Here is a 107,847-nt window from a genome sequence, read left to right as displayed (position 1 = left end):
TGGACCAGCACGAAGCTGTTGGCCTCGTTAATCTGGAAATGCCGGGGAAGTGGGTATAGACTGTGATTTTGAAAATCAGCTGCAGTGCAGGCAAACAGTTTAATCTAGCAATGTGGCTGCTAATGTAAGTGTTAATATAAACTCTCAGCAGCTGAGAAAGCGCCCACGTGGCGCTGCTCCGCCACGGACAGACCATTAGCTTGTTAAGCTCTTTGCTGGCAAAAAAGGTGCCGTGAGGTGAGGACTTGAGTGCCCGCGTGAGAGGCGGCAGCCGATGCTGGGGCTTGCAAGCAGAGTTGGTGGCGCTGCCGTCACTTGTTCTTGGGAGAATACTGCTTCGTTGGAGGGAAATTTGCTCCCTCTCTTAGACACAGGCCGTACGGCCTCTATGTACCGTATATATTCATAACCTCAGGCTGAACACTGGGCATCTGGAGAAGTCAAACCTTTGGCACCGAGCCTCCTGGGTTCACCGCACTCACGGACTGAAGCTGTACATCAAGGAGCGACGCAAGGAAAACAAGTGCATCAAGCTCCCTGGATTTATTCAAAATGAAAAGCCCAGCCCAAAGTCTTTGAGCCTCTCCTCGCTCAGCTCTAACCCCTCTTTACAGTGCGTCACTTCCAGGCCAGGGGTACTGCTGGAGCTGGGTTCTCAGCAGAGCTCCGCTGACTGAAGGCCCATCCGGCTGCTGCTTGCCAATACATCTTCTCACGTGCTACGTGGTGCTTTATGGACACCTGGCACCTGGTGTTTCCGAGGGAGCTGAGCACTTGCAGCCCCTGCTGACTCCAGCAGGAGCCCGGGCTGCGGCTCACGCCGCTCCTCTGAGTTTCCACTCCTTGCTCCTTCAGAAGCCGGAGGAACGGGGGTGCACAATCAGACCTTTCCACTAATGCTCACAACCCCCTGTTGGCAAATTATGAGCCCTACTGTACAACTGGAGAAACCAAGGCACCGGGCAGTGCAATCACACCAAGGCCACGCAAACCTACGTCGCACCTGAGACTAGTCCTGCCTCTGCTTTCATGCCTTTGCTACAAAATCATCGGTTCCCTTCTCTGAACAACCCTGGCTCTCGGGCCTCTTTGTCCCTCCTCATGTCTGCACACATTTTGGAAGCCCGTGTGCCCAGCCCCAGCACCCTCCCCACCAAATGCAAAAACAAGCACACACCAGTGTGACCTCGTCTAATGGTGACCCAGCCAGCTGCAGGCTCAGGAAGTGGAAGCACGAAGGCAAACCCCCCTGAGATGAAAACACTAAAATAGATAAAATCCAGCGGCTGCACTGACGTGCGGAGATCAGAGGGCCAGGAGGATGAAAAGGCAGGAAATGGGTTTCCAATTGCTGGGCAGCAGGTACCAAAGGCAGTGGAGTGCTTTGGAAAGGAAACAATTTACAGGCTGGCCCTGCTGGTTCACAGCAGATTAAGTCCCCGCATTTGTCATCAGCCGCACCATTTTTACTGGTAGTAACTTGCAACCCCAGAGGGCTGAATTGTGCAAAAGCTTAGTAATGGCCTATGGAGCTGCTCATATCTAACTGCAGTACGGTGACACCAGTGGAAATCGGGTCCCTTCGACTGGCGATGCCCAAACATAAAGCAAGTAAATCCCTGCCCTGAAGAGCTTCCAGCTTGCAGAGAAGACAAAGGGCGTGTAGGAAGAAGAAAGCATAATTATCCCCATTTCAAAGACAGGAAACTGAGGCACAGGAGGATGAAACAATTTGACCAGGGTCACCTAGGGAACGGACAGCAGAGGGAGGATTTGAAGCCTCATCCACTGAGTTCCTAGTCCAGCGCTGGGGCTCTAACACCAGCCGTCACCTCAAAGCTGCTTGGCTGGATGCAGCCCGGGTGGTTTGTGCCTGGGAATTCGGGTCTGGTAATAGCTGTGCATGGAATGAGGCACAGCGCGGGGGCTCAGCCTCCTTTGTGGGCCAGGTTTTAACACTAGAGATAAATACCACGGCAGCTTCCACTGACTGGCCACCTCTGCAGAGAAGCTATGGACTGAATGGGCTCTGGACGCTGAGGGGGATCGCTCCAGGGAAGGAGCAGTCCACACTGGCAGGGCGCACGCTCAGAGGCTTGCCCAGATGCTGCCCTCCCCTGCGGCCACAGGGCCTTTCTTGGACCCAGGGAACAAATGGCAACCCCCTCGCTTTCTTCGCGCAGAGGGGCCATCCGCGCGCTGCCCACCTGCCGCTCCAGGTCAGCCGCGTGAGTTTCCAGCGATGCTTCCCGCGCTGAAGCGTGCAGGCAGGACGCGCGCTGCGGGGCCCCGCTTCCTGCGTTCCATGAGGCCGGTGGTTCCTGCGTCGCAGCTGCTGGCCCGGCGATAGCGCGGCCACCTGTCGTGCCGGAGTCGAGGACATGCCTGACATTTTTTGCCTCGTTCCGGATACAGCCTGGGAGCTCGTTTATATTCATAACACGGGCTGGAAAAAAGCGTTATCAGGTGGGCATGTGCTGGTGGGGCGGAGGGCCAGCCTGGAAGCAACATCCGTCCCAATCACTCCTCCTCGCTACCCGCTGGACGGGGCTGCTACCCCCACGCAAATTCTCCCAGGACCAGGGTTGGATTAACCCTTTGCGGTGCCCTGGGTCAGGACTAATGTTGGGGACCAGAGGAGAATCCTGAGCTGCGGTAACGTCCTCCTCCAGACCCTCCTGCAGGATCTCATCCTCCTTTTCCTGAAGCAGCTGCTGCGGGTCACTGTCCCCCAGCAGACCTTGATAGGGCAATGTCTAGGGTCCTATTCTGTTCTCCTCCAATCCCCTCCCCCTAACAGCAAGACGTCCAAATGACCCGTCTCACCCTTTGCATCGTGACCCAAGGGTCTAGCGAGCATCTAGCAAGCCCCAGCACCGCTGTGCTCACAGCTTGGTCGTTGTCTACCGCAGTTCTGGAGCAGCGCAAGTCTGCATGACACACTGCACGTGGCTGCTTTGTTTTCAGCCATGCGCATAACCTCCTGGACACAGCTGTGTGTAAGCGCAGGCTGGGGCGCAGTGTCCAGTGGGCAGCAGTAACACCCATGACTGAGTCTGATACAAAGCACAGGGAAAACTGGGTCTGAAAATCTGCCTGAGCAATGGTCGATGGCTTGGAGGTTGGCCCTTACGTGCCATTGCCCCAGGCCCTGAGCCAGCCCAGCCCAGGCCAAAGGTAAATCCATCACTGCAGCACGGCCCTTACTCTCCCCACTTCCCCTTGCTTCAGCCACCCCTCAATGCGGTAATTTCCCTTCCTGCTGAGAACGGGACGTAGCTTCCTCTGGAGCCCGTCACCACCGCTCTTAAATCAGTCAAAGGGGTCCCTACTGAATGGTGCCGGGCACTCCCTTCCCCACCACGCTGAGCTCTTTATCTCTGCAGCCCCTGCTGTCCTGGAGAGCCATGAGACCGGATACTGAACCCAAGCCTCCTGCACAGCAGCAGCTCCTGGCACGTGTGGGCTGCGCCATGCTGTGCGGTGTGAAAGGTTTCCCTGGGGCAGCATTTCTGATGCATTTGCTAGCAGGATTTGTGCTCCACGTGGGGCCGTGCTAGGAACGCCCCAGTCGTTCTCTGCATCTAGCTGCCTGTGGCTTTCCACAGGGCACGAGCATGTGGCTTCTAGGGGTACCATGGATAAGAGTATGAACTGGGGAACAAGGGATCAACGAGTGGCTAAAGCCTTGCATGTTGCTTGCTCGAACCGCTGAACAGCAGGACTGCAATGGCAAAGCGGAGGCATATGGGGACTGAGAAGCTTTGACAAAAACAGGCGCGTGGTCCAGCTCCGTAACACCAGGTGCTACAGCTCAGCACAGAGGGGCCTCAGCAATGCTGCATGTGGGACCTATTACCACTCGCAAGGTCACTACACACCAAGTGGGGTGTGAGCCCAGCGGCAGATGGGAGGCCCGTCTTTGGGCCGGCAAGAAGCACCACAGGCCAGAAATGAGGGGTATCCACCAAGCTGCGCGCAAGGAGGCCTTGCCCTGGAGCTGCCTTGCCAGGGCTGGGGCTGAGTGGAGGCACCCACAGCACCCACCTGAGAAACTGGTGTTGCACGTGTTGCCATTACCAAACACAGTGGCCCTGGGAAGAGAGGAGCCAAGAGCGCGAGCGTCCAAGGCAAGGCTGGAGGAAACGGCTTTGTAAACACCCTGTTCCTGCTGGTTCCTCTAGCTGCTCGCTTGACAGGCATGAACTCTCCCAAGTCACCCGGCGCTCAAAATAAACTAAGCCCTTTAAAATAGCGAGTGAGCTTTCTTTAGCAGATGCAGAGGTGAAATCTGACCTTTCCTTAGCTGTGCTGCACTCAGCCTCTAGATTGCAGGGCAACCTGGCCGAACAGGGAAGCTCTCTCTCCAGCCGGGGTCTGGTGCAACTAAACAGAGCACCGGTTTTGGCAACTGCTCTGAGGGCTGACATCTTCGTGGACCTAGGGGAGAAAAAGCAAGGCTGTTGTAATTGGGGAAGAGGAAACCTTTACAGTTAGGTCTCGCTGAATCACAGCCGTTTGCAGTGTGCTGATTCTGGATACGAGCTGCAAAGTTCAGCCCTGGATCAGACCTCTCCCAAGGTCTGTGCGTGCTTGGCTCAGGAGTTCTGGCTTGGGTCCATCGTGCTGTTGGATCTCAGAGCCCGTCCTCTTCTAGACCAGCAAGTGGTGATGCCTTGTGCGTTGGGGACTCCACCAACACGAGCAGCCTAGGTTTCCATGTCACCATTACAACATTACACTTTTGTAATGGGAGGTTGTATTTGATCTGACCAGGAGAGGCCAATGCATAGTTCTTATGCTGGATTTTAATTAAAACACCAGTTTGGAGGGTGACATTTTAGGAAGGCATGGAACAAACCCGTGGGAGATGCAGCCTGGGGTAGAGATTTGTTCTACAGGGAAAGATGTACAGTTTTCTCACGGATATGTCACCCTATAAAAAGTTAGGCAGGCTAGCAAGACATGGCAGTCTTTGTAGCACTGTAAGGAGGCCTGAGAACAGGAAGGGGCAGCCCTGACCCCTGGGAAAGTCTGAGGTGGCAGGGATACAGAGTGGGGAGGCTGTGCAATGGGTTTCTATCGCAGACTTTCACTAATAAGTGCTTTTGATGAAAGAGTGGCAAAAGCAGCCAGTTGGGTGGTTTGGGGTTACAGCCCAGCTCTGCTGAGCAGTTATCCAGGACAGCAACATGGCTTGATCACAGCCTTGGCCCAGGGCTGGAGGCTGTGGCAAGACAAAGCTTGGTGACACGTAATCATGTGGCACCTGCCAAAAGCAGCCCTGCCTGCCAGCGTGTTTTGCCCTTTGCTCAGCAGCACAGCACACTCACCAGCCTTCGCTTCAGGATGTAACCCCCCGCAGAACAGCCGCGGGGTGCAAGTCTTGCCCTGCGACAGGAGACCGGGAAACATAAAGGACGTTTTCCCGGCCAGCTTTCAGCAGGGCTCTTTTGCCTCCGCTACAGGTGGCGGGTGGTAAATCCCCTCCTGGCGACCAAAGGGCACCGTGTGCTGTACAATAGCGTGACCCGAGCCAGGATGATGCAAGGCTGCAGCACTCAGTGTTCGAGTCAAAGCGGAGCAAGGAGCTGAGGAGTTCAGAGCACAGAGACTGGAGGGCAGGGTGGGGGAAACGGATACCTGCCGGAGGAACCTCTCCACCTCTGCGCACACCTTTCCCTCATACAGCAAATTTGGCTATTGCCATTGCAATGAGAGAAAATGTGTAAGAGCCCAGTAATGCTGCCATCCCCACAGAAAAACCAGCAACAAGGCAACTGAACCACTCCAGGATTCATGCTGTTATGATGCATGGGCTGAGATTAAACAGAGTGGAAGATGCAAACCATCTGCTGCCCAGTTGGGTGTCATTCTTGCCCCAGACACTACCAATCTAAGGCAGTCGAAAATGAACAAAGCTGATTCTCCACTACAGCTTTCAGCATCCCTTAGGCCCGCTGTGCTCCCTGCATCCATCAGCTTGATGGCCTCTTCCCTCCTTACACTAGTGCTTTTATTTCTGATGTACAGCAGCGTGGGAGGGAATGAAGACCAGCACTTTCCAGGCATCAGAGCATGGGTGGCAGACTTTTCCCCAGGAAAGGGGGGCAGGTAGAGCTGCTGGGAACTGCCCAAGGCCCAGACCCTCCATTGATCTGGCACTGAAGCCTGCCCACCCCTGCAGCCGAGTTCCACCTCCGTCCTTCGGGGACGAATACGTGCTCTGCAGCGTCCAGTCTGCTCAGAAGCCCGGCTCAGCTGCTTTGACTGCCCCAAGCCTGATTAACGTTCCGCATAAAACAGAACTATTTGCCTTTGTTTCATGTCTGCTGAAAACTGACCAAATCCTGGGGAAAAAAGCGCCTGGCAGATAAAGGGCCCGCAGGCTGCAGTTAGGCCAGGAGAAACAACAAGCTGCTTAGGCTTAGTGAAACCTCCACGCGCTCTCCATTCCTTTCTAATTAAAGCAAAGGGGACGTGCTCAACGTCGTCCCTTCCAGGGAACCTTTTGCCCCTGGCTTGGCGTGAAATGGCCCAGTACACACACAGGTGTTCCCAACATGCTCTGGTCAACATTTGGATTAGACTTTCATCAAGCTTGGTGAGCAACCTGGCAGGCCTCTGCTGCACCTCTCAAGTGGAGGGCAAGTGTGGGTGGGAACCAGTGATGTGCTAATTATGCAGAGTACTGGTTAGTGCCCAGGTCTCCCATCTTGTCCGGTTACCAACCATTCAACAGTCTTAAAACACAACCCAACATATTTCAAGGGTCTTGGGGATTTCAGAAAAAATGTTGCATCATTTTGAATGATTACGATGGAAGGTGAAGAGGCGGATCCCACTGCTAAGCTGGCATCTCCAAGTTTCTTCTCCAAGTCAGATGAGTGCAAGCACTCACAGGCAGACCTGACCCTCAGCTTCTTGCTAGCTGACTCAGCAGGGGTGGGGCTGTTGAGTCCCCCAGGAACCTCCGACTTACTCAAGAATAAAATCCTGCTGGCTATTTAGACAGATGCGCAAATGTTGATGAAAGGAGTAATACAGAGACATAGCAGTTAACAAAAGCTCTGTGTAGGGAGGAGGTCGTCAGAGACTAGGGCCAGTTGGAAAAAATGTGAGAGTTTGTTTTGATGGAAATGTTTTCAGCTAGCTGCGGTAGCAACCCAGGTGTGCTAGTGATTAAAAACAGGGAGGAGATGAACCTTGTCACACCAATTAGGCAGGTTGGACTATTAAAGAAGGATCAGAAAAGAATCAGTATTGCTTTTTGTTTTTTTATTTGTTTGATTTGATTTCAGTCTCACATTGAAACGATTTTAGTAAAACCATTGTGCAAATAAGGAGAGATTGGTAAGAAGGAAACAACAGCAAAAATTACGTTGTCATTGCTCAGTGCTTTCCAAATGACAAGTCATTGTACCGTACTTAATTCCATTATGTTTTGCAACAAAAGTTTAGAGAAGAGCAATCACACATCCCAGTGTACAACTCAAACCCTTAGAGAGAGATGCGCACAGCCATGGCCTAACAGAACAGAAAAAGGTTTTCTTTTGTTTCTAATACTGCATAGCCTGTGCTTTAGTGCAAAAAGTGGCTTTCACCCTACTTCCGCTTACTACAGTACCTGGGTCAAATTTCCCTCTTCGCAATGGTTTAGCTGATTAATCATGGCAATTTTAGATCATGAGAACATCTTTGTAGTAGTCCAAGGGGAGGGTGCTTCACCCTTGTCTCTGCTAGCACTATTTGGGAAATCTCTCTCTCATGCAGGGGACCTCAGGGTTATGGAAAGGGCAGGAGTGCTTATGTAGACTCAGCTTTCCTGGGCTTGGGAGCTGTCCAGAGAGGCTCCCAAACCCATTAATCTCCACTACAGTGGAAGGGAATGGAGAGCACTCTGCATCTTAAAGAGTCAAGCTCTCAGACAGCAAAAGGTAAGGTGAAAAGAGAATGGTACCTCATACAAACAGATTCAGTGGAAAAGGAAAATGCCTCCACAGACCATTTTGACCGAATTTCCTTTTAAAGCATCTAAGTAACTCAGAGTGCAAAAGAAATATTTAACACTAGATCCACTGGCAATTAAAAACTACATAATTTGATCTTCTGCATCATGTTTTAAATTCTAAATTTGCAAGCTGCAATTTTTCCAGGTGCCTAGTGATTCTGAGACACTGCACAAAGAATTTTTCAACATGTAGTGAGGATCCACCTCGGGAAGGCAGGTACTCCTGGCCAGGTCTCATGCACACAGAAGCATTCGCTGTAGCGTGACCAAGACTTTCACGAACAAACAGATAGAAAAGGGCTCTGGGTATCCAAAGTGATGTATCCATCACTTGAGCTTTGCTCCTCTGGGTTTGTCGTAGTGTTGCTAGCACTTTGTGTATTATATGACACTGATAAGGATTAAAATGCACCACAACTCAAGAAAAATGTTAACAATTAATGTCCTCACAGTGGCAGGAAAGGTCTGCTTGGTAACAGCAAAGCAAGCTTGCTGCGGCACCAGGAGCATCACAAAACATGCTCCGTTGCCATGCTGCTTCCCCAGAGTACACGCTAGTGGAAATTTAATACTGTTTTATGCTGGACAACATGAAGATTATTAATCTGCTACAGCTCCATTGTGCAAAGTGCTGAATGCCCGCAGCTTCCACTGCCCCTAGGGTCAACTTCTTGCAGAACAAGAGCCTGACACTCTTAAAAACATTTCTGTAGCTATGCATTTGCAATGACGCTCATTCCCGTCACCACTCCCATCCACCTTGAGGCTCACTTTGAGTATGGTTTAAGCACTAAGAATCAGACTTAACTCAGCCTTAAATGGTGCACAGGCCTAGTACAAAGAGGTGTATTTCAGAGTGTGCAAGAGTGGGAGTTGTATAACCCAAGCCCCTGCCATCCCACCACTGATATCCCTCCTCCCCTGCTGCTTTTGTCTCACAGCTCGTGGGTGCTTAGATGTGGTTTTGGAAGCTTATCAATATCACAGTTCTGAATCAGCTGAAAGAGGAAGTCCACTTGTTTCTCATAGTCTTTGACCGAGATCCTTTCATTCCACCCATGAATCCTGTTTAAAAAGACAAGAGTATTTTTCATTCCACTATGCAGGAGCAAATTGGATGCCGACTCCCTGTTCACTTCATAAAGGTTCAGAAATGTCAGGATATGAAGAAATAAAAGGAGGGACATGGGAGTTCCCAAATGCAACCCAGCTCCCTGCCCTGACAGATCACAGGCCCTTTGAGTCCTAGCACAGAACAGCTCTGGGGCACTCTACTCCCACAAAAGTCAAAACTGAGAGCCAGCAAACAAACAAACTTCCTGCCTGGCAACATCTGGCTTTAGCACACCTTTCTTCCAGCTTTACAGAGTTAATGACCTGAGAGTGCAGCATGCGTCAGAGATGGAAATACGCATCTTTCACACGGCCTGACATATCCCAGAATTGTGCGTGCAATTCAAGCAACGTGAGGCCACCACACAAGTTCTGCTGGAGCGCCGTGACGTGTATTTGAGCCAGGTATGGTCTGCATTTTAATTAAAAGAAGGACAGGAGCTAGCTCTCCCCCACTGCAGTTATTGCCCTGTACTTGTATACCATACAGGCCTGCAGGCAATGGCTGGCCTCCACAAATCTCAAGTCCCAGGCCAAGGTATACATGGCTGATTTCCTACTCTTGCACAACACGCATTGAGGTTCTTTGACTACAGGACCCACCCCAGAAAGCCTCTCTGCTTGAAGCAGCATACGATACCTGGAAACATCGTCTGCTTTCAAGATCACAGGGTTGAAGCGATAAATGGCATCCGTGAGGTTAGTGAAATGCCTGCTGTCCGTGTTTCCAATACAAATGCCTGGAAAACAAATCCATGGGTTTACTATGCACAAACACAACCCATCAGCCACCCAAGCCTCTGCTATCAAGGAAGAGATTCAGCTGATTGTGACATTACATTTTTCTCAGAGCCCAGAGCACGCTGCCCAAAAACTCCTCTTAAAATTAAGCCTGAAAAGCACGCGTTGAGATGAAGAGCACCCCGCTTTCTCTCAGTGGTGAGAAGAGCAGAGTACTGCAACTTATTGGTTTCAACAGGAACTGTGGTACTTGGTATCTGTCAGGAACACAAGCGATTTCAAACCTGAAATCCTCACCCCACCAATCGTGCCTGCGAGACTGGGGCTTCAGATCATAAAGTACAATACAACAAAGGTTTGCCAGTCATGGAAGCACTAAATGAAGAGCCTGCCCCCACTCCTCACATCCCTGAAGAGATGTGTGTATGTAGAGAGTCAATTCAAGGTTCATTGTTTCCCACAGCTTCCTGTTTGCTTTTTTACTTCCACCCTTAAAAAAAAAGTTTTAAGTAGAAAGATGGAACCTAACAGAAGAGGAAAAAACAGCTGTTTCCAGTCATTAACAGCTGGGGTGGAGAAGTATACAGAAAGTGGAAACAAAGCAACTGGGAGGAGGTAGGGGGCTGGAAATGGGAGAGGAAACAATAATCATTGCCTGTTTGGTGTTACCTGGAGCTATGCTGCTGACATGTGGGAAAACATCCATTATGGTTCTTCGGAAAATCTGGACTCCCAAGGCCTGGTCATCCCAAGGGCTGATGGGGAGCGGGTCAAAAGCCTCAGTTACGGTTATCTCCACTCGGTCATCGTCAATGGTGTCTTTGACTATCTCTAGCACCTGAGAACAGACCGTGAGGAGCATGTAAGTGAAGGGAATGAGCGAATCTCCCTGGTGGACGTCAGCGTGGGCACCGGCTACCCGGCCAGCCTTGCAAATGATTTCCAGCTATGGTTCCAAAGAGCGGAGTCAGGACAGGGAGCCTGCAGCACCTCAGGGTGGAGGTTGGTTTTCCCGTTTCCAATAGCCCGTTGACTTTAAAGGTTGAAGCGTTTCCAAGACCATCAGTTGCAGGTCACTGCCTTAAGGCCTCACTTGACCCCTCCAAAACATTCCTTGGGTATGGGCCCAAGGAACACTCTACTAGCTGGCTGAGAGAATTCAAGGGAGTGAGATACAGAAACTACTCACAGCGAGATAAGGATGCATCCAGAGCAAGAGGAGCTCATGTGACTTACAGATAAGCTATACGTCTCCTACTGGCTGGGTATGCCAGTCCTGCTCAAGCATGAAAGAATGCTACCTTCTAGTGACCACTACTCAAAGTAAGTAATAATACTACTGCTACATAACCATGCATTGCTCTTCTGAAGCAAGACAGTGACTCCTAGAGTCAGCTCCACATAACCTCATGGTGGCCTTCCAAACATGGTCCCTTCTCCTGTCCTGCTCTATATTTGGGAAGTAGCTGGAATCCAGAGAAAGTCTCCAAAAAGAATTGTCCAACAACAACAAAAATCCCAGCCAAGCAACCCATTCTTCCACATGGAAACCAAACCCCCGAGGACAACCTGCAAACATGAAAGCAGAGAGCTGGCCTAACTGGGATGAAATTCCCCTTGGAGGTAAAGCCAAGTTAAGAAAAAGCCACAGTGAAAAATACACCTAGTACACATGGCAAGAAAAGCATTAGATAAACCACACTGAACAAAAGAACACCTTCTAGAGCTCTTCCTTCCCCTCCAGTTCCATCCTGGGGAGAGACAGTGATAGCCTTCTCACGAAGCACACCAACAGCATTCAGAACTAAGTTACTCTCAGACAGCAAAGTGCCCCATCACTCAGGAATTTCCAGAGGGCAGCCAACACTTTCTTTGTGAACAGGGAGCCAGCAAAGATCACCCCGGCTCACATAATGCCTGCAAAACTTTTAATTATCTGAAGCATCTGAGTTGTATTTTAAAGGAATCGTATGCAGAATGCATTACAAAAATTAAATCTAGAGGCAACATATGGACGTGGCAAGACTAAAATAAGGAGGAAAGCTTCTAACAGCCAGATCAGCCAACAGCCATCCATTTAAAAAAGTACAGGAAAGTAAATTGAGACAGTAACCAACATCAAGGTAAACCAGATAAAATGTGAAAAAAACAACAGAGCATGTAGGCAGTACCTCAGCAACCTTTTGCGTTGGGTGGATCCGAAAATTCACAGCTGCACTGGCCAAGTGTGGGATGACATTGAACTAGGGGGGAAAAAATAGATTCAAAACAGAGAGAGGAAGGTACAAATAGTTACAAATACACCAGTTGTGAAACTGAAAGTGCAATATTACTTTACCCTGATCAAAGAGCTTGAACTACCATTTCAGAGCTTGCAGAATAAGGTTCCCTCCTGTTGTCACTGACAACAATGCACCACCCTTTTACCATGCTCCAAGCGTAAAGCAAGGATGGCCAACCACAGGCAGCCGCCGAGTGTGGCAGGCAGCAGATCAGGGAGGGGGCAGGCAGCACTGCAGCAGCTTGGGCAGGGAGCAGAAAGATCAGGCAGGGGAAGGGGGCTGAAGTGACACTTGGGGAGGGGAGAGGGCGTAATCTGTGACATGCCTGACAAAGTTTGCCCCCGCACTTATGTATGTCAATCATTTACAACACAAGTAACCAAGAAGAACAATGAAAGCCAGAACTATCAAGAGGGAAGTTACTTCTCATTACTTTCTGTTCCCAAAAAATTATCTTTGTGAGAAAGGGCTTGGTACACGTTTTTCTTACATAATTAACTTCATTTTAGCCAGTGAGTCACCGGCCAAAAAAAAGAAAAGAAAAATCTACTGCTGTCAGAGTTCACTTCTTCAAACACCCACCAAGTATGACATATGTAAGCAACCTAGTAGTTTAAACAGAAATCAAAAATATGCGTTTTTCACAAGACAGATATTTCAGACTTGTTTCCCTAAGCAAAGATAATCTTTGCAAACAGGAGAAAATGTGAAAGAAAACATTTTCACCACTGGGCGTCACTGTTTCACCACCATAATCTATAGTCAGGGGATCCTTCCCAAAAAAATATTTACTCAGAGATGTGCAAAACAGCTGGATTAATTCCTCCCGTCTTGTGTTCCAAAGATACGGTTCTCAATCTTCTTTGGGTCATGGCATCCGATTACCAGGATTAAGACTGCAGCATGCCATTCTGGGATGCTTGCTCTAACCACATGCAGTAAACCACATGCTTGGGATTACGAGAGCAGGGTCCTGCTTTTACCAGGAAACTGCAATGCTGCACACAGTGGTCACACCCAAGTCTCAATCATGCTTTGTATAACAGTGTTGAAAATGTGCGTACCTTATCTATATTACCATTTAAACCACTTTCAAAGGCCGACTTACATGACAGCTACTGTCAGAATTGGAGCAAGTTTCTATTGTAGCTAAGGCCAGCTGCACTACAAATCAGAGTGAAACTGGTAGCGTCAGAACACAAGGGCCACTGAACTTATCGCTCAATGTAAAAGGGGGAGTAGTGTGCTGTTTGTAACACACATGTGGTAACCATCATTTTACACAACTTGGGTCATCTTCTCATATCAAAACAGAAGATGAATAAATGCAACATGAAGCTACCTTAATTCCTGCATTGAAAATAGTAAGCGCTGTTGTAGTTCGAACCATGCTATTACCAGCGGGCTTCCGCTCAATGATTCTGCACAAGAATAAAAGGAGAAAAGTATTTATAAAGGGACAAGAAAGACAATAGAGTTGAGAGAGACAGCAATGCACGTGTCAGCCCAATCTAACAGAGGAACAACTTCCCTATTACTTAATTTGGCTACAAGGCATTTACCTTGCCTCAACTGTGAGAGGCAATTTCCTGGGAAGGGCAGCACCTTGGCAAGGGAACTAATGGCGTGATGTCTCTACAGGGATGTAGGTCCCCACTTTTCAGGGGAAGAAAGACTGAAATGTTGAGGAGAGGATGGGCTCCCTTACCTGCTAACAATAGGTGAAAACAGCCACAGATTTTTCATGATGATATTGAGAGGAAATGCAAACTGGAGGAAAAGACGAGAAGGAAAATCAAGAAGCTATACCAAAACAAACTTCAGCTTTTGATATGAAAGTGATGAACTACTGCAATTTAGCAAAGGCTTCTGATTTTTGTCTTAACCAGGGTCAGGAAGTCCCTCTGCAAAGGTTGTATGTCTGAGACGACTCTTCATTTACTAATGAATGTAGGGCGACTGCTCACCCCTTACCTCGGAAGCCAGATGCTCAAACATCATCAATTCAGGCCCATAGCCGAACAGCCTGGGCATCGGATTCTTTTCCAGTCTACAACATACAAATGGGCATTTAAAATTTCAGATGTTGTCATTTGACACTATACCAGAAAACTGGCTGCATTTTGAAAGCAGCCAATACTCAAAAAGGTAGCAGCCTCTCTTTTGGGTAGCAAATCAGGAGCGCAGCTTTGCTGTGTACTTTCCAGGATTCTTATCCCATCCAAATATTTTGCGGTTAGGGAGACAGTGTTGTGTAACTGTGTTTTGGGGGGAGGGGGAGGGGAAAGATGCATAAGGTTGGCTCTTTGTGGGAAGGAAGGGATAAATAGGAATGTGGGAAAATCTAGGAAAGTGGTAGGCCTATCAGTTTGTTTTAGGCTTCTCTAAAACAGCACTCCTTCCCACCCAGCAATCAGTCAGTTCTGGGTCAGCTGGGCCATAAGAGACAAGAAAAGCTCCATCGCAGATGCACTCCAGCATGACTTCCTCCCCTGACCATGAACCCTCTGCCAGAGGTTGCTTATTTTTATTCACATCGGACCTGTAATCTTCAACATTTACCATTCATGGGAAGGTGCAAAATGGCATAGAAAACTACAGAAAGCTGCCAGAAAGTTTGGCATATCAGTAGTTTAAGCAGCTTTTGCACAATCATCTGAAATCAAGTATGTTACCAATAAACTCTCACCTGGACATGGCTGCTGCAAGAATCCCAATACTTGTCTCCTTAGGAGGAGCAGATGAATGACCTGGATCTGATCTCACAGTGAGGTTCAGCGTGAGTAAACCCTTCTCTGTTATAGCTATCCTGATCATGAATATATACAAACATAAATTAATGCTATTTCAGATCGTCCTTAAACAAACAGAATTCTTCAGTGTTTGTAGCTAAGAGGAACAGCCAAGGTGTATTTTTAGAATGATATGAAAACACTGTTGCAGTTGCAGCAAAGGCAAAAAACATTTAAGGCCATATTTGTTCCAAGCATTGTAATCCAGGCTCTTTCTTCATGGAGGTTTCCCCAACACAGAGACAACGCATTTCCTCTGGCATAAGCGGAGCGTCCTACCCATTTCTGTTTCCATTTTGTGCCCTGGTACAGACCTGCTGATACTCCAAGTATCTTGGAAACAAACTTTCTGTTAATGCAACAGGGCACTTCCTTGCTGAAATGAATTATTACAGATATCTCTGTGGTGGTTAACTGAAGGGAGTGTTTTCTTAAAAAAAAATAGGACGGTAATTCTTATACCATGTCAAGAATGAGTTGATATCTTATTAAATGTGACTGCATTAATGTTTAAATAGATAGGCACTAAGTATTCCTAATACCTATCTATTTAAACATTCCTAGTGAGCTTAGCCCACGTGCTTCCCAATTTAAAAAATACTCCTACACCTGACTATGGTGTTCTTTTTTGAGCTATAATCCTGCATGGAAATCAGAATGCTTCTTACAAACGCCAGGATACAGCTCTGGAGAACAAGGAAAGAGATTAGTGAAACCAGAAGTTTCACAAACGGATCTGATCCTTCTAGCAACTGTCTAATACTCCCCTGTTTACTCCACTTGTTTTGCTGCCATACTCTCTCTCGCAGTTCCAACTCCTCTATCAGTCCAGACATCTCTGCCCTGCTTTCATAATAATGACAAATAATTCAGCCTGGCTCATCAGGTGATATTCTACAGGGTTTCAGCAGGAAATCCATGGATCTTCGGACAACTGCCTACCACAGTGGTAAAGAGAGAGGACTCGTAACCCCCAAATTGACAAATTTCTCATTCTCGCTCTCTTTGTGGGCAAGTATTACCATACTAGTAACTTAGAAAAAGAACATGAATTGAGATCACAGTACAGATGCCAAAGAAATTTGTGGTACAATAACATGCAAGGCTAAGAAAGGAGTTGCCATTGACACTGACCAAAACCAAGCATCACTGGTGAGAAGAAAGTCTAAGCTAGTTTGGCAGGTGAGTTTGGCTCCATGCATTAGCTAGGAGTGGCCAATGATTGCAACATTGAGGACTACAGTGGAAGTCTGATGCACCACATGTAACTCTGTTAAAATAGAGTAATTCTTAAAGATACTACAGTCAGGCTAATATTTACAAATACTTGTATTTTCAATAAGAGATGGACAGAAATTGCAATCAAATCACCAATAATACGATCCTGCAGTTCAAGTGCTACATCATTGCTCAGGAGCAAGAGGGACACTGCAAATCACATTTTAGACATCTAGGTTTTGTGTTGCATTTTGGATACCCCTGCACCAGTGTAGACAAGCTGACACACTCATACTTACCCCCAGAGCCATGGATCACATTCACGGTGCTGAATTCTCTCCTTTCCTTACTTACAGAGCTACTGGAGACTTTATTCCCTCGATGACTCCGTCCAAGATACCGCTTCCCTCATCTAGCAGGAAAGACAATTTCACTCCTCTGGCTTGCAGCAGCATTGCTATCTGTTTTCCTCCATCAAGACCAGATACCTGCAAGAATCCAGAGTAGAGGAATGGCCATAATGAACCACAGTAACTGTCCACTGAGTACAGAAGCCTGCCTCCAGGGGTGACCAGAGGTAGAGGATGAAAATGCAAGAAACCCCAGACTGAACACTTATGGAATAATCTGTCCAAGGAAAGAAGTTTCTCTCTCACCCTAGTTAACCAGTGGTTCCTAATGCTCTGTCAGCAGAGGGTTTACAGGTTGTTTTATTTTCATTACTGAGCCAATAAAATCTTTTTATGACTTCAATGATCTCACATAGTAGGGAGATCCTCAGGTCAGTGAGACATTGTTTAAAAGGGTATTTAATGTTATCTGTTAACACTTCTGGTCTTCCAGTTTCTCTTAGTCAGAGTATTATGAGAAAAGAGGAAGAGTTTCCCGACTGACTTCCTCTGCATCATTCAGTCTGCCTCTGCTTTATAATCCTACAACAGTCAAATGCTAGTCCGGATTTCCACGTTTTATTGATGCTCCCAATTTGGACTTTGGCTGTATTTTGACTACAAGACAAATAAAAATCATCCTGAAGAACAGTATCAATACATATTGTTCCTTTTTGCTGACTACACCCCGATGTCCATACCACTGAGAGCTGAACTATGTAGGCTACTCAATTTAGTGTCTGACAATGCTAATGTGAGAAAAACTGCAGGGCCTTCCAAAGTAAACCATGCTTGAAAAAAATGCTGTAGTCAAGTACTAGGACAATGCAGATAACTGGCTCTCCTGATGAAACATCTATACTGAAGCAAAAGTGTGAAAGAGATGGATAGAGGGGAATACCTCTTCATCGTGTCCAATTCCAATATAGAAAGATCTGCGGGGTCTATAGTTTCTTCTCAACAGGAATTCCAGGGCTTGCAAAATGCCCTGCGTAAGAGAAGCAGAACATTAACTACTGTGTCCTGCTACTCCCCAAGATTATTAAGGGCTATTCTATTTGCTAAGGAACAAAAAGATGCAAGAGCAATGTGGTGCATTCATAGCACTGAAGCAGGTTTCATTCTTTTCACTTCTGTGTTGTGAATCCCATAGCTACTAGCTGATGATCCCCACAGTCTTTGGAAGACACTGCAACAAATGTCTTCACACCAGGCTCAGTGTGCTATGAAATGTTATCGTATGTATGCACAAAACAGAATGGGCTTGATCCTGCTACTCCAAAGTAAAAATAAAAGGCTTCTGTTTAACAAAGGGTTATTTTGTAACCTAGGAACATTTATGTTTTTTCAGTCCCACCTGTTTTTTCAGCCAAATATGGTTTCATAGTTTCTAAGGTTGGACGGGACCTGAGCAGATCATCTAGTCCGACCCCCTGCCGTGGCAGGAAAGAGTACTGGGGTCAAACGACCCCAGCAAGATGTGCATCCAACCTCCTCTTAAGCACCCCCAGGGTAGGAGCCAGCACCACTTCTCTTGGAAGCTGGTTCCAGACCCTAGCCACCCTGACCGTGAAGTTGCGCCTGCTGATGTCTAACCTAAACCTACCCTCTGCCAGCTTGTGACCGTTATTCCTGGTCACTCCTGGGCGTGCTCGGGGGAACAGGGACTCCCCCAGTGCCTGCTGGTCCCCCCTGACTAGTTTGTAACAGGCCACTAGATCCCCGCTCAGCCTCCTCTTGTGGAGGCTGAACAGGTTCAGGTCCCGTCGCCTCTCCTCGTAGGGCCTGCCCTGCTGCCCCCGATCATGCGAGTGGCCTCCTCTGGACCCTCTCCATGCCGTCCACTTCCCTCCTGAAGTGCGGCGCCCAGAGCCGGACGCAGTCCTCCAGCTGCGGCCTGACCAGTGCCGCATCGAGGGGGAGGATCACCTCCCTGGACCTGCTCGAGATGCATCTGTGGATGCACGACAAGGTGCGGTTGGCCTTCCTGACTGCCTCCCCACGCTGCCGGCCCATGTTCATCTTGGAGTCGATGATGACCCCAAGATCCTTTTCTGCCTCCATGCTGACAAGAGGGGAGTTCCCTAACCTGTAGGTATGGTGCCGGTTGTTCCTCCTGAGGTGCATCACCTTGCACTTGTCTGTGTTGAAACCCATCCTATTCTCATCTGCCCACCCTTGTAACCTGTTTAGGTCTGATTGTAGCCTGTTGCATCCTTTCAGTGTGCCCACATCCTCCCCACATCTTAGTGTCATTAGCAAATTTGAACAGGTGCTTTTTACCCCCTCGTCCAAATCACTGATGATGTTGAACAGCGCGGGCCCGAGGACCGAGCTCTGGGGGACTCCACTGCCCACGTCCTTCCAGGTTGAGAAGGACCCGTCCACTACCACCCTCTGGGTGCGGCCCTCCAGCCAGCTGGCGACCCATTTGACTGTGTGGGTGTCTACACCACAGTCCCCCAGTTTCTTAAGGAGAACGGGGTCAGAGACAGTGTCAAAAGCCTTCCGGAAGTCCAGGAAGACTATATCCACTGCTACCCTGCATCTAAGGATCTGGTGATCTGATCGTAGAAGGCCGCCAGGTTGGTCGGACAGGACCTGCCACTGATGAACCCGTGTTGGTTGCCCCTAAGCATGCAGTCCCCCGCTGGCCCCTCCTGGACGTGTGCCAGCATAATTTTCTCAAACAGCTTGCCTAGGATCGAGGTAAGACTAACCGACCTATAGTTTCCCGGGTCCTCCTTCCTGCCTTCTTTGAAGATGGGAACCACGTTGGCCCTCTTCCAGTCCTCCAGTACCTCACCAGAGAACCACGAGTGCTCATAAAGCCATGCCAGGGGACTTGCAATGACCCCGGCCAGTTCCTTTAGAACTCTAGGGCGGAGATCGTCCGGGCCGGCTGACTTGAATACGCCCAACCCCTCCAGAAGCTCCCTAACTAAATCCTCGCTAACCCGTGGCCCAGGTGTGCCTCCCCTGGGGCCCGAGGGGGGCCCAGCAGGGAGGTGGCTCTTCTGGTCCCTGCTTAGGAAGACGGAGGCAAAGAAATCGTTAAACATGTTAGCTTTGCCATCTGGTGTGACGACCAAATTTCCCAACATGTCCTGCAAGGGCCCCACATCACCTGGGACCTTATTTTTACCCGCTATATATTTTCAAAAGGACTTCTTATCGTCCTTAATCCGGGAAGCTAGCCCCAGTTCCATCTCTGCCTTGGCCTTCCTAACTAGCCCCCTACACCCCTGAGCAACTACAGAATAGCCCTCCCTGGTGATGACCCCTTCTTTCCATTGGGTGTAAGCCTCCTTTTTAGCAAGGAGACATTCCCGGATGCTTTTGGTGAGCCACGGAGGCTTGTGTGCTCTCCTGCTCCCTTTGATCCTCGTTGGGATTACCTTCCTTTGGGCTTGGAGGATCGTCTCCTTAAGGAGCAACCACTCTCCTTGGACACCTGGCTTCCCTCCCCTCTGGGACCTCAGCGCTCCTCCAACTTGCCTGGCTCTGGGGGTTGTTATTTTTTTGCAGCTGGAGTCAATAGATGGGTGAACAGGTCTGTGGATAAAGCCTTGGATCATTTTCAGTAGATCTGTATCTATGAGAAGTACAACTGCTTGCTCTCTCCGTTTAATATGCTGCAACAGTAGTAATGACATCAACACTGTATTGACCTCTGGGGTGAGGCAGAAGGATTTCAAACAGGGCGGATAGTTGAGGATTATGAAAGTCTCCGCTGCAAGGATCAGACCTCCTGCTATGACTTCTGAAAATAACAAGCCAATAACAACTCAGGGCAGCTAGGATCTGGAACCAACTTCCAAGAGAAGTGGTGCAGGCTCCTACCCTGGGGGTTTTTAAGAGGAAGTTAGATGAACACCTTGCTTGGGTCGTCTGGCCCCAGTACTCCTTCCTGCCATGGCAGGGGGTCGGACTAGATGATCTGCTCAGGTCCCTTCCGACCCTAGAAACTATGAAACTATCCTCCTTAGCTTGTTGAAGTTTGCCCTCCTAAAATCTAGGGCCGCTGCCTTGCTGCCGGCCTTTGCCCCCTTGCGCTGGATGGTGAATCCCAGCAGGCGATGATCGCTGTCGCCCAGGTGACTGAGCACCCGCAGCCCCCTCCCAGGTCATCACCCGTGGCCAGCACCAGGTCCAACAAGGCGTCTCCCCGGTGGGGCTGTGCACCTCCTGGGTTCGATGGAGGTCCTGCACTCTGGCCAAGAACCTGCGTGAGCGGTCAGACCCGGCTGACTGCTCCTCCCAGCAGATGTCGGGGAAGTTCAGGTCCCCCATGCCTACCACATCCTTAGCCTTCGCTGCCTCTGTGAGCTGAGCCAAGAGTTCCTGGTCAAGCTCTTCTCCCTGGTTGGGAGGTCTGTAGTAGACTCCCACCGTTAAGTCTCTTTCCCCTCGGCTGCCTTGTACTCTAACCCAAAGCACTTCAGAGTGCCCCTCCCCTGACCCCTTGCTAATTGACGAGGATGTGTATTCCTCCTTAATATAGGGTGCCTCGCCCCCACCTCTCCTTCCTATCCTGTCCCTCCTGTACAGCCTATAGCCCTTGACATGCACCGCCCAATCATGCGTTGAGCCCCACCACGTTTCCGTGATCCCCACTATGTCCGGGCTGGTGTCAGCCAGCAGGAGGGTGAGTTCCTCCTGCTTGTTACCCATGGTTAATCTCTCTTCTTGGAGAAACATGGGTTGCTGCTGTCTTGTCAGCATTCATTTCAGCTCAGAAACGGCAATAGTTAATTATTGTTTAGTTGTTTGGTGGACTATTGCCCCTCCCTGTAGCCAAAAGGCACCAAGACAAAGTTCTCAGTCACAAACTTTGGACTTATTAACTATTCATCACATTGCAAACAAAAATGAAAAAAAAAATCCTTGATATCTGCAGCATGTAGGAGTCGTTCATATTTTTTTGGTCTTAATTTTAGTTCTAATAGACTGGTAAACATAGGGCTAATTCATGAAACTAGAAATCTTTCCAAGAGCTAAAGAAATCACTTTCCCTCCACTTTCCCCCCTAAAAAATGAAACAAAACATAGGACATTTACCAATGATTGATACTTTTCATGTTTTGTTTCTCCAAAATTTACTGAACGCAGACATTCTGTTCAAAAGCCGCAGGCCTATATGACAAGTTGGGGGCATATCTTTATAATATGAAGGACATTTCACCCATTTTCTAAGGACCAAATTCTGCCTTTGTTGCACATATAAGACTCATTTTAAAAAAAAAAGAGAGAGAGGACTGCCCAAAGATATATCTGACAAGACATTTAAATATGGTATTTATCAAGGAGTAAAAAAAGCAACATATTTTTCCCTAGTTCAAAAAAGCTCTTAAATATCTTTTCTCCCTTCCTCTCTCCCCTTTCCCCTCCTATAAAAAAATCACTTCACATCATTCCTGTGAAGAGTGCTTGGAGGAAAGGGGTTGGTAAGTTCCTATTGATTCAGCATATTCTATTTAATGGGGAGTAAGGAGGAGAAAAACATGGAAGAGATTCATTTCTCCTCCATCTTGTTCAGCCTTTTCATTTTTCTAAAACAAGGTGACTGAGAAGACGTACTATGGCAGAGTTTTTGTTATCCAGCGTCCCTCGTCCATAGATGTAACCTTCATCTTCCTCTGCAGAGAAAGGAGGGAACTTCCACCCCTCTTCTGAAGCTGGGACGACATCCATGTGCGCAAGCAACATGTAGGGCATGAGTTGGGGGTCAGAACCCTGAACAGTGAAGAGATAGCTGTACTCCCCAACAACCTCATGTTGAATGAACTCAGTAGAAAATACAGCAGGAAACACTGTTTAAAAACAAATTTCAGAGAGGGAGAGAAAGAGGCACACATAAAAATAAGTAGGGGTTCTTTCCATTTGTGCTCGTACATTTTTGGCTGCATAGCATAAGCCTGCTTCTAGTGAAGTCAGTAAAATATTACTGTCGCCTTTAATCCTATGGACAATATTTGGTAGGCTGCAGGCACCACCTAGGCAAGCTTCCCTGTCACAGCCATCCTAATGCGTCTTAATCTGCAATGACAGCCCTTGCAGAAATGGGAGTCATTATTCATCAGCACTGAGGATTTGCTGTTGGTGACCATGACAATCTGCAGACGGGGCTTGAACAGGGCCACCACCTAACTCTCAGATCAGGGTCAGGCTGCATCAGGGCAGACCTCTATGCACTATTTACACCAGCATTTCTCAACTTGTGGGTTGCAAGCATATATGAAAGGGTCACAAACACACTTTAAAAATGAATCAACAAGCTTTAAAAATGGATGCTCATTTGAGAGAGAAAAGCGTGGGAAGCTGTGGCTGCTTGTAGCTAATTGGGACCCCCTCTGCCCCACACACTGGAGGGCTGGGGGCAGCAGGTCAGGAGTGAGGGGCACTGGGTCAGGACGGGCCACTGATGTTTACAAATGGGTCCTGGTACAAAAAAGGTTGAGAACCACTTATCTACGCCATGGTTACTGCCAGTGGAGGTACTCTATAAGTCTTGCTTTGCCAGTACAGAAGCCAGTCTTCTCCGGAGAAAAATCAAGATGACACATACTGTTCCGTTACACCGAGGAACCAAACCCTCTGGTCAGCTCTTTACCAATGGCTCCCATTCCCCAACTTTGTTATTAAAAAGACATGCATTTAAAGTCCTGTACCTTTCTGAATATATTTCCCAAATTCAATCAAAGCTGTTGTATTTAACTGCTTTCGAAAGAAGGCCACTGTAGGAATTTTGATAGCACCTGAAATGAAATGATTTTTTGACAATGAAATCAATCAGAGGTAATTTTACCTTTTATTTTAAATGCCTTTAAAGTATATAGAGAGAGCTATGTGAGCAACCTAAGGAAAGAAATAGTTTTCACCCATTACTTCTCCTGTCCAGTCTTCTATGCAATATGAAAGCATGGGGATACAATTCCCCATGCTCCTCAGCACTTTCACATGGGATGGTTTAAAAACCACATGGATGTAAGCCTTATAGCAAATGCTACTGATTGGGACTAATAACTTTAACAGGATCTCTTGCTAATTATGCCTCTCTAATACTAATCGGTATTGAAAGCTAGCAAGTCAAATCCAATTTGGTAATACTACTGTAATTGAAACAGTTTATGTTGGAATATGCAGCAGTCAACTACATTTTATCCATCTAGGAACATCTAGAAAAGATAAAAGAAGTCTACAAAACAGAATACCAAAGGATGAGTGATTAGGTCAGGCAGATGCACTAAAAAAAACAACAACAAACAAACAAAAACAAAACAAAAACAAACAAACAAACAAAACCCAACAGGGACTGAAGCGTAGCTGAAATGTCAACTAATACTCTGGAACAGAAGCGTCTATTTTAGGATTTAAAAAAAAAATAAAACCCAATGACAAGAACAAGTATAACTGATGTTTACACAAAAGGGTAAGGAGCTAACAGCACAGCATTACACAGCTCTGCCAATAAGCTGTGACTGCAGCTAGCTGGCATGACTGCCCAGTAGGATGAAGGTGCCAACCATCTACATCTACAGGGTTTGAGAAGGGAGCTCTGAAGAGGTCAAGGACCAGTGCTCAAGCCTGGGAGCTCTCAAATATTTGTTGTACACAGTAAGGCTCATATTTCAATACAAAGATAATGGCACAGACTTCCTTGATGCTCAAACCTCCAGAGGTGCTTGGGTACCCTGCTCCCCTGTTGTCTCCCACTAAACCTACTCAGCTATTGATGAAATTTGCTTTACAAGGTAGCTGTCCAACAACAACCCAGAGCTGGGCAAAGCACTGCTGTAATTGTGTCCCAACAGCATCTAGCTTCTGCAAGGGCCTCAGTCAAACAAGGTTGCGCATAATCACCGGTGTGTTGCTATTTACTGAGGAACATAAAAATAAAATTAGACCTACTGTATATTTTCATTTTCCCTTAGCAGACCCATGGGATCAACAATGACAGTGTACAATTGGAACAATTCCCAGAGAGAAAACATTGCCACCTGCTAGCAAGTCATCCCCGAGTTAGTGAAGCCTGGGGTTTACAGAACAGCCTCTGCCCACTTACAGTGCGCAACTATCGCTTCACTCCAGCCTGCGACTGCCAATCCTCATCTCATCTAGCACTAGGAGACATGAACAGACCGGGGACAGGAAAACAACCCCGCAGCCCCCGGGGCAAACAGGGCAGGGAACGGCAGGCAGAGCGGTAGCCTGGGACGGGGAGCCCAGGACCAGGAATGCAAGGCAGAACAACTTGGGTGGTGAACACAGACTGGGGAGTAGAAAGCGGGGCAGCAGGGCAGGCAGGGAGCAGGAAGCAGAGCAGTAGCTTGGGTGAGGAGCCCAGGGCAGGGAGCGGGAAGCAGAGCAGCAGCATGGGCAGGGAACGGCAGGCAGAGCAGGGCAGTGGGCAGGGAGTAGAATGGCAGAGACTCAGGCAGCCCAGGGCAGGGCGTGGAAAGCAGAGTTGCCGATTGGGCGGGGAGCCTAGGGCAGGGAGCGGAAAGCGGAGCAGCAGCGCGAGCGGCCGGGCGCCCCGCCCTTCACCTCGCAACACCCGGACCAGCTCCTGCGCGTCGAAGGCGGGTCCCGCCGCGCTGCGCGGCGCCCAGAAGGTGGGGGCGGGCGGCGGGTGCACGAGGCCGGCCCGCAGCAGCAGCACGGCCAGCAGCACGAGCAGCCCCGCGCCCGCCGCCGCTGCCACCGCCGCCGGCGCCCGCCAGCCCATCGCACCCGGCTCCGGCGGCGCTCGCCTCGCTCCGCCCCCGCGCCCGCCAATCAGCCCCGCGCCCCGCGGAGGGCTAGCCAATCGGAGCCCCGCCCCGCCCCGCCCTCGCCGCAAGGCCTGCTGGGAGCTGTAGTCGCCTGAGGGCGTCCGGGTTGTTTCCCCTCAGCGGGCGGCGCGGGCGAGGGTTTCCCGCCACGTGCTGGCAACGGCCCGCACTGCTGGAGAGAGGGAGACGTGTGTTATCTCCCTCTGTAGAGATAACATAGTTAGGTATCTATAGATATAGGTATAGATATTTCTCTCTCTATATATATGGGTCTGTATACATACATAGGTATAGATACCTATGCACACACCCACCTCTGCCTCGCCTGCCCCGTCCCACCGGACTTCAGGCGGACAGGCCTCAGTCCCCACAGGAGAGAGGAGGACAGCCAGCCCTTCTTTGTGGGCTCTATAGGATCGAAAAAAGGAGGGGAACGAACCCCCATCTTCCACGAAGGATGGAGAGCTGGTTGTGCAGCGGGGGCAGGCTGCGAAGCCGGCTCGGGGCCGTATCACTGGTGAGTTTCAGGGCCCAAAACAAAGGTCTCTGGAAGCGGAGCATTTTCTGAGTATCTCAGGTTCACTCATCAAGAAACCCTGGGAAACGTAGGCACCCTGACCGTTCACTTTTGCCGGGGGGGCGGCCCTCAGATGATGGAAAGTTTACACCTTTCTCATGACAGCCCTCTTCCCGGGCAGGGTCCCCATGGACTCAGCATCTCCCCCAGGAACAAAGCCCGCTTTGTTGGGCGCTTTCAAAAGAGAAATGCAGGCTGCGCCAGGCTGCTGTTTGGTGACCATCACCTTTGAAACTAGAGGCCTGGGAACCATGGGATTCGTGCACCTAACACTCAAGCCCAAATTGGGACTGCAGCTGGGCTTTGAAAAACCACCATCTGCCCATTATAGAGGGCTGCGTTTATCACCAGAATCAATCCCAACCCACAGGAGAGGAGGCAAGTATCCTTGTACAAGGGTCTTCAAGGCTGCAGAGCGCGTAGTTGTTGCTGTTTTCATGCCATCCTTCACATCCCATCCCAGCTTGCTTTTGGGAACAGTGAGGGGAAGCCATCCCTCTTTTGCACGTGGATCTATCGTTCTGATGCTTTCTGGGTTTGAACTGAGGTTTGGGTGTCAGGCCTGCACGAGTATGCAATGAATTTATTCCTTCCTCTTTCAGGGTTTTTTTTTTTAATCATTAGGTAAGAGGAACATGCAGGGATCAGAGCAATAGCATGAGTAATGATGGTGCATTAGCTTCAAGGATAATTTGAGAGAATTAATTTTCTGATCCTAGGTTTTAGAACACAAGACCATCTCAGAAAAAGCCTAAGATCAGAATAAAGAAGTCCATGTCTTTAGCATGTCCTTCTATTGCCTAGAGCAGGGTGGGCAAAATGTGGCCTGTGGGCTGGATGCGGCCTGCCAGGCCATCCTATCTGGCTCACAGGGCCCCTAAAAAGTTTAAAAATTAATATTTAATCTGCCCCTGAATGCCTGTCATGCAGCCCTCAATGGCTTGCCAAAACTCAGTAAGCGGCCCTCCACCTGAAATAATTGCCCGCCCCTGACCTAGAGGCAATGAACCTCCATTTTTTGTGATTTTTCTCATACATTGTGTTATCCAAGACAGAGGTAGAGTAGTGCCGATTTAACTAATGAGGGGTCATGCTGAACAAAACAGAGGCAGGACTTATGTTATTACCTACAATGTTTGCTAAGCTTTGATGGTACATGCAGCTCTACTTTTATGACCAGTGAGGCGTCTGGGAGCTCCATTTTCTCTCCCCGGTAATATCTCCAAAAGCCTTCTATCAGAGCAGTTTAAAAAGCACCTTATAAGTTAGACAGACACCTTCAATAACCATATTATTAAAACACCATGATTGCTTACCTTGCTCTTAACACTTTGATTCTTAAAATAGAAATAACTTTTTCAAAATCTAGTTTGTTTTTCATTAGTAAGGCCATTGTTTATTTTTGCATTCATGGAATGAAACACAGACTAGTCAAGTTTTATTTTTTGTTTGTAGTCAGGTTCACCTTCAGGCCTTCCTGCTTTATCCCAATACTGGAAACACTTCAAGGTAAAGTTTAAAATCCTAGCCAAAAAACAAACAAACCTGTTTTTTCATTGCAGTTGAAAAAAATCACCGGGAATTATTTCTGCAAACTTAATTTTGTCAAACCCTGAATTTGGGGCCTAAATATATTTAATAAACATCCCTTTAACCCTCAGCTTGTTGTATTTTTTCAGACTTTACATTCACTTTAAATATATCTAATCTTATTCCATGCTTCAGAGAATCAGCTTTGGGATGGAAAGAAGGCATTAGAAAGCTAAAATAGCAAAGAGTCATTAGCATCACTCATACTTTTTTATGTATAAAAGTATTTAGGGTTTAAAAAAATTAAAAAGATCTCATCTGTCTGTCCCCAAGTTGTTGAGTCAGGCTTGCCTGCCCAAGAGGTAGATGGTCCTGGTAGCATCAGGCTATGGAGAATTTTAATTAAAATTTTCTAGCATGCGATAGGTGACAGCTGCGTATAAGGGACCAGGCACTTAAACCGGCAGATGAGCATTCTCTTGTTTTTTAGGTGATCACATGAGATCCCACACGAGTTTAAGCCCAAAGAAGTTAGCTGTGAGATCTCAAGTACTGCTGACTGACTGCAGACACAAAACTTCACAGATTTCATAGACAGAGCTGGAAGGGACCTTGTAAGGTCATCAGGTCCAGCCCCCTGCCCAAGGGGCAGGAAGTCAGAAAACTCGCTCATGCTCGAACTATATTGATCCTGTGGAATAGCATCTTTTTTAAATTGTTGGATGTATGCATTATACTGAAGAGTCTCTTCTTCTCCTACAGTCCTGAACTTATTAGGGATGAGCAAACTAGTTTGGAAAAACTTATTGCCCTGAACCACTTGTCCAAGTCTCAAACTGACCGCCAACTGAACCTGTAAGCAGTGACCCATTATCAAAAGCAGGAAGAGGAAGCCTCAAAATATAGGAATAAATGCTCTCATGATATCCTTAGACTAATGGTCTGATCAAAGGCCTGCTGCAGTCCTTGGAAAGGTTCCCATTGACTTAAGTGAACTTTAATTTTGCAGGTGTTTCAAATAAACTTTATTTAAAACACCCAGACTATTGGGAAGGCCAACATGTGCATGGAAGTCCCCCAACAGCAAGGAGCTCTTGGTCATGGGAACCAACCGAGGCCAAATATAAGAAGAAAAACTCCCCTATAATCCAGAAAGCAGCACTGCTGATATGCAGTGGTACCACAGATTTCAGAGGAGCAGAAATTCACAGCACTGGCATGCGCAGTCATGGAGAGCTCAGGGGAGAAGGGCAATACAGAGAAGGCAGAGGTGGTTCTAGGCAGCAGTTCCCAGGAAATTCAGGGTTTTACACTCAGGGTGCAGAATGCAAAGTTCACATTTAACACATCTGTGTCCTGCAAGCCTACATCACTTCCCCTTGTAAGGGCTATTTTTGTTTATGAATCAAAGCCAGGAATGGCCTGTGATATTTCCTTATGCTTCACTTGATCATAAAAAGCAAAATAGACTGTGATTCCTGGGTTACACGGTCCACATGCACGGGGGGGTGGGTGTGTGTTCTGGTGGAAGAGGGTTGGCAATGGTGACTAATAATAATCCTGTACATTAAGGCACCTGCCATTAAATGAATGTCCTTCTCTTCTGTGCCTAGTTGAATGTTATTTCCTGAGTTCCTGCTTCTGCTGTATTATGTCACCTGCTCCAAGAGTCCTTTGCTCCAAGTTCCAGAAGAAGAGAACAAAGGAGAGATGTTGGTACGAGAGGAATGATGGCCCCTTACTCTGCAAAGTCATTACTATCCCTGGGCAAGAGCACATAAAAGCTGCTCTTCTTACAACATAGACTGCAGAAGCTTCTTCCTAAAGGGGTGTGTAATAGGAAACAGTTCTGAAGGATTCGTTGGCACATTATCTTCCCCACGTGCTCACAGAGCCGTCTGGGCATCCGAATGGAACATACTTCCAAACATCTCCTGTAGGGAAGCAACAAGACAGATTGATTAGAACGGATATTGGCACAGCAGTAACAAGTGGAAAAACCTGGCAAAGTGGTTCACATAAGACGGTATCTAGCCTCACACAGGCACTCCACCTTGTTAAGAGACTGAAAGCATCTCCCTCCACAGACTGTCTTTCATGGTTTGGACCCTCAGCTGGTACAAAGAAAGGACTTCATTTCTGCTGAAGCCAGCGAAGCTGCATTGATCTGACTTGCATGTGAGCATGAGGGGCTGACCCAAGACCTAGTGATGGCATTTGGTTCAGGCCCGATCTCCAGATGCACCAGACTCTGGAGACCTTCATGTCTGAATTTGGACCTGAGCTGCATGGTACAGGCCCACTTCCTGTATGAACAAATAGCATAACGCAGTAGCCTGGCTGCCCACCTACTCCGGTGTCCTGTGACAACGGCCAGTATCGGGTGTTTCCAAGGAGGGTATGACCCATTTAATCCCACAGTGTGCAGTACCCATTTTGGGGCCGGGACAGGGAGGGCATTTCTACTTTTGTACTTAAGAATGAAGCTTAATAGCCTCTTTTCTTCTGTGCATGGATTAATAAAGACAGCAGACACAGAAGCATGGGATGAGGGAGCCTCTCTTCAGAGGACAGAAAGTCTTATGGCAGGAGACACTTGCTGCCATAGGCTGTTTCTGTGTAGTCTACACTGTGCCCAGAGTCACAGTCTGTTAAATAGGGCTAACATTCCCTTCTCATGCATTTTGCCAGTTTTATCTATGTACCAGTAGGTTTTAAGCTTCATGGGGTAGGGGCTTACCATAGTGAATTGGGATTACGTATTTCTACCACAACACAGATATCAAGAAGCTACACCATATTCCAAAGGCTATTCCTGCAAAGTACTTCTAGAACTAGGTCGTCCCAGTCCCCTAGGTGTTTGCTAGGTCATAGCATTTAGCACACCTGGTCTAGTCTACCCTTGCCAGGATTTAGGATTGCCGCCTTATTTCTACAAGGGAGTAACTGTCCCCTGCTCCTGTTACTCACCTCCTCCAAATTCTTGAATTCTGCACTGCTTTCATCTGCAGACTCATCATAGATAGAGAGTTCTGTCTGAATAGGCCTCTGCAAGAAATCAACCGTCAGTGATTAGCGGATGCAGGGCTACAAGGAAGGAAAATACAACTCACCTGCGTTTCAGACCTATAAAGGTGTCATTTATGGTTTGGGAACAGAGTCACATTTGAGCACGTTATTATCAGGTGTAGGCCTGAATTAAAACAAACACCACATCCAAACACCAGTGAAGGGGATATAGAAAACAACTGTGCAGTAATAATTGGTCTGGTTTTTATTTGTCCTGAACCAATTTACGCTCTCCTTGGAATGATAAAGGACATTTACACTGACTTTATGCCCACATCAGGCAGCCAGAGGGGTATCAAGGGACACTAGTATAAAGCAGAATCTGGTCCATTGTCTTCTGGACAGTTTCCTTTTGATTAAAGCCATGTTCACTCCAGGGTGAAACTGTATTTTCCAAATTCAAGGGCTCAACCCAGGGCCCACCCTGATTACCAGCATTCCTGTAAAAATCCTCCTTCCAGTCAGCCACCAGCACCAAACAAAATCCTTCTTGGCACAGTTAAAAGCCAGTAGTTTCCTTGTCCCACATCTCCTTTGAAGGTAGCAAGTTTCACCTTCAGCAAATCTCCCAAAGACAAATAGATTTTGTGCAACAGCGATAAGGTAGGTCCTCCACAGCATCAGCTCAAGGCTGGGGCTGCAGAGGCCTTATCGATCCTAACAATGTAAATAGTGGTTGGGAGCAGTGCATTGCCAAATGCAGCTGGGTACAGTCTGGGTTGGAGAAAGGTCAGAACCTTGGGGCCCTGTTTTTAGGAAGACGAGAGGTTAAGCTGTAAGATCAGTATCAGCAGCGATCGTCTAAAGCTGCACATGCCTGTCTGTCTGTCTCAGTTCATAGGCTGAGGCCAGCACTGTGACAACTGATTGTTTCCCTTCCTCTGGAAGAAGTGCAGAATAGCTCAGGGTGGCATGGCTATGTGAATGTGGGGAGGTGAACTAGGGGGCAAATGGATAATGTCTGTGTTCTGTCTAACCTTGCAGTCAAGTGCAAGGTATTCTGTTCCCTTTCAGCGAGGGATTCTCTGCCTTACACGCAATGCAAGGGAAGAGCCTATACACGGAGAGTTACAATGCAGTATCTGATGTGCGGCAAGATCACACCCCAGAACGTCTCACAGTAACCTGCTCAGGGAGGCGTACCCTCCTCGTCCAACTAGGAGTGCTGTTTTATCCACTCCTACCCAACACTCCTGCTGAAGCTGAAATATATGGGGAGAAAGGGCACAGAGGAAAGCAGGATTTTAGTAACCCATCTTCCCTGCCTGAGCTGTGCACACACATGCAGTGGTAATACAGGCAATTTTAACTTGTTGTCATGCGATAATGTGGTCACATGACCATTGTTTCTATCTGAGTTTCTATGCAATTACCAGCCAATACCTTAATAAATAACCTATGTCACCGCTGTCTTTACAACATGTGCCACATAGCTGCCTGTGCCTTTTCTTCCCTCTCAGCAGGCCAAGCACTAGTGCATAGTGGAGCTAGTCAAGTGGAGACAGACATGTTCTGCCTCTAGTTTCTGTGGGCTGAATTCTGCCCTTGTTTGCTTCTGTTCATCCCAGTTCCTATCCAGTTATAGAGTTTCTGTTATACAGTTATCTAGTTACCCAGTTATACAGTTTCACTCCCAGTTATACCTGTATGACCCTCTTGACTCCATCAGGCTTTGCCAATTATCCTTTTTTGAGTCTGGATGATACATTTTAATGTCTACCACTTAAGATAATCAATTAATTCCATCAGGTACAGCAGCAGAAGGCTGTTATTGTCCCCTGTGACTCAGTTGCTAGAGAAAGACTTGCATCTCCCACTGATGCAGTGGGTTACACTTGCATGGGTGTAACTAAGTACAGAATGCAGCCCTACAACTCTGCAGTCTCCAGGTGGCTAGTACCTCTTCTAAGATGGGAAGGTGGACGACTCCTTTCATGTTGGCCAGTGCAAATAAAACAGCATCATGGATGGTCAAGAAGATGTGACTGCGGTCTAGGCCTCCTTCTTCAAAGACTCCACCTGTGCTAATGTCATCAAATACCTGAGCTGAAGAAGGGAAAAATATATGAGCAAGGAGGAAGGTGCCACAGCAGGAGCCACTTGAAAGGGAACACAGCAGATGCTAATTTCTTGAACTGTAGCACCCTTTTGTGGATAGAGGCCTCAGAGAATGAAAATGGTCCAAAGCAGTGGGAGCACAACACACTCCTGTGGAGTGCTAGCAAGTGGTTCATGCATCACCAAGATCCCATTCTTGCTGATGGGCTTACATGGGTGTAAACGAAGGGAAGAACTTTTTTCTCTCCGCTGTGGTTGATTTCTGGGCTCAGGTTTGAAATAACGTAGCTCAATGGTCCAAGCAAGAGAAAAGGGAACTGCACTGGCATTCCTAGGAAGTTTTCAGGAGTATGTGGGAGAAAGTGCAGGAGAAGGGTCTGAGTTTCTATTATCCTGGAGTAAAAGAAGAGGAGTAGTATTTTGCAGGTGAGGCAGGTCATAAGTGCAATGGCATAAAAATGGCCAGGGAACTTAAGAGAAGAGCAAAGAAAGGTAGAGACAGAGTTTTGTTATTGCTATTGGTATAGCTATTATTCTGGGTGCAAACGGTAAGCTACTACAGCCGTATCACCCCCCTAATAAGATCTTTGTTTTAGAAGTACTGACAGTAGCCTTGCCCCCTTAGCTTTTCCGTGTCCTCAACATCAATCACACATTACTACAGACAACAATGGAGCCCAGGAAATTCGAAGTGTAAACTTGTCCCATTGTGGGCAGATAAACTTGCACATTTATAACCATAGGCCACAGCTGATGAGAACACAACTGGCTTTGAAATAAATGTTTTCAAGCAGAAAAAAACCCAGTACAAACCTCAGACAACCTAAATCCTTTCTTTTCATTTTGGCTGTGTGTAGTAAAAAGGATCTGTGAACCCTTTCTTCCTGCGACAAATAGGCTTTGTTCTCCATAGCCCTGTGCTATGAAAATAGTAAGCATGGAGCAGCATGTGACGGAAACCCCATGACTTATGAAGTCTGATCCTTGCATAGGGGGTCTGATAGTAGCATGGGTGGAGGGATATACCACAGGAGACATTCCTCTAATCACAGGAGAAGAGCTAATTGAAGAGAGAATTTTCCATCCCCTCTTTATTTGATTCTCTGCAGTCTCTCTCCATCCTTTCCCCTGATCTTAATATTTGACTTCATTGGGAAGCACATGATCAGAACCTTTGCAAAGGCTGGCCCTGTTTGCAGTTAGTGCAGTTCACAAAAATGGAAGAAAGAAATCACCACTGTGCCCATCTCTCAGATGTTGTAGGAAGCCCATAAGGAAATGTATTATGCTTGGATTCTTACCATGGACATTTGCCAAGAAAACTTTAATCCCAATCTTCTGATAGCTGGAGCACAGCTGGATGTGGAGACAAAAGAGAGAGGATTAATAAGGATGATTATACATTGGGCTTCTGCAGGACTTTTTATCTATGGCTCTGCAAATTCCCAGGAGTTGTGAATGAATAATGTCCTACAGGCTCCAGTGAGGAAGGTAAATATCTACACCCCCACTGCAGAGGAAATGTAGGTACTGAGAACTAACCTTCCCCAGAGCTTTTGTCCCCATCAGGTCTACAAAACACACTCCACTCATATCTAGAATAATGGTGTGGAAGCTGACGTAGGGTGGTGCTGTGGTCATGGGGTCCACAGTTGGCGCAGGGATAACGCTGCAGGTACTACTCCGAAGGCTAGAGGTGCTGCCCAGCTCACTCGAAGTGTTCACTTGCCCAGCGTGGTTGGCAGGGGGGCGGAATGTAATGTAGGAGACGCTGGTGCCGTTGGCAGCCGTCTGGTTGTTGTTGGTGTCCGTCGGGGACGTGCTTTCAAAATCTTTCTGGAGCTCTTGCAAAGACAGGGTCTGCAGCAAAGCAAAGGCACAAGATCATCGCTCCTGCCTGGAGCTTGCCAGACACAAATACTCCTCCTGAACTTGGAGCATGGCTTTCAGGGCAGCAGGCTGGGCTCCAAGACCCTGGCACAGTCGTGTACCTATGGCATCTCAACACCAGCAAATCCCAAGAGAGAGATTCTTAACTCGTGCAAATCAGCATAATTTCCTTGAAGGAAACGTAGCTGCTCAGATTCATGGCAGCTGAAGATTTCTCCCCATTGCAGTTTGCAACAGGATGGATATATTTTGGGTTGCTGCCAGGTGAAGTTGGAGAGAAGCTCGCACTCACTAGATACGCTCCATCTCAGTCAGTTTGGCTGCATTAATGGACCCTTCTCCTTGAGCTGGACTCTTGGGACATGCCCACCCTTCTTCCGGTAGTTGACACAACCCCAGTTTTTAGCAAAATATTTACTCGGTGGGTGTGTCTACACATGCCCCTGACGATGCAGTTGGTACTGCGCAGTCCTGGTGGCACATGGGTCATTTTTTACTCTGTTGCGCAGTAGTAGTGGCATCATGGTTAGTGCCCACCAATGCTACGTCACCACAGCGATAAGTTATGTCGCTGTAGCTCATTGCTACAGCAGCTTAGTATCTCACGTAGATGTGCCTTGTTTCTATTTTGCTTCTTCCACCGCTTTCCTGCTCCACTGACTCCGCTGCAGTTCCTAGTTCCTTCCAAAAAGTTGCCCCTATATTTGGCAGAAGTAAGGCTTCAGCTATGGCAGATGAGCAGTAGGTGCTGGTGAGGTCATTTTGAGGGGTCAAGTCAAGACTGTAGCTAAATTAATAAGCCTGAGAAGATTAAGATCAAGATCCCTAGTCTAACCTCCCACATAACGCAGGCCAGCGAGCTCCATGCAAGTATTCCTGCATTCATATTTATTTAAGTGACTGAGCTAGAACAAGAAAACAATTTTAGAAAAATATCCATCCATCCCTTCCTCCTACTTCCAACCCTTTATCAGGCCAGATTCCTCCTGGAACACTATCGAATATCAACGGAGGTGCAGCAGGGGTACTAGGCCTGGTTTTTTATTTTTTCTGAAGTAACAAAGATCAGCTAGTTTGTCAAAGACCATCAGCATTTCAAGTTGAGAGCTTCACAATAGAAAGTGTAGTCAGAAGTAGCCCAGGGCACCTCCTTCAAAATGACATTGATCAGCAAAATCAAAATAACCCAAAATCAAAGTGACCCAATAAAAGGAAAATAGAAGAATAATTATAAAAGAGGAATAATCCTTAAAAATAATAATAATAATAAAAATCCAGCAGTAATTGCAGTATAAAGCCTGGCATGGTGTTGTTGTTGTTGTTGATGATGATAATTTACTAGAAGAGATACAAACTGGAAAAGGTATAACTAAACTGGCAACAATATACTGAGGCTCCTAAGAGTGCATTGTAGAATTAACTAATCACCTGCTATGCTGGACCACTTGCCTGTAGTTATCCCAGAGTCCTGTACTGTACAGTGCTGCAGTAGGAGACACTGGCAGCATGATTTAGCCAGGTTGTCTGAAGAGCAGCAACAAGCCAATTAATTACATTTAGATTTTTTTCCCCCTTACAGTGGCATCTTAGTATAGACGAATTCCAGCTGGAGATGATATACTGTTTTTTATCTGATCAAATTAAAAACAATACCTTTTAAGCATAGGATTTATATTGCTGTTTTAAATTACCATACTTCTGGTATAACCCCAGCATTATTTAAAAGTGTTTGGGCTCTGAGGAGCAAGCAGATTCTGACTGTCAAAATAATATTGCCAACCTTTCTTTACCCATCAGCCTCATTTATTTTTCCATTTTGATTTGGTTATTATAAGCCAGAACAGAATTTGTAAAGCCCCCTTGGTACAAATCATGACAAGGTCTAGAGAGGCAGAGGTGTATCTTGCTGTGTTTACTTACATATATGAGGTTTAATGTCATATGGACAGAGGTGCTGGCATATGGCTTTACCTTGCAGGAACAATTGCTCAACTGTACAGTTTAGCTAGTGGTGGACAACCACTGAATTAACAACTCTTGTTTTCAGGGGAAGGAAAATACTGTGTGGCAAGGGAAATCACTCCAAACACAGAATAATACAGGATTGCTGTCTTGCCTGGGTTTTGTTTCATCTCTGAACAACCTGTGATGGTAAGTGGCAAGATACTGTAATTGAAATAAGTAATGATATCTTCAAATGTACTTGGTGCAAAACCAAGGGATTTTAATAATCCCTTCATCAAATTATTCCAATGAAACAGGTTATATTAATGAAACATTTCATCTGCAATAAATTTGACATTTGTTAAATAATGCATGTATTTAATGAACTCATTAATAGCAACAGCAGTACCAGCAACAGTAATAAAAATAGGCAAACTTGCTGCTGTGCACGATCAGTACTTGTGACCGTGAAATTCATGCACTTCCCCGAATTCCCTAAATTGTGTTTTGTGGTTTCTTATTTTAATACCAGTCAGTTCAATTATCACACTTCTCTATTTCTTATAACTTTCTCTTGTGATCTCATGATCAATGGCACCAAGAAGAGGTTAGACACCCAGACATGTGGCTGTAGAAAGGATGTATTACCTTGTTTTTCTTGTATAAGAATTTCTGTAGCTTTGTTGGCTGGTGTACGGTTGCCTTCTCCTGCTGTTTCACATATTTCTTTCTGGCTAAGTACACTTTTCCGGGATCTACCCCTGTCTGTGGAGAAGAGGAGACAGTTAGTCAGGTTTACGTACGGGGATTAGCTGTGGAAGACCTGAGTGCAAGAGCCTCACGCCTATATGCGAGTGGCATGAAGGGACCTAGTCACCACTCAGGCCAGCTCATGGTCCAGCCCAGGCTGCTGCTAAGTGCCCATAGCCATGTCTAGTTGCTGTCTTGCTCAAAGAGGACTTTGGAGACCGCAGGCAGAAAACCACCCCCCAAAACATTTTGTAGAACGTCAGACTCTGAGAGCAGGACGCCTAGAGGCTTCTGGTCTGTCTTGACTTTGGCGCCACTCTAGCTGCTTCCCTTTCAGCAGCCTGCCTAGAGCTTGGAAGGAGCAGCATGGGGGCTGGCGTGCTGGCTGTCTTGTGGCGCCTCCACCACTAGTGTCTACCAAAAGCCAGTTCAGTTCCATGAGCACAGACCGTTCTCCTGTTATTTTTCTGCACGTGACCATGAAGTGTGGCAGGATTACATTGCATTCAGCACTTTCACCTGTGCCTGGGTGAGGTGAGCAAGGGTCCCCTGTTGGCAGCTCCTCTTACAAGACAGCATACCAGTTCAGGCAGGGAGGAGGGACCTGCAGGAATTCTTCTGGCAGTAGAGATGCTAGCCAGGATTTAGGCTTATTTCCTAGCTAAGGCCAGTGATTCTCCTTACTGGGTGCAGCTACATGAGACTCTACTGCACAGTAGCATTGGTGGGCACTAACCATGATGCAGTGCTACTGCACAGTAGCGTCTGAAAAACAGCCATGCGGGGATAATACTGCGCAGTAATGCTTGTTAGTGCGCAGTCTGCTGCTCATGTAGACATGGCCACTGAGTGTCATGAGAATAAAGGTTTCTACTCTCCAAAACCGAACATGCCATCCCCATATGTTTCCTTAGCGCAGTAAGGCATCAGAGGCTGAGCGCCACGGGCTTTGGAATAAGGCAGTAGCTTCTGTTTGTAGCAGATGTTGAATGAAGATTTCTTACCTTTGCTATAACCTTCTCCCTAAATATCTCTGAGTTGGCAAAGTACAGTGGGGAGCAGTAGGTCACGATTTTTATCCCATCAAGTTCGTGGACCTGCAACAGACATCTGAGTTCAGACTGCGTGTAAGAGGCTCTTGCCTGGCTCTGGGGGTTGTTATTTTTTTGCAACTGGAGTCAATAGACGGGTGAACAGGTCTGTGGATAAAGCCTTGGATCATTTTCAGTGGATCTGTATCTATGAGAAGTACAACTGCTTGCTCTCTCTGTTTTATATGCTGCAACAGTAGTAATGACATCAACACTGTATTGACCTCTTGGGTGAGGCAGAAGGATTTCAAACAGGGCGGATAGTTGAGGATTATGAAAGTCTCCGCTGCAAGGATCAGACCTCCTGCTATGACTTCTGAAAATAACAAGCCAATAACAACTCAGGGCAGCTAGGATCTGGAACCAACTTCCAAGAGAAGTGGTGCAGGCTCCTACCCTGGGGGTTTTTAAGAGGAAGTTAGTTGAACACCTTGCTTGGGTCGTCTGGCCCCAGTACTCCTTCCTGCCATGGCAGGGGGTCGGACTAGATGATCTGCTCAGGTCCCTTCCGACCCTAGAAACTATGAAACTATGAAACCCCACTGAGCTAAACAAGGTGAGAAAGTAACACAGATATACAGCTCCTTATTACACCGGTCACAAGGGAATTGGGAACAAGGTAATTTTCTCTTAGAGCCTTTTAACTTCCCCACTTACCTTGTTGAAGGCTTTGGGGTTCTTATATATGTCAGTGGAGGTTACCTGACCCAGGGCAGAACCGTTACGACTAGAGGAAAAAAAAAACACAACACATATTCAATGTTGAACAGTGCTAAAAATACAGCTATGCCTGGTTCTGGATACTTTGGTCATTGTGTATTTGTGTTACAGTCCTGGGACCCTTCAGCCAAAAATCTGGGCCCTTTGCTGATGGATACTAATGAAAGAGAATTCATTCTGCAGCCAAAATTCATCCTCGCACCCGAGGCCTATGCCAAGACTTTTAAGTAGCATATAAGCCCGGTGTCAGTCCCTGCCCAGTGATGGATGCCACTCTGAGCAGTGATTCCATAGGGAAAGATCTGTGGAGATATTTTCTTGGCGGGGCAAATACCTGCTGCATTATACTTACTCTGGAATATTCACGGGGTAACTCTGTGGACAGGAGTGGGACGCCAGGCAGTAATTAATGACTGACGTTCCTGTTTGTGCATTCCAGCAAAAGGGGAGGACACCTGCGTTTCCCCCGCGGGCACCGTTTACACATTCCTTTGAAAATCTGGTCCAAAGGTCACTTATAAAAATAACCTGAAGTGTACTTAATAACTAGAAAATATTCTGGAACTGTGCAGTCACCCTGCAATGCAGATCCCAGGGAGCACTTACAACTGAGTGTGAAAAACCACCACTAGCACAGAGAATCCCACGCCAACAGCAACTCCATAGGGCAGGCCCAGGAAGAAGGCCGACAGGAAACTCACCATCCAGACCATCTGTGGAAGGATAAGTACATGGCAAGTCACTTCTCTTTGCAACATGCAGTGGGCACTTTCATGAAGACTTATAGCGGGAGATAGGCCTGGCAAAGTCCTGAATCCAAACAACACTAAGACTTGGAGACTAAAATGATGAGAAATAAGAGCACTGGTGACTCAGGCTCATTTTTAGTTGTGGTTTGCATTCTGGAAGACTGGAAGTGTTCTCTTGCGAGTTTGTGGGATCCTGGGGCAGACACACTAGAAACTCAAGTTCCTCAGCTTCAGAACCATGTTGGTTCATTCAGTCTGAAACTTCCCGTTCTTGCTAGCACAGTTTGAAAGACTAGCCTTTTGACTAGTCAAGACAAGACCTTCATTTGAAGTCCAGGCCCTTTGCTATTATATAAGTATGCAGTGCCCCTCTTTGAAGGCCCCTGCAGACAGTCAGCATATGGAAAATATCACAGCAGAGATCCAAATATATAACAAACGCAGAAGCATCATGACAGAATCCTCATCCCTACTAATAGGCCTGATTCTGATGACAGTCAGATGAAGGTGACTCCATTGACTTCAATAGCCAAGCATCAGATTTATGATGCTACAAGTGAATGGAGACTCAGACAAATTCTTTCCTTTACTCAGAACCTTCTACTCCCCCCACGTCCAAGGATTTTTCAGGCTATACTAAATCTATACGAGGATCTTGCAGCCAGCTCAGAAGTTAAGCATGACAGCTCCCTGACATCATCTGGCCATATTGCATCATCATTGGAGGCTAGAAATGTTGTGACCAGTTAAAATTCCAGGAGAGATTTAGGTCAGCCATTAGCCTAATTGGAATTTGGCAAGGATAATAGGATCTACATCCGTGGTGTTATAAAAGGTGCAGAGTCATATTTCATGGCAAGAAGCATCTGGGACTTTGTTTTACTATCTCACAGGTGATACAGCTTGGATCTGTGCCTCTGAGATGGCTCTGAACTGCAAGGTGGGTCCCAATCCCTAAAGCTTTTCAGAGGGTCAGATGGATCCAAGTTTCAGGTCTCTCTTGACAAGAGGGAAAAAAAAAAGTATTTGTAAATGGGGTGAGCCAACAGGACCTGGGTGAGTCTTGGCTACAGAAAGCAGTCAAGTGTAGGCTGAGCATCATTAGGACTGTGGCCAAACCCAGCCTTCTTTGAAATACTTTTCCTGGTCAAAACTAACTTTTAGGCTCTGCCTAAAAGCAGGTTTCAAAAGGGCCAGGATGAAAAAGTGTTCGTACTGCTAAAGCTTCTTGCTGTTTGAAATGAGCTCTACCAGCTGAAGGCAGGTTTCAGCAGAGTCATGCCTGCACAGTGCTTCAGGTGAGCTCACCAGCTGAGTGACCCACCCTAATGAGCTCGCCTATAGTGTTTTGTTTCCAGATCCAGAGGCTGTGGGCCTCAAGCAGTGTGGTCTGCCTGAGGGAGCTCTCCAAGTCCAAGTCCTCTGTTAATGCGCTTTTGTTAGGTGCCATATTAAACTATTCACCCCTGCTAAAAGCATGGCCCAGCTCCTCTCCAGCTTCCATTTACACTGTTTTAGGAAGCCTGCTGATGACTCAGGCCAGCCCTTTTGGCCTTCTTGTTTGCCAATAAACTGTTCCTTTGGAATTCCACAGGTTACTGGCCCAGTTTATACACAGCCTGTCATCAATATGAGCCCTGTTCAAACAAGGTCTTTATGTCAGACATTTCCCAATTCCAGTCTCCCACACAGACCACCAGGGAGGGTCCGTGTCAACCAGTGCCTGGTATCCTTATCTTTCCTGAAGGACTCCCTTGCCCCTGGAGACACACTCTTCAGTTTCAAGTCACTACTCCCAGATATTGAGTAGGGCTGCTTTGGCTAGTTCTGGGGAAACAGCCTCTAAACGTTAATTGGCATTTAAACTAGAGGAGGCAGCAATAGTAGTTCAGGCGTCTGTGTTACCCAGACTGTGTGCGAAAAGGCTCAGCTAGAGCAGACACATTGGCCATTTTGCCTGTATTTGTGATCTTCAGGAAACACTGATCAGCAACACATCGCAGACATTGTGCTGGTGGAGTGAAACCCAGCCTTTAGCAGGGGGTCAGAGTGACAGTGCCACACCATGCAAGTCCTATTGCAACCTTGGTTGGAGGGCTCAGTTCATGGCTAGGCCTCTGCTAGCCTTGCGCCCCAAGTAGGGGTGAGGTTTTCTCCTACTGAAAAACTCAGGCCGACTCCCCAGCCCTGTCTGGGGCTCCTGTTGTGGAGGACTCACACAATCCAGCTTGCTTTTCTTCCACAGGTAGAAGGGATCTGCCAGCTGCTTGAGGGAGTTTTTCAGGTTCACCGCTATCAAGGCTCCAAGCACAGACTGCAAAGGAAGAGGACAGCAGCTCAGACCCAACCACAGGAAAAGTGTAAGTGTTACGGCCCATCACCCAATAGAAAAAAGTGCTAGCCTGAATACAGTTTTGCCTTCTCTCAGGCCTGCAGCTGAGGTGCAGTGCTAAAGGTCAGCAGTGGCTGAAGCTCACCAACGTCACTCCTGAACCCGAGGCACAAGTGAATGGGTTTTATTCACCACTTCTGCCATAGGGGTAGCAGGAGATGGCATTTCCACACTTTGCTCTGCAGTGGTTTGGTTTATGTAGGCTTTGTGCAATATGCTGCCTGGGAAGGGGCCATCTTTTTGTTCTGTGTTTGTAGACCACCAGCATTTGGGCGGGGGCGGGGGGCGGTGGCTGCTCCACAAATACAACTGATAGCTGAATGTGGCTGCTAGCTGGTTTGTAATAAGTGGCAACAGTTTGTCCAGCACTGGATAGTAGGCCTCCCAAGGCAGGAGAAAAGGCAACTGGTCCAGTATTTCCTCTGGATTGGATTTAATATCATAGACTAGATTAGGCCCAGTGTCCTCATGAGGGATTCAGTGGTCTCATGGTATGACCCAGACCTCTTTCATTGTTCCAGTCCCATCATTTCACTACTCCTGAATTTCAAGTTTCCACAAGCTTAGACAAATCTCAAAAAAATCCCCACCCCCACGTCTGCTGGGTTTTCCCCTAAACTTACCATATGCTCTTGACACTTGTTCCAGGTTCACTCAGTAAAACTTTGAGGAAAACCTCCAATACAAGGTGCATTTCATGGGGGATGTTTAATAGAACTGCATACAGCTGTGTGATAGCTCTTACCTTAATGCTCATTCATAGTGAGCAGGAAGGCTTATGGGATTTGGCTAGAAACAGTTGATTTGCAAAATAAAGGATGCCAGAATAAGAGGCTTAGCCGTACCCCACTGTGTCCCACAGGGGTGAAAGGTTGTGTTCCCTGCCATAGCCCTTCAGGTCATGTGTACTTACCTTTGGAAGGGGATAGAGGTAAGTCCCCAAAGACAGCATGGTTACCATAACCACCAGTGCCACAAAGAAACTTGCCACCTGTGGATAGAAAAGCAGTCAGAGGGCACTCAGGTCCTCTGAACCTTGTCACCCCTTGAACTGAGGGCCAGGGGCAGCAACTACGTATCTAGTGGCTCCAGCAAGGGCCAGGGTTCTTGCCACTTCCTCTTCCTGTCCCTCCAAGTATTTGAGTGCTATGGCCTCGCCAAGCACTTGCCCACCTGGTAGGTGTCCACCTACACTCAGCATGTGAGCAACAGTGCATCTAAACAATAGGGAAGTCTCCTGGATTAGCAGCTCCAGAGACTGAGGCTCTTTCCTCAGCCTGTGCACCCACGGCAGTCAATGGGAGCTGTTGATCCCGGAGGCTTTCAAGCCTGTCAGGTCTTTGCCTTTAGGACCCCTTCCATAGCCTTTAGTGTTTTGTCCCTCTCTCATGCCCACCAACAGGACCCCTAGCCATGGTAGTGTGTAACAGGGTGCCTTCGCATCAGGTCTTCAGCAGCTGTCCTGCTTCTGGGGTAACCACCCACTTCGCTCGCCTGCCATGCCTTGATGGAAAAAATATGAGAGTTGTTACTAAGGCTGGAGGCTACCCATTACTTGCCCTGCTGACAGGGGCTTAATACCTGCTCAGACTGCCCCTACACAGGTCCCATGCCTCACAGATGTTACTTCTCCAGGTTATGGCCATAGCTAACTGGGCACACAGTTACAGCTCTTTTCTACAGCCCCAGAGGGCCACTCATATGCTACCCCTCTCTCACCAGGGTCCCACTCACTCCACTGGCTCTCACCCAGCCTCTTTTATACTGCCCTCTCTCAGATGCCACACTCATGCCACCCAGCTTTGGGCTTAGCTCTCCTCGGTCAGCCCTGGCACAGTCTATTGGGCATCTCCCACTACCCTCACCCGAGTATTGACTGAGCAATTGTACAACTGTAGGCCTGTTTCACTCCTAGCGCCCCCCATCGTGCCACTATGCCTCCACTAGGCCTCCTTGCTCTCCCCACTCACAGGGGTGCTCTGCTCGTCACTTCTTTCACACAGGGTCTCTCTACTCATTGCCTCTTTCACATGGGGTCTGGCTCATACCCCCAGGCTTTCCTCTGCCACCTGGGTGCAGCCCCAGGTCCCTCCTCCAGCCTGAGGTCTGCCTCAGGGTTCCTTAACCAAGCCCTGGACTCCCCCTGCTTGCTAAAACACCACCAGGGATGTGGGACCAGGGTTGAGGCACCCCACCCTACCTTTCACCAGGGAAGTAGCTGGCTTGGCATTTCCTGGGGGCTCTCATGCCACTAGGAGCCCCACCAGACCACCCTTCCCCAACAGGGTGCAGTTTTATATCTTACCTGGGACAAGGGCTTACCTCCTCCCCATAGTCCCCACCCTTACCTCCCAACTCAAGCTGGAACAGCCTCTCAGCCTGATGTTTCCTCCTTCCTTTCTACAGCAAACTGAGCCCAGTTTGTATCCCTGGGTCCAAAATGGCTGCACCCATCAGGCACCTGGCTGCTACCTGTTTTCTGCCCTTAAAGTGGCAGATGCCAAATGTGCCTTGCCACATAATGCTTCTTGTAAGGTTAGTGCTTAACACTGGGAAAATAGTTTGAGCACCAACGCATTCACCTCACCTAAAGGTCACCAGACAGTCATCAGACAGTAACATGATCCAGTGAGTGAGAGGCTCAGGCTGGATTCCAAGTATCGATGCACAGAGCAACAGCTTTGCATATGCTACCTGTCCTATGAGCTATCAAGGTCCTTGGGAAAATACCAGGACCAAAGTTCACTCTGAGCTCCAGTGGTGTAAATCTGGAGTGACTTCATTCAAGCCAAATGAGGTAGTTTAGATTAGCTGCAGTGGAGTCAGCAAATCTGGCGCTGAGTCTCATCAGAGGATTGGCTCCAGCTACTTGCATTCAGGTAGCAGCCCTTACTGCCCTTCATACAAACTGCTGCCACAGCCGCCATCATGGTGGGGCAGTCACAGTTACTAGCGAAGAGAAAGCGTTCACCTGAGATTTTCCTCCAGCTCCATCCACAGCTAAGGTTACTGACAGAGCACAGCAGATCACATGGATTTTGAAAAAGGATCCAAAGAAGTTGCTGCAGCCCAGGGCAAGCATCTCCTGTGGAGATAAGGGGAATAGGCTTGTTCAGGAGGGACAAAGCATCATCTTCTTGCCCTCTCAATCAGCTCCATCTGGCAGCACTTTTACAGGACAGGGAGAAATAAGTCACACAGGGTTCCCTTCCACCTCTTACGTGGGTTGCATTCTCTCTGCAGAGATCTGCCACCCTGTCCCATTTCTGCCTTTTCCCCCAGGCTCTTTCCTGCCCCAGGATTGCTCCTGCCAATCCCAGGGTTATCCTAGATTTTCTGAGTCACATCTTCCTGTGTATGGGAAAAGGGCAGATCAGGGGATTTCTCTTGATCGGCATGCAAATTGTTAATAAGGCTTTGTTTGCAGCAGGCAAGGAAAGGAAAACTGTGGCATGCCTGGCGGTTACTGAAAACCAACATTGTGCTTCTGAATACAAGGGAGGATCGTTTTTTGTCCTGCTTCCTGTAGTGTCCAGGCAGTCTCCAAGGAATCCAGGACTCTCAGCTGGAGCAGCCACAGGCCTTCCCTCATTACATTCCAAAGAAATGAAAAAAACTTCCTACATCAGTCTTAAGGGACAGAGCCTTGGCTCATGGAAGTAGAGGTAACTACTGACTTCTGTGGAGACACACTGCTTTTCACCTGCTGTGGGCCTGGCCCTGAGGAGGCAATTCTAACATCAGAAATGGTCCAGGAGTGCAAATGTGAAAGGTGTCCAGGAGCTGCTGATCCTGGCTCTGTTCTCACGATCCCTGATTATGCAGTGGTGCACTGCAGCTAACTTCAGTCTGACTGCCTGTGTACACCATCATATGTGAGAGCAGACTTGGTCTCAGTAACACTCCCGTCATTCAAATAGTGGGTTATTTCTGGTTTACAGCAGTGTAGACCCTCACAGTGGTGGTCCAACTATGCTACATGTATGTGGAGAGAGAATGAAATGGGAAACAATCATGTAAGAAAACCAGGGTTGGAATGTGGGAAAGGACGTAGACAGAAACCTAGCATAACTGGAGCATGGTTTATTCTGCCCACTCAATCCAGGTGAAACCCAGGTTTCATCTTTGATTTCTTTTCTCTGAACACACATCAGTTTCAATGAACTGAGGAACTAGCTATAACCTTGACTAAACTTTTCCCATTCCACAGGGAAGACATTATGATGCATAGGTCAGCATTTTCACCAGTTCCCATTGGCATGTGGGGCATGTCCACACTGCACAATTCAGCCCTGTGTAGACATACCTGAGCTAGTTTGGGTCCTGGACACAGCATAGCAGTATTAACCTGGTGCTGTGCCTGGGCTGAGGTACCCTGCAACTGAGCCAGGAGTGAAAAAAGGAAGAGTGAGGGAAAATTGGGGAGCGAGTGGGATGGTGGTGGAGGCGAAGTAAGACATGACAATCGAACCCACTACTCTTTCCAGTTCTGAATCATTTTCCTTTGGCACAGAGAAAATCTATCTGCAGTTACGGTGCACTTAGCTCCACTTTGATCAGCAACCCTACAATACATCATTATTTACGGAAAGAAATACACATATCTTAAACAAACAAACTAAATTTTATGGCTTCCAAGTTGTTAAATAAACTCCTGCTTTCACACCTGTTGCACCCAGCAGTCTAGAGGACGATGCCACGACTGTGACGCTTAAGTAAATGTTACCTGGTTGGGGTCTACGTTGTAGCCATGTTTGGTTCCCAGGGTCCGCCCCATAGCCAGGTTGATCACGTAGCCAACAATGGCGAGCGAGAAAGCCGTGCCGATCATATCCTTCCACTTGCTCACCAGAGGGAGCACTGGGGCTGGGAAACTGCATCGGAGGAACAGAGGAGAAAAGTAATCAGTACTCAGAGGTGTGGAGAAGGACCCAATAGTGTAGGGTTTTGGCTAATCTATACAGGGGTCACTTCATCCATCTCTTAAGTACAGCCATCTCTGGGAGAAACACAATAGCTGTTTAACAGCGCACAGCAACAGAAGTGAAGAATGGCACATCTCACAAAAGCTGTGGGGGAATTAAAGTGGGTGAATTCCAACTGGGATTTGCAGGATGCTGGGGTTCTTGCAATAAAAGACTGGAAGATCTTGAATGACCACAGAGTGATAATTTGTAATAGCAGCAGGGCTAGCTGACTTCTCAGACTGGTGTCTGGAGAGGGCCCAGGCTTCTCTGAGCACTTATAAAACACCAACAATACTCCAGGAAAAGGATTTTTCCCCAGGCTTAGATTGCATGGTGAAAGGCATGGCATATGAACCAGTATGAAACAAATCAGCAGCTCAGAGCAGGAAATGTCTCTCCGCTGCTTTCCCTAAATTAGTCCATTAGGCCACCATGTCATTACAGTGATGAAGCTGTGCAAACACAAGACTGCAGTGCACAGTGCTTGCTGTAATTACAAATCACCATTCCTGTGCTGGCATAATAAACAAGGATATAGCTGTGTCTAGGAAGTAACTTAAAAAGCACCTGGAAACTTGTGGGCTCCTATACATGTGCCGGGAAGCTGCTGTGACGCACTGTGATTACAGTGCATCGGAGCATGCTCTGTTAATCGAGTTGGCTGAAGCATGGTAATTACTGCACTCCAGCAGACTTCAGCATCACGGGTATCAGCATCCCTGCACTAAAAAATGGCAGTGGGATGCTTTAAACAAGCTGGTTTGATGAGCTTTAGTTCAAAGCACCCCACTGTCATTTTTCAGCACGGGGACAATGATACACGTGACCCTCCGGACGCTTTTAAATAATTCAAGTCTCCCTCCTGCCTCCCAGATCACATCTATAATGCTCTGCAAGTCTTCAAATAACATGGGTACAAGGATTCTTTGCAGAGCTGTGCAAAGCCACAGGATTCCCACCATATGGGAAAACCCAAAACGTCAGGTTGGCAATGCTAGAGAGCTTTTGCTGGTGGCCCCGCTCCTTGGCTGGCACTCGCGGGAGCGGGGGCCACTGGTGCTTCTGCCTGTCTCGCTGCCTGTCGCCTAAACAGGGAGCATGGCCTGACGTGGAGTGCACTCTTTGGTGAGTGAGATTGCGCGCCCCACCCCGGTCAGCACGATCAGCTCCAGGGGACCTGCCCTGGGTCACTGACTGGTGCCAGGGTGGGGACCATGCCTCCCCTGACTGAAGAGGCACCAGCTGCCCATGCCATGGGGGATCCCTGGAGGAGGGCACTAGGGTTAAGAGTTAACCAGGGGAAAAGTAGCAAAGTCGATGGGGAGTGGCAGACAGGGGGAAACAAGTGGTAATGAAACACTGTCCCCCTTTCTGCATTCCCCATTGTGGGGGTCATTGTCCTTCACAGTCTGTCACTTTGGGACATGGGCATCTGTATCACAGATTGTAGAAAGGGAGCCCCAGCAGGAGCAGCACGGGTCCAGAGGGAAGGAGCCCTTTGCGAGTTCACATACTCACCCCATGCTAATCTTCCCAACAACTGGCATGTGGTATTTCTCAGGCATTCCCAAGCAGCCAGAGATTGCAGTGGCTACTATAACCTATAATGACAGAGAGAAAAGGAGAGAAGTAAATGGAAGGAGCAGGATCCATGACCAGCACTATCCTCACCTAGCATTTCAGGTTGGCTGTACCAGTGCTTACTGCAGTAGAGAACAAGATGCTTGGGGTCAAAGCCCATCCTTTCCTAAGTAGGAGAAAAGTCTCCTCTCTTCCATGTGGGTTGTGTCCTTTTATGCTAGGACTGAGTTTGCCTGGACAGCTTCCCCTCTTCTGAGGCACTCAGGATATAACATCCTGCCTTACTAGGTATCAGTATATGGGGGCACTAGAATCCAGCCTCTTTCGCTGCTTGCCTTGAAGATGCACCTTCCTGAGTAGGCTGGCAGGAGCTAAGGGGGTGATTTCCTTTCCTGGGAACAAAGGATGAATGAAATTGGGCATCACTTACTATGATGATCTCCATTGGGATAGGCACCCGGATCTTCTTCATGTACTTGAGGTTCAGCTCTTTCACAATAATTAGGAGCACAGCGCTGACCAAGGCATAGACCAAGGAGGCCACATTGGTCTTGGGGAGGTTCTTGCAAATATCGATAAAAGTCTAGAGGGGAGAGAGGAGAGACCTGTCACTGAGGCACAGAGAGGGGCCAGGGACCAGGCAGAGAACACCCTGCCAGATGCACCAATGTCCATAAAGAGCAGGCACCAAAGTGCCCAGTAGTAGAAGCATCAGCAGAAGGTGCAAGACATCCCAGGGACAGAATAAGCTGCCTGATGAGAAGGTTTTATGGTCCCTAACTAATTAGAGATAGGTGCCTACCCCAGCACAGGAGGATTCATATTCCTTGTGAAATGGTCAACCCTCTTAAGTCTACAGTAACCTGTAATTCGGAACTGTCAGCCAAGGGCTAAGTATGAATTATGTTTTTCAGCAGTGCATCCATAGCCCAAGTGCCCCTTGGTACAAGTGGAGGGAGCTAGGAGCAACACAGTCAGGTACGCACTCAGCCCTCTGCTTCTATCACCATTCAGTAGTGGTTTGCATAGAATTGGCAGCGTGCTTAGTGCTGGGTCAAGACGCAGCGAGAAGCTTCACGCCCCAGAGAGATGACTTACGTAGACAATAGCGAGGGGCCCGGTGTAAGATGGGACCTTCAAGCCGAAGACGTACTTGAGCACGGAGATGAGGATCTGGAGCCCTGCTGCGGTCATGAAGCCCCTGATGAAAGATTCTGAGAGGTAGATGGCTACAAAGCCAAACTGCACAAAGCCCAGGCAAATCTAAGGATGGACAGACAGACAGGTCACTTTGAGGAGCCACTGGAAACAATCCATCCCCAAAGAGCATCTTTCAGCTTGTTCATGGAGAGATACTTCATGTACCAGACTGGCTCTTCCAGTGTAGAGCACCTGGTTAGTGCTGTGTCATGGGTATAGCCTGGACACAGAGCAGGTGTAACTGGCCCATGGAGACTCAGCCCAGAAAGGAACAAAGAGCCCACGTGGAGGCTTCTCTCTGACCTCCACCCTCCTCCTGGGATAGGAAAGAACAAGGGGGTGCCTGGAATGCTGCTCTGTGCAATCCCTGGTTGTGACTTTGGTGCTTGGGCTTTTGTGTAGCTCTCTGATTACTCAAACATACAAGTAGCTCTGCATAAAGGATCAGGGAAGTTTTGTGCCGCTATGGACAACCCCATCCCCTGATCCTGGATCTGCACTGAGAATGGCTCAGCCAGTCACGCTCTGAATATGGGCAGGGGAAAACCGGCATGGTCACCATGGTCCTTAGCACACCCCTGGCCTCCTATGGCTTCCCCTTGGGCATTGCCACAAGTTTAATTCACTCCCACCACGTGCATTCCCATGCACAATGTCCTTGCAGTGAAAATAGACCAGCAGTTGTGAGCTGCAAACCATGACTAAAGAATGGAGACCTCAGCATCTTTCTTTTCTGTTCAGAAAAATTTATGTAGGCTGGATTTTTCTATCCAGGTCCCTACACTGGGGCCCATGACTGCAGAAACAGAGGTCCAGCAGGTTTGAAGTGCTGCCCAGGACCACAGGCAGGTCAGGACCGTGGGACCTTTCCAAATGCTGTTTCCAGGTACCCCCAACGCAGAAACAGCCCCAGTTCCTGCCCATGCTGCCTCTGTCATCCCCAGATGACAAGCACTTGTCCTGCAGGAACAGTCAGTGTCTAACCTCACAGGGGTGCTAGGCTAGACCCAAACAGGGAATAGATTCAAGGCAAAGGCATTCTTACTTGTATTATGGCCGTCAGACAAGCTAATGTGGCTGAGATCTCCAGTCTGGCTGCCTCCATGGCAGTGTTGTTGACATGTATCTCATTGGTGGTATGGTTAAAGTACTGGAAGTCAGACTCAGGAGCCAGCTCATGGCAGACATTCCCAACGATAATGCTGATGACTGCAAAGGTCCCTTCAGGTCAAAATGATAGCATCAGTGACTGACTTTTAGGCAGATCATCCCATTCCATAATGTGTCTTAGACGGTCCACCAGGAATCACCCACCCTGCAGTGCTGTCATCTCTATGTGGGGAAATGGCAGCAGTTTATCAGGGCACCATGGTACAATATGGCAAGCACCAGGAATCGGGTATGTTTCCTAATGCCCCAGGGAGCAGGCCTGATAAATAACACTGTCCCTGGGGACCTGGCAGAGCCAGAGGAACTGCCCTTGACAAACAAATGGACTTGGGGTGCATTCAGATCCAGAACTGGAAAAGGGGAACTTACCTGGGACCATTTGGTGGATGCCACCAAGGATGAAGTATGTTATCAAGGGGAAGAAGGAGGAGTAGAGCCCATTGACAGGAGGGAGACTGGCCAGTAGTGCAAAGGCCATGCCTGAAAAATACAAGTGACATTGACTTCAGATCAGATAGCTAAAGTAAATCTTCTGTGTTCCCTGGGGATGGTCCTGCTAGGACAGAGCAGTAGGCCAGTCAAGTCCAGTAGCTTGTCTCTGACCGTGACTAGGTGCTGCAGGAGAAGAAGCCAGAACGTCCATCAGAGACTGTAATGGAGTATGCTGATACATACTCCAGGCAGCTGGATCTACAGTCCTGAATACAGAGGCAGGACCCACGCCAACTCATCCTGTTAGTGGGACTTAGAAACCTCCACCAAGCTGCTGAGTCAGTGCTGCCAAGGCACTGTGGCAAGTGCAGTTTACTAACTCTCTCCAGATATGGGAGAAGGATGTGATCCTCTGGGGACCCATGAGGAGAGGAAGAAAGGTCCTACAGGGAAACGAGGAAGAGCCAGAAGTGAGGGGAAAGAAAGCTTAGCCTGCTGCTAAACTGACATTTTTTTACTTCCAATAATGCCAAGCCTAAGGGATGAAATCAATCATGTAAGGACTTGATCAGAGCAAGGCCCTTGAATGGTTAGATGCTATGGTATACTGCAGCTTGATAAGAAGCTGTAGTACCTTCTCATCACTGCTTGTGGGGGAAGCTGCTACACCGTGCCCAAATGACAGAGAAAGGGAACATCTTCTCACCTTGTGGCACTTGAATTGTCCCTGCGCTGAGCCCGCCGAGAACATCGGGCAAAATGTAGTCCTTGATTTTGTATTTGGGGAGCCAGACAAGTATGGGGAACAGACTGTAGAGGATGATTTTGCATCTGGATGATGAACATCTAGAGGAGAAAGAGACATGAATTCAGAAAGAGGAGCTACCCAGGATGCAGTTCTCCTCTGTTGATAACCATGGTCCTGGGTCTTTTAGGCAGGCTTAATGTGCCACTCATCTGATGCAATAGTGTTTTACACCCTGGTTTTGATGTTGACACAAGGAGCACGGCAAAGATGCACAGACCCTTTGGGCTTAGCTGTAATGCTGTTGTTAACCATGCAGGAGAGAGAGAGAACCAGAAGCATTTATCCAAACCAGCCTCAAACTCTGGAGGAAAGGCAGTTGGATCAAGATTGGTCCTAGGTCAGTTTTTAAAACATTTGTTCAATTCTACTTCAACTAGCGGTACGGAGGGAGACGTTTTTCAGGGAGCACCTCTATTCAGCATGGAATGAGCATGACACGTTGGAAAAGGAAAGTGGATTACTGGGATTAGTGTCTAAGCCTCGGTATATGGTTAGATTGTCTTCTTGCCTTCCAGAGAGTGCCTCCCATGGCACTCTGCAGCACCTGTCCACTCAAAATACCAGTGCTCAGCTAGCTAACAATTTCCAGGTCCTGATGCCCAGCTATTGCACTCCTGTGTGAGGCTGAGGGCTATGGTCTGGGGGCAGAACCGTATGTGAGTTCAGAGAGAGCTCAAGTAGCTTGAAGCCCCCTTTTTCTTTGCCTGTATTCTGGGACCTTCCAGGATCCTGTCCAGCCCCCTCTATTAGAGCATACATAAGGCTGGCCTACAATATGGCCGGGGAAGTACGGAATAGCCATTTTGGCCATGTGCTCCGCCACTGTCTGGATCCACTCTGGTGACTATGAGAGACCCCCAGATACAGCGGATATTCCTGCAAGGACATCTCAGACAATTTTAAGGCTCCTTTATACTGTCAAAGCTGGAAAACTCTGCCTTCATGTAACTAAGAATGAAAGTCCTGGCTCCCTTCTAGCACCCGACTGGGTGCAGGTCAGGGAGGGCTGACCCAAACAGAAAATTGAGAACCAGCAGAAACGTTCATCCAAAATCCAAACAAAAATGAAGCTAAAGTTTCATGGATACTCAGCAGCAAATATAGCCACCACGTTTCTGTGGCCAGAGAAAGTTTCCTCCTTATTACCACATGGCAGATTTGCTTATCTCTCTGATAACCTTCCCTTTTTGTCTTTTGCAATATTTGTTCTCTTGTAGGGAGGGGAATTGGAGCTGAAGCACCATTTCCAAGACAGTAATTTCCAGGATCATTCTTTTCTGGAAAACGTCAATATTTATTTCACAATCAGACAACTAACTAAAGGAATGTTGCCTACAAAGTCTGTAAAAAATAGTACACATAGGCTTACTTATGTCATCTATAGCATTTTCTGATTCCTAAAGAGGAGCAAAAAAGCTAGTTTTCTTGTTACTACTCATGCAGGTTGTTTAATCTTGCATCTGTTTCAGCTCATGCAATAGAACCAGCTATTATGTCTCACTTTGCAATACTACTTGATGTTTCTTTATCCATCAAGAATCTGAGGATTCTGGGGAAGATTTCCAAAGGTATAAATGGTAGTTAAGCTACTGGTTTCTCCTGACTTTTGGCTGGAATTGTTTGCCTAACCACTCTTTATGCCTTTAAAAACTCTCCCTCCTCATAATCGCTTTCTGGTCAGTCTCCTCTTTAGGTGCCCAGTCCCAGCCCAAGGCTGCAGTACCTGGATTGTAAATGCCAAAGAATAGCAGTGCTCAAAATCTGGCCCATAGGGCTGTGTCATCTGGCCCCTGGAGCTCGCCACGGGTCCAGAAATTTGGCAGCATTAATTATCATAGCTTTCATATGTTAGATGATACAGTCCCACAAGCTAGATCAGGCCAGCGCACACAGTCACTCTGTGGCCATACATAGCCACCTGCATGCTAACCCCATGCGACCCCATGCTGGAACTAGCTCACATACTGACCCCAGCCCCAAGCCACTCATCCAGTCCACAAAGCCAGAATGTTGAGCACCACTGCCACAGGAGAATATTTATTGCCTTAAAATATCTGTTTTTTGGCAAATGTGTTTATTTCCCACGAAACATATCGATCATAAGAAAAGCCTACATGCTGATCCATACTTGACCTGATAGCATACTCCAGAGAGTGTCTATAGCTTTTAACATTACCTGAAAAGGTTTTTCAATTTTTCTCCCAGTGGGTAACTTCTGCTTTTCTTCTCAAACTCCTCATCAAAGACCCCAACAGAATAGGCAGGACGGTCGATGACATAGCGTGGCCTAGTTTGGTTCATCCTCGTGTCATTTAAATCCTTCCAAGGTTAAAAAACAAACACGCAGAAACTGGAGTTAGCAGTGGTGGCCAGGCCACCAAGTTAGGTTCTAGCCAGCAGGAGGAAATGGGACTTGTTATATCCTTTTTAATCCCAGCGTTGAGGAACTCCTCCTGACTGAATATTCCCTCCCTTAAATACCTCCCTTCTCCTGCATAGGCATGCTTCTAGAGGAGTAGCTTGTTTCTGGGATGGGTCGTCACGGCTCAGGCTAAGTGGGTTTTTGTCATCTGTTCCCTAACGATGCTAATAACTGTGTCAGTATAACCTAGGAGTGTGTACTAGAAGTTCTGGGTTCTAATCCTCACTCTGCCAGTGACTTGCTGTTCAGCTATGGGCAAGTCACCTGACTTTTTCCAAGACTCCTTTTCACCAGGTTGGGTGGGGCTAGCCGTGCTTCACAGGCTGTACATCTGTGGGCCACGTGCAGTGGCAGATATTACATGCTTACACCTACGTGTCCATTTACATTCAGGATCCTTAATGTTTTGCACTGGGAATTAGGCTTACTGCTTGTCCTTGATCATTGCCATGGACTGATTTCTTATGAGAGCTGGGAAGATTCTTGTCCCACACAGACATGTAGCAGTGGCTGACCTAATTGAATGATAATGATGCCAAAATGACCTGTTTGACCAGTTCTGTTGGGTGCTGAGGTGTCACAAGGGGAAGTTAATAGATACCACAAGGCTCAGACTTTATTATAAACAGTACCATCAGAGGAAAGGGGAGACCCATTATGAGTGGATGAGTTAGGGATGGAAGGAGGAAGTGGACAGGTATGAAACAAAAATTAAGAAAGGTATTTTTGTCTGGTATTTATTTAAGTATGTCATTGTCCAGTCCACAAATAAAGGAGGTGATGGGAAAGAAGCTGCTATTTTAGGGAGCATATATTATCGTGAAATGAATCACAGATAGCTGAAAGCTCATTGTGTGTGCTGGATATTTTGGGCAAATCCTTCCCTGGAGTGAACAGACACTGTTTCCAGTCACTTGAGAGGAGCCACACAGATTTTTCCCTGGACCATTGTTTCAAGACATGAAGCACAATTGGTCCTGACTTTGGCAGGGAAAATTCTTTTCCTTCGAACTTGGAGCTTTACATAATCGTAATCCACACTCAGGCAGGTGGCAGTTTTCATCTAGATCCCATTTTATCAGACGTTTTATAGGAAACCTAATATAAGGGTCTGGATTTGACTCACCCTGTGACAGGCAAATTAATAATGGTTTTTCTGTTGCTAAACATCACTGCCTAGATTTTGGCTTGGAGCTATTTCACGAAAATTCTGGGATTGATGCATGGGATTTTCTCCTGTTAAACATTCTGGTCCCTTTTCATCCCTGGTATAACACTGTTCAGGTCATTGGATGAGTTTGGACTTCTTTAATCTCCATGTGTTTTCTGCATCAGCTTTCTTTCTGGGGGGCAATCTCTTTTGAGCCTGTCTTGTGAATGGTGAGATCAGACCCCTTGTCTGACTGCGGGCTGTAGGTCTGTGCCAGTAATCTGGTCACACATGCCAAGAGAGGGTTATCTCTGCCTGGGCATGTACCAAGACAAGTAGACACCATGTGACATTTCAGGGAGGAAAGAGGCTAGTGATGTGGGCAGAGTGTAAATGGCATACCCTGACTCCTGTGACAAGTACAAGGAATCGTCGGTGATGGGACTTTGTCAGCACTAGAAAGAATTTGCTAGCAGCACTTCATGGAGAAACCTTTCTGGTGCAGACAGTCAATACTGGCAAGAAGAAGCTTTTACCTGGATAGGTCCTATTGGATCCCCAAATGAAAGAAGCTATACTAGCATCATGACTGTTTGCTGGTATAAAAATGTCATTTAAATCATCCCCTGCTGTATGGGCAGAAGTTTTTAGTGCAGAGCTGGTCTGGACCATGTTTTTGCCTGGTTCAAAAGATGCCACCTCCACAACACAGCACCTCCTAGCAGCACTCTGGGGCATTGTCTCAGGACTGGCTCAGACAAAAAGAAAGTGTTTTCCTTTGAGATGTCTCCAAGCCCAGTCCCAAGAGTGCATGAGATCCTGGCCCAAGGTGGCGCAGCTGCAGGCTACCGGATTGCATCTATCAGTGCCTTGCTTGCACAAGCATCTGTTGTTTTAGGGCGCTTATACACGTGGCGGAGTTTTAGTCCTCAGGGTTGCATTCTGTGCCCCCTGAATTGAAACGATGAGTTTTATTTTTTCTGTCACTGTATATATGTCATTGTCATGGTGGCCGCAGGCGCCTGCTGAAGGCAGAAGCAGCGAGGGCCCCCATCCTTTTTCTTTTCTTTTTTTTTTTGTCAGAGCCTGCCCACCTCTCCCGTGGCTGGGGGGTCATTAATCTGTGCCATTAATCTGTCAGCTTGCCTTCCAGCCACAGGAGAGGCAGACAGGCTACGCTGAAAAAAAGGATTGGGGCCCCACACCACTTGTGCCTTCAGCAGGTTCCTGCGCCCAGCAGGATGCCTGGAGCTGCCTGGGAATGGGCTGGCTTGCCCCTGGGGCAGCACAGGGGGATGGCAGGAGGGTGGCAGGGTGCGCTGGGAGTGGGAGAAGGCGGCAAGGACGACACATGAGGTGCTGGAAACCCAGGCAGGCTCTAGGGAAATTAAGCAGTGCAATCTAAACTACATTGGGATGTTGTTTAGTTTGCAACGATGCAAACTCGTTTAAAACCCCCAAAACATGTGTACATGTAATGTGTGACAGCATTAAGCCACACAGAACAAAATTTTTGTCACATGTACAGCGTGAAATCATTACATGTACAAACACCCTTAGCCTCCAAAGCTGTGCCTTCCCCAGGCTTTATCCAAAGACAATGGGTCATTTTTATAATAGCAGACCTGAGGATGCAGGTGGCACTGGTGAGCCTTGGTTACACTGCAGCTGCCAGATACCCCTGTTTTCTTCGCAGCACTTTCTTCCAGGAAGCAGGCTAAGGGCATGTGGGGATTTTGCAGTTGTTTCATTAATTTCCCTGACCTATTTGGCCCTACCCATGCTGCCTGTCATGAGCCAAGAGTCTCCTTCATGGAGTGTGTATTGAATGTGGTCTGGTCCTATCGCCACTTGCTCCTGAAGCATTTTCAGTTCTAATAGAAGTATGGGTAAATGGGGATTGGGGCCTGCACGTCCATTTCTGTGTGCAGATGCTCTCTCTAATGGACCAAACAATGGTGACACTGGCAGAGTCATGAGTGAAAATATCATGCCAAAGGCATTACAAACCTATACCCTAGCCCTGAGGGGGCCTGAGCTCTCATAACTCCTGGTTTTCACCTTTCAGGCACTGCATACCTCAGGGATAGGGCCATGTACCTGCCAGCCAAAATCTTGGCCTCGCTGAAATCAAGGGGAATTTTACCACTGAGTTGGTCAAACTTGGGATTCATCTGCAAATGTTTGCCTACAAGAGTAATTTTGCTTCTAATGTAGCTGCCTCCGGGTTGGAGCCTGGGAGAGTTTATGTGCTTCAATCTAGCACAAGAACCCAGGGCAGGAAGTAGAGCATGATGCATACGGCTGAAACTGCCTAGGGAATATAGGTCAGCAAAATAATTACACTGAAGGAAACTTGGCCAGGGCACAAATGTTTGCTAGCAGCCCAACTATTGCAACAAGTGCCACAAGAGCATTAATGATCACACTTGGCACTGAGACTTTGGTTTCACCCCTCACTCCAAGCCACAGCTCTTCTGACAGCATGTGCTCCCAGTACCAAGCCCTGCTGTGAGCTAACTCAGTCAGATGAGCAAGGCTTTCCACACAACTCGGGCCATCCTCGGCAGGTCACCCATCTTAGCGTGGACCGCGCCTGGCTCAGGTGATAGGACAAGGTGTCAGGCAACAGCAGTAAGAGCTCCTCCCTGAGGGCATCATTGCTTATTCACGGCAGTGCTGGCCAGAGGTCAGCACTCCGGCTGGCATAAGCTCTGTTGTTTTTTCCTGTTAAGATTGAAATCTGGCTCAGGATCACCCTAAACACCGTCCATGCTTGCCCCAGGCCTTGGTCTTAGGCAGGACTCTCAGTTTCTTTTTGGCTTATTCCAAACTCTTTTTTTACTCCCCTCAGGACTGACTTCAGAAACTTCCACCCCCCACCTCCAGCCTTGCTCCAGATTCTCGTTGCAGTCTGAGTCTGCTGCAGAGTGCCCCGACCCACAGATCTGCTCTGGCTTTCCAGCCCTGTCTTACCCACCCAGGGTCCCTCTGAAGTCTCAGGGCCCCCCCCACCTCGCCCATAGTTTCTCCTGGATAGTACTTTCTGGCTTCACCGAGATTCTCAGTTACCCCAGCTGGGGCTTGCTTCAGCTCCCCAGTCCCCTGCTGATCCCTCTAAAACACAAGTGGAGCCAAAGGACTCTAGTCTCAATGGTCCTGGCTTGAGTTTCAGGCACGTGAGACTCTAACCCTCTCCTAGCTTCATTTCTCAATCCTGTTGCTCACCAAGTAACATGCCTGCCCTCAGAGGGACTGCATTAGTTAGTTATATCACAGCCCTTTAATGAAGTTCTTCCTGCTGAGCGAAAGTGCTGGCAAACAGGAGAAATAATAAACAAGGCAAGTATAAGGGAGAAAATATCCGTAGGATTAAACTCCATCTTAAACAAACAGGCTGATGATGTCAGCATCTTGGACGGAGTCAAGTTCTTGAGTTGGCTTATCAATGGCCTTGCCCTAGATCAAACAGCGGGTTAAACCTTTGAGATTTCAGAGCTAAAGAGCGGCAGCCATGTGACCGCACGGTGAACAAAAGGTGAAGCCAGCTGTCCTGGAGCTGCTGGAAAAAGATGGGGCGAACTGGGCATGTGGTTTAGTGCTAGAATAAATCATGATGCCAAGCAGAGGCAGTGCAGCCAGTCTGTGGGAACCGTAGCAGAAAGGCTGGAGAAAACCGTAGCGCTGCCACACACTACTTTGTTTACTTGCGGCCAGCTTCCATATATGCAGGCGCTCAAATAAGGGACTGGATTTTCAGGATTGAAAATCAGGTAGGGGAGTGGGGCTGAGCCTTTCTGACCCAGTCATCCCTGCGTCTGTGGGAGCTGATGTGCGCTGAGAAATAAGGCCTCGGCCTTAAGTGATGAGCAACCTGACAATAAATTGGCCCTAGACTTTGAAAAACAAAGGAGCGCTCCGAATCCTTAAACCATGACGTAGAACTATGAGCAAACAAAGGTCTGAGGCAAAACTATTCTGCTCCAAGGATACGGAAAAGGTGAGATAAAGTATCCCATAAGGTCATACAAACAGAGTATCAGCTGAGTGCCCAGGCAGCTCCCCAGGGGCTGCTTTGTGCCCTGCCAAATTCAAGACCTCCCACGTGTGCCAAGCATCAAGTTTTTTCTTGGCGCGCATATTGCTGACACAATTGCCGGGTTTTTATCGCTGGTGATAGCCGTGTCAGGGAAGAGGAAAGTCACATTGAGTTTCACTCAGTGCTGATAGGACTGAACAGCAGGAGAACACCTTCTCGTGCTGGTGAGTCTAGGCAAGGGGGATGCTTCAGAGCAGGGAGCATAAATCCATACTTGGGGAAGTCAATTTTATTTGCAGATTGTCTGATCATATTGTGTTTATCACAAAGGTCCAAATTCACCCCACCCCAAGAAAGATCTATGCCTCCAGGGGAGCTCCCGATGGGGTGAAGTGAAGTTGTTTTAAGGAAAAATGCCAATCATTTACCTTTGTCTTTTAACACATGATTATCTCCCGTCTTTTTTTCTCTTTCACATTTTCTCCTTGAATTCTTATGTCAGACTAAGGTCAAGCTCTGGTCCCTTCCCAGCTCTAGATTAATCTTGTATACCCACCTCTGCCTCCACTTCCCGAGGCAGTGTGACAACAAGCAGTGGCACTTATGACACCCCTGTGCACATCCTAAGCCGAGCAGAGGTGTTAAGGGTGTGACTGCAATGCCCAAGCCCGGTCTATTGCTCCTGTTCCTCTGAACTGGCAATGCCAACGTTTTCTGTCTCCCTGAAGGAGTAACCACAAGCTCTGCAGCTGCACCAGTTCACTGAGATCTACTCCCTCCCGTGGTCCAGTAGGAGCCTCATGAGGCAATGATATCAGCACAGCTGGAAGGGAGGGGGCATGCGTGTGGATGAGTCTTAATGCTAACTCTGGCAGAGCCAGCATTGCTGTGCACATGCCTTGGAAGCCCCAAGAGCAGGCAAGGAGCTAATCCCTCTCTTCAGATGAGCCCCTGGTGATGCGTCCTCACCTGTGGGACTCTGGAGTGGCCAGCGTGACTGTGGAAAGACTTTATATAACACCCAGCCTGCTTAAATCACTTTGGGTTACTTGCCACTTTCCTTTCGTATTGTGGAAATGAGGTGGCAGAGAGACGGGTTTGGGGAAGGATGAGGTAGAAGTCACAGGCCCCAGGTCAGTGGAGGGTTCCTTGCAGTGGTTCAACAGATAAGGCTGAGGTCTGGATCCTCAGCTGGAGTAAATTTGTGCCGCCCCACTGAAGCCAATTGGATGGTGTAGATTCACAGAGCTGAGGGACTGGTGCTTAGCTCCTATTGCCGCTCCCCTTGTTGTGAATTCTTTCCTGCCAATTAAAGCCCACCTTAGCCCTCCTACACCGTGCCCTCATCCTTCACCTCCGTTGTGTTTCTTGTAGCATTGGACTGGGGAAGGTCTCTGCTTTACATGGTTGCAAAAGAATGCTCCGTAATTCATTCCCCCACGCTGTGGAATACTGACCTAACTCACTCCATCCACCTGCCTCATATTTCTTGCTGTGTTATTTGTGTGCTAGTACCATCTAGAGGACTTGGGCAGGATCAGGGCCTCTTTATGTTGGGCATGTTACACACACAACCTCACCAGCACAGTTAAGGTAGCCACCCCAGATCAGGTGTAGTTACAACAGTGTAGAAATACTCAGACTACTACATCTCATTCTGGACCTTATTTCACAAGAAAAATAAGCTATATGGGTGTAAAGGACCTAAGAATGGGTCTGTGGTATGGTTCTACCAGCTATAATTATGTCAGGAAAAAATCATCCCCTTTACTAATAAATTTAGGCTTAAAAAAAAGAAAGAAAGAAAACCAGACAGTACGGAGAACATGTACGGAGAACACTTTGAGTTATCTCTATGGAGTGCAAGGTAGCATCCTGCATGAGGCTGAATTTGGTTCCTCATTCCCAGGGTTTTTGGTTGTAGCTGTGTTGGTCTAAGGACATACGCAGGCAAGGAACCTTGCCTTCCTTATTCCCAGTTTCTTATTCCTGGTTCCTGATTCCTTTTTTCAAAGTTAGTCTTTACGTAATTAGAGATTGTTAGTAATGAATTAGACATGCTCAAGACTTTGAATTTCATTATTGGGGTGACCTTTACCCCATAATCCCAACCTAATCTCAGGTCCTTATTTAGGGCTATGTACTTGATACATGATACCATTTTACAGTTCTATTAGTAAATTTACATTTTTAACAGAATTCTAACTTTTTCTCATGTCTAATTTATTACTAACAACCTCTAATTATGTAAAGGTTAGCTTTGAAAAAGGAACCATGAACTGGGAATAAGGAACTGGGAATTGAGAATAAGGAAATAGGATTAAGGAACCAACTTCAGCCTCATGCACCCTGCAGAGATACCCAGCAGTAGCTCTGTCTGTGGTTGCTCCGGCACTGGAAGCCATGTAACTGCCTTAATGTAGAGCTGCCATGGGCAAATGAGCTGTGCTGACTAGCAGGGTATATATTAGCCCAGCCGCAGCAATGCATGAATGTGGCTAAAGTGCTTCCAGTGCCAGTGCCGGTGTCAGTACATACAGAGCTAGTGTGGGCTACTTCTACAGGGCACTGTCTTACTCTGTCTAGATGTACCTTGGGTTCAGCAGCCAGCCCTTCCACAGCTACCGGACTGTATGCTTCAGAAACATGGCCGTAGGAGTACTACTGTAAGAGTGACTTGAAAAATCCAGATAACATGGCTATGAAGAGAGTGGATGGATTTGCTGCAAAATACCTTACCCTAAGTGGAGATTTTTCTTCAGAAAACAGCAAAGCCCACCAGGGAACTTAGCTCTTGACATTGATTGATTGATTTTATATGGCAGGTGCTCAAATACTGTGGTGAAGAAGGTAGGGCAGGGTGGCACTTCCGGGACTAATTGAGTCAGAGAGACATGAACTTACATAGGCTGAAACCTAATAAAGCCATGAGACGGATGGATGGATGGATGGAGAGAGGAGTATGTGGCAGTGCGCAGGTAGACAGCTTGAGCTAGGCAATCAGGCTGCAAAAGAAGGGGAGGGGTTCCCTACACCCTTGAGCCCCATGTCACCCCCCTGTAACTCATACTTTCACAAATCTGAGCCCCAGCCTCTCCAGCCCAAACTGAAGAGCCCCATCCCTGTGCTTGTCCCAGCAGCCAGGCTTTGAATCAGTGTTTTATTTTGGTGCAGATTAAATAGTTGGCAGCATTAATAGGTGATTTCCAGAAGGCAGATGGCCCTTTCTAATAAGACCCAAGCAGGCACCAGGCAGCAGCTCGGGTGTTGCACTCTCACTGGCTGCTGGGCCAGTGCCAATGTTTGATGTACCACTTCACAGGAGTTTCTAACCGAACGAGCTCTGCGCTTGGTAACCGTACCGAGACAGGCGGCAGGCCGGCTGCCTGCAGGGGAACCCAAAGCATTTGGTACAGAGGGAGGCTATTAGGTAAAATGCTCGTACTCCAAGGCCCAAAGTCTGGCCTCACTCACCTGGGTGTAAACCCAGACTATCCCTGTTGCACTCTGCGGATTTATGATGGATTGACACTTGTGCAAATGAGACAAGAATTTGGCCCAGTCTTTCTTAGATTTGTGTAAATAACTTGCTCTCAGCCCCACCCCTGCATCTAGTCCCAGTTTCATCGGGGGCGTGGCGGGGGAGAAGTGCTGGCATAGTGCAAGGGAAGTGGAGGTGGGGAGAAGAAGGCAGCGAGCCTCCTGTTGGGCAAGCAGGAGCAGGAATGGTGAGGGGAGGGTGGGGGAACCACTCCTTGCAGGAACCCCGTGGAAGACAAAATGATCCTGGCCGGCTGACTCCACTGCAGAGCTCCAGTTCGGAGAGCAAGAGGAGTTAAAGTCAGTCGTCAGTGCAGGGAAAAGGTGCTGCTGTGCGGGCCTGGAGACTGGTGGTCCCTGCTTATCAGCCTCGTTGCCACACACTGCCTCACCTGCATGCCTCAGCCCTGCTGGGCCCATCTCAGGAAATGGGAGGGGAGCTCAGTGTCCTGTTTCCAGATCTCTGCCGGGACTGAAGGCAAGGGAACCTGTGTCAGGGAGATGCTTGTCCAGCAAGAAGCGGGCTGGCAAGCCTACAAATTCCTTCTCATTAGCCCACTAAAATGAGGAGACCCCCAGCACCAGCCTGGCTTGGATCCCAATGGAGAGCCAAGACCACTGAGGGCAGTCAGTGCTGCACCTGGGATAAGGCTCACGGCCCCTTGGCAAGCAGAGTTTAAACACTGTAAGGACTTCAACAGCATCAGCATTTGGCCCTGGGAAAGCTGTCTGTCCTGCTCCCCATCCCTTCACCATTGTCATAGATGCAGTGTCTGCAGCCCGTGGGGAAAAGGGCTGAAAATGGACTTAGTAAAGTGTAAAATGGGCCTGCCCAGCACCCAGAGCAGCTACGTGTACCTGTAGCACTGATCTCGCTGCTGCCCTTTGGAGAGCACATGGGCAATGGAAAGTCTGAGGAATTAGCAAGTTTGCAGACTGCAGCATTCCTGCACCGCCTGAGAAAGCTCTTATCCAGGCTGCCTGCTGAGAGCTCTCCAAGGCACACGCTCCCTACCCTGATGCCAGAGAAGGAAAAACACCTTGTGGGTCAGACAGCTTGTCCTCCCCAAAAGGCAGGGGCAGAGGAGAGCATTTCCCCAGCCCTAAGCATATGAACCCAGGCAGAGATTCCCCTCGGCATCCTTCCCCTCCCAGCCCAGTCCTGCCCACTTAGCTCTTGAAAGCATTTTTTGCCAAGCACCCAATAGCAGACGGGGCCACCTCAAGCACTAAGTCAGGCAAAGAGCAAGCCCCAGTGCTTCCCCCCTGTGTACCCAGCAGCTGCACTTAGGGTTTAGCTGGGTTCATAGGTACCTTCCCCATGACTTTGTCTTGCTGACCATGGTCCGTGAAGATGTAAGCACCTTTTTGGGACAGTGCAGGGCAGGGCTGTTCTCTGGGGTCACTTTGCTTAGGGCTCTGTCCAGCGTAGGTCTCCCAGGCGCAAGCAGCACAAATGAGATGGCTTGCACACTCTCCTCCAGGCTGACAAGCCTGGAAGCACCTTTTGATTTTCAGCCTAAGTTTTCTTCTTCGGACTCCCCCCGCAAACCCCTGTGGGTTTCATCCTAAAGAATTCCTGCCTCTCTTTGATGAGTTAGACGGGACTATGTTTTTATATGCCCCGCATACACATGCACAAATATATAGATATGCTCCTTTCACACATCACTTAGCCATACTATGCAGCCTCCATACCTCTGATTTATGTGGTAAACTCCTTGGTGCGGGGACCTGTCCTCAAAGCCCCCTATGCAAGGGGAAGCCTGGATGATCATGTCGGACCAGGACCAATGGGTCTGTCATGGCTCTTAACTTTCCCTTCCCAGGCCAACACCCCCTGATCTCAGTGGGAATGTGCCTGAGTAAGAACAGCAGGCTTTATTCCAATAATAATGAATTCCCATTATTTGGCTTCTGCAACCTTTCCCCATAAATCAAGCCCCTTGATCATTGTTGTGGCTAATTCCTCAGCAAATCTGCTCTTGTAAATCCCCTCTGCGAAAAAATAAAAAACAGCAACAACAACAACAACAAAAAAATTAAAAAAGCCCCACACCAGTTCTCCAGCTCCTGAAACTCACACCCAGGGGCTGTGCAACCAGAGTGCAAATCCCCCACGCCCACCGAACAAAGAGCCCGATTGTTGGAAGCAGGGTTTACCTTCACCTTGCTGGAGAGAAGAAAGGGCTGATTCTGCTAGGTGAGCTGCAAATGTGTCAAGAAACCCAATGCAGAGAGTTGCTTCTGAGGAGGTGTGCAGAGACTGTGCTCAAATAAGCCAGTGAGTCATTTATAAATCACCTCAGTCAAGGGGACTGAGGGCTGTGCTTGGCGTCTGATTGGCTTGTTGGGAAGTAAGTACACCCAAGCTAAGCTCAGGAGATAGCAGGTGGAGATAAGGAAAGATCTGAAGAGGGACAGCTCTCTTTTTTGTCCCCCTCTACACCCCCCTTCCAGAATTAGGCTGTTTGATCCCATTTACAATTCCCTTGATACACCCAGGCCCTCCAAGACAATAGGTCATATTCAGTGTCATCCAGGGTCCCCCACTGTTTGGACCTTCATTGAGGGAGAAGATGCTTTTGTTGACCTGGGCTACAGTTTCCTGGCGCACTGGCCGGTGTCTCCAGCCTGTCTTTGTGTTCAGGCTGACTCTCAGCCGCAGAAAAGGACAATGGAGTGCATTGTGCCAATTCCTGGACTCCCAGAGGTTGGGCTTTGAAGATGGGATTGGCAGAGGAAAGCAGTTTCTTTCTTATTTCCAGGTTCAAAGAGATGAGAAGGGTGGAAAAGGCAGCAGAAGCCATGGCTGTCTGTCACTCAGAGAGCAGCTAGATTGCCCATGCTGATGTGCCTGCGCTTAAGGAAGAGATTGAGACACACTGGTAAGTAAGAATCACAACAGTGAAGGTAAAACTGATGGACACTTTAACCCTCATGACTTGGGGCTTGATCACCACAGGGGGTCAGGAAGGAATCTGAGCCCCGCTCCTCTGGTTCAGCATTGCACATTACTGTACTAGGGGGCGTTTTACAAGTTCCTCAAACTCATTCAGCATCGGGTACGGATGGAGTCAGGAGAGCAACTTGAATGGACCATTGCAGGGGTTCAGTGCGTTCCATGTTTTGGAGTCCAGTCCTGCGAGGTGCTGGCCCTCCTCTGCTGGAGAGGACCAGCCTCTCAGAGGGTCCAAAAAGAGTGGAGGCTGGTAGGAAGGACTCTGGTTGGGGCAAGAACAGCACCCAGCCCCCTGCTATCCGAGGCAGCCCCATCAGGAAATCCCATCCATGTTCGTGGGCTTCTCTTCTCCCAGAGCAGAAGCATGGCTACAAGTCCCCTACCTCCAGCCCCTTTGGTCTCTCATGATGGAGTGATGATGAAGAGATGGATGAAGGGGCCTTACTATTTATGTGCATTTTGGCAGCACCTCAGAATTTCTACATTTGCTGGTCTTCAGAATTTTTATTTTGTGTTATCCTAGCTCTTCATTTTCTGGCCTTCTGATGTTTCAGGGCCTGCAGTGGGGGCCAGAGAGCCTGTACCCCAGGAAACCTACAGTCTGACTGTCAGACAGGCTGCAGGAGGTGAGCAAAGCAAGCAAATGGGGTGAGAGGGGCAGGGGTGAGAAGCCAAGGGAAGCAGCTGAATAGCGTTAAGACAGAGAGCCCCTGGCTGGGGCATTGTCACACGCGCCTAAGGACTGTGGTTTGTTGGCACTCGACAGGGGCAGGCTCCAGGGAAGGGTTTCCTCCTGTTAATGTCCTCAAAGCTCATTCTGGGGGAGATGAGCCCTTGAGAGACTTTGAGAGGAATGACCCTGGGACAAATCAATAGCCTGGTCCTCTGAGCTGGGCCACATCCATTGGCAGGAAGGTCCTGGACCCTTGGGCAGAGAGGGAGGAAGCTGTCCTGGTTGTTCAGAGATGGACTGCCTGCTTGTGAGACTGAGACTCCTTTTTTCCACTGCTGGGAGCCAAGGACTGTTTAAAGAGGAGATGGATAGAACAGGGGATGAGAAAGGGAAGAAGGGATGGCCCAGAGAAAGAAGGAAGGGTAAAAGAAGGGGAGGAACAGAGAGGGCAGAGATCTCTAACTGGGCCTGAGTTTCCCTAGGGAAAAAAACTCTGACACCTTGTTTACTCTGAACCCGGGGCCCACTGGGCACCTGTGATTTTCCACTCTTAGAACGTTATTAACGAAGGAAGCTAATTGCTGTGTCCAAAGTGAGTGAAAGCAGCGTCCTGCCAGTGCAGCTGATAGGGGGTTGATCCATTGCCTTGTGGGAGACAGAGGCAATAATTGCCCGATTGTTCTTCTGTAAATATCATTAATTACCCATATCACTTTCTTTTAAAAGGGCAGCCTGGTATTGGAGCACATAAAAGAGCCCTCGGAAACAGGAACCCCTGGATGCGGTAGGAGGACTTGGCCTCGCTGATGGCCAAAACTGTTCCAGGTACAATGGAGCAAGATATTTGCTTTTGGGTTGGGGCTGGCCCCTGAAACCCTTCCTGTGCCTGGTTGGAGATATGTCCCGTGAAAGCCAGTAGATGATAATTTGCATGACTCCAGCTCCTAAAGGCTCCTGTTGAGCTGGGGCACCCACTGTGATGGCTCTGCACATGCCCATAGTGAGAGACAGTCCCTGCACCAACAGCTTGCTGTCTGAACAGGCAAGGGGTAGGGGAGGGTAAAGGGTAAGTCCATACTGCAGGGGTTTTGCTTGCGCAACTAAACCATGTCCCCCAAACAACATAGACTACAAGGGATTCTGCCAATGCCAGTACATCCAAATGGGCCAGTTTACAGACAGAGGAAATATTTATATGTACAATCAGAGGAAACATTTATAGCACAGAAAAAGTGAGGGGGAACTTCCTGTGCATCATCTGATCCATGGTCAATCTCCCTTGTGTGTCTGCTATCCCACAGTCAGCCAGGGCAGCTTACCCTTAAAGGAAACACCAGCTAATTCCTGCGTTTTAGCTACCGCTTGCCATGTGATAGAGAGAACACTGAAACATAGTCAGTCCCTGCTCCCTTGTCATTCAGTATATTTATTTCATCTGTCCACGCCCCATGTCACTTGTGGTGCATTTTTTTCATGCTCCCAGCCAACATAATTCTGCCAGCAAACGGTTGTAGTATGCATCTGGCCAGAGGCACTGAGTAGGGAAATGATGCTAAGGCTTTATGCTTTGGGGTTGTGTGGCAGCGTTGCCCGTTTAGTTTTAGTAATAGGTTAGACAAGGATTTGCTAGAGATTCCTTCCTACTTTTTTATGATTCAGTGACTTGTCCAAGGTCAATGGCAGAGCTAGGAATGAGGACCCACGGGTGCTGATTCCCCAGCTCTAATCATGACCATCCTCTTTTTAGCCATAGCATTCACAGTTTGTAATAGTCAAAGTGCTTCTGGCCCTGTATGCCTACTGTTACAGTCACAGTACAGAACAGAGCATGTTGCAGCAACCTGCATGCCAGAGATTAATCGCACAGGTATCACGCTTGGGGCCAGCCAGACACCTGGCTCAGAGAGCAGTCTGCATTTTGTTTAGACATGGCAGAAAATTCAGATGGCTTGCAACATACCCAAAAAGTAAAACCTGATAGCCGGTGCTGGCTCATTGCTGCACTTGGAGGTGGCAGTCATGGCTGCAGCAGTGGCTGAAATGTATTTGATTCTCACACAGGCATCTTTGGCTATTTCTTTGCCTTTGCATTCAGTGCCTTTTGTGTCAGGCCATGTGAGCTGGACCCAGCAGGAGCACCAGGAAGTGGATGCCAGGCCCAGGGGAATGTTTGCTGAATTCTGACATGCAATGCTGAGAGCTTTAAAACTCAGTTACATTCAGAGGCAAAGTCAGAATAGTTCAAGCGAGTCTGCAGCACAGCACAGTCTCTCTTTCCTGAGACATCCCACGCAAGTCCTGGTGGTAGCCAGCTGAAATTTGCTGAGCACCATTAGGCAGGCAAGGCTCTTTGGGTAGATGCGATATCTTTTATTAGACCAACTAAATAGCTGGAGAAAATGTTCTTTGTAAGCTTTCGGGCACAAATGTCCTTCTGCCTAAAGAAGGGCATTTGTGCCCGAAAGCTTGCAAAGAACATTTTTTCCAGCTATTTAGTTGGTCTAATAAAAGATATCGCATCTACCCAAAGAGCCTTGCCTGCCTCTGTCCTTAGACCAACACAACTACAACCAACAACCCTGAGCACCATTAAGAAGACTCAGCATCCTAATGGGTCAGGCCCCATTTGTAGGAAAGTAGGACAGGCTGCTAAAGGTCATCTAGTTCTACCTCATGCCTGCGGCAGGATTTCTCGCAAGGGCAGATGAAATGCTGACAAATGTGGAGACAGGCTGGGCGCAAACAAGCCAGAAGAGCCTGCAGTTTGCCAGCAGGACAGGCAAGAAAGGAAAAAGTTTCACCTGACAGGTGCCCGACCGCCCTTCTGGCTCAAATAACCACATTTCTATTTTAAATTTCCCCCATCGCATTATCAGGATGTAGCATTCTTCTTCACTTCCTGTCTTAAATTTCTGTGCTGTGAAACCACTACCTGATGCTTCCCTGTCCTGTGTTAGCTGGCATGGATTGTGCATGACTGGGTGTATAAAATCTGTGGGTGAGGGGTTTGGGGGTGCTCTGCACAGAGCAATAGGGTATTGTGGTTATTATATTGCAGAGAAGGGAAAGAGGAAATGGGGTGGTCAGGGGACTTGGCCACTGGGGCCCTGAGTGTACACGCTGCTCAGCTGTTTATCTTTTATGATGATAACAGTCCCAAGCGTGGGGCAATGTAGGCTTATTTACAAGTGACTAATATTAGCAGATTGCACTCAATGGGGTAATAATTCAGTGCTAATTTATTGCTATAAACCATGGGAAAAGGTGCCCTGGAGCTCAGAACTGTGATTCACTGGGAGGGAACCAGAGCTGCTGTGTTGGGATGGAAGTTAGAAGAGTGCATGGAGGGCATAGCAGAGCTATTCATCTGGAGCTGGTGATTATGGCAGGTGCCCTTCAGCCCCTGGGGAGCCCAGCTCCTTCTTTGTTTTCCAGCTTCAGTTCTGCTTGCAGCAGTCTATTTTGGGTTTTATGCAGAGTTGAGATGTACCGGTCCCTGATGACTGTGGATCTGAATTACAGACAGGCCAGAGCTCAGGACTCTCAGTTCCACGTGTGAGTCGCACCATGGAAGTGGAACGTGGGACACCCTGAAGATCAGGAGTTGCGATTGTAAACGGTGCAGCCCAAAATATGGTTTCTGAACCCTTCATGGAGACAGGCCCAATCCTAGGTCCCTGCTGAGACTCAGTTCTAGTCTGTGTCGTGAGCAGAATCAACAATGAACCTAAGCCAGTTTGCCCTGAGGATGCTTCTGGTCCATGTTCCCCCTGTAACTTGCTGGAGGACTTTGGGACTGGAGCCATTGAGAAGCTCAGGACCTCTTGTCCTGGGTGAGCGAGTGCAGCTCTTATACTGTTCACTCACTTTTTTAAACTTGCCTCTGGAATTCAAAGGCCCACGTGCTCTGGGCATTTAGGTGCCCTACTTCCCTGGGCCTCAGGGACTGTTATCCCAAATGTCACTGAGTTTATCCACAATTCATAATTAAATGATGCTGCCTGTGTTTAAACTAACACAAAAAAGCACTAGGATGTTGTGACGTCTGGGCCAAACTGTGCCACAGCTGGTGTAAACATTTGCCTCTTCTCTCCCAAAGGGTCTGCTCAGATCAGTCCTGTTCCCCTTTTGCTGTGACTGGGGATTTAGAGGAGCAAAGCTGAAGGAAAAGAAAAGGGTCTTTTCCTTCTCTCTCCATTTCTTCTTTTTCACTTGTCCTTTCTTTCATCTGGTTATTTTCTGTTTCTCTCCTTCCACCATGTACTTTGCCTGTAAGCTCTCAGAGCAGGGCCCATCCTCTGGCGCTGTGTTTGGGCAGACAACCCTTGTATCATGCTGTTCTGATCTGTGAGCAGGATCCCCATGTAATAACAACAGCAGCAATAATAGCTCTCAGACAGTTTCATCTTTTTGTCCCCTTCTTGTTTCACCCACAGCTCAGGACATTTCCGCACTTGTCATCAGTGCTAGTGTAAGCTGGGTGTGAACATGCCAGGTCATGCACACACAGTTTGCCAGCAGTGCTGGTAAGAGGTCATGACTAAGAGACAAATTAGTTTCCTGTAGCAGCTACCCACCAGATCTCCCGAGCCACCCAAAATCGTGTGGAAGGGGGATGCCTGTTTCTGTTTGTGGTAGTTTCCTTTCAGTCCAGGAATGTACCGCTTGGCCCGAGACCAGGAGAGCAAGTTCTTTTCAATGGCATTTCTCTTACTGAGTAGACTTAGCAGGGCTGCTCCCTCTAAAAGCATCTCCTATTATCTCATTCAGGCAGTAGAAGCTCTGTGACCTAAGTGCCAGCACACATAAACATGCATAGGCATTTTGATGGTTCAACATTACCATTTGTAAGTCTAAAGAAAAGGCAGCATGTTTAGAAAAATATTTCACCCAAGGCCCCACACCCTGGACATTAGTAATATGAGTCCTGGTTGTATTCATAGCTCTACCTCCACCTGGGTAGGTGAATTTTCCACCCCATACATATTCCATGGGCCACCTTTACAGAGCAAGAGAGAGAGAAGGAACTACACAGGAGACAGGGGTGAGCCAGATCCGCAGCCAGCATAGAAATCACTGCTCTGCTAACTCCAGGGGAAGAATCCTGACTTCTCCCTGCTGAGGATCTGCCCATTTTGCCGTGGTCTACAGTTGAAAGGTAACAATGTTCAGCCTTGGGCACCTGCATATAGTCTCAACACTTGTGGTTAGTTTTCTAGTGAAGAGAGGCGCGAGTGGCTAGGACTGTGTCCTCTGCCCTTCCTGCATAAGCTTCCTTTGGCAGCTGCCCACCGGATCTGGTACATAATTTGAGTCTGTCTCACATAGAATGACTGGCTTGTTAGGGCTTATATTATGTGAGATTTCCTAGGACGGTGGCTGCAGGGCTCAGCTCTCCCTAGAAGACCCATTGTTTCAGGGATGGCCCTTTCTTTTCCTTTTACTTAAGCTAAGGCTTCCTGACTGTTCTTCCCGTTCTCCTTCTCTGCGTATCTTCAGATGAAAAACAGCAGCAAAGTGCCTCTTCTTGCAGCACTCATCATGGCTGGCTCCATTTACCAGCTGGCATCCTCACTACCTCCACCTCACCTCAAAGGGAAGACAGAGCTGCCATCCTGATGCGACTCACTTTGCACAGGTGCAGAGGATGACACAGTGAGGTGGGCCAACAGACAGTCAGGCCTCTCTTCTCTTCCAGAGCCCAAAAAAGATCCTTAGATCCCCTTCTATTCACTATAGAGCCATATGGGCCAGTCACACAAGTTGGCACAGGAGCCAAACACTTCATTTGGGTAGGAAAGAGGAACAGCATGTCCTAGAAGGGGACAGCAGGATTATTTACAGCACCAAAATAGAGGATGGAATGCAGAAAGGCACAGGAGGTTCAGAGCAATCCAGTTTTGTATAGCTCCAACGGGATGGTTTATACAAGTTACTTAATGGTATGGATTTAGTGCTGGGGAAAAGCCTTGCCCTGGCATTTCCTGTAAGAGGAACCGTCTGATTACACCAGTGAGGTTCCCCAGTTCTCAGGCACACGTTTCCTGGGCAGCGTGACTCAGCCCCAACATGGACAACACTTCCCCTGACCTTAAGAAGGGCACTTCCTGGTCTCTGGAAGCTGCCAAGGAGAGCAAAAGGGATTGCTGACCCTGGAGCTGAGAGTGCCCCCAACTCATCTCCTCTGTCCCACCCATCATGCATCAGAAGGGAACAGCTTTTATCCCTGCTGGCCTGGGCTGGGCTCAGACAGGTGATATACAGGTGCAAGTTTCTTCAGCACATTAGCAATGTCCTGAGGCATACAGACTCTCCTAAGCACCAGCCTTACACCTCAAAGAATGAGCCCTGCTGTCTGGAAAGCTATATTTATTCCATCATGTTATGAGTTTTGAGGGGCTTATAGGCAGGGTCTGCCACTCTCCAAGCACACAGACAAGATCTCCCACACATCTCTGTCAAATAACCCTATAATTACTGGGATCCACCCACCTTGGTCTTTTAAGGAATAGATATCCGAGATAAAACACAAGAATGCAGCAGCAAGACAGCTGTTAATGCACCATCTGCATTCAGCTCTATCTGCAAAGCTTGACAATATAAAATCATTTCAAGAATGACTCCAGGATCTTTGCACCATCATAACTGTATCTCCCATTTGGCCTATCAATGGCACGTGAACAGTAAGCCTCAGTCCCACAGACCCAGCCTCATCTACTTCAGCAGTGTCATTTATCTCCACTAGCAGAGGTATGGGACAGGATCTAGACTCGTGAGTCACTCCCACTTCACCTAAAGGACGCTGCCCATCAGTACAGGCAGAAGCAGACTACGGTAGGGAGACACGGGGAGCCATGCTACATTACTGGGGGTTATACAAGCCCAAATATGAGCTGATTGTTCCAACGGGGAGCATTGTGAAATGGGTGAGACTTGAATTTGTTCTGTTCCTGATCAGCGTCCTGTTCTCTGCTCTGGCTCAAATGACCTTGCACAATCTCTCCTGCTGTATCTATAAAATAGGTGTGTGATAGTTGTCTCCCTGAAGAATGCAAAAGCACTGAAATATTAAAAGTGCTCAGCAGAGGAGCTGGGATGAGAACTGCAGGATCCTGGTGCTCCCTTCTTAATGCCTTGTAACTCATGTACATCTCTCCTCATGCTTTGGGCTAGTCCACGATGAAAGGCCTCTCTCTCTTTTTCTCTTTCCATCAGAGAATAAATGGGAGTCTAAAAATGTGCACAAGAATCACCTCACCTTTTCCCATGGGGAACTTTGCTTTCAGTGACTTTTCTGATGAAAAAATGCTTTATTAGAGCATTTCCAACCAAAGAAGCTGGGTCTGAAAAAACACCCTGGTCGAAGTGAGCACGAACAGACAGCTGATCATTTACAGTGGTAGTTTTAGCATTTTTAATGAACGGACATGCATTGCTTTGCTACAGATGTGGGGAAGAGATGCTAAGAGAAACTCAAGTGGTAGCTGAGCTCTGTCTCAAGCCATGAAGCACTGCATCACTTGACATACTTGAAAGGTGAGGGGGAGAGAAAGAGGGAGATGAAAGCATGAAATAAGAATCATATGAAATGAGGCCAAGATTCTCAAGGCATTTAGGCCACAGCTGTTGACGAAATAGACATTTTTGAGGATCTGGGCCTGAGCTCCCACCATTCCTAATTTATGCTGAAGTCAGATATGGGCCAGAAAAGTCAGAATGCAGCCCCGTCTCGCAGGAAAGACAAGGCGATTCAACTTCTCCATACACCAGTTTTAGATGACTCCATTTCAGTCAACAGCTTACTCCTCGTTACACCAGTGTAAATGGCACCAGCATCAGTTTATGACTATATGTAACAGACCTAGAAAGAGTCTGCAGGCAAAGTAAGTTCAGTGCAATGCAAACCCACTCGACCAGCCTGACACCTCTATATTAGTAGGTGATACGGTGAAACAGTGCAAAAGCTATGTGCAGGTCAGCCCTTCTGAGCCCTGCTGAGTGTAACGTAAGATAGAAGATTGGGGACTTCCCTATCTGTTTTCAGTCAGCTTAGTACTACCAGCAGAGTGCAAAGGGGGCTTTACATTTGTAATGGTTTTATCTATGGAAAAGCTGGGGAGTGAATCTTGCATGTCTTGAGGCTGAGACGAGGGTTAATTTTGGTGAGATAAGACTACATTTGAGAATAGAAGCATTTTTGCAGCCAGCTGAAATGACTCAGAGGGCTGGAATGTCAGAAGAAGCCTGGGAGCAGGGGGTCAGTGGACAGGTGGGTTAGTCAAAAGGGCATGGGAAATTCACTTACAGCATGACACTGCTATTTATTACCTGGAACTGACCTCCACATATACAGATACAGGTATATGAGCTGTCTAATGTGTGAGCATGGGTATCTGCATACATATAATTGCCCACCACTGAAATGCAACTATCCCCATGGCGGGGGGGGAACTCCAAGCAAAAAATATTGTTCGTATTCCATTGATAACCTGCAGTAACTAAATTACTGGGGACCTAACGTCTGAACGCCATATGGCGGTCTCCACATTTAAGGTACTATCAGCAGTAAGAGAGTTTACCCTGGGGAGTTTACCTTGCAGTTCCAAGTCCTTAATTTTAGTGGGAGCTAGAGCAGAGTTCACCTGGCATCAAAGTTTTTTTATAGTAACATTTGTGGAAGTGAATTCCTCTGGTACATTCTGGTCTTAGGGCAGTTATGGGATTATATCATTATATGGCACAGGGAGATGTTTTATGTTGTCACTTTTACGGAGCATTGCTACCACCTTCCTTGTAGGGTTCAAATTAGAACATACTGAGATAAGATAAGGCTTATTTGAATGAAAACAGGCCTGAAATTATAGGGGCAAATAGCGTCCAGAACCCTTTTCTCACACAAGGTGAAAATGTGCTTTGGGGTAAAACCACTCTCACAGATGACACAACGCCAAAGGACAGGCCTGGAGACACAACCCAAGAAGAGAAGTTCAAACACCATTACGAGAGTACAGATTCTGAGATTACTGGTAGGGCAAGGTGCCCTGAGTAAATCATCCCTGTGCACAGAGCCAGAGTTATCCCCTGGAAAGCGTGAGTGATGGGTCCCATCTGCATGTGGTCCATCAGAGTCTGTTACTCATAGCACAGCTAAGGAGTCTTGGCTCTTCAACTTAAGCTAAAGCAGCTTGTGCCTCTTTCCAGAAGGTCCAGTTCAATCATTGATATGCTGGTCAAGATAGCCAAGGCCACATAAGCACAGCCTCAAGCACCATTTCAATCTTCTTTTGAGGGGCCAGTAAGACAGACAGGCTGCACTGTTTTTATGCTGCAGTGACTTTGCATGGGAGTGAACATCACCCAAGACAAAGGTAATCCATCTTCAGTGTTGCTTCTTGTTTTACTTTCTCTTTGTGCTTCAGAGAGTGCCCAAAGTTTTTCTCTTTTGCCTTGGTCAGGTTGTTTCAGGCAGTTTTTCTTCAAGGTAGCCTGCACAAAGAGAAAAGATTCCCTGATTCAGCCTTAGAATAACACTGCTTGGGGCTTTGCAAGTGGAAGTGGACTGTGGAGAGTGGTAAGGGACTTGCCCACCCAAACATGTGGTGCTCAACCCTTTGCCTCAGTCAGGGCTATCAGAGATACTGCCCATTGCATCTTCTGCAGGGAGATTCAAGTGGCCCAGAGCAGGAACTGGTGGGTACAGCCAGTGAGCTAGCTGCAGAGAGCATTCTGCTGCTTCTCTCAGCAGGACTAAAGTGCGCCTGAGGCTAGCTAGCACTTGCTGCTGACTTCAGCATATACCTTAACTGGCTGGGGGGACTGGCCACAACCCCTAATCCTCAATACGTGCCGGCTTGCAGTTTTTGTGTGCACACATTCCTTGGGGTTGTGCCCTGTGGTTTGGGTGGAGAAAGGCTCCTTTTGCCCCTTGGCTAACAAGCACATGAAAACTCATCTACACCCTGGCAGTAGATGCTGGTATCCTACCCTCTCTGTAAAGGGCTCTGAACCTCCCATGTGCCAGGGGCTTTTGTGCCACGGTAAGAGGAGTAACCAGGCTGCAAAGTTGTTTTGTTCTCCAAACACAGTAGTATCTTTACTCTGTCAAATCAGTGCAGTTTCTTGCTAGTTGTACATCTCTGCCTTTTTCCAGCTCTTTACCTCCTAAACTTGGGCTAACAGCCTCTAACGAGGGATTCTTCTGATCGCTTTTTTCCTGCTTATAAATTGTCTGCCAGATCAGGGCAGGAACAGCCTCTTACTCTGTTTGTCTAAGATCTAGCACCACGAGGAAGCGCCTGAGCACGGTCTCTAGATTAGCACTGATCAGAAGTTTTCCAATGGGCTGAAAAATGCTGATTTGCTAGGTTCAAAACTTCTTGTAGGAAGTAGTTTCAATGAATCTCCCAATTAAACAAAAACCAAACCAAATAAAAATGTTCACATTTTCCGAAGCTGCCTTTTTGTTTAGATATTTTTGTTAATTACTATCCCCCAAAATGCTAACAAAACTAAAAGGTTGAGAACAAAAAGAAATGTTTGAAATGATCCAAATGAAATATTTGAACGGCGCTGAGCTGGAGCTCTTTTTTTGCATTAGTGGTTCTTGAACATATTGGTGACACTTTTTTGTGAATTTCTTTGGCATGAAATGTGAAGTAGGGGTTGTATTTCTGGAATCTCTCTATTTCTCCTATCTCAGGTGTCCATCTTTACAGAATCGGAGTGGGTCTGAGTCCGCTCACATTCAAGATGACATAAGGCAGGAGCAATTCCTATAAAATAGGGCTATCCTGATATAAAATTGTATGAGGAGAGCATTAGGTGTATTAAGTATGCTTCTTTCTTCCTTCCTTCCTTTTTTTCAGAAGTCCTATATAACTACAGGCTTGAGGACTTTTTAAAATAAATCCGAAGCCACCCCTGTGGGTCCAAAATACAGACCGAAGTAATGAGATGCTTGTTCTCATTTACTGTCTTTGTTGTATTCACTCTTTGTCTCTCATCATATACTAATATCATAAACTATTTGGGGAAGGGAGCATTCCCTCATGGAGCAGGTATATAGTATCTGGGCTATATGATGCCAGTCTTCAGCCTCTGGGTGTAATAATAATAATAAGCCCTGACACTCCTTTAAGACCACGAACTTAGGTGTATTTCATGGTGTGGTAAAGGGGAAGAAATGCCAAGAAAGTATTTTCTCTTTGTTCTGAGCTCTATCTTCTTATTTAGAATCAATGACCCAGTCCACTCATGTAATTTAAAGTACATGGGCAGCCTGTTCACTTTCTATTAGCCTTCCAGGCACTGAGATCATTGCCCTTCTGTTACAGAAGAGTCAGGTCCAGTGTGCCTGGTAGGTGTGACAGTCCTCATACTAACTGAGTGCTCAGTTAGAAAATCATAAAAAAGCCATTGGGAAGAAGCCAATATACTGGGATCTGAAGAGGGAGCATAAATATTTACTGTAAATAGGAGGACAATACAATGGAGGGCCAGCATATGGACTTTGTAATGGGCTCCATTGTGCTTCAAAGAGGGGCTAATTCTGTATGTCCTCAGACAGTCACTAGGGAGGATATTGAAGTAAAGTGACACAAACTCCCATTAGTGTCACAGGCAACCAACTTTAATGATGGCCAATTGAGGGTGAATAATAGATTCCCGATTGAAGTTACATGAGTAAACAAAGGATGGCCATGCAACAAATTCATAATAAAAACAGTGGTTGTGATAATGTGTGGGGAAGTGAGAGCACTTGTTTGGAGATTTAAATAAGCATCAGGACCCCCCACCCTAAAATTCACTCCTATCCTCTTTAGCCCCTACATTGCAAAATCAAACACCCCTAATTAAAGAGCCGATTGTGTCCCTGTGTGTATTGTGTTTCAATTGCAGCACCCGTGACATTGGAAGCAGCTGGTAGGGTGTGTTTTCTGCCTGTATTGTGCCAGATATACCATGGTGGGGGAATAAGTATAAGCCACTCTTTTATATCATTTCTAACTGAGCACAATTGCTACAATGCCTCACTCATCATTATAGTGCAGTCGGGCTGGAGTGCTGTTGTAGCTCTGATGGTTCAGGAGATATGTGAGATGCAAGAGGTTTTTTGGTCCTATCTTTTATTAGATCAACTGGATAGTTGGTGGAGATACAAGACAGGTTTTTGGGCACAAGGTGCCTAAAGCAAAGTGTACAAACTTGAAGAAAAGCACATTGCACCTGAAAGCTTGTCTAATATCTCTCCCAGCTATATAGTTGATCCAAGAAAAGATAGCAACCGAAAACCCCCCCTCATGATTATAAGGCAACTGCCTAGTGACACTGTAGGGCAGAGTTAAGGCTCTTTGAGTTCCATGATTTTGTCCAGTTCTTCACTAAACATGTATGGATCCCTTGGAAGTGTAAACTCTGATTTCCCGGATTTATAATATTTATTTTCAGAATTAGTTACAGCGTTCTTGGAATGTTTGATACCCTTGGGTTACTGATATGTGCTCTCAGCCTGAGCTGCAGATCAACATAATAGTCCTGGCACAGAAATAATAGAACAAGTGTGTAAAAATGTCGGGGGTTGGAGGGGGGTTATTTATATTTTGGGATTAATCTGCCGGATAAGGTTTATTTAAATTTTTATCTGTACAATAAGAAAATTAAGTTCCAGTGGTTCAGAGTAAGTCCTAGGATATCCACTATGTTTTGAGTCCCGTGTATAGCCATTGATTTCTTAAACGATACTAGGCTAAAAAGCTGTATTCCCTAAAACCAAATCAAGTTTTAATCCTTGGAATAGTTGGAAACTAGAATAACACAAAAGCTCCTGAGGACCCGTTAAGGTTTCCATTCTTTGCTCTGTTCTCAAAGTCACCTCAATCCTTCCCTGGAAGGATTCTTGGAACCTGATAAGTGAGGCACTTGGCTAGATGGTGGAGCTGAGGAGCCAGCAGTGTGGGAAAGAGCTCCTGAGTGGAATTCTCCCATGGGCATATACTAAACCCCTCCTGGGATTGTTTGGAGGACATATTTACAGCCACAAAATTAAGAAGAGACACAATCTGTCAAATGTTCAAAAAGGCTGATTGCAATGCAAAACAAGGTGTACAAACCAGATTTACAGACCAGGAACCGGTCAAATCTGAACCAGTCCAGTAAGGCAAGGGAGCACCCAGCTTCCCTGTGAGATAAAACTCAACACAATATGCATATTTAGAGTGTTCCGAGGGACTTTGATGGGGAGGCTTGTTAATGGGAAATTAAGACTCTCATGCATTGGAAACTGATTGTACCAGTGAGTTAAAGTCTTTTTTTTTCTAAGAGCGATGGTCTTAAGATAGGTCCAAGTCACATTCTGATCTGAATCCAGATCTGGTTCTGAGCTTTCCCAGTTATCATCACAAGAGCTCATAGAGACTGCACATTAAATTAGGCTCGCATTTTCCTACATGCTGTACACCCGTATCGTAGGAGACTGTCCTGGTCTCACCTGACACTGTCAGTGTCAGAGGGATTATTAAGCAGCATAGGACGGGAACATTTATCCCACAGTGTCCACAAAGCTGTTTACTTTGACCCTTCTCTCACACCACAGCCATAAGGTGCCTGATAACAAAACATGCCACAGGGAAAGAGCAGAAGACCAGGTCATTGCCAGTGCAGGATGCGTTTAGCTAAGTATAGACTCTTGTGATCCTAGGTAGAGGACCATGCTGCTGCGGAAGGCAAAAAAACCCACAGTTCTTAGCAATCCGACCTAAGGGAATTCTCCTTTTGACCCCAAGTCTTGTGACTGGTTTACCTTTGAATGCACAAGGAAGTCTCACTAGTGCTCAGTGCCACTGTGTGCTCCAGTCACGTACCATGAGCTGCAGACAATGCCCAGTGCTTCAGAGGAAGGAGGAAAGAAACCCTCCAAAATGAAAACAGAAGATTTTTTCCAACTATCTGAGTTGATCTAAAAGGTATCAGATTGACCCAGGAAACCTTGAAGCCAAACAATGCATTTATGGGATGTGCAGTAGGGGTCAAATATTCTTCTGGCTCCAGCAAGTGACCAGCAAAGCGCTGAAGCAGACAGACACCAAACACACCCACATGCAAATAACTTGTAGGGAGATCAAGCTTCCTTTCAACCTCGTCAAGGGGCACTCAACACGTGGAGCCATACATCATAAAGTTTGGTCACCAGCCCAAGAATACCCCTACCGTGGAGCTCATCAGCATTTGCTATAAACTTCATCTCAGCTAAACACACTTCAGGATTCAGAATGAAGCTTAAAGAGGCTGTTACCAGTTATTCTGATATGTGGTTCAGACTCAAAATATAGGCAAGAAAGAGAGTCTTACCAGCAACAGAATTTTTCACACGCGCACACGCGCACGCACACACACACATTATATCATTTTAATGAATCCACATTTTTAGCTGAATGTCAGGATTCCCTTGCCATTTGGGCAATCCAAACATTGCAACATTGCTTGAGCTGGTGAATGAAAATGCGGAAAAAGAAACTGAGCTGCCGGGCTCTGCTCTCCCTGCTCAGTGAAAGTCAGAATGTGACATCTGCCCTGGAAAAGCACATTTGATTTCACACCTCACGCTGACAGATGAAACAAAGGGGAAGACATGGGCTGGCTCTATAGTTTTGGCACAGCTTTGTGGACTGAAATTCCAGGGTGTGTAAACTGATGCAACTCCCCTGACTTCAAGGAAGGTGTCCTGAGCTGTACTTGGCAAACCGCTTCCCCATGATTGTTGGTCCCAGTGAATCTGCTGCTGTCTAAGCCCCAGCATTGCAGAGCTCTCCCTTTTTCTCCTAGCACGTTCCAGTGGCATAACTGGTCTAGCATATTCCACTTCACAGCTCAGTATCCACGTGGCCCGACCTGCCAACATCCTACCTGGTAAAGCGGGAGGGATTCTTAGATGTCTGGGCACTCACCGACTCAGGTTAGCAGAAAACCCACATCCTGGTGTTCAGTGTGTTAGGGCCAAATCCCAGCTGTTGTGAACCAGTGTGGCACCATTGGCTTCAATGGCTTACATTAGCTAGGGATTTGGCCCAGAATTTGTTAGGAGAGCAATTCCTTACAAGGAAACACAGATTTGTTTTGTCCTTCTTAGTGCAAGCCTAGATCTCCCTAACTGTCAAGGCTCATCCCTCAGACTTCGCTGAGAAGTAGCAGACCCTTAGCACCTCTCTGAGGACGAATAGTGTTTCCCTGGGTTTGCTGTGGTTGGGGGAAGACGACAGACGACCAGCCATTGTAGGAGTCTGGATCTGCTGTAGACATGCCTTGGGCATGTCAGCACAGAGCATTAGTTTCCTATACACTTGTCCTTTTGGAAACAACTGCTGTCCCTCCAGATCACCCCAGAAGGGTTCAGGGCAACCACCCAGACTCCTCTGACACCACATATTTCATCCTTGGACTGGACCTCTGGGACTCTCAGCAGCGGCCCACAGGACTGCCCTAGCCCCAGTCAGACTCCGTCCTTCCTGACCACACACTGCTGCTTTCACTGGCCACCCTTACCCAGTGTCTCAAAAAGCACCCGGCTCCTCACTCCCCTGCAAACCAGAGGGCCAGCTGTGTGTCATCCCTGTGTCCCTGGGTGGCTTTCTGCATATTACTGTTGCCCTCTGCTGGCCAAAAGTGCCCTGCTTGAGAGCTGGAGCTGAGACTCCCAACCGGCCTCGGCAGGAACCCCAAAAGGCCCTGCAGAAAGACCCCACCAACCTCTGACAGCCAAGGGAGGTGCCTAATTAGTTCAGGTGGTGGATGCCTTTGGTTTGGGAGCTGCAGATTCCTGTGCTGTTTATCCCTGGTGAGCATAGCTGGGAGCTGTGGCAGTGCAGGCCCCCGGTAGTATCAGAGAAGCCTTGCTACACGGGCCTGGTGTTGCTTGCAGGCTTCCTAACAGTGAGAGCTCCCTTGCAGAATGACATCAGCGGGGCCAAATGAGCCAAGCCTCGGAGCAGGGCGTCCTGGAAGCCAGGCAGGTGCACAAACAGACCAAGCATCCCTTCAGAGTGGTGCCTTCTCATGGCTGCAGGGACCAGGGGGCCTTGTCCTCAGGAGGGGTGTTTAACCCTGACAGGTGCAGGCACAGCACTGGCAGACAGGGCTGCTTTGCCTGGGCTCCTGTCTACACAGAGCTGTTCCTTATTGTTCATTTACTGCAGTCGTGTGCATCCCCCTGCAAAGGGGCATCTGTCTTGGTGCGCTGGAGAAGCTGTTCCTCAGCTCTGCTGGTCTCAGGGTCAGGGCCTTTGTTCTGAATATTTACTCCTCATGGTCTTTGTATCCCTCAGATAACACCCTCCCTTTCTTAGTACATAGCATGTCTACCCCTGCAACCCATGTGGGCTGTCAAATCTCCAGTCGGCTGGGAGCTTTCCCTCTCCAGCATCTGTACCCCTGCTGAGCACGTTGTCAGCACACCAAAAGGGCTAACTGTGATGTGCCTTCCATACACAAAGAGAACAGCCATTGCCTGGACTTCTTCCTGCTGAGTGCACCTCATGGGGTTGTCCCCAGGCTGTATTTTCCTGATTCACTTCCGCATAAGCTTTGACTCTCACATATGACCTGTGGGCAAATGGGCTCCTCAGGTGCCCAGAGACTGTGTGCCAAAGGTGTGGGTTCACTTGGCTGCACATCCACAGAGCCACACGGGGCTCTGCTCTGCATGTATTCCTTTACCCAGGGCAAGGGATGAGTGAGGGCATGAGTCAGGGGCAGATCCAGAGCATGGGACCAAGCCTTCTGTGTCAGGCTCAGCAAAATTGCACCCCCATGGTGATGTCATGGCATAAGCCAGTTCTCCCAAATAGTGTGCTGGGGTCATGTTTTCCCTGGATGCTCCATGTCTGGAGCTATCCTGTCATGCTGTCACAATACAAGGCACGTTGATGTTCCTCCAAAATGAGAGTAGTTAGGTTTAGCCCTCTTGGTTCCTCTCTCACTGCAGTGCCTCCGTCAAGGCTGCAACACAAGACTGATGTGGGTAGGTGATGAAAACCCTGCCACCAGGCACCGTGTTGCCCAATGTCCTCTGGGACGGTATTCAAGTCAGGCGGGAAAGGGAGGTGGGGAAGAATGTATGTGCAGCCAGGCAGAAGCGGAGCTCTCCTTGGTGACCCTTGATAGCTGGAGCTGTCTTTCCAACACTCTTGTGAGTAGGACTAGTCCCAGGTCCCATGCGGAACAGGTAACTGGGTGACATGTCCTCAGGCTGGAGATTAGTGGCATATGAGCTCCATCCTGAGGTAGCCCCAGAAGCTGACACGTTGCAGACCCGGAGTGTGACAGGGCCCCAGGGAATCTATTCCAGGGTTCATCCAAGTCCCACCTGTGTGCTGGGTTAGACCACAGAGGGGATGTCCACTGTGTCCCATTGGTCTCGGTGTACTGAACAAAGCTGCTTTCATCCTGGATGTTCAGCCCCGGTTTTCATGGCTCTGCACCTTGTCCAGGCATTGACACCAGGGCAAAAAGAACGTAAAACCCTCCTGTTGTGCTGTCTTGGCATTTCAGGCTCCTTGTCTCTGGCGTAAGCTATGGCATGAAGTGCCATGCACTGGAGAATCAGGCCTGCTCTTTACACTAATGATTAACCCCACTTTGCACTGGTCTAGCAACATAAGAAGACTTACGGTGGACATAAACACCTCCCGGCTCTTTGCCCTGCCGGGATGATGTCAAATGACTGTACTGTGAATGAGAAGCAGGACCCCTGGGTGTTTTGTTTTGGGTCCCTAGTGAGCAGGATGTAATTACATTAACCTCTGAGAAGCAAAGCCTTTCACAGAGCTTTTCCACTTCACTATCACACAGCTGCTGCAGCCTGACTGGACCTAGCCTCCACACTAAGCACATAGTGTACTTGTAAAGAAAGAAGTTTCCTACGGGCAAATATTCTCATTAACAACAGTCACCTTCCTGGACAAAAAGTACTACAGCTCAGCCCCAATGTGAAGCCCTGCAGCTCCATCTGTTCTGCTGTAGGGTCCAATGCTTCTTCCTATGATCTGCTTTGCTGGCCACACTGTGAGTAAGGAGGGCTGTGATAACCATCTCCAGGTCTCTGAAGTGTGAACAGCCAGGAGGACAGTCTGAGGACATGGAACTGGGAGGGCTGTAATGAAATTAAATGAAGGAAAACCCAGGCTAAGGAGCAAGAAAATGCAGGCAAATGGTAGGCAGTGAAATGGTCTCCCAAAGGACAGTGTGGAGCCCTATTGTTTCAGCCCCTCAAAATCAAACTGGAGAAAACCCTGGGGAATAAACTCAGGAGGAACATCTTGGAGGTCTGTGGGCTGGGGCTTAGGGGATGGAGAAGGCTCCAGGTCCTGGGCATGACCTAAAACTGCATCCTGCCAGGGTAGGGAGACCTGGTGGGGCTGCTGGTGGTGCAGCAGCCCTGTGAAATGCCAGGACTGCAAACCTCCCTGGTGAAAGGTGGGTTGGGGGTGCCTAATAACCTCCAGCCCCCTGCACAGTCCTAGCTGGGGAATGCCCACACCTGTGACTGCTTAGAGAGCCCTGTGGCTCAGGTGTTCTAGCTGAGTTGTGAGGGTAAAAGCAGGCAAGCAGCTTAGTCCTAATCTGAGGGACCTTGACTGGTCCATGCTGGGGCCAGGACCCAGAGAGGGATCAAAAGGCCAGGGGCCGACTGAGGGTTGCCCAGAGAGCAAGGGGCTTGGGTTCCCGACTTGCCTGAGATGGGGCCAGGGCCAAAGGGGGGAGTTGACCCTCCCAGAGCGGGGACCACAGCTAATGGGGGTAAGGGTACAGCTGAGTTTAGCTGCCTGACATGCCATCTGCAAGGCTTGGGCTGCAGTGTAGGGGTGGAATGGAGCTGCAGCAATTCCCCTAAACATCAAGGTTCAAAATGGGCAGCTTCCTGCCTAACTAACATTGTAATCATATATTATCAAGGCACAGCAGGTGAGCGAGGTGGGTGGTTAGCCCAGAGACAGGTGGGCAGGCCAGCATCAAACCAGCCCTGGGAAGGCCCCTTGTTACAGGGCCCCTGAGCATCAGAGCAGGGATGCTCTGGACCAGCTTTGCCAGCAGTGAGAGCAAACAAGACTGACTGGGAGATGGAGTTCCTTATGTTTATGGACTGTTTTTTATGAAGTGACTCCTGCTTTAGGACCGGAGGTGAACTACTCAGTTCATTAGACCATGGTGCTAATAACACCAAGGTCACAGACTTGATCCCCAGTTGGAGTAGGTGAACAACTGACTTGTTCTGCTTATCCTTGGGAAGTACAGAGGCCCTTCCTCATGGCCATCTCTTGCTTTGCCAGGAAGTTCACGTGCCTTGCTGGCTTTGCCAATGGAGGGAGGTCCTTCTAATGATGACTCAAAGCACAACCAGGAGACAGAGGTGGCATCCTGACAGGTCTAAAATTAGATGAGTGTTGCTTCAAATGCCCACAGAGCAAGGTAAGCACCATCCCAGCCTCTGCTTGGAAAAGCTACTGTCACCTGCCCTGCCTGGGGGTTAATATCATGTTGCTTGTACTTCTCTAGCCTGAGGATTCCTGCATGCATGAGGCCCATTTGGCTTAACTCTGCTGACTTAAATGAAGCTCCGTCCTGGGGGGAACTTGGACCACTCTTTGTACCGTCAACCTTCCTTCCCCAGGTACATGGAGCCTGCCAGATTGGGGCGGATCTGCAGTCCCTCCGGCACAACAATCACTTGTTCTCCCAGTTCACTGGAAGAAGGACAAGTCATCAGCTTAACTGGCAGCAGAAATTTAGACTGGGCATTAGGAAAAGCTCTTCAACAGTGTGAGTGTGGCTGGCCGAGGGGTGCTGTGTTTGATCCTGCCTCAGTGGGGGGGGTGCACTAAATCAGCTGACCCCAACCTTCAGTGGGAAACATCAGTAGCTGCAGGCAACATCAGACTGTACTCTCCCTGTCAGCCTCCCCTTTACCTGTTAAATTTCCTGTGGCTACAGGCAACACTGAGGGGTCTTACAGGCATCAGGTTGCCCATGAAGCATGGGTTGGGGCTCTCAGGATCATTTTTTGAGGCCCCCTCCAGCCCTAGGTCTGTCTACTTCTAGTAGAGATGTAGTTAGCCCTATGCAGCATGGATGCTGGTCAGTGCCAGGTACTGCGGGGACCCTGCAGTTCTGGGATAACGGGCTCTTCTTTCCCTCCTTCCTTCCTTTCGGGGCCAGTTACTAATTGGACAAAGCCTACATGCACGTGCACATGTTCATACACTGTCCACGGAAGTGCTCGTGGGCTCCATGATGAGAGAGGCATGGGGTTGGAAGCTCTTCTCTGCAAGGCAACTGATGAGCTTTCATGGGAGAAAGCAACCAGACACTGACACACTTCCCCATTCTGCCTGCTGAGGAAGGCCCCATCCAGATCGGAGCCAGAAACAAGTTCTGCTGCTTGAGCCTGTTTCTGATTGCCACGTCTAATGGGGAGTTGGTATCTCACGAGATCTGGGAGCAGGTCAGCTGCTGTTCTCCCTGGAACAGGGAGCGGCCACTTCATCCATTTAGTTTATTTGATCTGTTCAGCTTTTGGCCCGTATTACAGCCTGTCAGCACAAACTAGATCAAGTTCCCACCTGCTTCTAACATTAAAAGCAGCCAGCACAGGGATATAATTAGAAACAATATTTCTGTTGACACTAACAGCACTCAATACCCACAGGATAAACATGCCAGGGCTAATACCATAGGGGTGATGTACTCAGAAGTGCTGTGACGTGCTTGCATCACGCCAGCAGTTTAAGCTGCTGCACTAGTCTCAGGAGCAGATGGTAAATCTAGGGGCCCACTGCAGTGAAGGGAGAGGCTATGACTTCTGGCCCTACCACATGAAACCCAGCCTCCTGTCTTGTTGGCTGCAATGATGCCCGTGCAGAATGGATATTGCTGGAAAGGCATTGCTCTCCCCAGGGGTCCTGGGACAGAGGCATGGAAAAAGTTACTGAGGGGCTTCTTCTCTCCTCTGCCTTCCCTGTCTATGAAAGGACAGACTGTCTCCCTGGCTCAGCCCCCAGTTCAGTAGCTGAGTGCAGGGGATTGGGAATAGACCACCAGGCCAACCCCTGGCAGCTGCTACTTAGTGTCCTTGAGTATTCATGAACTGACTATCCATGCCTGGCCCCCCACCCTGATCTGTCCCCATAGGATCTGAGCGGCAGGCCCAGTGCAAGTGTCGCACCATATCTGCTCCATCTGTTTCCTCTAGCAATATCCAACTGCTCCCCCACCAGCCCTGCAGGGCCCTCACCGTGACAAGAGCGTGAGCTCTAATCCAGTCAGGCTCATGCATTGCCAATAAACCAGAAGCCACACTGCAGAAAGAGGAGAGGCAGAAACGGGGGCCCCCAGAATCAGTGCAGAAGCGCAGAGTCTTCCCATAGCAAGCACTACATAGCCAGGGGACCCCATACCCCAACTGGGGCTGAGTCCCTAGGGCAGACCCCACAGTTACCCGCCCTGAAACTATCCTGGGGGACATGCACTGGAGTCTGAGGGAAGCTGCTGCCACCTGGGAAACACACTTCAAATTAGTGCTTCTGACTGGTAAGACTAAAAGCCCTGTGCTGCAGTGACTGCCACTGTTGTTTGCTCATGCAGCACCTAACACAACAGGACCTGATTGCATCTATCCTGCAGCACAGCGAGAGGGAGGTAGGGGCTGTGTAAACTAGAGAGAGGCCATTCCTGCTGGGCCCCTGGCATTTCAGGGACTGATATAGCCCTATGGGGGAGAGCAGGGGGAAGCACTGAGCAATAACTATTTTCCTACCAAGGCTGGGGTCTCAGAGTTTTACATAGCTCTCCAAGGCAGTGCCAGCCAAAACCAACAGTTTCTCTGCACAGGGCCCTGGTAGATTTGCTTCTCCAAGGGAAATCCCCAACCTGAAACAAAGATACCCAGCCCAGCGTGTCAGAGCAAACCTTTTACTTCTGCTGGGAAGGATTTTAAATTAACGGGGGTCATGGGCCCCACTTGCATCTAGATATACAGGTGTAAAGCAGCTTCGAGCATATTGAACCAGCGCCTGTCGGAGGCCTGGCTTGTGTCACTGTGTGTATATGTAATTGGTAACCATTGATAAGCAGGTGCACACATCTACCTGAATGGCACTGCAGGGCCCTGGCTGCTGAAGGCTTTGAGAAGAAGCCTTGTGAGAAGTCTCATGCTATTTGGCGTTTTCTCTGCAGCAGCAGTCCCTGAAGCCAGGGGCTGACCCCATTATCATCAAAAAGTACATTTCTAATGTTCATAGTTAGGAAGAAAAGCACAACAACAGGGCCCGTAAAAGTTGCAAGCTCCTGTGAGTGAGTGGAAGCCATGGAAGAGGTACCAGCATTCCCCTTTAACACCTCAGCAGTCCTCCAGGGCCTGGCTCAGGACTTCTTTGAGCACCTGGAGTCTGGAAGGCTGGAGACAGAGGTGGCACAGGACTGTACATGACCTGCAGCACTGCCCTCTCCCCTGGTAACCTGGGCTGCAACTCCAGAGGGACACAAACAAGAGGTCCCACCCAGCATGGCCTGCTCCTCTAGCATTCAAATGAGAACTCAGGCTGCCCTCTAGAACAGTGGTTCTCAACCTTTTTTGTACCAGGACCCATTTGTAAACATCAAGGGCCAGTCCTGACCCAGTGCCTCTCACTCCTCACCCGCTGGTCCCACCCCCAGAGCCTACCCGACAGCGTGTGGGGCAGGAGGGGCCCCAAGCAGCCCCTTGCAGGCTGGAGCTCTGACAGCCTGCAAGGGAAAAGCTACGGTTTCCCACGTTTTTCTCACTTTTAGTTTCTTGATCCATGTTCACGGCCCTTTCATATATTCTTGCAACCCCTTTTTGGGTTGAGAAACCCTGCTCTAGAACACTTCCCCAGGGAGCCCTCCTTTCCCAGCACAAGACAGCTCATATGCGCTACCTCCTGCTCATCCAGCTCCTCCTGTCATTCTTATGGCCTCAGCCCAGAGCACCTGGGGAAGCTGAGATTAACTCCTTGTTCACTGCAGACTAGGGTAAGCTTGCACAGCCTTTACAAGGAAGCCTGGCAAAGTCATTAGCTAACAGCACTTTGAACTGCCCAGTGGAATGCCAGGGGGAATCCTCTCCCTGCTCTGGCATTTGGCAAGGTGGGTCAGCAGGCCTGCAGACATGATCTGATTTTCTCTGGCCCTGCATGGGCCTTTGGGATGGTTTCTGCAGAGCTTCATGACCAAAAGGGCAAAAGGGGGCTGTAGCTGCAATTCGCCATCCCCTCCCCAATGGACAATAAAGCCACTCATTGGGCATCATTCCCAGGGGCAGGCAGAACCCAGACGCAGAGATGTCTCAGGAGGGTCACAGGTGCACAAATCCCTCTGCCCTTCTCCCCATCTTCCTTTTCCAAATATTGATCCCCTCCCCCCTGAATGCACCTGCACCAAAATCTGATCCAGGCTGTTCCCTTTGCTTATTAAGAAGAGAGTTCCCCGCTCTTATGGGACTGGTAGCACTGTTCAGCAGAAGTCTGTGCGCTGTACAAACTCGGTCAGTATCAGTGGTTCCCGGCAGGCAGCAAAGGCCCAGAGACAGACTAAGTGACTTGCCCAGGATCATTCAGCTGGTCACTAGCACAGGTAGAGACTGATTCTGAGTCTCTTAAGTCCCAGCCTCGTGCACCATCCTGCCTGCCTTTTTTCAATGGTGCCTTTAGAAAGTCCCTCATGATGATGCTGCCTCACCTGGGTGCCAGGAGGGTGTTATCACCCTCATTTCACACAGCAGAAGCTGAAGCATAGAAAGATCAGCTGGGTTCAGAGATAGGAGAGTCTGGACACCCTCCCTGTTCAACAAACAGCACATGCCTGCTGAATATCAGAGGCAGGGCTATTAGTTTAAGCACTGGGTATCTGTGTTCACACAGCAAGGACTGAGATTAGCCAGGCCTACCCCGCCTGATGCCAAGACCACAGCCCTGCTTTGCGAGCACCATCACTCAGGCACATGTTGGAAATGTCTGCTCCAGGGCCAGCTGGTGAGCAGCTGGGCTCCACTGGGAATTCGCTGACCTGCCAGAGTGCCGGCTGGTAAAATGAGAGCAGAGAGGGCCAGGGATGTGAATTGGGGCCCCCTTGTCTTGCTGTGGCAGTGCAGCAACTTGAGGAGGACTGTGCCAGGTGCTGAAAGGGTGGCGTAGAAGGTTAGTGAAGCAGGAAGGCTGTAGCAGCAACCAGGTATGATTTGTGTGATTAGTCTGTTGGAGGCACTTTAGGGAACGGCCAGTGCCTTCGAGTGTCTGGAGATCTGCTGGATCAGCTGTGAGATGTGGCATCTAAACGCTGCAGACTTCTCCTTTGGCTGAACACGAAGCTGCAGCTGCCAGGCCTACTCGCTGCTCCGTCGGCCTCTTGGGTGCGTGTCAGGTCTCTCCTTAAGACACGGTCAGCAGCATTTCTTCCTGGGCTGGTTGTTGGGAGTGAGCTTGATGGACTCTGTTAAGTAGTTCTCCAGAATCCCCTGGTGCTGGAAAACAGAAGATGAGACAAGCTTGGATTGGGGGTTGTAATAAATCTCCAGTGATCAGGAGTGAGTTTCAGGTGTCTGAGAGATCCCAGGCTCAGTTGTGTTTGGTAGAGAAAATTAGGCAAAAGGAAAGAACCTCACGCAATGGATGCCAGTCGCATTGCTCAATGCACTCAGGTGCTACAGCACAGGGCAGGGTATATCATTTCATTTGCCCATTATGGAATTATGGCTACATCAATAGGTAATAGATACTGCATTTATCTAATGATTTTACTTAGCACCATTTCAGTACAAAGGGGTTTGGTAATGTTAGCTCATTGTAAGCATGTAAGGTTCAGTGCAGACCAGCTCTCTCACTACTTCTAGCATAGCCTGGTACTTCAGTTACAAGGATAAACGGTCTCCCTTGCTCCAGCAAAAATGTATGGGTGTAAGACTCCAGGCGTAAGGCCTTTGTTGCATGGTTATTTCGGATGCCTCCTGGAGCTCTTAAATCCCTGGACTGTCTCACATTAACACCTTAAAGTGGCTGTATAGCATACAAAAAACTAGAACTCTTGGTTCCAGAATTATACCTTTTATTAGTTATGCCACTCCATGGCAGGATTATCTCCTATCTGTGCTAGCCAGCTCCTGCTCCATTAAGGTGTGGCCACTCCGCACAGATGTGCTGCCCAAGTTAAAGTCCTCTAGTATCCCAGGATCTCTCATACCCCCACCTGTAGCAAGTCACAGCTGTGCAGGTGGAGGACAGTCAGAGAAGGTTTCTAGGCTAAGGGTGTGACTGCTTCCAACTCCAAGCTAGTACTAACACTAATCACCATTTATGTAGCTCACTGTGTAAAGTGTAATAAGCCCCTAAAGTGGAGGCACTATTTCTAAATACCAAGTCCTTAAATCACATGCTTCTCCTCCTTCCTTGATTTAATAGGGATGGCCACTAGGGAGCACCATTAACTAAAGTTCCAGTGTACACAGCTGTGTAAATTGCTTCACATCTGGACTCCTAGGATGAGTCAAAAGAATTTGCCCATGCTTTTAATGAGTATTGATTCCTTGACTTTTATTGTTCGTTCTTTTTGAAATAAGGAATATTCAGCACCAACTGTTTTCAGCAGGACGGTTATGGGATGGACTTAAAAAAATCTATTTCAGATAAAAATGTAGACTTCAGCTGTCCTATTTCAAAAGTAAGCAATGGTTAATGATAAATTAAGCTCTTATTTAAAATTATAGGAAATGGTAAAATCACAGGACTTGGAAATAGTGAATCATGCTTGACTCTTAATCGCCAGTTAAGGGAAGGCTGGGGTTTGAATCTAAGGATAAATTTAGGTGTCACTTGAAAGGACCAGAATCTCATTAGGTGTTTTAATCTGGACCAAATAGTGACAGTCTCCCCAGAGCAGCTCTCAACCTTTTTTAGACTCCAGGTGCAACTTGTTAGACTCAAGGCGCCCTTTGGAAAATGCCACCTTTTAGCTTTCACTCATTTTTCGACTACTGCTGTTGCTGCAAAAAAAAAGAAGTTCAGATTGGAGTGTTTTGGACACCCTGGTCTTCTGCTTGAAATCTCTGGGTTTACTTTGTGAATCATGCATAGGTGTTTGCACACCAAACAGTGCTAATATTGTGTGGCATCCCTCAGCACACTTAAAAGGAACTCTTGACACCCCATGGTGCTACAACACTGATTGAGAATGGCTACCCTAGCTTGTCAGAGCCAGTGAACATTTCCTTACTGTATGTCTGCTGCTTTGTGACTTCTGCCTCAAAGTGAATGCTCCCCCGCCAGCTAGATGCTCAGTGTGGAGGGAAGCAGCCAGCCCTTCCCCCACAGGCACTGCTACTCACCCTTGCCAGGGCTTGTCTTGCAAGGGTCTCAAAAGCCCGTGCCACGTTAATGTCATTCTTGGCGCTGACTTCAAAATATGGGATGTCCTTTTCTTTGCACCAGGCTGAAGCAGCCTCCTGGGGCACCTGCAGGAGGGAATGAGGACGGGGTCACAGTATTGACTTGCAGGGGTTTCAGCTGCTCAGGAGGTGAGAAGATCCAGTGTGGGGGGTATTCAGCTTTTTCTTATGGTTTTCCTAAGCTCAGAGACCTCTGCGCTGTCCCCAACCATTTTACTCCAGTAATTGGGGAAGTGTTGGGCTTGTTCTCTGAGAGACCAGGGTCCAACTGTTAAAGGTACTTAGGTGCCTTTCTGTGGGAGTCATGTGCCCCTGATCCACATAGAAGCCTGGGTGGTCTGAGGGGCTTCAGTACCTTTAGAAGGTGCACAGGATGTTGCGGAATTAGGGCCTGGTTGGTCTCTGGACTTGTCCTGGCAGATGCTGAGCACGCGTGCATCAGGCCACAGTGCTCAGCAGTGCAGTGCTTGCTTGTCGCTCCTGAAAGCTAGCCTGCTCCCTTGTCCTGAAGAGCATGAGCAGCTGCATATCTTCTCTCTGAGCGGATCAGTGCAGCTGGATTCCCTGCTCTGTCTGGTGGGGACATCTGTGTAACATCAGGGCCAGCAGCAGCCTTACTGAGAGAGCTTGCTGCAGATGTCATGGTCTCCAGCAAAGCTCATGGGTGGATCTAGGGGTGATTGAGGAAGGAGATTTCTTTCAGCTCTTGGAGAAGGGAGACTGGAACCAAACATCCCAGCTATCCTGCTGGAGATTTCCCTTTCCTGGCTTCAGACTGGAATTCCTATCTTGTTGGTGAAGAAACCAAGTGAGCCTGGCTCCAGCTGTGTTAATGAAGACTGGCCTCTTTGAAAGCCATTCCTCATTTTGGATGGCTTAATATTTGCTGGCCCCAAAGGAGATACATGACAGGGCCCTAGTTTCCAGAAAGCAGGTGCTCGACACTTTCTAGGATTCAGGCTTCCTCAAGGTGTCTGCAGTTGGGCACCCAACATCATTAGCTGCTTTTCGATATTTAGGCGCTAACGAGGGGTGTAAGGAGGTGGCATAATGTTTATTGCTGGTGAGCAATAGCTGCCTGACAGAGGCTGGAGCCAGCATTTCCCACACCACAGTACCAAGTGTACTCCACCACAGACTAAAGACCCCATCCTGAGGGCTGTGACATTTCCTAAAAGATTTCTAGGGCCCTTCTCTAAACCCCCACCCTCCCCAACTGCTTTGAGCCCTTGATGGTGCCGGGGCTCCCTCCTCACCTGCCGGTCGCTTATATCAATTTTATTTCCCAGCACCACCATGGGGAAGTCCTTCTCCTGGGAGAGAACCTTGTTCAGGAAGTCCTCTCTCCAGTCATCCATGGACTCGAAAGACTCCATGTCTGTGACATCGAAGGCCAGCATGCAGCCATCTGAGCCCTTGTAAAATGTCGACACCATGGACCGGAACCGCTCCTGGCCCCCCGTGTCCCAGATCTGCAAAGGGGTGAAGGGCAGGAGATGCACACACAGCATTAGTACACATAAAATACCTGCATCCTATGAGTCCATGAGGCAGCAGGAGTCTGGGATGAGCACCTGCAGCTCAGACGGACTTCAGTACATTTCAGGGATGCTCAGCACAAGCCCTGCTCTGCTGGTGTCAATAGGCATATCTTGTGGTTGACTTAACTAGGGGATAGAGTAGGGGGCCTAAGTGACTGGGCTTGTGCCGCACCCTTTCTGGCCCATGTGCACCGGGCACATGCCTGGTCAGAAGGCTTTCAGGCTCCTTCTATGTGCACTACTGCCTGAACCCCAAATAGGAGCAACTCACCTGCAGCTTGAGTGGGGTGTTGTCCACCATGATGACCTTGGTGAGGATGCTGGCTCCCAGCGTGGTCCTGTAATCTTCATAAAAGGTCTTGTGCACGTACTGATGCAGGAGCGAGGTCTTTCCCACACTGGTGTGGAGGGAGAGATGCACATAGAGACATGTGTTAGCCTTAGGATCTGTGCCTCACGGAGTGGGGTTCAGGGAAAATACAGTTACACCCCCCCCCCACCCCATACTGCTGTTAAAGGGACACGGCCAAACTCCAACCTTTCCTATTTTGTCTTATCTTGTACCTTCCAGAGTTGGCTGTGGTCTTGGCTGTGTCTTAGACAAGGCTTGACTTACCCCAGTGCTCCAATGATGATAATTTTTAAATCCACTTTCTTATTGGAATTCATGAAAGGCACCTAGAGGAGGGAAAGCACTGTGATTACCAGAGCTCCCAGCACAGACCCAAAAGCACCTCCTAAAGGCTGTGACATTTCCAACCCTTCAGCCCCACCTCAGTGAAAGGGCCCCCTGGAAAGCCACCTGCCATGATGCTGAGCATCTGCATGTGCTTCTTGTCTCTCTCCCCAGCAACCCCCTCCCTTCTACTGTGCTGCACTTTTCACTGCAACAAGAGGAGAGGGGGCAGGAAGCATTCAGCACAGCAGCCCACACAGACAGACAGCGCCAGCGACAAGGGACCTATTGTGACCAGGAAAATGGCCAACAAATCTATCAGTGTTTGTGACGTGTGCAGGAGGTAGTACCGAGCAGCATTCTTCAGCCACCGCTCACCCCACTCATTTATCCCTGCCCCTGCCCGAACCACAGCTCTGTCTCCATGCCCTGAATGGGTGCTTGTTTGCCTATCGTTCTGGGCGCTATTTTATCCTTGCAGCTCTGGGGACATTGGGTGAAACTGAGGCACCTTCCCCAGGACCGTGGCTGACGGATGGTCCCATGTCCTACTGAGACCATTTTTGCAGTTCTGCCTGTCCTTACTGTTCCCTGGTCCTGCCTTCTCTCCACCATTGCCCAAGTGTCTGCTCATCCCATGCTGCAGCTGATCTCACTGTGTAGCTTGCTGACATGCTCTGGATGCATGCTAAAGGTCACCCCAAGTTGATCCACCCATAAGTGGTAGCTGGTCATTTGGGCTGTGGAGTGGGAAGCAGCCAGACATGAGACAGCTATATGTCTCCCCTGCGTGCTGTTGGCTACCTCACCTATGCCAGCCCTAGGGTTCACAGGCTCTCGTGGACCTCTGACCTTTCTCTATCTGATATTGTCTTATTCCAGCATAGGAACTGTGTGAGGCAGAAGTGTCTTGCTGTTATCTGTGTGCAGTGCCTAGTGCTTTTTTGGGGCCCAGACATACAACTGCAAAAAGGTTTATCATAAAGACTAGTCACAGGGATCATCAGGGCAAGGAGCTTTCTGGGAACTCCCTGGGCTTTGGCTTTCTTTCCACACCTGAGCCACTCCCATCCAGCAGGCCAAGCATCAGGGAAGGCTGGACAAAAATATTTGTTAAAAAGGAGTTTGTCAATGCTAGTCAGTCTTTCCTGGCTGCTTTCCAGCTATGACTTCATTAATCACTGCCTTGGGTGGCTTTTCCAAGCTCCATCCTGGACTATTGAGAGCCATTCAGAGGTGGAGAACAGAACCCAGAATCTGTGTGCCTGTGACTCATTCCTCCATGCAGCTGGTGACTCATCCCTCTTTGGGCCAGGAGAAGTTTCATTATTATACAATATAAGGAAGCTGAAAAAAAAAATCCTGCCTTGTTTTAGCGATGTTTTTGTTCACATTTTCATTTAGCAGAGGTAGATTCCGAAGTATCACTGTCACAGAGACCAGGTCGTATGTGTGGATTTGAACTTCTCCAAAACACATCTGTTTGGATCCAGGGTTCCAGGTTTTTGCTTCGAGCCTTTCCCCTGTGCAATGTGTTTGGAAGTCTTGCTGCAGGTAGAGAACGATGCATGCTAAAACTTTGACCCAAATTCTTGGCTGTGGCAAAATGGCAGTACTTACTAGTCTTGGAAGCAACTTGTGGTCCCATTGTGCACTGATAACTTGAGACAAGCAGTGTTCAAGCTGGCAAACTTGGAGAAGAAAAGACTGTCCCATCAGGCATAAAGCAATGTCCAAGGAAGGACTACTTGAGCCTAGCATAGGGCAGATGTAACTACACATCCGTGCTCCCTTGGCATGCCCAGCAATAGCGTCTGCCAGAGGCAAATCCCTCTGGAAGTGTGCAGCTGGTGAATGTTGCAACAGTAGGGCATGAGGAAGGAGAGACTTTCTCATCAACGGCTGCTAATTCACGTGGGACTGTTAAGCACAGGAGAAGGAGATCAATGCCTGGTCCAACTGATGGATAAAAGGCCTCTAGGAAAGGATGCATGTGGATCCTTAAGGCAGGCAGTGATGGCCCTGCCATTTTGGGCTTAAGAGGTAATTTGTCCTGAATGAGTTTGCCAGGCCCCATGCAACTCCAGACCCAGAGATGCTCAGAGTGAGGAAGTAACACCTCTAGAGGCAGCTCATTGCTGCTCACCCTTTCAAGCTGGTGCCATCTATCACGGATCTTCAAACTGTCCGCTGGGGAGTTGCTTGCGCTTGGAAGTTCCCTAGGCATCTGCTGAGAAACACCAGCAGGGTTTTATTTCTCTGTGTTGCCTTTAAATTCACATGGTGAACTGAGCATTGCCTGAACCTGTTGGCACTGAGCTGGGAGGATTGTGCATGGGGGAAATGAGTTGGCAGATCTGCCCGTAGCACGTTTCCACCTCCCACAGCAGCTCTGTCGAAGGGACTGTCAGCTGGGATTTTTCGGGCTATACGGGCCTGCATCCACACACAAGAGTGGTTTGGTTGAACTATGGTTGAACTATCTACCTGCCTGTTCCACACTAATCAGGCCACTCTGGAAGCAGAATAACTTCCATGCAGGCTCAATTGCTCTGCTCCACTCCACGGGGGACATGGATGCATCCCTGGCCTGCCTTCCCTCTTCAGCTAACAGCTGGGAGACTTGCCCGTCTAGTGTCAGTTGATTGGGAGGCTGCTGCCTCACTCCAGTCTGCCAGTAAAAACCCAGTAACTAGTGTAATGGAAACAGCAACAGAAAGATTCATACTTTGAAGAGGAGCTGAGCTCACCTTTGTGCACCCCAAAGGGCAGGGATGAGCTCTAAGCATTCTTCCTTTCCTCTAGAGGTTTCCTTTATGGTCCCATGTTAAATGAACACGGACCCAGCTGCCTCTGGTCAGTCTTTCAAGGGTGCTTGGCACCAAGGAGTGAGGCTGAAGTGAGCTGTACAGTTTTAGCTCATTCAATTCCTGCATCTGTGCAAAATGCCAACCACCCTATAGAGGCCGTTGCTGACATAAGCAGGTGGTAATTGTTCCATGTGTAAATCACCCCATGGGCCTATAGGTGCCGGGGTCTGTGTACCTGTGACCAGGAGTATGTGAGTCTTGGCACATGTCAAGGCACCCAAGTGTCAGTCAAGGGCACTGGCTGCCCTCCACGCTTTCTCTGGAGATCCTTGCTTTAGTTTGGCATTCAGTTGCCATGCTGAATGTGGCAGGCAGCATGGCATCAATAATAGCACCCGGTGCTTTTACGCTAAGGGCTCAGACATGTAAAAGAAGCTGCAGGCATGAAGCAACCTCCAGTGCAGTCCAGCTATGATATGAGCCAGGGTCCGTCAGAATTATTATTTTTTTAATTTTCCGTATTCCAAGCCAAATCAGCCAAATCAATTCCAAATCCATGAGTCAGTCCAAAACCATAAGTGGCCCTACTATCAGCAAACATCTTCCACCCCCATCTGGGGCTTCAGATGTTCCCAGATCCTTTGGCGGGCATCCTACTTGCAGGCCCAAGCCCAGAGGCTTGGGGTTCAGGTGCCTCCAAGTTTTGCTTGCCTTTAGCCATAAGGCTCCAGGGGCAAACTAGGGAAGTCTCTCATTTCCATAAAGTGGGCATAAAGCCAAGGTTAATTATGCATGACCTATGCGGATACTATCCTATGCCAGCAGAGCAGTCTTCCCTGGGTGTGACTAGGAAGCCACCATGGTGATCATGGTATTTCCCCTGCCAGGCAAGCATAGGACTACGCTAGATCTGAGCCCACAAGAAGCCGAGAAGTCTCAGGGCCGGTCAGAAATCAGCATCTCTAGTAAGTCTTGGGGTGGTTGCAAACCCAGGCCCCCACTGAAGAGCTCTCCACCAGCCCCATGTAATGCTGTTCATCTCTGTGGAGCTGCACCTAGCGTCTGAGAGCAGATCTGGGCCCCTGACTCAACTGGGATGAGACTTCCTTTGGTCCCACTTCTGGTTTACCAGGCCTTTCTCTCAGCCTCATACCCTTCCTAGGCTCTGTGCTGTCAGGCTTCTGGAGTGGCTGTACCCAGACACAGCTTGGGGCAAGCTGGCTTCATCTCCTCTTCCGAGCTCGAGGCGGAGCCAGCTCTGCCCCTGTGACCCAAACCCAATTGCAATGTCTTAGCAAACCTGAGTTTGCCTCCTGGGCTAAGATGCAGGGCAGCATGTGAGGAGAGGCGGCGAGAACTGGGCTTATTTAGTCTGGAGAAGAGACGATTGAGAGGGGATTTAAGCGCAAACTTTAATTACCTGAAGGGTAATTCCAAAAAGGATGGAGCTAGACTGTTCCCACTGGTGGCAGGTGACAGAACAAGGAGCAACGGGCTCAAGCTGCAGCAAGGGAGGTTTAGGTTAGATGTTAGGACAGACTTTCTCACAAGGAGGGTAGTGAAACACTGGAACAGGCTCCCCAGAGCGGTGGTGGTAACATCATCCTTGGAGGCTCTTAAGACCTGGCTAGACAAAGCCCTGGCTGGGATGATATAGTTGAGGCTGGTCCTGCTTTGAGCAGGGGGTTGGACTAGATATGACCTCCTGAAGTCCTTTCTGACCCTCATTTTCTCTGATTCTGTGTCTGAAACTGTTCTCTGCTAGAGGGAAGCCAGGCACCAACCAACACAGTCAGGTAAAGCAGCTAAAAATGTACCACACCTTCCTGGCCTGTCTGGGCAAGGCCCTGGTGAAGGAGCCTCCCCGAAGCAAGTTCTTTCTCAGAGTCACTAGCAGCAAGGGCATGCAGCCCTGGTTATACACTGCCCTGGAAGCCTCTGCGCTCTCCGTGACTGCTTTCACTGCATTCACTGCTTTCCTGCCAGCCTCGCTGTGCTGGGCACCGAGTGCCACTATACCACACCCACCCTCTACCACCAGAGAGCCCTATAGGACATCTCAAAGGCAGATGTGACCCTCAGAGTCCTGAAATGTGGCCTCTCAGTCCTGGGGGACTTGATTCCACCCAGCTGGATTCTTACTAGGCTCCAGTGACCACGGGGATGCTCTAGGTCTTTGCTTTCCCCACTGGTGAAGCCAAGCAAAATCCGGCAACTGTCTCAGAGGGGTGGAGGTACAGGGGTTACAGCTGATGATTTTGTGATTGTTCTTACAGTTATGTGCACGTAGATGGACATTAACAGCGGCCCCAGGGAGGCAGCAAGTTGCCAATACAGACCACGCAGCCTGTTTGTCTTGGCTAGCAGAGCTGTGTGACTCCATCTTGGGTGGTGGGGAAGGTCATCATTTTGCCAGCCTTTCTGAAGCTGCCTGCCAGCAGAATGGAGCCTGTCTGGGTCTGTGAAAAGTCAGGGACAGCTGGGTCTGGTCTTGGCCCTGTGTCAGGCAAACAGGGACGGTAGGCACAGACTGACTTGTATTTGATGCTAACAGCAAAGAAAGCAGTTAGAGAGGCCTCGGCCTGCCACTCTGCAGTGGTTCCCAGGGAGGGGAACTTGTAGAGGAGAGGAAAACCTGGAATGAGCCTTTTTTTGCTTCTTTCAGGCATACAGTGAAGGACTGAAAACAGGTGTATTTACTTCAGTCCTTTTACTTAGCGCTGTCAGAACTGTTGAACCTTTTTTTGGCTCTGAACTTGCGGGTGGGCAGGGAGCTCCATCAGCTTTGAACAGAAGGGGCAACTTTAACTAAGAATGCTTTCTGCCGACTGTTTGATAGGCACTGGAGTCCAGTGGTAGCTAACAGCAAGAGAGCAAAGAGTTTTAAACAGGGTGGTGAGAAACCACTCCCATTGCATTTGATTAGAAGTGGTGTCTGGGATGCTGTACCCACCAGCAAGTTCTCTGCCTGGCCACAGAGTCTTCCCAAAAAGCCCAACAGACAAAACCAACTAATGTCATGACAAAAAGGGACCAGTTGACACTACCAGAAAATGCGGCCCTAAGAAGTGGTGCTAAAAAAGCGTGAACCCCCCCCCCAACTTTTTTCATTACACGTGCAAACGCAAAGGCTTTTTTTGGTTTTCAGGCTGACAAAGAAAAAAGAAAAAAAATCACCCAAAAGTTTTGTTCAGCCCATTAATGAAATGTTTTCTTCAGTTTAGGGCAGCAGGAGTAAGGGGGAAGCGTTAGTTTTAATTTTCAACTTTTTTACTCAATTCAGGTAAAGTTTGTCTCAAAAGAGAGTCCCCAAGGGAAAACTGGAACTTCACAAGGAAAGCTTTGGACTGCTCCTGGAGTTTCAGATCTTTTGGGGGTTTTTTTTTTTGCCAGGAGGATTCTTTTTTTCCCTTCTTTCTTTGATTTGGTACGTTTTTTCCGTACATGCCGTTTTCTGAATAAACAGCTTGCTTGGAAAGCTTTGTCCTAGCCCAGTTTCTCCTGCTCTGCTCTGCCCAAGGTCGGGTCTCAGCCTCTGCTTGGCTAAACCAGCTGTTCCCTTGCTAGAGAGAGCAAGCCTCTGGTCTAGCCAGCTGGCAGCCCACTCTGGGGATGGACTGTGGTCCATCTGACTGCCTGGACTCTTCTCCAGCAGCACTTCCTCCTGCCTCTGGGTGCAGCCCAGCACTGAAGGGCCAAATGCGGTGGCCACCAATCAAGCTGAGACCTAGAATCACACCAGGGATGGGGGAGCCAGTCTGTAGCTGTGGGCTAGGCCCCAGCCGGGGTGGAGAGGGTGCAGCACCTGTTGCTCCAGCCACCCAGTGACATGTGGCAGTGTGGAGCCCCAGCAGCAGATGGGAAAGCCCACTGACAAGATCCTGCCTCTGCATTTTTTCCTGATGTGTTGTCCTGAGCTGCCCTACTTTATGGGCTTGCCCCTACCCAGACTGCTCCCTAGCCCATAGACAGGGATCCAGGCACCCCGGACCTTCTGTCAGGAGAGCCACATGTTTCTGTCTCCCCTGCCTGTTGTATGTCTACGCAGCCCCGGTTTCTAGGCACTCAACCCCACCTCATGCTTTGCCAGGTTTAGAAACCTTTGCTTTGCTGGACTTTTAATTCAAAATGGACTTTGCAACCCTGGTTTCCCTGCTCCGGGGAGCAGGCTGTTCCGTGTCCGATCCCCTGGCTTCGCGACAGCCTGAATTGCGGCATAACTATTTCAATCCACCGCCTGCCAAAATTCCACTGCTCCCCTACCAGAAAAAAGGGCAGCAAAGAAAAGGCACTTACGTGCTGTGGCATTTGTTCTGTGAGATCTCCTGTCGCCGAAGGGACCTGCAGGCTGTCAGCTTCCCCTCCGCCCTGGCCGCCGCTCCGGCTCTCTGTTCTTCACTTGGCTTTCTAAAGAGGAAAGAGTCAGGAGGGGCTGGGAGGAGGATCCAGGAAATTGCAGCTTCTCAGAGTATTTTCCTTTTTCTCTCCCTCGTTCTTCCCCTATCTAGATTCCCTGGCAGACAGTGAAGGGAAACGTGCTAAGGAGGCAAGCCAGAAGTTACATCAGCGAGAAAGGGGCTGAGATAATCAGATTTGGCTGGGGAATCTCTTTCCTACGGAGAATGAAGCAGAGCGTGTGTCTGCGAAGGGAGATCTGGGGCTGAAGTGAACTTCCTGGGCACTGACCGAGTGAGGAAATTAGTAGTTTTCCTGCACTTTTCCAGTCCTGAAAGGCACCCCCTCCCAGATCTGCACGTTTACCTCTACTTAGCTCTAGGTCTCTGCTTAGGTCTAGGGGTGTCTTTGTTGTTAAAAAACAAAACAAAACCAACAACAAACCTTGCTGCCACCATCTCTCTACTGACAGGGGGGAGAGGTCTGATGACGGGGCAAAAAAACAGAATTTTTTTCCAAGTTCTTTGCTTTCTTTTCTGTCACAGGGCTCCCAGTGCCTCTTATCTGCTGACCTCACCTCCAGCTGGGGCTGTTTTTGTCCTGGGCTTATTCAGGGCTGAAAAACACCCCATTAGTGATATCGGTATCGTCATTGTCACCTGAGCAAGTTCCCTGGACTTTGCCCAGTTAGCAATGATAAGGCCAAGTGGTGAGTCGCCTTGTGTGTCTAACATATCGGGTGGGGGGCAGCTCTGGTCAGCCATGGCAGGGAGTTGTCACCCTCCGAATGTGCTCAGGTAACTCTGGGCCTGTTCAGCTGGACAGCTGTTTCTGGGCAGTCCCAGCCGAGAGGCCTGGACTGCCCCCCCAGGAACTTTTGAGGAACACCATGCAGGTTAGGCTGTGGGGTCAGCTGTGCTGTGCTAAGTCATAGCTCTGGATCCCCACTTTACATGGAAACAGCAAGCATTATTTCTAATATTGCAGGTGGGGAAACTGAGGCACAGGGAAGCAAAGTGATTTGCTGGAAGTCCCCCAGTAGGGCTGGCCTGGAAATAAAACTCAGCTCTCCGTTAGGACGTGCTGCCTCCAGCAGTGGAGTCAACCTTTAGGAACGTCAAGCCAGCCCCACTCACCAGCTCTGTATTCTCCAAACCAGATAAAGCAGGGGTGCGCAAAATGTTGCCTGTGGGCCGAATGCGGCCTGCCAGGCCATTCTATCCGGCCTGATGGGCCCCTAAAAAATTTGGAAAATTAATATTTATCTGTCCCTGGCAACCTGTCATGTGGACCTCCATGACTTGCCAAAACTCAGTAAGTGGCCCGCTGCCCGAAATAATTGCCTGCCCCTGAGATAAAGGGAGGGAAAGAGGTGTGGGAAGGCAACTCCCCAGAGTGGGTCTTTCACTTCTAGGGCAGGAGCCGCCACAATGCAGCAGGTCACTGGCCTATCCCAGTGGTTCTCAACTTTGTTAGACCCAAGGCCCCCCTTGGAAAATGCCAGCCTTTTGTTTTCACTGAATTTTTGACTATGGAAAAAATAGTAGAGCGATCCCTCTGTTGCAAAGGGCTCAAAAGGTCACAGTAGGCCAGAAAAGGAGTTTTTGATACTTGGGGTACTAGGGATACTTAGTTTTTGATACTAGGGATTTCGGTTTGAAAGCTCTGGGTTTATCTTGTGAATCATGTGTATGTGTTTGCACACCTAACTGTACCAATATTATGTGTCACACTTATTATGTGTCTTAGTGCGCCGCAGGGTGCCACCTGGCTGAGAATCGCTGGTCTATCCAGCCCCATTTAGAGTGCTCCCGAGGCACCAGCCCTGCTTGCACAGCTCCATCCTGTGCTGCTGTTGTGCAGGGGGGAGCGTCTCTCTGGTGATCACGAGCGTTAGCACTGAGACAAGGGCAGTAGACAGGGTAGCTTTAAGTGTTAAGTGGCTGTTTCTCCCAGGTGGGTGGTTTCTGATCCTATCTGACTGCAAACACTGATAGCAGGCTCCACAAAGAGCTGGTGCTTGGAAGAGGGTGTGACCTGTTGCCTCCGGCAGGTAACAAGAAAGGTACTTGATTTTTATTGTTCTACCTGCTACAGCAAGCCCTGGGCACATGCCCAAGTGTGTCAAATGGGCCCTGAGCTGTGGGGAGTTGTGTCCTAGGTTCACTCACCCATTGCAACCTCTCCTGGTGGGAAGATGTAGATGGGGGAAATTACTTTTTCCCAGTCCCTCAGTGCCAAAATCCTGTGGTGCCTGCCAGGCTGGCAGCCAGCCTTCAAGACAAGCAGCTGCATGCAAGAGCAGAGTTTGCTTCTGAGTTCTGCTCGGGGTCCTCCGGTCAGCTCACATGGGGTTTCCTGTAGCATGGGCCTGCTTTGCTGCGTGCTGCCTTCCCCTGGTTTTTTCCAGCGCGTAGGTTTGTTGTGCTGCCTTGTGCTCTGGGGGTGGGTTTGGAAGCTGGCTTCTGGCAACAGCATCTCATTGAGTCATGGCCCGGCTTAGAGAGGCCCTGTATTTCTGAGTTTTGGGTGAGTTTCGGTCATCTGAGAGAAATGTATCATTAGCAGTATTGCCAACCCCAGTGTGTCAAAGCTCATGAGACAAACGCTAAAAAATCAAGAGATTTGGAATATAAATGATGAGATGCTATTTTTGAAGTATGTGTGTGTGGGGAGGAGGGGTTATATGTGAAGGTGTGGGGGGCAGTGGGTGTGTGCATGGGGTTGGAGCTTGGGGAGGGGGAGTCCATGCACACCCTGGCAGGATGCGGGGTACTGTGTCAGGAGTGAGGGGCAGCAGCAGGGTTGCGGGGGCTGTGACTTGGGAGTGATGGGCAGACGCACACACACATGCACACACACAGACAGCCACCCAAGTCTCTGTTACATGCCTCGCCCTAGCCCCAGGGCCCCGTTCACCCCCTCCCTGTGGGGGCCTCAATCTGCCCCTTCCCCTCCACAGACTTACCGCTTGGTTCCATCTACACGCGGAAGAAGAAAAAATCCCAAGATTTGATCTCTCTATCAGGAAATAATGAGTCAGAGTTAATTTGACTTGGAAATCAGGAGTCTCGTGATTTTTTTTCGTGAGAGTTGGCATTACTGCATTAGCACAATCAGGGTGGGGGGAAAAAGCTCCGTGTTTGCATGGGTCACTCATAGATATCTCTGGGCATTGCTGGTCTGGATCTACACCCTCTCTTGTCCTAACAGCAGACATCATACCATCCTCCTGCTGGGCCTGATCCAGTGCCACTGAAATTAGCAGGCTTTGGGCCAGGGTACCCCATTCACTTCTAGAGAGCTTGGCAACCTGATTTGCGGTTGGGGTTCCTTCATAGCCTAGCTGCTACTTCCAGCTGCCTCTCCAGCTTCAAAGCAGTGCTGCCAGAGCTGAACAGTGATGGTTCTTGCAGTTTTGCCTGTTTCTCAACATTTGTCTGCGCCACTCCACTCAACACAAGTGCCTTTCCCCACCTCCTCTGGAGATTGCTTCAGCATGATTCATTTGCAGGAGCTTCTTGCCTCAATACAGCAGCCTGGGTTGGTAGGTTTGGTATCTGTTCTGTTTATAGACAAGGGAACTGAACCTCTAAAGCGCTAGGGGTGTGAGACTTGGGAATCAGGAGTCCTAACAACATGAGAGGAGATGGATGATGGAGTGGCCCTAGTTCAGTTCTCTGTTCTGTCATAGACTCTTCTCTCTAAAAAGGAGGTTGCAGCACTGCTATCTTTTGCAGGGATGTTGGAAAGAAAAACGTGTCAAAAACAGTTTTGCTGCAGTGATGGAGACCATGGAGTTACCCATCATAGGAAGCCCTGTTCCCTGTGAGCTTTTGGACAGTTTCCAAAAGGTTGTGATAACCTCAGTGCCAGTGGATGTATAGTGTTTTAACCCGCAGGAGCTGGGGGTTTTAAAGTTCCTTTGGGCTTATTTCTAATTCTGCTGAAGCAGAGAGTTTGAGTCCAATTGGACCAAACAAAACCAACACTGACTGAAATGAAGAAATGCCAGCATATCTCACTTGTCTCCACTGAGGTCAGGTCTGGGTGACGTAGTGGTTCAGTGGCACTGGAGAAATAATAAAAATATTTCTGTCTGGCTAATTTCTCCAGGGAAAAAAATAATGAATTATTACATTCTCTCTACACAGTGGAAGCCTCTTTGCGTGGGATGTTCATTGCTCCTGGGGCAAAACGCTAGGCATTGAGCTGTGGTTCCCAGCAGGAACTGTACTGTTTGCCCTTCAGAGAGCTTTAGCATCCAAAAGAGTGTGAATCTTGCAAAGAGTAAGTGGTCTTCCCTGTGGACTTCTCACTCATCTTTAAACAGGGTACAGGTTTCTCGGTACTGCATGTAGGGTTACTAGATTGTCTGGATAGTCCTTGCTCACCTACAGCATTAGATAAGCAAGGCAGCGGGAGGCCCTCCCTGTGGCATGCCACAGATGCTAAAAGCTGAAATAGGGAGGACCTTTCAAGTACTGCCTCTTGTTGTTTGGGGTGGGTCAAGTCTGACAAGTCCTATTTGGGGAAGAAAGAAGTCAAGAGTTAACTAACCAGGATTCAGAACTGGCAAGCTTACAAGTGACTTTGCCTGGCAGCCCCAGGCACCTTATCTAGCAATGTGCCTGAATGAAGGGTCATTAGCTGGGGGTCAGTTGAAAGAGTTAATGATGATGGAAACAAAACCAAATGGCTTTATCAGCAACGCTAACAATGCATAAGATAGGCACGGCTTTCCATCTTGTTTCCACGTATGTGCACTGTGTGTGAGCCACAGAGTTTGCATCCGGCTTCAAATGTTTGTAGAGCTGCAGAGCGCTCAGATTGGGGCGGCTGAGTCTGCAGAGGGTTGCAGCATTTGGATCTAAATTGTTGGTCCAGGTTCTTCAGTATTATCAGACTTGTCTGAGTTCATCACCCATTTCAGGAGGCATTACCATGGGTC

At 48.4% G+C, this 107,847-nt stretch overlaps 3 protein-coding genes and 1 long non-coding RNA gene across 7 annotated transcripts; 1 reads left to right on the top strand and 3 right to left on the bottom strand.

The window, feature by feature from the left end:
- Nucleotides 1-7,263: 7,263 nt before the first annotated feature.
- PM20D1 (peptidase M20 domain containing 1) lies at nt 7,264-25,302 on the bottom strand. Its single transcript, XM_090025856.1, has 13 exons — nt 25,094-25,302; nt 23,218-23,304; nt 22,127-22,359; nt 17,448-17,534; nt 16,512-16,645; nt 14,837-14,956; nt 14,122-14,197; nt 13,856-13,917; nt 13,490-13,568; nt 12,037-12,108; nt 10,535-10,703; nt 9,765-9,864; nt 7,264-9,076 (listed from the first exon to the last, which is right to left on the bottom strand). Exons 1-13 carry the CDS (start codon nt 25,272-25,274, stop codon nt 8,947-8,949), a joined length of 1,530 nt encoding a protein of 509 aa, XP_089881982.1. The 5' UTR covers nt 25,275-25,302; the 3' UTR covers nt 7,264-8,946.
- Nucleotides 25,303-27,266: 1,964 nt separating this feature from the next.
- On the bottom strand, nt 27,267-65,659 carry SLC26A9 (solute carrier family 26 member 9). 3 transcript variants are annotated; one of them, XM_090025780.1, is made up of 21 exons: nt 65,563-65,659; nt 54,425-54,567; nt 52,147-52,286; nt 51,378-51,488; nt 50,884-51,059; nt 49,737-49,901; nt 49,069-49,221; nt 48,576-48,658; nt 46,817-46,964; nt 45,062-45,175; nt 43,004-43,081; nt 41,917-42,012; nt 39,556-39,662; nt 38,887-38,956; nt 38,143-38,235; nt 37,037-37,153; nt 34,097-34,414; nt 33,856-33,910; nt 32,397-32,542; nt 30,398-30,475; nt 27,267-29,361 (listed from the first exon to the last, which is right to left on the bottom strand). In XM_090025780.1, exons 2-21 carry the CDS (start codon nt 54,547-54,549, stop codon nt 29,314-29,316), a joined length of 2,421 nt encoding a protein of 806 aa, XP_089881906.1. In that variant the 5' UTR covers nt 54,550-54,567; nt 65,563-65,659; the 3' UTR covers nt 27,267-29,313. The 3 variants fall into 3 exon arrangements, with proteins under 3 accessions (XP_089881906.1, XP_089881907.1, XP_089881905.1); XM_090025781.1 differs by having other exon boundaries at nt 65,569-65,649; XM_090025779.1 differs by lacking the exon at nt 65,563-65,659 and adding an exon at nt 63,792-63,830.
- On the top strand, nt 29,369-66,948 carry LOC149853710 (uncharacterized). Of its 2 annotated transcripts, XR_016438909.1 has the most exons (5): nt 29,369-29,825; nt 36,492-36,595; nt 41,944-42,058; nt 66,168-66,287; nt 66,916-66,948. It is a non-coding gene; the product is annotated as an uncharacterized LOC149853710 (long non-coding RNA). The 2 variants fall into 2 exon arrangements; XR_016438908.1 differs by lacking the exon at nt 29,369-29,825 and having other exon boundaries at nt 34,421-36,595.
- A 22,029-nt stretch (nt 66,949-88,977) lies between these two features.
- On the bottom strand, nt 88,978-103,058 carry RAB7B (RAB7B, member RAS oncogene family). Its single transcript, XM_090026207.1, has 6 exons — nt 102,798-103,058; nt 95,632-95,693; nt 95,287-95,413; nt 94,731-94,946; nt 93,415-93,540; nt 88,978-91,557 (listed from the first exon to the last, which is right to left on the bottom strand). Exons 1-6 carry the CDS (start codon nt 102,807-102,809, stop codon nt 91,477-91,479), a joined length of 624 nt encoding a protein of 207 aa, XP_089882333.1. The 5' UTR covers nt 102,810-103,058; the 3' UTR covers nt 88,978-91,476.
- Between the last annotated feature and the right edge of the window lie 4,789 nt (nt 103,059-107,847).

Source organism: Crocodylus siamensis, chromosome 13 (assembly GCF_052110815.1).
Source record: "Crocodylus siamensis isolate JL-2025a chromosome 13, ASM5211081v1, whole genome shotgun sequence".
NCBI lineage: Eukaryota > Metazoa > Chordata > Crocodylia > Crocodylidae > Crocodylus > Crocodylus siamensis.
The sequence above is the reverse complement of the archived record's forward strand: the minus strand, read 5'-3'. Positions and strand labels throughout refer to the sequence as shown.

Coding starts and splice junctions, on each gene's coding strand:
- SLC26A9 (XM_090025779.1), bottom strand. Junction 43,082..45,061: donor GAGCTGGAGGAAAATCTCAG/GTGAACGCTTTC, acceptor TTCTATCCACAG/GTGGCAAGTTTCTTTGTGGC. Junction 38,236..38,886: donor ACCCCAAAGCCTTCAACAAG/GTAAGTGGGGAA, acceptor TGTCTGTTGCAG/GTCCACGAACTTGATGGGAT.
- RAB7B (XM_090026207.1), bottom strand. Junction 95,414..95,631: donor ATCATCATTGGAGCACTGGG/GTAAGTCAAGCC, acceptor CCTCCACACCAG/TGTGGGAAAGACCTCGCTCC. Junction 94,947..95,286: donor ACACCCCACTCAAGCTGCAG/GTGAGTTGCTCC, acceptor ACCCCTTTGCAG/ATCTGGGACACGGGGGGCCA.
- PM20D1 (XM_090025856.1), bottom strand. CDS start 25,274: ATGGGCTGGCGGGCGCCGGCGGCGGTGGCAGCGGCGGCGGGCGCGGGG. Junction 16,646..17,447: donor GAATTGGACACGATGAAGAG/GTATTCCCCTCT, acceptor GGATTCTTGCAG/GTATCTGGTCTTGATGGAGG. Junction 14,198..14,836: donor CTTGCAGCAGCCATGTCCAG/GTGAGAGTTTAT, acceptor TGTATGTTGTAG/ACTGGAAAAGAATCCGATGC.